A 144,179-nucleotide genomic window follows, 5' to 3' on the forward strand; every position below is an offset into this window, starting at 1 on the left:
GGGAGGCTAGCACTGGAGTAATATGATCAAATTTGTTGGTTCTAGACAGGATTCTAGCAGCCGTATTTAGCACTAACTGAAGTTTATTTAGTGCTTTATCTGGGTAGCCGGAAAGTAGATCATTGCAGTAGTCTAACCTAGAAGTAACAAAAGCTTGGATTAATTTTTCTGCATCATTTTTGGACAGAAAATGTCTGGTTTTTGCAATGTTACGTAGATGGAAAAAAGCTGTCCTTGAAACAGTCTTGATATGTTCGTCAAAAGAGAGATCAGGGTACAGAGTAACGCCGAGGTCCTTCACAGTTTTATTTGAGACGACTGTACAACCATTAAGATTAATTGTCAGATTCAACAGAAGATCTATTTGTTTCTTGGGACCTAGAACAAGCATCTTTGTTTTGTCCGAATTTAAAAGTAGAAAGTTTGCAGCCATCCACTTCCTTATGTCTGAAACACATGCTTCTAGCGAGGGCAATTTTGGTGCTTCACCATGTTTCATTGAAATGTACAGCTGTGTGTCATCCGCATAGCAGTGAAAGTTAATATTATGTTTTCGAATGACATCCCCAAGAGGTAAAATATATAGTGAAAACAATAGTGGTCCTAAAACGGAATCTTGAGGAACACCGACATTTACAGTTGATTTGTCAGACGACAAGCCATTCACAGAGACAAACGGATATCTTTCCTACAGATAAGATCGAAACCAGGCCAGAACTTGTCCGTGTAGACCAATTTTGGTTTCCAATCTCTCCAAAAGAATGTGGTGATCGATGGTATCAAAAGCAGCACTAAGGTCTACAAGCACGAGGACAGATGCAGAGCCTTGGTCTGATGCCATTAAAAGGTAATTTACCACCTTCACAAGTGCAGTCTCAGTGCTATGATGGGGTCTAAAACCAGACTGAAGCATTTCGTATACATTGTTTGTCTTCAGGAAGGTAGTGAGTTGCTGCGCAACAGCCTTTTCAAAAAAATTTGAGAGGAATGGAAGATTCGATATAGGCCGATAGTTTTTTATATTTTCTGGGTCAAGGTTTGTCTTTTTCAAGAGAGGCTTTATTTCTGCCACTTTTAGTGAGTTTGGTACACATCCGGTGGATAGAGAGCCGTTTATCATGTTCAACATAGGAGGGCCAAGCACAGGAAGCAGATCTTTCAGTAGTTTAGTTGGAATAGGGTCCAGTTTGCAGCTTGAAGGTTTAGAGGCCATGATTATTTTCATCATTGTGTCAAGAGATATAGTACTAAAACACTTGAGTGTATTTCTTGATCCTAGGTCCTGGCAGAGTTGTGCAGACTCAGGACAACTGAGCTTTTAAGGAATACGCAGATTTAATGAGGAGTCCGTAATTTGCTTTCTAATAATCATGATATTTTCCTCAAAGAAGTTCATGAATTTATTACCTATGAAGTGAAAGCCATCCTCACTTGGGGAATGCTGCTTTTTAGTTAGCTTTGTGACAGTATCAAAAATAAATATTAAATTGTTCTTATTTTCCTCAATTAAGTTGGAAAAATAGGATGATCGAGCAGCAGTGAGGGCTCTTCGGTACTGCACAGTACTGTCTTTCCAAGCTAGTCGGGAGACTTCCAGTTTGGTGTGGCGCCATTTCCGTTCCAATTTTCTGGAAGCTTGCTTCAGAGCTCGGGTATTTTCTGTATACCAGGGAGCTAGTTTCTTATGAGAAATGTTTTTAGTTTTTAGGGGTGCAACTGCATCTAGGGTATTGTTTAAATTGAGCTCCTCAGTTAGGTGGTTAACTGATTTTTGTCCTCTGACGTCCTTGGGTAGGCAGAGGGAGTCTGGAAGGGCATCAAGGAATCTTTGTGTTGTCTGTGAATTTATAGCACGACTTTTGATGCTCCTTGGTTGGGGTCTGAGCAGATTATTTGTTGCAATTGCAAACATAATAAAATGGAGTAGAGACCAGAGAAGACTCGGCCTCTGACTCCGACCCGCTGCTTAATGGGGAAAACCGGTTGAAAGTTTCTGTCGGCTGAATGAGTGACACCAGTTGAGCGTTCCTACAGCATTTCCTTCCAGAAACCGTGAGAAAGTTGTCCGGCTGCGGGGACTATCTTTTGGAAGGGACAGAAAACAGTTTTCAACCAGCGATTGAGTTGTGAGACTCTGCGTAGAGCTCATCACTCCCCCTAACTGGGAGGGGGCCAGAGACAATTACTCGATGCCGATACATCTTTCTAGCTGATTTACACGCTGAAGCTATGTTGCACTTGGTGACCCCTGACTGTTTCATCCTAACATCGTTGGTGCCGACATGGATAACAATATCTCTATACTCTCTACACTCGCCAGTTTTAGCTTTAGCCAGCACCATCTTCAGATTAGCCTTAACGTCGGTAGATGGAGTCATTCCATCTGATACAAGTCCTTTGACAGACAACGTTCACATCTTGCGTATAACAATGATGTTGTATCTTTGTACAGATTCTTTGTGTGGTACCTTGTGTATCATTGTGTATGTGAGCGATGTTCAAGGATGTTAATGCTAAATCATAAAACACACACAGTACCAGTCAAAAGTACCAGTCAAAAGTGTTTCTTTATTTTACTATTTTCTACACTGTATAATAAAAAATGAAGACGTCAAACCTATGAAATAACACATATGAAATCATGTAGTGTCACGTTCTGACCTCTATTTCCTTTGTTTTTGTATTTATTTAGTATGGTCAGGGCGTGAGTTGGGTGGGCAGTCTATGTTTGTTTTTCTATGTTTTGGTCTAGTTCTATGTTCGGCCTGATATGGTTCTCAATCAGAGGCAGGTGTTCGTCATTGTCTCTGATTGGGAACCATATTTAGGTAGCCTGGGTTTCACTGTGTGTTTGTGGGTGATTGTTCCTGTTTTTGTGTTTGCACCAGACAGGGCTGTTTTGAGTTCTCACGTTTCTTGTTTTTTTTCGTTAGTTTGTTCATGTATAGTGTCGTCAATAAATACAATGAACAACCACCACGCTGCGCTTTGGTCCGCCTCTACTTCACAAGAAGAGAATCGTTACAGAATCACCCACCACAACAGGACCAAGCGGTGTGGTAATGGGCAAAGGAGAAAGCAGCAGCAGGAGCAGCGCGAGGAGGTATGGACATGGGAGGACGAATTAGACGGTAAAGGACCTTGGGCTCAGCCAGGAGAATATCGCCGTCCCAAGGAAGAATGGGAGGCGGCGAAAGCGGAGAGGCGCTGGTACGAGGAGGCAGCGCGGCGTCGTGGATGGAAGCCCGGGAGTCAGCCCCAAAAATTTCTTGGGGGGGGGCTAACAGGGAGTATGGCTACGCCAGGTAGGAGACCTGAGCCAACTTCCTGTGGTTACCGGGGGGCTAGAGAGACCGGGCAGGCACCGTGTTATGCTGTGGAGCGCACGGTGTCCCCAGTGCGGGTGCACAGCCCGGTGCGGTACATTCCAGCTCCGCGTATCGGCCGGGCTAGAGTGGGCATCGAGCCAAGTGCCATGAAGCCGGCTCTACGCATCTGGTCTCCAGTGCATCTCCTTGGGCCGGCTTACATGGCACCAGCCTTGCGCACGGTGTCCCCGGTTCGCCTGCATAGCCCAGTGCGGGCTATTCCACCTCGCCGCACTGGCAGGGCGACCGGGACCATTCAACCGGGTAAGGTTGGGCAGGCTCGGTGCTCAAGAGCTCCAGTGCGCCTGCACGGCCCGGTCTATCCGTCACCACCTCCACACCCCAGCCCTCCGGTGGCAGCTCCCCGTACCAGGCTGTCTCTCCGGCCCATCCGTCCAGAGCCTTCCTCCTCTCCAGCGCTGCCGGAGCCTCCCGCCTGTCCGGCGCCTCTGCCGGAGCCTCCCGCCTGTCCGGCGCCTCTGCCGGAGCCTCCCGCCTGTCCGGCGCCTCTGCCGGAGCCTCCCGCCTGTCCGGCGCCTCTGCCGGAGCCTCCCGCCTGTCCGGCGCCTCTGCCGGAGCCTCCCGCCTGTCCGGCGCCTCTGCCGGAGCCTCCCGCCTGTCCGGCGCCTCTGCCGGAGCCTCCCGCCTGTCCGGCGCCTCTGCCGGAGCCTCCCGCCTGTCCGGCGCCTCTGCCGGAGCCTCCCGCCTGTCCGGCGCCTCTGCCGGAGCCTCCCGCCTGTCCGGCGCCTCTGCCGGAGCTTCCCGTCTGCCCGGCGCCTCTGCCGGAGCTTCCCGTCTGCCCGGCGCCTCTGCCAGAGCTTCGCGTCTGCCCGGCGCCATCGGAGCTTCCCGTCTGCCCAGCGCCGCCAGCGCCGCCCGTCTGCCCAGCGCCGCCAGCGCCGCCCGTCGGCCCAGCGCCGCCAGCGCCGCCCGTCTGCCCAGCGCCGCCAGTGCCTCCCGTCTGCCCAGCGCCGCCAGTGCCGCCCGTCTGCCCAGCGCCGCCAGTGCCGCCCGTCTGCCCAGCGCCGCCAGTGCCGCCCGTCTGCCCAGCGCCGCCAGTGCCGCCCGTCTGCCCAGCGCCGCCAGTGCCGCCCGTCTGCCAGGAGCCGCCAATGCCGCCCGTCAGCCAGGGGCCGCCAGTGCCGCCAGTCAGCCAGGGGCCGCCAGTGCCGCCAGTCAACCAGGGGCCGCCAGTGCCGCCAGTCAGCCAGGGGCCGCCAGTCAGCCAGGGGCCGCCAGTGCCGCCAGTCAGCCAGGGGCCGCTAGAGCCCCTCCGCCCGGAGCAGCTGTCCCTCTGTCCCGAGCAGCTGTCCCTCTGTCCCGAGCAGCTGTCCCTCTGTCCCGAGCAGCTGTCCCTCTGTCCCGAGCAGCTGTCCCTCTGTCCCGAGCAGCTGTCCCTCTGTCCCGAGAAGCTGCCCCTCTGTCCCAAGCAGCCCCTCTGTCCAGTGGGGTCATTGAGAGGGGTGGGCATGGTGAGTAAGCCACGGAGGCGGACAATAAGGCGGACTGAGACAATGGCGAAGTGGGGTCCGCGTCCCGCGCCAGAGCCGCCACCGCGGACAGACGCCCACCCAGACCCTCCCCTATAGGTCAAGGTTTTGCGGCCGGAGTCCGCACCTTTGGGGGGGGGTACTGTCACGTTCTGACCTCTATTTCCTTTGTTTTTGTATTTATTTAGTATGGTCAGGGCGTGAGTTGGGTGGGCAGTCTATGTTTGTTTTTCTATGTTTTGGTCTAGTTCTATGTTCGGCCTGATATGGTTCTCAATCAGAGGCAGGTGTTCGTCATTGTCTCTGATTGGGAACCATATTTAGGTAGCCTGGGTTTCACTGTGTGTTTGTGGGTGATTGTTCCTGTTTTTGTGTTTGCACCAGACAGGGCTGTTTTGAGTTCTCACGTTTCTTGTTTTTTTTCGTTAGTTTGTTCATGTATAGTGTCGTCAATAAATACAATGAACAACCACCACGCTGCGCTTTGGTCCGCCTCTACTTCACAAGAAGAGAATCGTTACATGTAGTAACCCCAAAAAGTTTTAAACAAATCAAATATATTTTAGATTTTAGATTCTTCAAAGTCGCCACCCTTTGCCTTGATGACAACTTTGCACACTCTTGGATTTCTCTCAACCAGCTTCACCTGGATGCTTTTCCAACAGTCTTGAAGGAGTTCCCACATATGTGACCGACCACCTTGATTCGGTCTTATGTAGCAAAATTTTACATATGATAAAAGCAGAGACACAGAGCTAGACAATGGTATATCATACACTGCAGTTGAGGAACAATGGGAAAGTAATTCTGCTTTGAAAGGTGACAAACTTATAACCTCACTTTTGAGAAAACTACTGGAGAGCTCTTCTTTGTCTAACCTCATTTAACATCATTCACACCCTCTTAAGCTTTAGCCCCCAACCAAACTCTGACCATTTAACTCATCCTAGCAAAGCTGGTTAGGATGTTTTCATGTTACCCAGAGCATTGGTGACTGTAACTATGCTGCTGGTAACAATTTAATAAAGTTTATTTGCCAACGTTTCCTGACACTGGCCATATTGAACGGTTGTTGAGCGTTCTTAAATTCATCAGTTATTCTGCGCTCTGGCACACTCAGACGGGAGTGCTCTGGAATCGGAGTAGATGGCCAGACTGAATTTACGAACGCACCCAAAATGGTTACTTGTATAGTGGGGTCTTTCGTTAAGACATGTAGCTAGCTAGCTACATCCAAGACCCCACACATTGTTTAGCTAGCTAGCTAATCCCAACTCATGACGTTACCACCCTGCATGAATCTGCAGGTAGCTAACCAACCAGGTTCAATGTTAGCTAGCCAACATTAGGCTACAACTAGCCAAGCAAATAGCTCTGAGATACGAATAATAAGATCATACACGTAACGTTGGCTAGCGAGCCAGCCAGCTAACGTTATCTAGCTAACAGTACACTTTAACTTGAAACGAAACCACTTTCTTTTAAAATTTGAAACATGGAATATCTGAAAATGTAGCTAGCTAGACTATCTTACCCGTATACATCATGGATGGACGTGACTCCTGGCACGGATACCATGGGTGCCTTTACTTTGAATATGTAATCTTGAGACAGGTGTTTTTTCTCCATGTCCTTAGCTTTCATACTCGAATCCCACTGATTTCAAAACTCGGTCCTCCAGAAAGTGGACAACAACACTTGTTATACTACGCAATACATTAAAAAAAGCTGCGTTAGACAGGATTACCTACACATACTGACCAGCTCAAATAGACTATATGTCAAACCAATCCAAACTCATCTCTCGGCATGTCCAGCCCACTCATTATCTCAGCCAATCATTGCTAGCGGGAAGGTTTCTGCTTTTTTCTGTGGCTAAACCAACTAGGCTAGTAATTTAACAATTTTATGCATATTCACAGATGGCATTGTTATTAAGGCACATGAAAGTTCACTGTTCGAGAAGGCATTTCTACCTTGATAAAAAAATAAAAGTTTACGTTCAAACGGCTCTCCTGTGAAGTAGTGACCCTATTTTCCTGAAACGAGTCACATATGCTGAGCACTTGTTGGCTGCTTTTACTTCACTCTGCGGTCCAACTCATCCCAAACCATCTCCATTGGGTTGAGGTCAGGGGATTCTGGAGGCCAGGTCATCTGATGCAGCACTCCATCACTCTCCTTCTTAGTCAAATAGCCCTTACACAGCCTGGAGGTGTGATGGGTCAGTGTCCTGTTGAAAAACAAATGATAGTCCCACTAAACACAAACCAGATGGATGGCATATCGCTGCAGAATGCTGTGGTAGCCATGCTGGTTAAGTGTGCCTTGAATTCCTAATAAATCAGTGACAGTGTCACCAGCAAAGTACCTCACCATCACACCACCTCCTCCTCCTCCATGCTTCACGGGGGGAACCACACATTCGGAAATCATCCATTCACCTACTCTGCGTCTCACAAAGACACAGCGGTTGGAACCAAAAATCTCTAATTCGGACTCATCAAACCAAAGGACAGATCTCCACCATTCTAATATCCATTGCTCGTGTTTCTTGGCCCAAGCAAGTCTCTTTTTCTTATTTGGTGTCCTTTAAATAGTGGTTTCTTTGCAGCAATTCGACCACGAAGGCCTGATTCACGCAGTCTCCTCTGAACAGTTGATGTTGAGATGTGTCTGTTACTTGAACGCTGTGATGCATTTATTTGGGCTGCAATGTCTGAGGCTGGTAACTCAAATGAACTTATCCTCTGCAGCAGAGGTAAATCTGGGTCTTCCTTTCCTGTTGTGGTCCTCATGAGAGCCAGTTTCATCATAGCGTTTGATGGTTTTTGCGACTGCACTTGAAGAAACTTTCAAAGTTCTTGAAATGTTCCGGATTGACTGACCTTCATGTCTTAAAGTAATGACGGACTGTCGTTTCTCTTTGCTTATTTGATCTGTTCTTGCCATAGTATGGACTTGGTCTTTTACCAAATAGGGCTATCTTTTGTATATCACCCTTACCATGTTACAACACAACTGATTGGCTCAAACACATTAAAAAGGAAAGAAATTCCAGAAATTAAGTTTTACAAGGCACACCTGTCAATATACATGCATTCCAGGTGACTACCTCATGAAGCTGGTTGAGAGAATGCCAAGATAGTGCAAAGCTGTCATCAAGGCAAAGGGTGGCTACTTTGAAGAATCTGAAACATAAAGTATATTTTGATTTGTTTAAAACTTTTTTTGCTTACTACATGATTACATATGTTTTATTTTATAGTTTTGATGTCTTCACTATTATTCTACAATGTAGAAAATAGTCAAATAAAATGAAGAAAAACCCTTTAATGAGTAGGTGTGTCCAAACGTTTGACTGGTACTGTATTTATGTACATTTTATCAGAAAAACTATCAAATGTCTCAAATGAAACTTTATCAAATAAAGGTACTAACGACAGATATATAAACACAATTGAATACACTCAAAACTGTAGAGCATTGACAGGTAAGTGTTGGTATTGAACATACTAATATTGGTCTTTGACAAAGTACAGTGTGAAGGATAAGTCTTACAGTAATGTGCAGGATGTGGGTATTATCATGTATTTGTCATATCTAAAATGTATCCTTAAAGGAATATATACATTAAAGGGAATGTTGTGCTTGAAACAAATCTCTGCTATTGATTACTAAATCATGAAAATGTATATACGGCAATGACACAAAAGATACCATATAAACGTGCTGTTCCAACGGCACACTTGAACAAGTACTATGTTACAAACTTAACAACAAACATTGCAAGCTTCAGGTCTTTCTTGATGTGAATATTTTGTCCCAGTGAAACTAACCTGGATGTGTAAAGTTGAAGTGAAAAAAAAACAACAACAAAAAAGATGGCGATGTCAGCTGCTAATGTTTCGTCTCCTTTAGTCTCTCCTGTACCTTCTGTGGCTGGCCAAACTGCACCAGTCTGAGGATGTTCTTGTTGTCCATCACTCCCTGGATAAACTCCTCCTCTGTTAGTTTATCTGAAAGGACAGAATTAATAACAGATAAAATAATAGATACATTTACAATGCTCATTGCGCATAAGGTCAAAATGCATTCATCAAAATACAATATACAATATATGTATGATTTTCTTGAACTATTCTTTGAGTGGTTCTTAAACATGAAAACAAGGCTTACCATTTTCTTTCTTGCCGAAGGAGTCCCAGATTTTATCAGCTCTCTTCTCTGGTGTGTTCTCATCATCAGGAAGATTCTTCTGGTCCTCTTTGGAGATCATGTTGAATATCGACTGTAAACACAAAGTTTATTTCATCATTATAGAGATTTGAGCAGCACGCAAAAAAACATGATGTTACCACATCTCATCTCTTACACCTATTTCATTACATCTATTTCACAATGACTCTACAACTGACCTCGACGATCTCCTGGATCTCCTTCTTGGTTATGCTTCCATTGTGGTCGACATCGTACAGGTTGAACGCCCACTCCAGTTTCTGTATGGTCCTCCCAGAGGAGGTCAAGTGCAGGGCCATGATGTACTCCTTAAAGTCCAGCATCCCATCACTGCAGGGGTCAATATCATTCAATTACGCTGTTTCTATATCCCACAAGTGCTAATTATGCAGAGCAGTGCAAATCAGCAGGCACGTTGTAATGATCATATAATGCATCCATCACCTGTTGGAATCGAAGCTCCTGAAGACGTGGCGTGCATAAGCCTTGGGGTCTGCGTCGGGGAAGAATTTGACGTAGATGGCCTCAAACTGCTGCTTGCTGATTCGCCCACTGGGACACTCTCTCAGGAAGGTCTGGTACCTATAGAGGACGAAATAAAGATGGGATCAAAACAGTAGCTACGTCTCAAATGACACCATTCTCTCCCATAAAGTGTATTTATTTCGACCAGAATTGTAAGTACCCGGTACATAGTTGCTTCTCACTGTACTTGGTGTTCAGTTTCAGCTCCTCCAGGAGATCCTTGGACAGGGAGACACTTTTGCTGTTGCCCATCTCTCCTGTGTTTCGGGATCGCTGTCCTCTAATTTTCTCTCTATTTCTTCCCTCTCTGTCCGTTGCTCTATTTTGCTCGATCCCTCCTTGGTTCTTTTATTATTTTCTTTCTCTTCCACAGTCTCTTTTTTTTTCTTCTGCGCTCTCATGTGAGAGGACCCACTCAATCCTAATCTGGTGCACCTCTGCTCTGACCAGGAACAAACACCGGCCCTCTTGTTCTCTGCTATTTAAATGAAGATAGATTGGTATTGGTTCAGACTGGATGTAGGGGAGATTATAGTATACACAGCTGGTGATTTTCAGTGCACTCAACTGACACCTATGTTGAAATGGATAGGGATTAAACAGCAGGGAATCTCATGGTCTAATACCGTTGGATTAGATTGGTATCAGATTGGTACCTGTTTTATACTCAGTGATAGGCAAAAACACATATGAACATGAGTCATCACTATCACATGCTGTGATTATGACATTGTAATTTGTCATTTACTGAGGTAAAAACATTTTATATATATATATATATATAAATAAATATATGTATATATTGAACAAAAATATAAATGCAACATGCAACAATTTCAAAGATTTTAATGAGTTCAAATCAAATCAAATGTTATTTGTCACATGGTTAGCAGATGTTAATGCGAATGTAGCGAAATGCTTGTGCTTCTAGTTCCGACCATGCAGTAATATCTAACAAGTAATATAACCTAACACTTTCACAACAACTACCTTGTTTATACACACAAGTGTAAAGGAATTAATAAGAATATGTACATATAAAATATATGAATGCGCGATGGCCGAACGGTATAGTCAAGATGCAGTAGATGGTATAGAGTACAGTATATACATATATGAGATGAGTAATGTAGGGTATGTAAACTTTATATTAAGTGGCATTGTTTAAAGTGGCTACTGATACATTTATTACATACATTTTTACATTATTAAAGTGGCTGGAGTTGAGTCAGTATGTTGGCAGCAGCCACTCAATGATAGTGATGGCTGTTTAACAGTCTGATGGCCTTGAGATAGAAGCTGTTCTTCAGTCTCTCGGTCCCAGATTTGATGCACCTGTACTGACCTCGCCTTCTGGATGATAGCGGGGTGAACAGGCAGTGGCTCGGGTGGTTGTTGTCCTTGATGATCTTTTTGGCCTTCCTATGACATCTGGTTGTGTAGGTGTCCTGGAGGGCAGGTAGTTTGCCCCCGGTGATGAGTTGTGCAGACCTCACTACCCTCTGGAGAACCTTACGGTTGTGGGCGTAGCAGTTGCAGTACCAGGCGGTGATACAGCCCGACAGGATGCTCTCGATTGTGCATCTGTAAAAGTTTGTGAGGGTTTTTAATGACAACCCAAATTTCTTCAGCCTCATGAGGTTGAAGAGGCGCTGCTGCACCTTCTTCACTACGCTGTCTGTGTGGGTGGGCCATTTCAGTTTGTCCGTGATGTGTACGCCGAGGAACTTAAAACTTTCCACCTTCTCCACTACTGTCCCGTCGATGTGGATAGGGGTCTGCTCCCTCTGCTGTTTCCTGAAGTCCACGATCATCTACTTAGTTTTGTTGACATTGAGCGAGAGGTTATTTTCCTGACACCACACTCCGAGGGCCCTCACCTCCTCCCTGTAGGCCGTCTCGTCGTTGTTGGTAATCAAGCCTACCACTGTAGTGTCGTCTGCAATCTTATAGGTCATATAAGGAAATCGGTCAGTTTAAATAAATTCATTAGGCCCTAATCTATGGATTTCACATGACTGGGAATACAGGTATACATCTGTTGGTCACAGATACCTTAAAGAAACGTTAGGAGCCTGGATCAGAAAACCAGTCAGTATCTGGTATGCCAACCATTTGCCTCATGCAGCGTTACAGATCTCATTCGCATAGAGTTGATCAGGCTGTTGTTTGTGCCTTGTGAAATGTTTTCCCCCTCCGCTTCAATGGCTGTGTGAAGTTGCTGGATGTTGGCGGGAACTGGAACACGCTGTTGTACACGTCGATCCAGAGCATTCCAAACATGCTTGATGGGTGACGTGTCTGGTGAGTATGCAGGCCATGGAAGAAATGGGATATTTTCAGCTTTCAGGAATAGTGTACAGATCCTTGCGACATGGGGACATGGATTATCATGCTGAAATATGAGGGGATGGCGGCGGATGAATGGCACAACAATGGGTCCAAGGATCTCGTCATGGTATCTCTGTGCATTCAAATTGCCATCTATAAAATTAAATTGTGTTAGTTGTCCGTAGCTTATGCCTGCCCGTACCGTAACCCCACCACCACCATGGAGCGATGGAGCGCTCTGTTCACAACGTTGACATCAGAAAACAGACACCACAAGGTGCACCACTTTAATGTTTAATCAGCTTATTGATATGACACACATATCAGTTGGATGGATTATCTTGGCAAAGGAGAAACGCTCACTAACAGGGATGTAAACAAATTTGTGCACAAATTAGGAGAGAAATAAGCTTTTTCTGCAAATGGAATATTTCTGGGATCTTATATTTCAGCTCATGCAATATAGGACCAACACGTTACATGTTGTGTTTATATTTTTGTTCAGTGCATTCGGAAAGTATTCAGACCCCTTCCCTTTTACACATTTTATTACGTTACAGCCTTATTCATCAATCTACACACAATACCCCATAATGACAAAACAGGTTTTTAGAAACGTTTGCTAATTTATTACAAATTAAAAAACAGAAATACCTTATTTACAAAAGTATTAAGGCCCTTTGCTATGAGACTAGAAATTTAGCTCAGGTGCTTCCTGTTTCCATTAATCATCCTTGAGATGTTTCTACAACTTGGAGTCCACCTGTGGTAAAATCAATTGATTGGACATGATTTGGAAAGGCACACACCTGTCTATATAAGGTCCCACAGTTGATAGTGCATGTCAGAGCTTAAACGTAGAGCTCCGAGACACGTACGTAGAGCTCCGAGACAGGATTGTGTCGAGGCTCAGATCTGGGGAAGGGTACCAAAACATTTCTGCAGAATTGGGGGTCCCCAAGAACACAGTGGCCTCCATCATTCTTAAGTGGAAGAAGTTTGGAACTACCAAGACTATTCCTAGAGCTGGCCGGCCAAACTGAGAAATTGGGGGAGGTGACCAAGAACTCGATGGTGACTCTGACAGAGCTCCAGAGTTCCTCTGTGGAGATGGGAGAACCTTCCAAAAGGACAACTATCTCTGCATCACTCCACCAATCAGGCCTTTATGGTAGAGTGGCCAGACGGAAGCCACTCCTCAGTAGAAGGCACATGACAGCCCGCTTGGAGTTTGCCAAAGATTATCTGGTCTGATGAAATCAAGATTGAACTCTTTGGCCTGAATGCCAATTGTCACATCTGGAGGAAACTTGGCACCATCCCTACGGTAAAGCATGGTGGTGGAAGCATTATGCTGTGGGGATGTTTTTCAGCTGCAGAGACTTGGAGTCTAGTCAGGATCGAGGGTAAGATGAACAGAGCAAAGTACAGAGAGATCCTTGATGAAAACCTGCTCCAGAGCACTCAGGACCTCAGACTGGGACCTTCCACCACAACAATGACCCTAAGCACACAGCCAAGACACCACAGGAGTGGCTTCAGGACAAGTCTCTGAGTGTACTTGAATGGCCCGGCCAGAGTCCGGACTTGAATCCGATCGAACATCGCTGGAAAGACTTGAAAATAGCTGTGCAACGACTCTCCCCATCCAATCTGACAGAGCTTGAGAGGATCTGCAGAGAAGAATGGGAGAAACTCCCCAAATACAGCTGTGCCAAGCTTCTAGCGTCATATCCAAGTTAGACTCCAGGCTGTAATCGCAGCCAAAGGTTCTTCAACAAAGTACTGAGTAATGGGTCTGAATACTTTTGTCAATAAGTTATTTCTGTTTTTCATTTTAAATGGATTTGCACAAATTTCTAAAATCTTGTTTTTGCTTTGTCATTTAGGGGGTATTGTGTTTAGATTGCTGAGTAATATTTTGTATTGAATGGATACCACAGTGGATACTGTCTCCTTTGGATCAAAATGAAAGTAGGTAGTTACTGCAACACAACACTTAGCAGCCGTAAGAGGTAATCTGCTGATCAGACCCACTGCTGTGTCTGACCATCTCTGACTAATCTCAGGGGAATTAACTCAGTAAAAGCATTGAGACGCCAGGGAACCGGTAAGAACAAGAACATCTCTGATTAAACCCATACGTCGTAAAAGCTTTTTCTGTACATTCATTGGTGTTGTACAAATTCTATAGTTGACGTTAAAACACAGCTTTGGCTTGTTCATTGATTATGCTTTATAAGGCAAATTGAAGATTGCGGAATAAAAAGATTTTCCTCTAAATATTTAGGCTTTGTTATCGCCCAGGGGAGCACCAATGGTTTTGTCGCTGTGTGCTGAGTAACATAAGAAAAGAAGAGGAGAAGAGAAGAGTCTTAAATTATCCACAGCAAGCGCAGCATTTCATAACCTACGTAATGCTAGTGATGTAACATCAACTGTGAGACAATGATTAGTTACATGGTTTCCTCCGGTTCATGTCTTATTGAAACAGGCTGATACAAGAAACCAAGCAGAGGAGAGCATTGGATACGACACACGAGTCCAGAGTCCAGAGTCTCAGTGCCACCGATTGCACAGGTACGTTCCTTATGCATCTTGTTTTGTAGAAAACTACAAGACAATAGACCGTTTGGGATGCAGGGTTGCATGCTTTCTAGAGACGGATGCAGAGGTTGCGAGAGCAAGGTGGACAGAAATCTGATATTATTAGGTTTCCAGTGAGTCGTTTCAGGACGAATCTCTCTGTCCCTCTCTCGCTCCTGCTTGCCTCACTCTGCATGCTCTCTGCTCATGGTGGCTCTTGGTCGGTGAGTATCCATAGCAACGGCTCCGCTTGGGCTGCTCTGCTCATTGAAGAGACATTAGAGAGCAGTTAGTTGTATAATTACTTTTCGTCATTGTAAACTCCGACAACTCAAGGAACATTATGTTATGATCTTAGTCAGACATGACTGTATTGCGCAACAGAGCACGAGCAAATGGCTCAGCTACAAAATGTTAGTGATCAATTTAGTGATACCCGAGCCCTACCAGTAACCTAATTATTGATGAAAAACAGGCCCTTACCCAGCTCTATCCTAATCAGTGGAGGCTGCTGAGGGGAGGACGGTTTATAATGATGGCTAGAATGGAGTGTAACGGAATGGTAGCAAACCCATTCATGTGTTCAATACCATTCCGGCTATTATTTTAACCGTCCTCCTATCAGCAGCCTCCACTGATCCTGATGTACAAACTCTGTCAGGTTAGATGGGGAGCATTGCTGCAGAGCTATTTTCAGGTCTCTCCAGAGTTGTTCGATCGGGTTCAAGTCAGGGCTCTGGCTGGGCCACTCAAGGACATTCAGAGACGAATCCTGAAGCCACTCCTGCGTTGTCTTGGCTGTGTGCTTAGGGTCGTTGCCCTGTTGGAAGGTAAACCTTCGCCTCAGTCTGAGGTCCTGAGCGCTCTGGAGCAGGTTTTCATCTAGGATCTCTCTGTACTTTGCTCCGCTCCTTGATCCTGACTAGTCTCCCAGTCCCTGCCGCTGAAAAACATCCCCACAACGTGATGCTGCCACTACCTTGCTTCACCGTAGGGATGGTGCCAGGTTTCCTCCAGATGTGACGCTTGGCATTCAGGCCAAAGAGTTCAATCTTGGTTTCATCAGACCAGAGAATCTAGGTGCCTTTTGGCAAACTCCAAGCGGGCTGTCAAGTGCCTTTTACTAAGGAGTGGCTTCCGTCTGGCTACTCTACCATAAAGGCCTGATTGGTGAAGTGCTGCAGAGATAGAGATGTCCTTCTGGAAGGTTCTTCCATCTCAACAGAGGAACTCTTGAGCTCTGTCAGAGTGACCATCAGGTTTTTGGTCACCTCCCTGACCAAGGCCCTTCTCCCCCGATTGCTGATCTAGGATTCGTCCATTTAAGAATGATGGAGGCCACTGTGTTCTTGGGGAAATGTTTATCGACACAGTCCTGTCTCGGAACTCTACGGACAATTCCTTTGACCTCAAGGCTTGGTTTTTGCTCTGACATGCAATGTAAACTATGGGACCTTATATAGACAGGTGTGTGCCTTTCCAAATCATGTCCAATCAATTGAATTTACCACAGGTGGACTCCAATCAGGTTGTAGAAACATCTCAAGGATGATCAATGTAAACAGGATGCACCTGAGCTCTATTTCGAGTCTCATAGTAAAGGGTCTGAATACTTACGTAAATAAGGGATTTCTGTTTTATATTTTGAATACATTTGCAAAAGAAAAAAAAAAAAAACTGTTTTCTCTTTGTCATTATGGGGTATTGTGTGTAGATTGCTGAGGGGAAAAAATATACATTTTTGAAAAAGGCTATAATTTAACAAAATGTGAAAAATGTCAAAGTGTCTGAATACTTTCTGAAGGCACCAATCGGGCCAGAAACTTTTCACCTCATTTTTGCATTCCAGTTCAACATTTACCTGCTCTGTCGAAGTCTACCATTGAAAACGATTGAAGACTACAGGCGTAAATGTCATGCCGGTTGAATTTGAGCAATATGATTGGCAGTTTGTTTAAGCATCAGTTGATGCCTTCACACAGCTGTCTGGAGGAGCACATGAGTTGATGCCTTCTCACAGCTGTCTGGAGGAGCACATGAGTTGATGCCTCCTCACAGCTGTCTGGAGGAACACATGAGTTGATGCCTTCACACAACTGTCTGGAGGAGCACATGAGTTGATGCCTTCTCACAGCTGTCTGGAGGAGCACATGAGTTGATGCCTTCACACAACTGTCTGGAGGAGCACATGAGTTGATGCCTTCTCACAGCTGTCTGGAGGAGCACATGAGTTGATGCCTTCTCACAGCTGTCTGGAGGAGCACATGAGTTGATGCCTTCACACAACTGTCTGGAGGAGCACATGAGTTGATGCCTTCTCACAGCTGTCTGGAGGAGCACATGAGTTGATGCCTTCTCACAGCTGTCTGGAGGAGCACATGAGTTGATGCCTTCTCACAGCTATCTGGAGGAGCACATGAGTTGATGCCTTCTCACAGCTGTCTGGATGAAAAAGAACAGGTTTATAAAAGGTTAAGAACTGACTGAATATAGTTGATCTCATGTATCTTTGCCATTTATTAATCAGACAATGTAGTTACATGTTCATGGTGCCACATCCAGACAAGACTCCTTTGTATTTTTAATAAAACAATCAGGACTTGCCAGACAGTGACGTTAAAGTGAGTGACTTGTCAGTAGCCTCCTGAATTACATCGTTAAGAGAGCTGTTCATTTGGCTCCCTTACTGGTAGGCTTTTTGGTAAATATCTATAGATAAATTATGAAAACATTCGGTAAATCCTCCTCACAGCAGGAAAAATACGTATCCTAGTGGAGCGGTAGTCTCACTGGTCCAAAATATGAGAAAAGAAAACAGATTGAATTGTTTGAAAAGCTAAAGACACTGACGGTGACTTTGGAAAGTATTCACCCCCTTGGCATTTTTCCTATTTTGTTGCCTTACAATTTGGAATGAAAATGTATTTATTGGGGGTTTGTATCATTTGATTTACACAACACTTTGAAGATGCAAAATATTTTTTTATTGTGAAACAAACAAGAAATAAGACAAAAAAACAGAAAACTTAAGCGTGTATAACTATTCACCCCCCCAAAATCAATATGTTGTAGAGCCACCTTTTGCAGCAAATACAGCTGCAAGTCTCTGGGGTATGCCTATATAAGCTTGGCACATCTAGCCACTGGGATATTTGCCCATTCTTTAAGGCAAAACTGCTCCGGTTCCTTCAAGTTGGATAGGTTCCGTCAGGTGCACAGCAATCTTTGTAATACCACAGATTCTCGGTTGGATTGAGGTCTGGGCTTTGACTAGGCCATTCCAAGACATTTAAATGTTTCCCTTTAAACCACTCGAGTGTTGCTTTAACCTTTTATAACTAGGGGGCAGTATTTTCATTTTTGGATAAAAAACATTCCCGTTGTAAACGTTATATCAATCATAATCCAGTATTTTGTTGTATCAAAACAGCCGAAAGAAACTACCAGAGATAGTTGTAAAATAAAATGTATATCTATTTATTTATAATATTAATGGCAGAAACATTAACGACAAACATTCAGAAGTTATGTCCATGTAGAATCCTTGGAACGTTCAAGGTTTTAGAACCAGAAAGTAATGGAACACTCTATACAACATGTACGCATCTGATTGGACAGTAGAACTGTAGATCTATATGTGTAATACTTACCGGATAGATACAAGACAACGCTATAATAACATTCCATTATTCATTTCAACTGTACCCGCACCCCTGTGCACTGTGTGTGTATATACAGTATAGACAAACACACTGAGTGTACAAAACATTAGGAACACTTTGCTAACATTGAGTTGCACCCCCTTTTGTACTCATAACAGATTTGTGTCAATCTTTCTTCAAAACTTCACATCTGTCGAAAACATCCCAAAATCAGATTTATTTATAAAGCCCTTCTTACATCAGCTGATACTTCTTACATCAACATTCACCTTAAAAACCTCACTTCATAGTTCACATGTAGATAAAATATAATCTATACATTTGATTGCATTTGATGTACGTAGCAGCAGCAGTAGCTGTTAAATGTCCTAATTAACCTCTGTGTTAGTATTTCAGTTGGTCAGCAATTTACTGAGTGTGTTTATACAGACAATTCTAACAAAGATTTTCATGACTAAACCAAGATAGACCACAGCTTGTCATTTCCAATGGGAACAAATTAGTCACAATGGGAAGAACAAGGAAGGAGGTGAGCAGAGCCAAGCACGCCCTAGCAATATCCTAATAGCACATTCCAGAATATATCTGCATATATCCGTTACGGAACGCCTACTCTGTGAAGTGCGCTTGTGAAATAACTCAATTCGCCTTTGCACTCCTTCTAAACAGCGCAATTTTTTTTCAAACTTTTGAAAAGATTAAAGTCTACAAAACTTTGTCCACTCTGTTCATAATATATTCTAGTCCTGGGAACAGAAAAGGCAGTGTACTTAAGAACAGTCGAATTAGACATTCCATTAACACTTAGCATATAGAACAGTTAATGATGAATCAATATATAAAAGAAATGCAAGCCGGTCAGCATACATATCATCACACTCCCTCATCCATATAGAATCCTCTAGGTCATAATGAACACTGTCTGTCTACCATATAGAATCCTCTAGGTCATAATGAACACTGTCTGTCTGCCATATAGAATCCTCTAGGTCATAATGAACACTGTCTGTCTACCATATAGAATCCTCTAGGTCATAATGAACACTGTCTGTCTGCCATATAGAATCCTCTAGGTCATAATAAACACTGTCTGTCTACCATATAGAATCCTCTAGGTCATAATGAACACTGTCTGTCTGCCATATAGAATCCTCTAGGTCATAATGAACATTGTCTGTCTACCATATATAATCCTCTAGGTCATAATGAACACTGTCTGTCTACCATATAGAATCCTCTAGGTCATAATGAACACTGTCTGTCTGCCATATAGAATCCTCTAGGTCATAATGAACACTGTCTGTCTATCATATAGAATCCTCTAGGTCATAATGAACACTGTCTGTCTACCATATAGAATCCTCTAGGTCATAATGAACACTGTCTGTCTACCATATAGAATCCTCTAGGTCACAATGAACACTGTCTGTCTACCATATATAATCCTCTAGGTCACAATGAACACTGTCTGTCTACCATATAGAATCCTCTAGGTCATAATGAACACTGTCTGTCTGCCATATAGAATCCTCTAGGTCATAATGAACACTGTCTGTCTACCATATAGAATCCTCTAGGTCACAATGAACACTGTCCGTCTACCATATAGAATCCTCTAGGTCATAATGAACACTGTCTGTCTACCATATAGAATCCTCTAGGTCATAATGAACACTGTCTGTCTGCCATATAGAATCCTCTAGGTCATAATAAACACTGTCTGTCTGCCATATAGAATCCTCTAGGTCATAATGAACACTGTCTGTCTACCATATAGAATCCTCTAGGTCATAATGAACACTGTCTGTCTGCCATATAGAATCCTCTAGGTCATAATAAACACTGTCCGTCTACTATATAGAATCCTCTAGGTCACAATGAACACTGTCTGTCTACCATATAGAATCCTCTAGGTCACAATGAACACTGTCTGTCTACCATATAGAATCCTCTAGGTCATAATGAACACTTTCTGGTGGTGGTGCTCGCTCTCTAAAGAGCAGACTTTTGTCTGTGGAGCTGTGGAGCGAGTCATCCAGATTTCTCAGGATGTCTATAATATCTCAAAGTTGACATTGAAGCCCTCGTAAAGATCCAGGCTTGTGGATCCACATGTGTGTGACCCCTGGGAACGAGGTGTGTTATATCTCAATGTCCACAGGCCTGATGTCTCCTGTCTTCTGCTCCTGGACCCAGAGCTCTCTGTCTCTAGCTGGGTCCACACTCTGTAGCAGCTGATCCACTGGCTCCATCGTCTGCAAGGACACGTGGATAAACAGTCAATACCCTGTGTGTGTGTGTGTGTGTGTGTGTGTGTGTGTGTGTGTGTGTGTGTGTGTGTGTGCGTGCGCGTGTGTGTGTGTACGTGCGCGTGTGTGTGTGTCTGTGCAGCTCTGAAAAATACACAGAAAAACAAGGCATTGAGTGCTCTCTACTGGTAATACAAGGTGGTGCTTGACTTACACTCTGGTTAAACATGTCAGTCTCATGCCGTAAGGTGGTGTACTGACACAGATGCTGTCGTATCATCTCCACCCTCTCTACCTCCAGCCTCTCCAGCTCCTGAAGGACAGAAAGGATTGAAGGGAACATGGGTTTTTGGATTACGTGATTCAGATGAATCCTTTCTGTGGTTTGCCAGACTCACCGATAAGCCAACCTCATTGTTCCTGAAGAAGGCTGAAGTAGAAACAGACCAGCACCCAGGCTACCAAAGCAATACGCTACATACATCACCATCAGTGATAAGGAGGAAACACAAAGGAGAGTCTCACCAGGCTTGTGGTCACCATCTCCTCAAACCATTTGGACTGCGACTGGTTGTAAAGGTCCACACAGCGCATCAGGTCGTCTCCTGGTAGACAGAAAATACTGTTTAGACAAACAGTATCTATTGGACACTGACTGCACCTTTCTTTCCTCCGGGTTTATGAAGCTTGAAACGGTTGTTCAATAACTTCTCCAGCAGGAGGAGTCAAAGTCCAAATATTAATTTACAAAAGCAACAACTTTTTACATGTACATTTAAAGTCCATTAGCAGACGCTCATATTCAGAACAACTTACAATTATTGCGGTCATCTTAAGATATCTAGGTGAGACACATCGCAATCGTATCAAGTACATTTACCAAAAACAAAGTACACTACATGACCAATAGTATGTGGACATCTGCTCGTCGAACATCTCATTCCAAAATCATGGGCATTATTATGGAGTTGGTCCCCCCTTTGCTGCCATAACAGCCTCCACTCTTCTGGGAAGGCTTTCCACTAGATGTTGAAACATTGCTGCAGGGACTTGCTTCCATTCAGCCACAAGAGCATTAGTGAGGTTGGGCACTGATGTTGGGCGATTAGGTCTGGCTCACAGTCGGTGTTCCAATTCATCCCAAAGGTGTTCGATGGGGTTGAGGCCAGGTTTCAGTGTAGGCCAGTCAAGTTCTTCCACACCGATCTCGACAAACCATTTCTATACGGGCCTTGCTTTGTGCACGGGGGCATTGTCATGCTGAAACAAGAAAGGGCATTCCACAAACTGTTGCCACAAAGTTGGAAGCACAGAATCCTCTAGAATGTCATTGTATGCTGTAGCGTTAAGATTTCCCTTCACTGGAACTAAGGGGCCCGAACCATGAAAAACAGCCCCAGACCATTACTCCTCCTCCACCAAAATTTACAGTTGGCACTATGCATTGGGGCAGGTAGTATTCTCCTGGCATCCGCCAAACCCAGATTAGTCCGTCAGCCTGCCAGATGGTGAAGTGTGATTTATCACTCCGGAGAACATGTTTCCACTGCTCCAGAGACCAATGGTGGCAATCTTTACACCACTCCAGCTAACGCTTGGCATTGCGTATGGTGATCTTAGGCTTGGGTGTGGCTGCTCGGCCATGGCTCGGCAATGGCCATTTGTGTGTGGCTGTTCGGCATATTGTGCTGAAGTTGCTTCCAGAGGCAGTTTGGAACTGGGTAGTGAGTGTTGCAACCGAGGACAGACTATTGTTATGCGCAACGCGCTTCAGCACTCGGCGCTCCCATTCTGTGAGCTTGTGTGGCTTACCACTTTGAGGCTAAGCCGTTGTTGCTCATAAACGTTTCCACTTCACAATAACAGCACTTACAGTTGACCGGGACAGCTCTAGCAGGGCAGACATTTTATAAATAACTAAATGTTTAACTAAGTGGATAACTATGTGGATAACTATGTGGATAACTAATGGATAACTAATGGATAACTAAGTGGATAACTAATGGATAACTAAGTGGATAACTAAGTGGATAACTATGTGGATAACTATGTGGATAACTAATGGATAACTAAGTGGATAACTATGTGGATAACTATGTGGATAACTAAGTGGATAACTAAGTGGATAACTAAGTGGATAACTAAGTGGATAACTAATGGATAACTAAGTGGATAACTAATGGATAACTAAGTGGATAACTAAGTGGATAACTAAGTGGATAACTAAGTGGATAACTAAGTGGATAACTACGTGGATAACTACGTGGATAACTAATGGAAAACTAAGTGGATAACTATGTGGATAACTAAGTGGATAACTATGTGGATAACTAAGTGGATAACTATGTGGATAACTATGTGGATAACTAAGTGGATAACTAAGTGGATAACTATGTGGATAACTAAGTGGATAACTATGTGGATAACTAAGTGGATAACTATGTGGATAACTAAGTGGATAACTAAGTGGATAACTAAGTGGATAACTATGTGGATAACTAAGTGGATAACTATGTGGATAACTAAGTGGATAACTACGTGGATAACTACGTGGATAACTAATGGAAAACTAAGTGGATAACTATGTGGATAACTAAGTGGATAACTATGTGGATAACTAAGTGGATAACTATGTGGATAACTATGTGGATAACTAAGTGGATAACTAAGTGGATAACTATGTGGATAACTAAGTGGATAACTAAGTGGATAACTACGTGGATAACTACGTGGATAACTAATGGATAACTAAGTGGATAACTATGTGGATAACTAATGGATAACTAATGGATAACTAAGTGGATAACTAATGGATAACTAAGTGGATAACTAAGTGGATAACTAAGTGGATAACTAAGTGGATAACTTTTTAATAATAATTTTTGGAGCGCAAAAAAAAAGTGAAGACTTGTGGGTGCTTGGTATTGTTGTTTCTCACTCATTAACATATTTGAGGCGTGCCTTGTAAGTGGTTATATTTCTTGCACCCATTACTGAGAGTTCAGTACTAATTTAAGTGATATGTGGTGGTGGTTCCCTAACAAATACATTTATTTAGGAAACAGATCAGAGTGGATGTAAGTTTAGCCATTTTTTGGAAAGAGTGGATCCCTGCTTTTTTGCAGACCAATATGGTGTGTCAGGCTGGGTAAAGGACAAACTGGGAATGGTTACATCTGGGAAAGTTTTGAGAAGTGGACTCATTTCGATTTTTTTGTGCATCCTCCACCCAGAGGAAGTGGGCGCTTCGCGTCACACAGCTTGGAGCTCAACACGTGGCATGCTTTCCTCTCTGAAACAGGGCGCCGCTTAAATCCTGTGATCCGTGACGTAGCGTTGAGTATAGAGATGGATCAAATGAAAAATAATATTCCTGGTGTTTGTGACGCCTGCCGTTTGGTGAGACGTAGACCTGGTGGAAATGGCGAGACTGAGAATACCCTGTCTGTCTTGTTGAGCTTTGACACAGAGTTTCTAGCTGTTAAGGTCAGGTTAGGTTATGTTTGCTACTCTGTGAGGGCCTATGTTACAAACACGCTACAGTGCTTCAGGCCACTTTGTTAAGGTAAAACTCGACCCTCAAAATAAGGCCTTATGATATATGTAATATATTGTCATATAGAGGTCGGCACACTGGGAAATATGCAACACGCTACAGTGCTTTAGGTGCCTCTGACTATGCAGCAGGGCATGGTCAGAGGGAGTGTACAGTTGCGATAGAGAAAGCACTGTGTTGACAGTGGGGGTGGCCATGCAACGTGGGATCCGAAGTGTCCTATGAGAGAGAGACAGGTTGAGATTGCCACAGTTCGAGTTGGGGAAGAAAGTTTCCTATGCTGAGGCAGTGAAGAGAGTAGAGGATGGCCCAAGGGTTAGTTATTTGACTGGGAGACACCCCCAGTGAGTAGGCCTGAAGGGAGAGAGCTCCAGACTGGATGAGCTTTAGTAAGGTTGAATTTCTTGCGTTTTATAGACATGGTGATCAACTGCTCTGTACTGATGGAGCAGAAGTCACAGAAGATAGATGTGGAGGTTGCAGCAGCAGAGAAATATTCTGGGAAGATTTTAGTACAAAATATCTACAGGAAGTATTGAGAGAAAAAGGGTTCAACGACCTAGGATCTTTTAGGGCCAAGGTGGCTAGATGGGGTGGCTAGATTTTGGGGCGGCTAGATTTTGGGGCATAGTGTATAGGTGCAGGGTTAGATAGTGGTGAAATTTTCCCATTCCCCTTTACCCTGTTTTTTTTGTTTGTGACCAATATGTGCAATTTACACTCCGACCTGCGAAAGGCAGCAACACAGCGTCTTGTCTGACGGAAAACCACGCGAAGAAGAATAAGTAGTAGTAGTAGCAGTAGTAGTAGTAGTAGTAGCAGTAGTAGTAGTGGTAGTAGTAGTAGTAGTAGCAGTAGTAGTAGTGGTAGTAGTAGTAGTAGTAGCAGTAGTAGTAGTGGTAGTAGTAGTAGTAGTAGCAGTAGTAGTAGTGGTAGTAGTAGTGGTAGTAGCAGTAGTAGTAGTAGTGGTAGTAGCAGTAGTAGTAGTGGTAGTAGTAGTAGTAGTAGCAGTAGTAGTAGTGGTAGTAGTAGTAGTAGTAGCAGTAGTAGTAGTGGTAGTAGTAGTGGTAGTAGCAGTAGTAGTAGTGGTAGTAGTAGTGGTAGTAGCAGTAGTAGTAGTGGTAGTAGTAGTAGTAGTAGCAGTAGTAGTAGTAGTAGTAGCAGTAGTAGTAGTAGTAGTAGCAGTAGTAGTAGTAGTAGTGGTAGTGGTAGTAGTAGTGGTAGTGGTAGTAGTTGTGGTAGTAGCAGTGGTAGTAGTAGTAGTAGTAGCAGTAGTAGTAGTAGTAGCAGTAGTAGTAGTGGTAGTGGTAGTGGTAGTGGTAGTGGTAGTAGCAGCAGTAGCTGTGGTAGTAGTAGTAGTAGTAGCAGTGGTGGTAGTGGTAGTAGTAGTAGAGGTAGTGGTGGTGGCGGTAGTGGTAGTAGCAGTAGTAGTAGTAGCAGTAGTAGTGGTAGTAATAGTAGTAGTAGCAGTAGTAGTAGTAGTGGTAGTAGTAGTAGCAGTAGCAGTAGTAGTAGTAGTAGTAGTTGTAGTAGCAGTAGCAGTAGTAGTAGTAGTAGTAGCAGCAGCAGCAGCGGGTCTTAAACCTTTTAATGCAATAAAATGCAAATTAATTACTTAAAAATCATACAATGTGATTTTCTGGATTTTTGTTTTAGATTCCGTCTCTCACAGTTGAAGTGTACCTATGATAACAATTACAGACCTCTACATGCTTTGTAAGTAGGAAAACCTGCAAAATCGGCAGTGTATCAAATACTTGTTCTTCCCACTGTGTATATATATATATATATATATATATTCTGCACATCTACCATTCCAGTGTTTGATTGCTATATTGTAATTACTTCGCCACCTGGTTTATTTCTTGCCTTACCTCCCTTATCTTACCTCATTTGCACTCACTGTATATATACTTTTTCTACTGTATTATTGACTGTATGTTTGTTTACTCCATGTGTAACTCTGTGTTGGTGTATGTGTCGAACTGCTGTGCTTTATCTTGGCCAGGTCGCAGATGCAAATGAGAACTTGTTCTCAACTGGCCTACCTGGTTAAATAAAGGTCAAATATTTTTTTTTTTTAAGATTAAATTATTATTATTTTTTTTAATATACTTTATTTAGTCATACACAGACAGCAACGCCTCCCGCGACCCACCATTTGAGAATCGTTGGTTTAGAGTGTCTGTTTATCATGTCATAAACAACGTCTTTTTAAAAAAGTTAGCTAGATATACCCTAGACTCGCTTGGTCAGATTTGTGCTAGAATAACCTCTAATCTGCACAGATTAAAACCCTCAAGACTCCCAGATGGGGACGAAACAAGTGACACCAATATCAGTTATAACAAACATGTGAGTCTTTGACCCCACTGGCTAAACCCACAGTGACCTTTGATAACCTTTGGTTTGACCTTTGACCCGGCTCTGACCTGCTTGTGTGGATTTCCGCTGAGCCTTCTTGATGTCTTCCTCCATCTTGTTGCTTAGTTTGATCTCCAGCTGCTGGGTCTTCACGTCCAAGTCCTTCTGTCTGTCCGCTAGAGCCTTACGGGCCTACAGAGATACATGCAGATCTTCAAATCAAATCACATTTTAATTGGTCACATACACATGGTTAGCAGATGTTAATGGGAGTGTAGCGAAATGCTTGCACTTCTAGTTCCGACAGTGCAGTAATATCTAACAAGTAATCTAACAATTCCCAACAACTATCTAATACACACAAATCTAAAAGGGATGGAATAAGAATATGTACATATAAATATATGGATGAGCGATGGCCGAGAGGTAAAGGCAAGTTGCAAACGATGGTATAAGATACAGTATATACAAATGAGATGAGTAATTGTCACGACTTCCGCCGAAGTCGGCCCTTCTCCTTGTTCGGGTGGTGTTCGGCGGTCGACGTCACCGGCTTTCTAGTCACCACCGATCCATGTTTCAGTTTCGTTTTGTTTTGTCTGTATTACACACACCTGGTTTCAATTCCCAAATCATGTTCCTTATTTAACCCTCTGACAGAGCCCACTCCCTCTGAGTGTCCAGCTGTGTGTCTGTACATTCTGTTTGATGTCCGCGATCGTTTGATCTGTTGGGCTCACACGTCACCCTCCTCTGGTCATCCTGCCTTGCTGGGAAGTACTGGTGGCCCACTTTAGCTAAGGACGTGAGGGTTTATGTTTTCTCCTGTTCGGTATGCGCACAGTGCAAGGCACCTAGACACCTGCCCAGAGGAAAATTACAACTCCTTCCAGTTCCACAACGACCGTGGTCACACCTATCGGTGGATTTCGTGACGGATCTTCCCCCGTCGCGGTCGTTGTGGATCGGTCCTGCCGTCTCCTTCCTTTGCCCGGTCTTCCTACGGCTCTACAGACTGCGGAGGCCCTGTTCACCCACGTATTTCGGCACTATGGGGTGCCTGAGGATATAGTTTCTGATCGGGGTCCCCAATTCACGAGGGCATTTATGGAACGCATTTATGGAACGCCTGGGGGTCTTGGTCAGCCTTACCTCAGGTTTTCACCCCGAGAGTCAACCAGGATGTCAACCAGGATGTGGGTAGGTTTCTGCGGTCCTATTGCCAGGACCAGCCGGGGGAGTGGGCGGTTTACATCCACTGGGCAGAGATGGCCCAAAACTCCCTCCGCCACTCCTCTACCAACCTATCACCACTTCAGTGTATGCTGGGTTATCAGCCGATCCTGGCACCATGGCATCAGAGCCAGAACGAGGCTCCTGCGTTGGATGAATGGTTTCGGCACTCAGAGGAGACATGGAACACTGCCCATGTGCGGCTACAACAGGCCGTCAGGAGGCAAAAGGCGAGTGCCGACTGCCACCGCAGTGAGGCCCTGGTGTATGCACCGGGGGATCGGGTCTGGCTCTCGACCCGAAACCTGCCCCTTCACCTGCCCTGCCGGAAGCTTGGTCCGCGGTTTGTGGGGCCATTTAAAGTGGAGGAGACTGAACGAGGTTTGTTATAGGTTACAACTCCCCCCTGATTATCACATTAACCCCTCGTTCCATGTGTCTCTCCTCAGGCCGGTGGTGGCTGGTCCGCTCCAGCAGTCTGAGGTGCGGGAGGTTCCTCCGCCCCCTCTGGACATCGAGGGGGTCCCGGCGTATACCGTACGAGCCATCATGGACTCAAGGCGTCGGGTGAGGGGCCTTCAGTACCTCGTGGAGTGGGAGGGGTACGGCCCGGAGGAGAGATGTTGGGTACCGGTGGAGGACATCGTAGATCCTTCATTGCTACAGAGTTTCACCGTCACCACCCGGATCGCCCTGCGTCCCGACCTCTGGGTCGTCCCCGAGGCTGGTGTCAGTATACAGTATAAACAAATGAGATGAGTAATTGTCACGACTTCCGCCGAAGTCGGCCCTTTTCCTTGTTCGGGTGGTGTTCGGCGGTCGACGTCACCGGCTTTCTAGTCACCACCGATCCATGCTTCAGTTTCGTTTTGTTTTGTCTGTATTACACACACCTGGTTTCAATTCCCATATCATGTTCCTTATTTAACCCTCTGAAATACATTTCTGTTCTGTCTGTGAGTGTTGGTGTCTTTAGTGGTTGTTGATTGTGCTAGTGTGTTTGTATGTTCCTATTTTGAATTTTTGCTTGATTTTTTGAGTAAACTCCGTTGTGTTGCTCAAAACCTGTGTCCTGCGCCTGACTCCGCTACATCTCTGCACCCAATCGCTGACAGTAATGTACGATATGTAAACATTATTAAAGTGGCATTGTTTAAAATGACTAGTGATCCATTTATTAAATTGGCCAGTGATTTGAGTCTCTATGTAGTGAGCAGCCTCTGCGAGTTAGTGATTGCTGTTTAGCAGTCTGATGGCCTTGAGATAGAAGCTGTTTTTCAGTCTCTCGGTCCCAGCTTTGATGGACCTGTACTGAGCTCGCCTTCTGGATGATAGCGGGGTGAACAGGCAGTGGCTCGGTTGGTTGTTGTCCTTGATGATCTTTTTGGCCTTTCTGTGACATCAGGTGCTGTAGGTGTCCTGGAGGGCAGGTAGTTTGACCCCGGTGATGCGTTGTGCAGACCGCACATCCCTCTGGAGAGCCTTGCGGTTGAGGGCGGTGCAGTTGCCGTACCAGGCGGTGATGTAGCCTGGCAGGATGCTCTCAATTGTGCATCTGTAAAAGTTTGTCAGGGTTTTAGATGACAAGCCACACTGTCGGTGTGGGTGGACCATTTCAGTTTGTCTGTGATGTGTACGCCGAGGAACTTAAACATTTCCACCTTCTCCACTACTGTCCTGTAGATGTGGATAGGGGGTTGTTCCCTCTGCTGTTTCCTGAAGTCCACGATCATCTCCTTTTTTTTTTTACATTGAGTGAGAGGTTGTTTTCCTGACACCACACTCCGGCTGTCTCGTCGTGGTTGGTAATCAAGCCCACTAATGTTGTGTCATCTGCAAACTTGATGATTGAGTTGGAGGCGTGCATGGCCACGCAGTCACGGGAGTACAGGAGGGGACTGACCATGCACCCTTGTGGGGCCCCAGTGTTAAGAGTCAGCGAAGTGGAGATTGTTTCCTACCTTCACCACCTCGGGGCGGCCGTTCAGAAAGTCCAGGATCCAATTGCACAGGGTGGGGTTGAGACCCAGGGCCTCCAGCTTGATAATGAGCTTTGGAGGGCACTATGGTGTTGAATGCTGAGCTGTAGTTGATGAACAGCATTCTTACATGGTTATTCCTCTTGTCCAGATGGGGTAGGGCAGTGTGCAGTGTGATGGCGACTGCATCGACTGTGGACCGGTTCGGGCAGTATGTAAACTGAAGTAGGTCTAGGTTGAGGTGGAGGTGATATGCTGAAGCGATCAGTCCAATCGTTATTTATAGAACAAGGAAGTGGTAGTGTGTGTGTGTGTGGGTGTGTGTTGACAGGAAACGGTCCTAGACTTAGGGGGGAGTTGTGGAATTTGAATCATGTCTGAGAAGATTCCTGAAATTCTACAGCTGCCAAGTGCAAGGACAGTTAATATTAAGTTGAGTTCTGTATGCTTTATGAGTGTGTGTTTGTGCCTCTGTGTGCATGTCTCTCTATTTGTGTGTGTGCCTGTGTGTGCCTGTGTGTGCCTGTGTGTGTTTGTTGCGTCTCACTGCATCAGGATGCGTACCTTCTCCACGGCTGAGTGTCGTCCAACCAGCTGTTTCCGTAGTTCTGCGATGTGATGATTGAACCTCTTCATGTCCTTCTTAAAGTTCTCTCTGAACGTCAACAGAGGCTTCTCCACCTCGCTCTGGAGCTGAAAGAGTTACATAACAGAAGTTTAAAGGCAGACCTGTTTAGAAGGCCTATGCGTGAAGTTCTTTCTTGGTCAAGTCACATGGTTAGCAAAAACAGCTGGCCTTTCCTATAAATAGATAATAAATAATGATATATTGTGATGACAGTTGTTTTATTTTTGTCTTGTTTTTTTATGCCTGTATCTCATATCCTCACACAGCAAATGGGTCAGTGTTCCCTACAATGTAAAACCCAATGTGTTGTCATTACTCAAAACTGTCATTACTACTACACTTAAGATACACTCAGTGGTCAGTTTATTAGGTACACCCATCTAGTACCCGGGTCGGACCCTCCTTTGCCTTCAGAACAGCCTGAATTCCTCGAGGCATTGAAACATTGCTCAATTGGTGTCAAGGGACCTAACGTGTGCCAGGAAAACATTCCCCACACCATTATACCTCTGCCACCAGCCTATACCGTTGACACCAAGCAGGAAAGGGCCATGGACTCAATCCTCTCCTCAGTTGTCCAGTGTTGGTGATCACATGCCCACTGGAGCCGCTTCTTCTTGTTTTTAGCTGATAGGAGTGGAACCCGGTCGTCTGCTGTAATAGCCCATCCGTGACAAGGACCGACGAGTTGTGCGTTACGAGATGCCGTTCTGCACACCACAGTTGTACTGCGCCGTTATTCGCCTATGTTATTTGCCTATTTGTGGCCCACCTCTTAGCTTACATGATTCTTGCCATTCTCCTTCCACCTCTCATCAACGAGCTGTTTTCACTCACAGGACCTCAGCTGACTGGATGTTTTTTGTTTGTCGCACCATTCTCTGTAAATCCTAGACACTGTTGTGCGCTAAAAGCCCAGGGGACTGGCCATTTCTGAGGTACTGGAACCGGTGGGTCTGGCACGTGACGATCATACCACGCTCAAAGTTGCTTAGGTCACTCGTTTTCCCCACTCTAACATTCAGTGTAACAGTAACTGAATGCCTCGATGCCTGTCTGCCTGCTTTATATAGCAAGCCACGTGACTCACTGTCTGTAGGAGTGGGTGGTGTACCTAATCAACTGAGTACAGTTGCTTAAAGTGATTTTGTTGTCATGATTCAAACCAATACTGTCACTGTGATCCTGGAGGAGGTTAGGTTAGTGTTAGTGACAAAGACATGGTTGTTAAATTCATTCAATTTCAGTCCTCTGGCCTTCATCAAATTGAGTTCAACCAGGAGCTTCAGTGTCACGCCCTGACCGTAGAGAGCTTTTTATGTCTCTATTTTGGTTTGGTCAGGGTGTGATTTGGGTGGGCATTCTATGTTCCTTTTTCTATGTTTTTGTATTTCTTTGTTTTGGCCGGGTATGGTTCTCAATCAGGGACAGCTGTCTTTCGTTGTCTCTGATTGGGAACCATACTTAGGTAGCTTTTTCCCACATGGGTTTTGTGGGTAGTTATTTTTTGTTTAGTGTTTGCACCTTGTTTCGGTTTCATTTATTATTTTGTTACTTTGTATTAGTGTTCAGTTCAATAAACAAACATGAACACTTACCACGCTGCGCTTTGGTCCGACTACTCTTCCTCATCCGATGACGAAAGCCGTTACATTCTGGCCACTTTGTTAAGGTAAAACTAGACCCTCAAAATAAGGCCTTATGATATATGTAATATATTGTCATATAGAGTTAGGCACACTGGAAAATATGCAAATTAGGCTTTGTGTTACAACAACAACCCCAAAGGGAGTTTTACTGTAAAACTACAGGTATCATTTTCTGACACTGAGAAAGTTTAAACACATCAGAACTAAGCAAAGGATGAATTTAACACTGAGAAGTGTGGACACATATAGACACTGGAACAGTGTTAAATGTAACACTCCATGTTGATTCAATACTGTAGAATTTTCTGTGTAAATTTTGTATCCCATTAGATGTGTATACAAGAGATGTCAATGGTTTCTAGTAACAAAGTTGTCTCCTCTCTAAAATATAAAAGCAGGTCAATGTAGAGTTTGATTAGTGAGCTGCTTTGATTCTACTGAAGAGTGTCGGGCTGAGGACCAGGAGATTATTAACGGGGAGAGTGAAAAACAGTCTATATGAATGATATGGGCAGATCAATTAATTAAGACAGTATGAAATTAATGAAAGTACATTCTTGCAGTTACAAGAGGAAATATTGCTAAATTACTCCAGAAGCCTGATTGAACTGGATTGAAGAGGACACTAGGTATTTTAGGTTAAAAAAAAGGTCTAAGGAAGGGATAGAGGTCCATGAAGAATGTGTTCAAATCATTTCATCTCACCTAGATATTATCAAATTTCAATCAAATGTATTTATAAAGCCCTTCATACATCAGCTGATGTCACATAGTGCTGTACAGAAACCCAGCCTAAATATTAGACGGGAGTTCCAATATTTGGGGCATAAAATCATCGAAGCTCTGCAGATTAAGTTGTGAGGGTACAGAATCAATAGACCATTTATTTTGGTTTCTGGTCTCAGGTTCAGGAATGGCTGAAAATGCATAGCATTAATCTAAAATTGACCCTAGAAATAGTACTGTTAGGAGATCTGGAGAATCCAGGTCAGTCAATAACTAATATACTAATACTCTTAGTAAAAGTACTTATCTTCAACTCGCAATCTGTGGATTCTATTTGAGTAGATAGATTGAAATTGTACATTAAACATCACAGCATAGTTGAAAGATATGTGTTGCGTAGAAACCCAAAGTGGGTGGCCAGCAGAGATAGATGGGATGGGCTGAGGGAAGCTGAGGGTTGGGTATGTGGAATTGGAGAAAAGTGGGAGTGGAGTTGCTGTGTGAGAGAGAGAGAATGATAGTCAAAGATACACGTTTTTAATAATAATAATTTTTTTAAAGTCCAAATAAAACATAATAAAAAGTACATTTTAATGACACTAAGTGGCAGTGTTTTTACAACTGAAGCCGGTTTGCCTGAGGCTGATGCCGTGCAGGTGTTGGTACACATGCATATACACACACTCTCATTAAAATAAACACATACAAGAACACACACATACATGCAATAGTGCCAGACATGCACACAAACATATACAGTTGGCATTGCTGCTATGACTTTAGTGTTGTCCTTGATGTCCTTTGTTTTAAATGTATTATTACATTTGCATTGTTGTTTGCTGTTTTCTTCGGTCTTTTCCTGTTTTCTCTTTAATTACTTCTCTTGGTTGTTGGTTCACTGGGGGGGTTCTTGGGGGAATGGAATTAATTGTATTTTTTATTTTTCTTCCTGGGGGGCTGTGGGAGGGGTCTCGAATGATTGAGTGACAGCTATTGGGGAACTGTGGGGGGGGGGGGGGGGGGGGGGCTTGGAGGGTTTGGTTTCACGTTTTGTGCCCTCGGTCAACATGCCCTTGAGCAGGGCATTGAGCATGGATGCTTCTGTGTGTTGCTCTGAATGGGAATCTGTTGGATTACTGGTATGATGTAGTTGTTGAGTGGCTTCACTGCTAGTATACTGTATGATTCGAATATTCAATAAATACATTTTTCAATTTTTTCAATTTTTTTAAGGTGGAAATCACAAATACAACAATGAGTTGTTTGGTAGGAATTGGTGACAGTTGCTAACCACAAGCATTGGAACTGGGAAGTCGGGAATAAATGCTTTCAGACTGGGAAAATGTGTTTTGAACGGTCATCAAACTCAGAGTTCTAAATCGCTCTTTCTTTGATGACAAAATTTGCCAAAGAAGGAGCGCACAACAAAGTGAGTCCAAAAATGTCTTATATGCTGCTGCATAAATTATATAATATGCCAGAGAGAAATAGTCAGCCATATCAGCTATGTTTTTTTTTTTTTAAATGCAGTAAATGAGGCTGAATGAATTATTTCGCTGCCAGACAAGGCTCTGCTGATAACCAGGTGTAGTGGTGGTAAGGATTCACTCCATGGTGCTGAAAAGAAAGCTCTGCTGTTGGGACAGCTTTATGTCGGCCCTAACAGTTTGTGGGCACCACTTGTCACCATTATAGTGCAATTCATGTATTGTTTAGTGTTGTGTAGCGTATGTATCTAACATTTTTTTGCCCCACCAAGATGTACATGCTAAAATCACCACTGATCATAAGGTTTTTCTTTGAGGGCCTAGTTAAGCCCTAACACAATGGTGTTAGGAAACTCCTGGTTTATAGTGATGTTACGTGTGATACTGGCGCTCCAAGGTATGCGCCGAAATCGCCAAGCAGCTAACTTCGAAGCAGTGTGCCGATGCGTGTATCACTTCATCAGAAGCACGTCATCAAAGACATCCGAAGCATCGTTTGATCACGTGCTTTTTCAAACCGTCTGTTGCAAAATGCCCAGATCCCAATGAGTTCGCTGTGGTTACGGTGCTTTCTTCGATGAAGCTGCTTTCAAAACACCAACCTCTAATGGATACCGTAGATACCGTGGATAGATTTAGTTAGGGTTTTGTAATTACACCTGACCGGTAGCTTAGCAGGTAGAGTAGGAAACTTTGGAACATGAGGGTGTTAGGTTGAATCCTGTTGAAGGTGCACTATTTTGAAAATAATTTTATGTGAGTTCACACTATCTGCACTGTTGTTCAAATAATTGATTTTATTAAGTATAGTATAAATGTCTGTCTTAAGCATCCTAAATAATGCCAAAATAGTTAACTTGAAGGCAAAAGGGAAAACATGATGTAAGATGCGAGCTAAAGCCAACGACTTAGCGCTGCGCCATGAAGATTTGATTAGGAAGATACATTTCAGTTGAATACATTCAGTTGGACAACTGACTAGGTCTCCCCCTTTCCCTTTCCCTAAATCAGTAGTAGAAAAAAATATATAGTATATCTGATAATTACACATTGCTATCTATTACTGACCAGCAGGTGTCACTAATGTATATTGTGAACGAATAAAGAAGCTCGGAGTAATTAATCTATTTTCAAGACAATTGATTGGAAAGCCTCAATGCTTCAGGAAGCTTAGTTTCCCCCATTACTACTGGTTTACAGGCCACGTCAGGCCTGCAAATCACATTATGCTGGTTTGCAACGTGATGTGTAATTCCTATTGGAAGCCAGACGGAGTTAGGATATCCAACAAGTGGAATTGTTGATCAGCTGCAACATGCATTCAGAATGACTGCCAGGGCAGGGAAGACTGAATACTGAGACAACTTCAAACATCTAAACTGGAACAAACATCTAAACTGGAACAAACATCTAAACTGGAACAAACATCTAAACTGGAACAAACATCTAAACTGGAACAAACATCTCAGTAACGAGTGTAATACATCCAATTACTAACAGATTGGATATTTTAGTTTATTAAGAAAACTGAAAGTTATTTATCTTTGTTTAGCATCAAATGTATCAGCCAATCAATGTACATGCAAAAACACAGGTACTGTTTCACAGTAAAAGCACTGGTGGAAAAAGTACCCAACTGTCATACTTGAGTAAAAGTAGAGATACCTTAATAGAAAATGACTCAAGTAAAAGTGAAAGTCACCCAGTAAAATACCACTTGAGTAAAAGTCAAAAAAGTATTTGGTTTTAAGTATACTTAAGTATCAAAAGTAAATGTAATTGCTAAAATAGACTTAAGTATTGAAAATAAAAGTAAACGTATAAATCACCCTATATTAAACAACATGTTCTTGTTTTTTTATTGACGGATAACCAGGGGCACACTCCAACACAGACATCATTTTTCAATCAAAGCATGTGTGTTTAGTGAGTCTGCCAGATCAGAGGCAGTCGGGATGACCAGAGATGTTCGTTTGATACGTGTGTGAATTGAACCATTTTCCTGGCATGCTAGCCATTCAAAACTTAACAAATACGTTTGAGTGTCAGGAAGATCATTGGATGAAAAAGTACAAAAGTGTCTTTAGGAATGTAGTGAAGTAAAAGTAGTCAAAAATATAAATAGTAAAATTAAGTACAGATACCCCCCAAAACGACAGAAGTACTACTTTCAAGGATTTTTTACTTAAGTACTTTACACCACTGACTAAAATAAACCATTTTGAAAATCTCCCTGCAATAAAGCATGCTGGGAAATGTTATATGTGGTTCTATGTAGAACTCTTCCTGCCTTCCAAAGAATCATTCTTGCCTTCCAAAGAATCATCAAAGAACAATTTCTTCGTAAAATGATTCTTAGAATGTTAAAGGTTCTAGGTAGAACCCTTTGACTTACAAACTGATCAAAACAGTTCTTGGTAGAACCCTAATTCCTCTGCAAATAACGTTTTTGGAAGTATTTTTCATAAGAGTGTACACAACAGATTAAATGGAATATATTTGCATTCTGAAGTGTAAAGTGTTTTCCTTTGAGTAAAGAATACAGTCCAGTGTGTTACATTTGAGTAAAGAATACAGTCCAGTGTGTTACATTTGAGTAAAGAATACAGTCCAGTGTGTTACATTTGAGTAAAGAATACAGTCCAGTGTGTTACATTTGAGTAAAGAATACAGTCCAGTGTGTTATATTTGAGTAAAGTGTAATAGAATGTGTTCTACCTTAGAGGAGAACTTGAGGTGAACCTCGGCCTCGTCAGCCAGACTCTTCTTTAGCTGAGCCCAGGCTTCCCCAAGAGTACTGAGGAGAGAGATGAGAAAGGACACTATCACTATATGACACCGAAGAGTACTGAGGACAGAGACAACACACCACATTAGACCACAGAGACAACACACCACGTTAGACCACAGAGACAACACACCACGTTAGACCACAGAGACAAGACACCACGTTAGATCAGAGACAACACACCATGTTAGATCAGAGACAACACACCATGTTAGATCAGAGACAACACACCATGTTAGACCACAGAGACAACACACCATGTTAGATCAGAGTCAACACACCATGTTAGACCACAGAGACAACACACCATGTTAGATCAGAGACAACACACCACATTAGACCACAGAGATAACACACCATGTTAGACCACAGAGACAACACACCATGTTAGATCAGAGACAACACACCATGTTAGATCAGAGACAACACACCACATTACACCACAGAGACAACACACCACGTTAGATCAGAGACAACACACCATGTTAGACCACAGAGACAACACACCACGTTAGATCAGAGACAACACACCATGTTAGATCAGAGACAACACACCATGTTAGACCACAGAGACAACACACCACATTAGACCACAGAGACAACACACCATGTTAGATCAGAGACAACACACCATGTTAGATCAGAGACAACACACCATGTTAGATCAGAGACAACACACCACGTTAGACCACAGAGACAACACACCACGTTAGACCACAGAGACAACACACCATGTTAGATCAGAGACAACACACCATGTTAGATCAGAGACAACACACCACGTTAGATCAGAGACAACACACCACGTTAGACCACAGAGACAACACACCACGTTAGATCAGAGACAACACACCATGTTAGATCAGAGACAACACACCACGTTAGATCAGAGACAACACACCACGTTAGATCAGAGACAACACACCACGTTAGACCATAGAGACAACACACCATGTTAGATCAGAGACAACACACCATGTTAGACCACAGAGACAACACACCACGTTAGATCAGAGACAACACACCACGTTAGATCAGAGACAACACACCACGTTAGATCAGAGACAACACACCATGTTAGACCACAGAGACAACACACCATGTTAGATCAGAGACAACACACCATGTTAGACCACAGAGACAACACACCATGTTAGACCACAGAGACAACACACCACATTAGACCACAGAGACAACACACCATGTTAGATCAGAGACAACACACCATGTTAGATCACAGAGACAACACACCACATTAAACCACAGAGACAACACACCATGTTAGACCACAGAGACAACACACCATGTTAGACCACAGAGACAACACACCATGTTAGACCACAGAGACAACACACCATGTTAGACCACAGAGACAACACACCACATTAGACCACAGAGACAACACACCATGTTAGATCAGAGACAACACACCATGTTAGACCACAGAGACAACACACCACATTAGACCACAGAGACAACACACCATGTTAGATCAGAGACAACACACCATGTTAGACCACAGAGACAACACACCATGTTAGATCAGAGACAACACACCACATTAGACCACAGAGACAACACACCATGTTAGATCAGAGACAACACACCATGTTAGATCAGAGACAACACACCATGTTAGATCAGAGACAACACACCATGTTAGATCAGAGACAACACACCATGTTAGATCAGAGACAACACACCACGTTAGACCACAGAGACAACACACCACGTTAGACCACAGAGACAACACACCACGTTAGACCACAGAGACAACACACCACGTTAGACCACAGAGACAACACACCACGTTAGATCAGAGACAACACACCACATTAGACCACAGAGACAACACACCACGTTAGACCACAGAGACAACACACCACGTTAGATCAGAGACAACACACCATGTTAGATCAGAGACAACACACCATGTTAGACCACAGAGACAACACACCATGTTAGACCACAGAGACAACACACCACATTAGATCAGAGACAACACACCATGTTAGATCAGAGAGACAACACACCACGTTAGATCAGAGAGACAACACACCATGTTAGATCAGAGTCAACACACCATGTTAGACCACAGAGACAACACACCATGTTAGATCAGAGTCAACACACCATGTTAGACCACAGAGACAACACACACCATGTTAGATCAGAGTCAACACACCATGTTAGACCACATAGACAACACACCATGTTAGATCAGAGTCAACACACCATGTTAGACCACAGAGACAAAACACCACATTAGATCAGAGAGACAACACACCACGTTAGACCACAGAGACAACACACCATGTTAGACATGTCAGGGTGGATCCTGCCAAACAGAGAGAAAGAGATGAGGTTCTGCTCTACAGAGTGATTGACATTTAAAGGCGATGTTCCCACTTCAGCGGAGGTTGTGTTCGCGCTAAACGGTGCACATGTCGGCTCAATGGGAAATGACCTTGACAGTTCTACGGCGGAATCTGTAACACTTCAGCTTCACAGACCGAATAGAGCCTTAAAAGTTCATAGACAGTTTATAACCCGGAAGGCAGCCCGTCTCACAGCTGTGCCTGGTCCTCGGCAGGTTCACCGGCTGGTTAGGAGGATGTAAACACTGAGGATGTGAGATAAAAACCGAGACGCTTCATGGTCTCCCATTACTTTAGAACATTCTGCAAGTCAACTGTTTTCATAGCCGAGTTCTGTGACATAATGCAATGTTGGAAAATGATATCTTTAATTAACTTTTACAAATTAATGTCGTGACAACTTATATACAGTCAATCATATCTACAGTAGAATAACTAAGGTGAGTGGACACCAACATTAACAATGATCAAAGCAGAAGGTAAAAATACATTGTTAAAAACTCTCTATATCCTCGCAGAAATTTAAAGCAAATTGGAAGCCATGGTACATCAGTGAATGAGACGCCAGGCTAGCCTTGAGTACTAGGTAACCTCTTCTCCTCTACTCAGGCAAAAATAAAGTTTAGCTTAAAAAAAAACATATTGTATTGCAGCGCCTCTCCTCTTTCTAAATATCTAATTGAATTGTATATAAGAATATAAATATGTACAGTATTTATGAATAATGTGTAAATAGTATTTTTGATGTCTCTTGGTGACTTTCCTATATACAGTATAACTCTTTTCCTGTATTTTAATGTTTAATTTAATGTAATATCTTATGTTGTTCTTGTCTATAACTGTTCTATACTTTCTATGTATTTCTATGTATTTCTATGTATTTCTATGTTTCATGTGGACCCCAGGGAAAGTAAAGGGCAAGGTGGATGAGCTGCTGTATATGCAGTAGCTAATGGGGATCCTAATAAACTAAACACCTCTGAACACACATCTTAAGTCCTTCATTCCAAACATTAGCAGAATATTTATCCAAGGGCCATGAAGGTAGGCGGCAGCAGGCCCATACAGCCATGAGGCATTACAGGCTGTGGGTATGGAACTGAGGAGGAGAGGGGCTGAGGGTCTTTAACCAGTTCACATCAAAGCGCCACTCTGAATGGAAGACGTGTGCACATTCCTACAGCATCAGGGTGCTGCTCTCTGCTCGGCCCCCTGCCACTTTGAGAGGCATCGGAGAAGAGACAGAAGATATATCAGGAAGAGATAAAAGGTGGATCAGGAAGAGATAGAAGATCAAGAAGAGATAGTAGATCAAGAAGAGAGGGGCAGGATAGCAGGCAGGGTAGCAGAAAGAGTAGCGGGCAGGATAGCAGGCAGGGCAGAAGGTAGGGTAGAAAACAGGGTAGTGGGCAGGATAGCTGGCAGGGTAGCAGAAAGAGTAGCGGGCAGGATAGCAGGCAGGGCAGCAGGTAGGGTATAAAGCAGGGTAGCAGGCAGGGCAGTAGGAGGGTAGTAGGCAGGTTAGCAGGCAGGGTAGCAGGCAGGGCAGCAGGCAGGGCAGTAGGCAGGGTAGCAGACAGGGTAGCAGGCAGGGTAGAGGGCAGGGCAGTAGGCAGAGCAGGCAGGATAGAAGGCAGGGTATAAGAAAGGGTAGAAGGCAGGGCAGCAGGCAGGGTAGAAAGCAGGGTAGCAGGTAGGGCAGAAGGCAGGGTAGTAGGCAGGGTGGCAGGGTAGCAGGCAGGGCAGCAGGCAGGGTAGCAGGCAGGGCAGCAGGCAGGGCAGCAGGCAGGGCAGTAGGCAGGGCAGCAGGCAGGGTAGCAAGCAGGGTAGCAGGGAGGGTAAAATAAAGGGCAGCAGGCAGGGCAGCAGGGTAGCGGGCAGGGTAGCAGTCAGGGTAGCAGGCAGGGCAGCAGGTATGGTGGAAGGCAGGGCAGCAGGCAGGGTAGAAAGCAGGGCAGCAGGCGGGGTAGAAGGAAGGGTAGCAGGTAGAGTAGAGAGCAAGGTAACAGGTAGGGTACTAGGCAGGGCAGCAGGTAGAGTAGAAAGAAGGTTAGCAGGCAAGGTAGGAGGTAGGGTAGAAGGCAGGGTAGAATACAGGGTAGCAGGCAGGGTAGCAGGCAGGGTAGAAGGCAGGGTAGCAGGTAGGGTAGAAGGCAGGGTAGCAGGCAGGGTAGCAGGCAGGGCAGCAGGCAGGGAAGCAGATGGATTACCAGGACATGAACTCAGAGCATACGCTGACCAACATGTTTCAAGGAGACCATCATAGTGCCTGTGCCCAAGAACACTAAGGTAACCTGCCTACGGACCCGTGGCACTCACTCACCATTATCCCAGAAACCCTAAACCCAATTTGCATTCCACCCCAACAGATCCACAAATGAAGCAATCTCTATTGCACTCCACACTGCCCTTTCCCACCTGGACAAAAGGAACACCTATGTGAGAATCAGAGGAAGGCCCTAAAAATTGCCAAAGACTCCAGCCACCCTAGTCATAGACTGTTCTCTCTGCTAACGCACGGCAAGCGGTACCAGAGCTCCAAGTCTAGGTCCAAAAGGCTTCTTAACAGCTTCTACCTCCAAGCCATAAGACTCCTGAACAGCTAATCAAATGGCTACCCAGACTATTTGCATTGCCCCCCCCCCCCTCTTTTACGCTGCTGCTACTGTCTGTTTATTATCTATGCATAGTTACTTTACTCTACCTACATGTACATATTACCTCCATTACCTTGACATACCAGTGCCCCTGCACATTGACACTGTACCGGTACCCCCTGTATATAGCCTCGCTATTGTAATTTTACTGCTGCTCTTTAATTATTTGTTACTTGTATTTTTCACTTAACACTTATTTTTTCTTAAAACTGCATTGTTGGTTAAGGGCTTGTAAGTAAGTATTTCACTGGAAGGTTGTTGTATTCGGCGCATGTGACAAATACGATTTGATTTTGTTTGATAATCACAGTATCGTGTTGTGTTGCTCTCTTTGGACATGGTGAGCGTGGGTGGTCAGAACTCACTGGCATCGTTTAGATTCTAGATGAAACATGTTCACCCCACTCTGCCATTCTATCACAACAACACTGGTGCAGTAGTACAGTAGATGAGAGAGGTCAGATGATACAGGTTGGTATAAAATCCAGAGAAGGGGTTTTACTAGTCCAGCATCATAATGCAGGAGAGTGCTGTACTGTCTGTGTTTCAGTGCTGACCATAGGGCAGTATCATATCTCTAACACAGGAGAGTGCTGTACTGTCTGTGTTTCAGTGTTGACCGTAGGTCAGTATTATATCTCTAACACAGGAGAGTGCTGTACTGTCTGTGTTTCAGTGCTGACCGTGGGGCAGTATCATATCTCTAACACAGGAGAGTGCTGTACTGTCTGTGTTTCAGTGTTAACCGTAGGTCAGTATTATATCTCTAACACAGGAGAGTGCTGTACTGTCTGTGTTTCAGTGTTGACCGTAGGTCAGTATTATATCTCTAACGCAGGAGAGTGCTGTACTGTCTGTGTTTCAGTGTATCATATCTCTAACGCAGGAGAGTGCTGTACTGTCTTTCTTTCAGTGTATCATATCTCTAACGCAGGAGAGTGCTGTACTGTCTGTGTTTCAGTGCTGACCGTAGGTCAGTATTATATCTCTAACGCAGGAGAGTGCTGTACTGTCTTTGTTTCAGTGTATCATATCTCTAACGCAGGAGAGTGCTGTACTGTCTGTGTTTCAGTGCTGACCGTAGGGCAGTATCATATCTCTAACACAGGAGAGTGCTGTACTGTCTGTGTTTCAGTGTTAACCGTAGGGCAGTATCATATCTCTAACACAGGAGAGTGCTGTACTGTCTGTGTTTCAGTGCTGACCGTAGGGCAGTGTCATATCTCTAACACAGGAGAGTGCTGTACTGTCTGTGTTTCAGTGGGGCAGTATCATATCTCTAACACAGGAGAGTGCTGTACTGTCTGTGTTTCAGTGTTGACCGTAGGTAAGTATTATATCTCTAACGCAGGAGAGTGCTGTACTGTCTTTGTTTCAGTGTATCATATCTCTAACGCAGGAGAGTGCTGTACTGTCTGTGTTTCAGTGCTGACCGTAGGGCAGTATCATATCTCTAACACAGGAGAGTGCTGTACTGTCTGTGTTTCAGTGTTGACCGTAGGGCAGTATCATATCTCTAACACAGGAGAGTGCTGTACTGTCTTTGTTTCAGTGTTGACCGTAGGGCAGTATCATATCTCTAACGCAGGAGAGTGCTGTACTGTCTGTGTTTCAGTGTTAACCGTAGGTCAGTATCATATCTCTAACACAGGAGAGTGCTGTACTGTCTGTGTTTCAGTGTTAACCGTAGGTCAGTATTATATCTCTAACACAGGAGAGTGCTGTACTGTCTGTGTTTCAGTGGGGCAGTATCATATCTCTAACACAGGAGAGTGCTGTACTGTCTGTGTTTCAGTGTTGACCGTAGGTCAGTATTATATCTCTAACGCAGGAGAGTGCTGTACTGTCTTTGTTTCAGTGTATCATATCTCTAACGCAGGAGAGTGCTGTACTGTCTGTGTTTCAGTGCTGACCGTAGGGCAGTATCATATCTCTAACACAGGAGAGTGCTGTACTGTCTGTGTTTCAGTGCTGACCGTAGGGCAGTATCATATCTCTAACACAGGAGAGTGCTGTACTGTCTGTGTTTCAGTGCTGACCGTAGGGCAGTATCATATCTCTAACGCAGGAGAGTGCTGTACTGTCTGTGTTTCAGTGTTAACCGTAGGTCAGTATTATATCTCTAACACAGGAGAGTGCTGTACTGTCTGTGTTTCAGTGTTGACCGTAGGTCAGTATTATATCTCTAACGCAGGAGAGTGCTGTACTGTCTGTGTTTCAGTGTATCATATCTCTAACGCAGGAGAGTGCTGTACTGTCTTTCTTTCAGTGTATCATATCTCTAACGCAGGAGAGTGCTGTACTGTCTGTGTTTCAGTGCTGACCGTAGGTCAGTATTATATCTCTAACGCAGGAGAGTGCTGTACTGTCTTTGTTTCAGTGTATCATATCTCTAACGCAGGAGAGTGCTGTACTGTCTGTGTTTCAGTGCTGACCGTAGGGCAGTATCATATCTCTAACACAGGAGAGTGCTGTACTGTCTGTGTTTCAGTGTTAACCGTAGGGCAGTATCATATCTCTAACACAGGAGAGTGCTGTACTGTCTGTGTTTCAGTGCTGACCGTAGGGCAGTATCATATCTCTAACACAGGAGAGTGCTGTACTGTCTGTGTTTCAGTGGGGCAGTATCATATCTCTAACACAGGAGAGTGCTGTACTGTCTGTGTTTCAGTGTTGACCGTAGGTAAGTATTATATCTCTAACGCAGGAGAGTGCTGTACTGTCTTTGTTTCAGTGTATCATATCTCTAACGCAGGAGAGTGCTGTACTGTCTGTGTTTCAGTGCTGACCGTAGGGCAGTATCATATCTCTAACACAGGAGAGTGCTGTACTGTCTGTGTTTCAGTGTTGACCGTAGGGCAGTATCATATCTCTAACACAGGAGAGTGCTGTACTGTCTTTGTTTCAGTGTTGACCGTAGGGCAGTATCATATCTCTAACGCAGGAGAGTGCTGTACTGTCTGTGTTTCAGTGTTAACCGTAGGTCAGTATCATATCTCTAACACAGGAGAGTGCTGTACTGTCTGTGTTTCAGTGTTAACCGTAGGTCAGTATTATATCTCTAACACAGGAGAGTGCTGTACTGTCTGTGTTTCAGTGGGGCAGTATCATATCTCTAACACAGGAGAGTGCTGTACTGTCTGTGTTTCAGTGTTGACCGTAGGTCAGTATTATATCTCTAACGCAGGAGAGTGCTGTACTGTCTTTGTTTCAGTGTATCATATCTCTAACGCAGGAGAGTGCTGTACTGTCTGTGTTTCAGTGCTGACCGTAGGGCAGTATCATATCTCTAACACAGGAGAGTGCTGTACTGTCTGTGTTTCAGTGCTGACCGTAGGGCAGTATCATATCTCTAACACAGGAGAGTGCTGTACTGTCTGTGTTTCAGTGCTGACCGTAGGGCAGTATCATATCTCTAACGCAGGAGAGTGCTGTACTGTCTGTGTTTCAGTGTTAACCGTAGGGCAGTATCATATCTCTAACACAGGAGAGTGCTGTACTGTCTTTGTTTCAGTGTATCATATCTCTAACGCAGGAGAGTGCTGTACTGTCTGTGTTTCAGTGTTGACCGTAGGTCAGTATCATATCTCTAACACAGGAGAGTGCTGTACTGTCTTTGTTTCAGTGTATCATATCTCTAACGCAGGAGAGTGCTGTACTGTCTGTGTTTCAGTGTTGACCGTAGGTCAGTATCATATCTCTAACACAGGAGAGTGCTGTACTGTCTTTGTTTCAGTGTATCATATCTCTAACGCAGGAGAGTGCTGTACTGTCTGTGTTTCAGTGCTGACCGTAGGGCAGTATCATATCTCTAACACAGGAGAGTGCTGTACTGTCTGTGTTTCAGTGCTGACCGTGGGGCAGTATCATATCTCTAACACAGGAGAGTGCTGTACTGTCTGTGTTTCAGTGTTGACCGTAGGGCAGTATCATATCTCTAACACAGGAGAGTGCTGTACTGTCTGTGTTTCAGTGTTAACCGTAGGTCAGTATTATATCTCTAACACAGGAGAGTGCTGTACTGTCTGTGTTTCAGTGGGGCAGTATCATATCTCTAACGCAGGAGAGTGCTGTACTGTCTTTGTTTCAGTGTATCATATCTCTAACGCAGGAGAGTGCTGTACTGTCTGTGTTTCAGTGCTGACCGTAGGGCAGTATCATATCTCTAACACAGGAGAGTGCTGTACTGTCTGTGTTTCAGTGTTGACCGTAGGGCAGTATCATATCTCTAACGCAGGAGAGTGCTGTACTGTCTTTGTTTCCGTGGGGCAGTATCATATCTCTAACGCAGGAGAGTGCTGTACTGTCTGTGTTTCAGTGCTGACCGTAGGGCAGTATCATATCTCTAACACAGGAGAGTGCTGTACTGTCTGTGTTTCAGTGCTGACCGTGGGGCAGTATCATATCTCTAACACAGGAGAGTGCTGTACTGTCTGTGTTTCAGTGTTGACCGTAGGGCAGTATCATATCTCTAACACAGGAGAGTGCTGTACTGTCTGTGTTTCAGTGGGGCAGTATCATATCTCTAACGCAGGAGAGTGCTGTACTGTCTTTGTTTCAGTGTATCATATCTCTAACGCAGGAGAGTGCTGTACTGTCTGTGTTTCAGTGCTGACCGTAGGGCAGTATCATATCTCTAACACAGGAGAGTGCTGTACTGTCTGTGTTTCAGTGTTGACCGTAGGGCAGTATCATATCTCTAACACAGGAGAGTGCTGTTGTCATGTACTGTCATGTTGTGTCTTGTCTCTGTCCTTTCCCTTCACCCTGTCTCCCTCTGCTGGTCGTTATTAGGTTACCTTTTCTCCTCCGCTTTCCCCCAGCTGTTCCTTGTCTCCTCTTGACTACCTCGTCACCCCTTCTCCCACCTGTTCCCTTTTTCCCTCTGATTAGTCCCCTATATCTCTCTCTGTTTTTGTTCCTGTCCTTGTCGGATTCTTGTTTGTTGTGTTTCATGCCTGAACCAGACTGTCGTCATGTTTGCTGTAACCTTGTCTTGTCCTGTCGGAATCTGCCGGTCCGTCTGAGCCTACCTATGTTTGGTAATTAAAGAAGCTCTGTTTAAGTTAATTCGCTTTTGGGTCCTCATTCAAGCACCGTAACAGAAGAATCCGACCAAGAATGGACCCAGCGACTTCGGATCCTCTCCACTCAGCCGTCGGGATCCAGGGAGCGATGCTAGGCAGACACGAGCAGGAAGTGTCTGCTGCTCGACATGCCGTTGAGACCCTGGCCACCCAAGTCTCCAACCTCACAGAACAGGTTCACCATCTCCGCCTCGATCCACCGGCCACTTCCAGGGCTTTCGAATCTCCGGAGCCCAGAATCAATAACCCGCCGTATTACTCTGGGGAGCCCACTGAATGCCGCTCGTTCCTCACCCAGTGTGATATTGTGTTTTCTCTCCAGCCCAACACTTACTCCAGGAGCACTGCTCGTGTCGCCTACGTCATATCTCTCCTTATTGGACGGGCTCGTGAGTGGGGCACGGCAATCTGGGAGGCAAGGGCTGAGTGTACTAACCAGTATCAGGACTTTAAGGAGGAGATGATACGGGTTTTTGATCGATCTGTTTTTGGGGAGGAGGCTTCCAGGGCCCTGTCTTCCCTATGTCAAGGCAATCGATCCATAACAGACTACTCTATTGAGTTTCGCACTCTTGCTGTCTCCAGTGGCTGGAACGAGCCGGCCTTGCTCGCTCGTCTTCTGGAGGGTCTCCGCGCAGAGGTAAAGGATGAGATTCTCTCCCGGGAGGTTCCTTCCAGCGTGGATTCCTTGATTGAACTCGCTATTCGCATTGAGCGACGGGTTGATCTTCGTCACCGAGCTCGTGGAAAGGTGCTCGCGCTCTCCGTCGCCCCCCTCTCCGCATCACTACCATCTTCCTCTGCCGGCTCGGGTGCTGAGCCCATGCAGCTGGGAGGTATCCGCATCTCGACTAAGGAGAGGGAACGGAGAATCACCAACCGCCTCTGTCTCTATTGCGGTTCCGCTGGTCATTTTGTCACTTCATGTCCAGTAAAAGGCCAGAGCTCGTCAGTAAGCGGAGGGCTACTGGTGAGCGCTACTACTCCTGTCTCTCCTTCAAGATCCTGCACTACCTTGTCGGTCCATCTACGCTGGACTGGTTCGTCAGCTTCCTGCAGTGCCTTAATAGACTCTGGGGCGGAGGGCTGTTTTATGGACGAGACCTGGGCTCGGGAACATGACATTCCTCTCAGACAGTTAAAGGAGCCCACGGCCTTGTTCGCCCTGGATGGTAGTCCTCTCCCCAGGATTCAGCGTGAGACGCTACCTTTAACCCTCACTGTTTCTGGTAATCATAGTGAAACCATTTCTTTTTTAATTTTTCGTTTACCTTTTACACCTGTTGTTTTGTGCCATCCCTGGCTAGTTTGTCATAATCCTTCCATTAATTGGTCTAGTAATTCTATCCTCTCCTGGAACGTCTCTTGTCATGTGAAATGTTTAATGTCTGCTATCCCTCCTGTTTCCTCTGTCTCTTCTTCACAGGAGGAGCCTGGTGATTTGACAGGGGTGCCGGAGGAATATCACGATCTGCGCACGGTGTTCAGTCGGTCCAGGGCCACCTCTCTTCCTCCACACCGGTCGTATGATTGTAGTATTGATCTCCTTCCGGGAACCACCCCCCCCCCGGGGTAGACTATACTCTCTGTCGGCTCCCGAACGTAAGGCTCTCGAAGATTATTTGTCTGTAGCTCTTGACGCCGGTACCATAGTCCCCTCCTCCTCTCCCGCCGGAGCGGGGTTTTTTTTTTGTCAAGAAGAAGGACGGGTCTCTGCGCCCCTGCATAGATTATCGAGGGCTGAATGACATAACAGTGAAGAATCGTTATCCGCTTCCTCTTATGTCTTCAGCCTTCGAGATCCTGCAGGGAGCCAGGTTTTTCACTAAGTTGGACCTTCGTAACGCTTACCATCTCGTGCGCATCAGGGAGGGGGACGAGTGGAAGACGGCGTTTAACACTCCGTTAGGGCACTTTGAATACCGGGTTCTTCCTTTCGGCCTCGCTAACGCTCCAGCTGTCTTTCAGGCATTAGTCAATGATGTCCTGAGAGACATGCTGAACATCTTTGTTTTCGTTTACCTTGACGATATCCTGATTTTTTCACCGTCACTCCAGATTCATGTTCAGCACGTTCGACGTGTCCTCCAGCGCCTTTTAGAGAATTGTCTTTTTGTGAAGGCTGAGAAGTGCACTTTTCATGCCTCCTCCGTCACATTTCTCGGTTCTGTTATTTCCGCTGAAGGCATTAAGATGGATCCCGCTAAGGTCCAAGCTGTCATTGATTGGCCCGTCCCTAAGTCACGCGTCGAGCTGCAGCGCTTTCTCGGCTTCGCGAACTTCTATCGTCGTTTCATCCGTAATTTCGGTCAGGTGGCAGCTCCTCTCACAGCCCTTACTTCTGTCAAGACGTGCTTTAAGTGGTCCGTTTCCGCCCAGGGAGCTTTTGATCTCCTCAAGAATCGTTTTACATCCGCTCCTATCCTTGTTACACCTGACGTCTCTAGACAGTTCGTTGTCGAGGTTGACGCGTCAGAGGTGGGCGTGGGAGCCATTCTTTCTCAGCGCTCCCTCTCTGACGACAAGGTCCACCCATGCGCGTATTTTTCTCATCGCCTGTCGCCGTCGGAACGTAACTATGATGTGGGTAACCGCGAACTGCTCGCCATCCGGTTAGCCCTAGGCGAATGGCGACAGTGGTTGGAGGGGGCGACCGTTCCTTTTGTCGTTTGGACTGACCATAGGAACCTTGAGTACATCCGTTCTGCCAAACGACTTAATGCGCGTCAGGCGCGTTGGGCGCTGTTTTTCGCTCGTTTCGAGTTCGTGATTTCTTATCGTCCGGGCTCTAAGAACACCAAGCCTGATGCTTTGTCTCGTCTCCTCAGTTCTTCAGTAGCCTCCACTGACCCCGAGGGGATTCTCCCTGAGGGGCGTGTTGTCGGGTTGACTGTCTGGGTAATTGAGAGGCAGGTAAAACAAGCGCTCACTCACACACCGTCGCCGCGCGCTTGTCCTAGGAACCTTCTTTTCGTTCCCGTTCCTACTCGTCTGGCCGTTCTTCAGTGGGCTCACTCTGCCAAGTTAGCCGGCCACCCTGGCGTTCGGGGTACGCTTGCTTCCATTCGCCAGCGTTTTTGGTGGCCCACCCGGGAGCATGACACGCGTCGTTTCGTGGCTGCTTGTTCGGTCTGCGCGCAGACTAAGTCCGGTAACTCTCCTCCTGCCGGCCGTCTCAGGCCGCTTCCTATTCCCTCTCGACCGTGGTCTCACATCGCCTTAGATTTTGTCACCGGACTGCCTTCGTCAGCGGGGAAGACTGTTATTCTTACGGTTGTCGATAGGTTCTCTAAGGCGGCTCATTTCATTCCCCTTGCTAAGCTTCCTTCTGCTAAAGAGACGGCACAAATCATCATCGAGAATGTTTTCAGAATTCATGGCCTTCCGTCAGACGTCGTTTCGGACAGAGGTCCGCAATTCACGTCTCAATTTTGGAGGGAGTTTTGCCGTTTGATTGGGGCTTCCGTCAGTCTCTCTTCCGGCTTTCACCCCCAGTCTAACGGTCAAGCAGAACGGGCCAATCAGACTATTGGTCGCATCTTACGCAGTCTTTCTTTTCGCAACCCTGCGTCTTGGTCAGAACAGCTCCCCTGGGCAGAATACGCCCACAACTCGCTTCCTTCATCTGCGACCGGGCTATCTCCTTTTCAGAGTAGCCTCGGGTACCAGCCTCCGCTGTTCTCATCTCAGTTCGCCGAGTCCAGCGTCCCCTCCGCTCAGGCTTTTGTCCAACGTTGCGAGCGCACCTGGAAGAGGGTCAGGTCTGCACTTTGCCGTTATAGGACGCAGACTGTGAGGGCTGCTAATAAGCGTAGAACTAAGAGTCCTAGATATTGTCGCGGTCAGAGAGTTTGGCTCTCCACTCAGAACCTTCCCCTTAAGACGGCTTCTCGCAAGTTGACCCCGCGGTTCATTGGTCCGTTCCGTATTTCTCGGGTCATTAATCCTGTCGCAGTTCGACTTCTTCTTCCGCGATACCTTCGTCGCGTCCACCCGGTCTTCCATGTCTCCTGCATCAAGCCCGTCCTTCGCGCCCCCGCTCGTCTCCCCCCCCCCCCCCCCCATCCTTGTCGAGGGCGCACCCATCTACAGGGTCCGTAGAATTTTGGACATGCGTCCTCGGGGCCGTGGTCACCAGTACCTCGTAGATTGGGAGGGGTACGGTCCTGAGGAGAGGAGTTGGGTTCCCTCTCGGGACGTGCTGGACCGTGCGCTGATCGAGGATTTCCTCCGTTGCCGCCAGGTTTCCTCCTCGAGTGCGCCAGGAGGCGCTCGGTGAGTGGGGGGGTACTGTCATGTACTGTCATGTTGTGTCTTGTCTCTGTCCTTTCCCTTCACCCTGTCTCCCTCTGCTGGTCGTTATTAGGTTACCTTTTCTCCTCCGCTTTCCCCCAGCTGTTCCTTGTCTCCTCTTGACTACCTCGTCACCCCTTCTCCCACCTGTTCCCTTTTTCCCTCTGATTAGTCCCCTATATCTCTCTCTGTTTTTGTTCCTGTCCTTGTCGGATTCTTGTTTGTTGTGTTTCATGCCTGAACCAGACTGTCGTCATGTTTGCTGTAACCTTGTCTTGTCCTGTCGGAATCTGCCGGTCCGTCTGAGCCTACCTATGTTTGGTAATTAAAGAAGCTCTGTTTAAGTTAATTCGCTTTTGGGTCCTCATTCACGCACCGTAACAGCTGTACTGTCTGTGTTTCAGTGTTGACCGTAGGGCAGTATCATATCTCTAACACAGGAGAGTGCTGTACTGTCTGTGTTTCAGTGTTAACCGTAGGTCAGTATTATATCTCTAACACAGGAGAGTGCTGTACTGTCTGTGTTTCAGTGGGGCAGTATCATATCTCTAACGCAGGAGAGTGCTGTACTGTCTTTGTTTCAGTGTATCATATCTCTAACGCAGGAGAGTGCTGTACTGTCTGTGTTTCAGTGCTGACCGTAGGGCAGTATCATATCTCTAACACAGGAGAGTGCTGTACTGTCTGTGTTTCAGTGTTGACCGTAGGGCAGTATCATATCTCTAACACAGGAGAGTGCTGTACTGTCTTTGTTTCAGTGTTGACCGTAGGGCAGTATCATATCTCTAACGCAGGAGAGTGCTGTACTGTCTTTGTTTCCGTGGGGCAGTATCATATCTCTAACGCAGGAGAGTGCTGTACTGTCTGTGTTTCAGTGCTGACCGTAGGGCAGTATCATATCTCTAACACAGGAGAGTGCTGTACTGTCTGTGTTTCAGTGTTGACCGTAGGGCAGTATCATATCTCTAACACAGGAGAGTGCTGTACTGTCTGTGTTTCAGTGTTAACCGTAGGGCAGTATCATATCTCTAACACAGGAGAGTGCTGTACTGTCTGTGTTTCAGTGTTGACCGTAGGGCAGTATCATATCTCTAACACAGGAGAGTGCTGTACTGTCTGTGTTTCAGTGCTGACCGTGGGGCAGTATCATATCTCTAACGCAGGAGAGTGCTGTACTGTCTGTGTTTCCATAGGGCAGTATCATATCTCTAACACAGGAGAGTGTTGTACTGTCTGTGTTTCAGTGCTGACCGTAGGGCAGTATCATATCTCTAAAGCAGGAGAGTGTTGTACTGTCTGTGTTTCAGTGCTGACCGTAGGGCAGTATCATATTACACTATTCCTCTCTTCTCTCTTCTCCATTCTCACCCCCTTAGAAACCTACGCTGAAGAAAAATATGAAGGGAACATGCAACAATTTCATATAAAGTTCATGTAAATAAATCAGTCAATTGAAATAAATTCATTAGACCCTAATCTATGGATTTCACATGACTGGGAATACAGATTATCACACCCTGGTCTAAGTATTTTGTGTTTATCTTCATGTATTGGGTCAGGCCAGGGTGTGGCATGGGGTTTTTGTATTGTGGTGTGTTTTGTCTTGGGGTTTTGGTGTGTATGTATTGGGATTGTAGCTAGTGGGGTGATCTAGCAAAGTCTATGGCTGTCTGGAGTGGTTCTCAATCAGACGCAGGTGTTTATCGTTGTCTCTGATTGGTAACCATATTTAGGCAGCCATATTCTTTGAGTTTGTCGTGGGTGATTGTCCTTAGTGTCTTGATGTCCTTATTCTGTGTTTGTTTACACAAGTATAGGCTGTTTCGGTTTTCGTTCATTACGTTCTTTTGTTTTGTAGTGTTTGTGTTAATTCGTGTTTACGTTGTTCATTAAACATGGATCGCAATCTACACGCTGCATTTTGGTCCGACTCTCCTTCTCACCAAGAAAACCGTTACACAGATATGCATCTGTTGGTCACATAACTTAAAGAAAAGCATTCAGTATCTGGTGTGACCACCTTCTGCCTCATGCACACCTTCTCATAAAGTTGATCAGGCTGTTGATTGCGGGCTGTGGGATGTTGTTCCACTCCTCTTCGATGGCAATTCAAAGTTGATGGATATAGGCGGGAGAGCACACTTCTCCAGCGTGTCGTTGGCCATCGAAAGTGAGTATTTGCCCACTGGCGTCAGTTACCACGCCGAACTGCAGTCAAGATCCTGTTGAGGACGCCGAGCACACAGATGAGCTTCCCTGACACGGTTTCTGACAGTTTGTGCAGAAATTATTTCGCTGTGCAAGCCCACGGTTTCATCAGCTGTTCGGGTGAATGGTGTCAGACGATCCCGCAGGTGAAGAAGCCAGATGTGGAGGTCATGGGTTGGCGTGGTTACACGTGGTCTACGGTTGTGAGGCCGGTTGGACGTACAGCCAAATTCCCTAAAACGATGTTGGAGGTGGCTTTAGTGGACATTCTTGAAGTATGCATGGCAATTACATGATCCCTCAACACTTGAGGCATCTTTGGGCATTGTGTTGTGTGACAAAACTGTACATTTAAGAGTTGCCTTTTATTGTCCCCAGCACAAGGTGCAGCCGTGTAACGATCATGCTGTTTAATCAGCTTCTTGATATGCCACATCTGTCAGGTGGGTGGATTATCTTGGCAAAGGAGAAATGCTCACTAACAGGGACGAAAAACAAATGTGTCCACAACATTTGAGAAAAATAAGCTTTTTGTGCATATGGAAGATTTCTCATGTATTTTAGGTCAGTCTGGTACAGTGACTCATTATGACTGCGTAGTAAATGTGGAATGCAGACATCTTATTACAGCCGTCCCTCCCTCTCAGCCTGTCCCCTAGCAGCCTCACCATACAGCCTGCCTGTCCCCCAGCCGCCTCACCACACAGCCTGCCTGTCTCCTAGCAGCCTCACCATACAGCCAGCCTGTCCCCTAGAAATCCCTCCATACAACCTGCCTGTCCCCCACGGGATCCAATTTACCAGACAAAGATCTGCTCACAGCGTGTGGTTCCCTATAACGCTTTCTTTTTCCCCAGTGAGTCTGGGCTTATATGATGCCATAACCCCCTTATAGTAAGTACCCTGCTGTCCAGCCCAGCAATACACATAGTGCCCCTACTTCTAGACATGATTTGTTCTATCAGCATGGTACTGTATGTCTATTCCGTACACCCACCAACTCCTTTCAGATCTACAAGAATTGTAGAAGAGTTGGCAAGGAATCAGCTAGGAGATGGCTAGGAAGCAGCTAGGAGTTGGCTAGGAAGCAGCTAGGAGTTGGCTAGGAATCAGCTAGGAGTTGGCTAGGAATCAGCTAGGAGTTGGCTAGGAATCAGCTAGGAGTTGGCTAGGAATCAGCTAGGAGTTGGCTAGGAATCAGCTAGGAGTTGGCTAGGAATCAGCTAGGAGTTGGCTAGGAATCAGCTAGGAGTTGGCTAGGAAGCAGCTAGGAGATGGCTAGGAAGCAGCTAGGAGATGGCTAGGAAGCAGCTAGGAGTTGGCTAGGAATCAGCTAGGAATCAGCTAGGAGATGGCTAGGAATCAGCTAGGAGTTGGCTAGGAATCAGCTAGGAGTTGGCTAGGAATCAGCTAGGAGATGGCTAGGAATCAGCTAGGAGATGGCTAGGAAGCAGCTAGGAGTTGGCTAGGAATCAGCTAGGAGTTGGCTAGGAAGCAGCTAGGAGTTGGCTAGGAGTTGGCTAGGAATCAGCTAGGAGTTGGCTACGAATCAGCTAGGAGTTGGCTAGGAATCAGCTAGGAGATGGCTAGGAAGCAGCTAGGAGTTGGCTAGGAATCAGCTAGGAGATGGCTAGGAAGCAGCAAGGAGTTGGCTAGGAAGCAGCTAGGAATCGGCTAGGAGTTGGCTAGGAATCAGCTAGGAGTTGGCTAGGAATCAGCTAGGAGTTGGCTAGGAGATGGCTAGGAAGCCGCTAGGAGATGGCTAGGAAGCCGCTAGGAGTTGGCTAGGAAGCAGCAAGGAGTTGGCTAGGAAGCAGCTAGGAATCGGCTAGGAGTTGGCTAGGAATCAGCTAGGAGTTGGCTAGGAATCAGCTAGGAGTTGGCTAGGAGATGGCTAGGAAGCCGCTAGGAGATGGCTAGGAAGCCGCTAGGAGTTGGCTAGGAAGCAGCTAGGAGTTGGCTAGGAAGCAGCTAGGAGTTGGCTAGGAATCAGCTAGGAGTTGGCTAGGAATCAGCTAGGAGTTGGCTAGGAATCAGCTAGGAGTTGGCTAGGAATCAGCTAGGAGTTGGCTAGGAATCAGCTAGGAGATGGCTAGGAAGCCGCTAGGAGATGGCTAGGAAGCCGCTAGGAGATGGCTAGGAAGCCGCTAGGAGTTGGCTAGGAAGCAGCTAGGAGTTGGCTAGGAAGCAGCTAGGAGTTGGCTAGGAATCAGCTAGGAGTTGGCTAGGAATCAGCTAGGAGTTGGCTAGGAATTAGCATAATCTGTGCAATGACTTCTGACATGGAATCTTTGAGTTGACGCAGAGGTTTTCTTGTATTTTCTTGTGCCATATCTTCCTAAGCGTCAGTGAGCACGTGCAGAGTGTGCGAGGCGACACGTTCGTGTAGGTTACTTTTTTTTTTAAGGCACCAGGAATTGGTGTCACTACCCACTCACCCTTCTTCCTGTCCTGCGAGGGGAATCTGCGATAGCTTGGCGAGGTTCTTGGCATATTCCTCTTCAATCTTTATCCTGAAAGAGGGAAGGAGAAAAGGAAGTTATTTACCATCGAATTTCAACACTTAGCGAGTCATTTTTCCTGTTTTGTACAAAATAGAAAAAATGCACATCTGGGTTAAAAAATAAATCAAAGGAAATTGACACATGAAATTGCTCAAGATTTTTTTTTAAAGGGAGTTGTGAAACATTGGTCTGACCAGGATTGTTGACAGATCGGCTCAGATAATAAAAGGGGATTTTGTAGTTACCTTTCTCGTATAAACTCAGCCATCTCTTTCTGCATGTGCTTCCCCTTCAGCTGTTTCTGCAGTAAGACCTCAAACCCTGAGATACAGCTTGTCCCCTGAGGGTCCTTCTTATCCGTCTACACAACAACAATAATAACACAGAAATATACACTTCAACAATATTTAGTGTAACATAAATAAATAAATAAAAAATAATACGACCAGATAACATTCAGTGTTGTGATGTGATGTGATACTGCATTCTATGTACTTAATGGTATGCATTCAATCATATAGTTTCTGTTTGTATTGTACTGTGGGGAAATACCAGGCCATCATTACTGCAGCACCATACATTCTACAGCACCACAGCCAATGATATAGAAAGTCAACATTTCACACAGTAGGGTGCATGAAATACTTGTCAACCTGTTTTAAATCTGATCCTCTGTGTCTCACTGGAAACTGTAAGTCTCGGTGTACGGTGCCCACTGTTTTTTTTTTTTACGAACGTCTCCCGGTGTTGTCACCTCAGAGAGAGTGTAACGTTAGTCCGGTCTGACAGTAATGTTAGCCCAGTGTTAAAACCTGAGCACACACCTGGTGGTGATTAAGTTTCAGCCGTGGGAGAAATGAAAACAGAACCAAACAGATGTTTGGAGCAAGGTCTCTCTCACTACACCATGTGTTATTCTACTACAGCTCTACAGCCTTAGTGTTGTGTAGAGTAGAGTAGAGTAGTGTAGAGTAGTGTAGAGTAGTGTAATGTAGTGTAGTGTAGTGTAATGTAGTGTAGAGTAGTGTAGAGTAGAGTAGAGTAGTGTAGTGTAGTGTAATGTAGTGTAGAGTAGTGTAGAGTAGAGTAGAGTAGTGTAGAGTAGTGTAGAGTAATGTAGAGTAGTGTAGAGTAGAGTAGAGTAGTGTAGAGTAGTGTAGAGTAGTGTAATGTAGTGTAGAGTAGAGTAGAGTAGAGTAGTGTAGAGTAGTGTAGAGTAGAGTAGTGTAGTGTAGAGTAGAGTAGTAGAGTAGTGTAGAGTAGTGTAGTGTAGTGTAATGTAGTGTAGAGTAGTGTAGAGTAATGTAGAGTAGTGTAGAGTAGTGTAGTGTAGAGTAGTGTAGTGTAGTGTAATGTAGTGTAGAGTAGAGTAGAGTAGTGTAGTGTAGAGTAGTGTAGTGTAGTGTAGAGTAGAGTAGAGTAGTGTAGAGTAGTGTAATGTAGTGTAGAGTAGAGTAGAGTAGAGTAGAGTAGTGTAGAGTAGTGTAATGTAGTGTAGAGTAGAGTAGAGTAGAGTAGAGTAGTGTAGTGTAGAGTAGTGTATAGTAGAGTAGTGTAGAGTAGTGTAGAGTAGTGTAGAGTAGAGTAGAGTAGAGTAGAGTAGAGTAGAGTAGTGTAATGTAGTGTAGAGTAGAGTAGTGTAGAGTAGAGTAGTGTAGTGTAGAGTAGTGTAGAGTAGAGTAGAGTAGAGTAGTGTAGAGTAGAGTAGAGTAGTGTAGTGTAGTTTACTGTAGAGTAGAGTAGAGTAGTGTAGAGTATAGTAGTGTAGAGTAGTGTAGAGTAGTGTAATGTAGTGTAGAGTAGAGTAGAGTAGAGTAGAGTAGTGTAGTGTAGTGTAGAGTAGAGTAATGTAGTGTAGAGTAGTGTAGTGTAGAGTAGTGTAGAGTAGTGTAATGTAGTGTAGAGTAGAGTAGAGTAGAGTAGAGTAGAGTAGTGTAGTGTAGTGTAGAGTAGAGAAGTGTAGAGTAGAGTAATGTAGTGTAGAGTAGAGTAGAGTAGAGTAGTGTAGAGTAGTGTAGAGTAGAGTAGTGTAGTGTAGAGTAGTGTAGAGTAGTGTAGAGTAGAGTAGTGTAGAGTAGTGTAGTGTAGAGTAGAGTAGTGTAGAGTAGAGTAGTGTAGAGTAGTGTAGAGTAGAGTAGTGTAGAGTAGAGTAGTGTAGTGTAGAGTAGAGTAGTGTAGTGTAGAGTAGTGTAGAGTAGTGTAGAGTAGTGTAATGTAGTGTAGAGTAGAGTAGAGTAGAGTAGTGTAGTGTAGTGTAGAGTAGAGAAGTGTAGAGTAGAGTAGAGTAGTGTAGAGTAGTGTAGTGTAGAGTAGAGTAGTGTAGAGTAGTGTAGAGTAGTGTAGTGTAGAGTAGAGTAGTGTAGAGTAGAGTAGTGTAGAGTAGTGTAGAGTAGAGTAGTGTAGAGTAGAGTAGTGTAGAGTAGTGTAGTGTAGTGTAGAGTAGAGTAGTGTAGAGTAGAGTAGTGTAGTGTAGTGTAGAGTAGAGTAGAGTAGAGTAGAGTAGTGTAGTGTAGAGTAGTGTAGAGTAGTGTAATGTAGTGTAGAGTAGAGTAGAGTAGAGTAGAGTAGTGTAGTGTAGTGTAGAGTAGTGTAGTGTAGAGTAGAGTAGTGTAGTGTAGAGTAGTGTAGTGTAGTGTAGTGTAGAGTAGAGTAGAGTAGAGTAGAGTAGAGTAGTGTAGTGTAGAGTAGAGAAGTGTAGAGTAGAGTAATGTAGTGTAGAGTAGAGTAGAGTAGAGTAGAGTAGAGTAGAGTAGTGTAGAGTAGAGTAGTGTAGTGTAGAGTAGTGTAGAGTAGTGTAATGTAGTGTAGAGTAGAGTAGAGTAGTGTAGAGTAGAGTAGAGTAGTGTAGTGTAGAGTAGTGTAGAGTAGTGTAATGTAGTGTAGAGTAGAGTAGAGTAGAGTAGAGTAGAGTAGAGTAGTGTAGAGTAGAGTAGAGTAGTGTAGAGTAGTGTAGAGTAGAGTAGTGTAGAGTAGTGTAGAGTAGTGTAATGTAGTGTAGAGTAGAGTAGAGTAGAGTAGAGTAGAGTAGAGTAGAGTAGAGTAGAGTAGAGTAGAGTAGAGTAGTGTAGTGTAGTGTAGAGTAGTGTAGAGTAGTGTAATGTAGTGTAGAGTAGAGTAGAGTAGAGTAGAGTAGTGTAGAGTAGAGTAGAGTAGTGTAGAGTAGAGTAGTGTAGAGTAGAGTAGTGTAGAGTAGTGTAGAGTAGTGTAATGTAGTGTAGAGTAGAGTAGAGTAGAGTAGAGTAGAGTAGTGTAGTGTAGAGTAGTGTAGTGTAGAGTAGAGTAGAGTAGAGTAGTGTAGTGTAGTGTAGAGTAGAGAAGTGTAGAGTAGAGTAGTGTAGAGTAGTGTAGGGTAGAGTAGTGTAGTGTAGTGTAGTGTAGTGTAGAGTAGTGTAATGTAGAGTAGTGTAGGGTAGAGTAGGGTAGAGTAGAGTAGAGTTGTGTAGTGGTGTAGAGTAGGGTAGAGTAGAGTAGTGTAGATTGGAGTAAGGAAGAGTGGGGTAATGTAGTGTAGAGTAGAGTAGTGTAGTGTAGAGTAAAGTAGTCTAGAACAGTGTAGTGTAGAGTAGTGTAGTGTAGTGTAGTGTAAAGTAGAGTAGTGTAGAGTAGAGTAGGGTAGTGGTGTAGAGTAGAGTAGTGTAGTGTAGAGTAAAGTAGAGTAGTGTAGAGTAGAGTAGGGTAGTGGTGTAGAGTAGAGTAGTGTAGTGTAGAGTTGTGTAGAGTAGAGTAGTGTAATGTAGTGTAGAGTAAAGTAGAGTAGAGAAGTGTAGTGTAGAGAAAAGTAGTGTAGAGCATTGTAGAGTAGTGTAGTGTAGATCAGTGTAGTGTAGAGCATTGTAGAGTAGTGTAGTGTAGAGTGCAGTAGAGTAGAGTAGTGTGTAGTGTAATAGGACTCTGTGGTGTGGCCAGTCTTCATATCTTACCCAGAAGTAATCACAGTAGCTCCACTCATCTGGCTTCAACAGCTGCTGTTCAGGTGTACTCATAGGGAGGGGGAACGTTACACAGTTAATCTGAGAGAGAGAGAGATATTAGGATACACTTTTCAATGGTTCGAATTCTTCCAGAAGCACGTAGGTGATGGCAGTGATAGTCTGATCTTCCCAACACCTCGGTTTAATAAACTTAAACATAGAATCAGAAAAATAGGTGAAGTGAGACGTAAATGCCACCAGGGAGAGCTTAAATGAGGCAGAGGAAAGATTGGCCCGGTGCGAGGAGGGAGATCCCGCTGTATGAGATAGTTCAACAACTGGGAAGAACATTTAAAAGGTATGTCCATCAAAACTGACTATCTGGAAAATAAATCAAGATAAAAATAACATTTCAATACACAAAGTGAAAGAGGGGGCAGAAAAAAACGACATGGGTAAATTTGTGGAAGAACTGTTAGCGGATAAAGTTGGACGACAAACAAGTTCAACGTGCGCACCGCCCACACAAGGTAAATATCTGTCATTCTGCCCTTGAGCAAGGCAGTTAACCCACTGTTCCCCGGGCGCCGAGGATGTGAATGTCGATTAAGGCAGACCCACGCACCAACCCTGCCAGGCAGGCACAGATTCGTGAGGGTGCAGTGACGCTTTAGCTGGTCTCTGAACGCGTTTATCTTCCTATCTTGGTTACATTTGCCTATTTTTCCAGCATCAAACGAGTGAGGGTGTATCTTTAATGTGGGAGCACTCAGGTGACTGTCTAGGGTGGGTAGGGTTAGGCACCGTTCCATCATGACAGGGCAAAGGGATATTTTCAATGTTTTAACACTTTAGTTTTGTACAAATACATTTCCATCTCTGCGAAAGAGAGACTCTCTCTCTATGGCATGTCCTCGCAGACACATTCACACACACTTTCCTTCGAGACTCACTTTCACCTCCTCAGACTCATTCAAACACATGGACATCTCCATCTTTATCATTTCTATAGCGTTCTTATGTGGAGATGGGAGAACCTTCCAGAAGAATTAACCATCTCTGCAGCACTCCACCAATCAGGCCTTTATGGTAGAGTGGCCAGACGGAATCCACTCCTAAGTAAAAGGCACATGACAGCCCGAGCTGGAGTTTGCCAAAAGGCACCAAAAGGACCATGAAAACAAGATCCTCTGGTCTAATGAAACCAATTTTGAACTTTGGCCTGAATGGCAAGTGTCAAGTTTGGAGGAAACCTGACACCATCCCTATGGTGAAGCATGGTGGTGGCAGCATTATGCTGTCTCAGCACACAGCCAAGACAAACAGGAGTGGCTTCGGGACAAGTCTCTGAATGTCCTTGATTGGCCCAGCCAGGGCCCGGACTTGAACCCGATCAAACATCTCTGGGGAGACTTGAAAATAGCTGTGCAGCGACGCTCCCCATCCAACCTGACAGAGCTTGAGAGAATCTGCAGAGAAGAATGGGAGAAACTCCCCAAATACAGGTGTGCCAAGCTTGTAGCGTCATACCCAAGAAGACTCGAGGCTGTAATCACTGCCAAAGGTTCTTCAGCAAAGTACTGAAGTCTGAATACTTATGTAAATTTGATATTTAAGTTGTCTTATTATTTTAAAAACCTGTTTTTGCTTTTATGGGGTATTGTGTTTAGATTGATGAAGGGGGAAAAAAAACAATTTAATCAATTGTGAATAAGGCTGTAACATAACCAAATGTGGAAAAAGTCAAGGGGTCAGGAATACTAACCAGGTAACCAGAATTATTCAAGAAGAAACAAAATCTGAGAATATTATCGCGGTAACTAACTGGGAAGACGAGCTGCACATAGCAATAACCCAAGAGCACTGGGAGGATACATCTAGAAACATGTCCAAGACAACCAACTCTCTACTCTGGACGGAAACTTCAGGTAAATTCAGTCACGATTGTTCATAACTCCTATAATACAACCAAAGTAGAGTGGTGACATCACACCAAGTTGCTGGGTAACAGTGGGGAGAACGGGGCTAACCACACCCACATACTATAGTCCTGCCCAGTCCTAAATCATATCTGGACTGAGACATACAAAAGTATTGGATGATATGCTTGAATGCTCACTTTCTCTAAATCCAGAACACATACTGCTAGGGAGAACTGTACTGAGAAAGTCAGTACAGGTGCCTCAAAGCTGGGGCCAAGAGACTGAAAAACAGCTTCTATCTCAAGGCCATCAGACTGTTAAAAGGCCTGACTAGAACATTCGAGTCTGCTGCCTACAGTGCCTTGCGAAAGTATTCGGCCCCCTTGAACTTTGCGACCTTTTGCCACATTTCAGGCTTCAAACATAAAGATATAAAACTGTATTTTTTTGTGAAGAATCAACAACAAGTGGGACACAATCATGAAGTGGAACGACATTTATTGGATATTTCAAACTTTTTTAATAAATCAAAAACTGAAAAATTGGGCGTGCAAAATTATTCAGCCCCTTTACTTTCAGTGCAGCAAACTCTCTCCAGAAGTTCAGTGAGGATCTCTGAATGATCCAATGTTGACCTAAATGACTAATGATGATAAATACAATCCACCTGTGTGTAATCAAGTCTCCGTATAAATGCACCTGCACTGTGATAGTCTCAGAGGTCCGTTAAAAGCGCAGAGAGCATCATGAAGAACAAGGAACACACCAGGCAGGTCCGAGATACTGTTGTGAAGAAGTTTAAAGCCGGATTTGGATACAAAAAGATTTCCCAAGCTTTAAACATCCCAAGGAGCACTGTGCAAGCGATAATATTGAAATGGAAGGAGTATCAGACCACTGCAAATCTACCAAGACCTGGCCGTCCCTCTAATCTTTCAGCTCATACAAGGAGAAGACTGATCAGAGATGCAGCCAAGAGGCCCATGATCACTCTGGATGAACTGCAGAGATCTACAGCTGAGGTGGGAGACTCTGTCCATAGGACAACATTCAGTCATATATTGCACAAATCTGGCCTTTATGGAAGAGTGGCAAGAAGAAAGCCATTTCTTAAAGATATCCATAAAAAGTGTTGTTTAAAGTTTGCCACAAGCCACCTGGGAGACACACCAAACATGTGGAAGAAGGTGCAGATGAAACCAAAATTGAACTTTTTGGCAACAATGCAAGACGTTATGTTTGGCGTAAAAGCAACACAGCTCATCACCCTGAACACACCATCCCCACTGTCAAACATGGTGGTGGCAGCATCATGGTTTGGGCCTGCTTTTCTTCAGCAGGGACAGGGAAGATGGTTAAAATTGATGGGAAGATGGATGGAGCCAAATACAGGACCATTCTGGAAGAAAACCTGATGGAGTCTGCAAAAGACCTGAGACTGGGACGGAGATTTGTCTTCCAACAAGACAATGATCCAAAACATAAAACAAAATCTACAATGGCATGGTTCAAAAATAAACATATCCAGGTGTTAGAATGGCCAAGTCAAAGTCCAGACCTGAATCCAATCGAGAATCTGTGGAAAGAACTGAAAACTGCTGTTCACAAATGCTCTCCTTCCAACCTCACTGAGCTCGAGCTGTTTTGCAAGGAGGAATGGGAAAAAATGTCAGTCTCTCGATGTGCAAAACTGATAGAGACATACCCCAAGCAACTATTAAAGAGTATTTAAGAAAACATTTGTTATGTCTTACATTGTATTTTATTAGTCGGTATGCAAGGGCCTGAGGAGTTTAAATCATGAAGGGCCACATTGAGATTAGCAATACGAAGTGCAAGATGCGGAGCTGCACACACACACACACACACACACACACTGACTGTCCACCTCTGCTGAACTATTCAAGGTGCTCTGCCACTGTTGCTCTGGCAACACTTCTTCTCTTCAGTTCCAATAATAAAAGACTATGTAACATCCTGACAACACATCGATCCTTGAATCTATCAACTCTTTTCTATTTCCAAACTTTATGACTAATGCCACTCAAAACACAGTAACAACAACTGTGAAACCCCCAGCATTTATCCTTCATCAACCCTGACTGTCTGTTGTAATTCTCTCTCCCCAGTAGATGTTCAATATGTTGGCTGAGCGACTATCACCCTGCTCGGCCCATCTCTATCTATTCTCTATCTGCTGCACATGGCCTGAGGGTTGGGTATCTCTCTCTCCTCTCCCTCACTGTGTGGCTGTCAGTTGTAACTGTTAGCACCCAGGCTGAGAAAGGGCTGACAATAGGACCTGTTATTATTTCCCGAATTCATTCTCATTACCTCCAGCAGCAAAACAATTCTGGCCGAGGGGGGTGGACCTACTGCTGAGCCTACCTCCTCACAGGGCAGTTTACTGCTGTTAAATTGCAAGTGGACAGGGTATGATAATGAAGATAAAGATGGCAATCTCTTTTCCACTCTTCCTGCCTCCAGATTAAATACCAACATCTGGCTTCCATCACTTTCTAATGAGCCTTTAAGTGACCTTAGCTGACCTCCACCAATGACCCCCTTAACCCCTGACATTGGTAATTAGCTGAGGGTTAACTAAGGATTGAATCAGTCGACTTTACTGGTCTGGGTTAGGGTCTAAGTTTGGGTTAAGGTCTGGGTTAGGGTTAGGGTCTGGGTTAGGGTCTGTCTTTGGGTTAGGGTCTGGGTTAGGGTCTGTCTTTGGGTTAGGGTCTGTGTTCGGGAAAGTGTCTGTGTTTAGGTTAGGGTCTGGGTTAGGGTCTGTGTTCGGGAAAGGGTCTGTGTTTGGGTTAGGGTCTGGGTTAGGGTCTGGGCTAGGGTCTGTGTTTGGGTTAGGGTCTGGGTTAGGGTCTGTCTTTGGGTTAGGGTCTGTGTTCGGGAAAGGGTCTGTGTTTGGGTTAGGGTCTGGGCTAGGGTCTGTCTTTGGGTTAGGGTCTGGGGAAGTTAGGAATGGTACTTACTGTGATGGTAGTCTCTTTGCTCTGCCACCTGGTGGGTGATGTAGGACATGGACTCTGATGAGAGAGACAGGATGCTCCGTCAAAACCTTCCTCCGTGTCTGACATGGTCTCTGACTGACACACACACAATGGAGCTGTTCTACTGGAGCTGTTCTACTAGAGCTGTTCTACTAGAGCTGTTCTACTAGAGCTGTTCTACTAGAGCTGTTCTACTGGAGCTGTTCTACTAGAGCTGTTCTACTGGAGCTGTTCTACTATAACTGTTTTATTAGAGCTGTTCTACTGGAGCTGTTCTACTGGAGCTGTTCTACTAGAGCTGTTCTACTGGAACTGTTCTACTAGAGCTGTTCTACCGGAGCTGTTCTACTAGAGCTGTTCTACTGGAGCTGTTCTACTGGAGCTGTTCTACTGGAGCTGTTCTACTAGAGCTGTTCTACTAGAGCTGTTCTACTGGAGCTGTTCTACTGGAGCTGTTCTACTAGAGCTGTTCTACTGGTAACTGTTCTACTAGAGCTGCTCTACTAGAGCAGTTCTACTGGAGCTGTTCTACTGGAGCTGTAATACTGGAACTGTTCTACTGGAACTGTTCTACTAGAGCTGTGTGTGTGTGTGTGTGTGTGTGTGTGTGTGTGTGTGTGTGTGTGTGTGTGTGTGTGTGTGTGTGTGTGTGTGTGTGTGTGTGTGTGTGTGTGTGTGTGTGTGTGTGTGTGTGTGTGTGTGTGTGCACATGAGTGTGTGTGTTGGGGTCTTAGGGGAAATCTGCTACTCTGTATCTATTAACTGAATGCATTGGCATAGTTTCTGCATAACACTGTCTGATTAAAGGACACAAGTAAAGCAATTTGTCAGCAAAATTATGCTTTCGTTGCCCGTCTTCCGCTGTAGCATGGTGGCTGGTGTAAAGTAATATGAAAATAAGATGAAGAGGAGGACAAGCAGGAGGTGAGGAGGAGAAGTAGGAAGAAGAGGAGCAATGAGAGGAGGAAGAGGAGGAGGAGGAAGAGCAGCAGGAGCGGAGGAGGAGAAGGAGAAGGAAGAGGAGCAACAAGAGGAGGAAGAGGAGGAGATGAAGGAGAGGAGGAAGAGCAGCATGAGGGGAGGAGGAGGAAGAGGAGCAACGAGAGGAGGAAGAGGAGGAGGAGAAGGAGGAGAGGAGATAGACGAGAAGGAAGAGAGGAAGAGGAGGAGAAGAAGAGGAGGTAGATGAGAAGGAAAAGAGGAAGAGGAGGAGAAGGAGGAAGAGGAGAATGAGGAGGAGGAGCAGAAGGTGGATGGAGGAGAAGGAGGAGGGAGCATGTCTTACCTGTGGTTCTAAACTAGGCTTTTTGACCAGACTGATATGGGAATGTTCATTCTGATGCAACGGACTACCACTGGTGCGAAACCCATTCACTGTGGAGGAGAGAGAAAGAGAGAGAGAGAGAGAGAAATTGAGAGAGATTCATAGAGAGAGAGAGAGAGAGGTGGGGAGAGGGGATCGAGAGAGAGAAACGACATCGGACACTTTATGGAACACAAAGCCTTCACTATATTATCCTGGAATATCCAAGGCCTGAGGTCATCTGCCTTTGGCCTAAAGAGCAGGAACCCAGACTTCACCAAAGAAATCGGTAATACAGACATTGTCATCCTGCAAGAAACCTGGTATAGAGGAGGTGGACCCACTGGTTGCCCTCTAGGTTACAGAGAGCTGGTAGTCCCATCCACCAAACTACCAGGTGTGAAACAGGGAAGGGACTCAGGGTGTATGCTAATTTGGTATAGAGCAGACCTAACTCACTCCATTAAATTAATCAAAACAGGAACATTTTACATTCGGCTAGAAATTCAAAAGGAAATTATCTTAACAGAGAAAAATGTCCTCCTGTGTGCTACCTCTATCCCCCCACTAGAATCCCCATACTTTAACGAAGACAGCTTCTCCATCCTGGAGGGGGAAATCAATAATTTCCAGGCCCAGGGACATGTACCAGAACCGGACAAGAACCTGACACCCTCACCTGCCTGCAGGTGACAGCATTCCCTCCCCCATATGCCCCCCTAGGCACAACTATGACAACATAACCAACAAAAACGGATCACAACTCCTGCAGCTCTGTCGCACGCTGGGTATGTACATAGTCAATGGTAGGCTTCGAGGGGACTCCTATGGTAGGTACACCTATAGCTCATCTCTTGACAGTAGTACTGTAGCCTACTTTATCACTGACCTCAACCCAGAGTCTCTCAGAGCGTTCACAGTCAGCCCCTGTCAGACCACAGCAAAATCACAGTCTACTTGAACAGAGCAATACTTAATCATGAGGTATCAAAGCCAAAGGAACTGAGTAATATTAAGAAATGCTATAGATGGAAGGAATGCAGTTTGGAAACCTACCAAAAACAATTAGGCAACAACAAATTCAATCCCTTTTAGACAATTTCCTGGGTAAAATGTTCCACTGTAATAGTGAAGGTGTAAACTTAGCAGTAGAAAATCTTAACAGTATATTTGACCTCTCAGCTTCCCTATCAAATCTAAATATCGCAAATAGAAAACCGATGAAAATGAACAACAATGACAAATGTTTTGATGAAGAATGCAAAAATCTAAGAAAGAAATTGAGAAACCTGTCCAACCAAAAACATAGAGACCCGGAAAACCTGAGTCTACGCCTTCACTATGGTGAATCACTAAAACTATACAGAAATACACTACGGAATTAAGAAGGAACAGCACGTCAGAAATCAGCTCAGTGTTATTGAAGAATCCATAGACTCTAACCACTTCTGGGAAAATTGGAAAACACTAAACAAACAACAACACAAATAATTATCTATCCAAAATGGAGATGTATGGGTAAACCACTTCGCCAATCTTTTCGGCTCTATAACAAAGAATAAAGAGCAAAAACATATACATGATCAAATAAAAATCTTAGAATCAACTATTTAAGACTACCAGAACCCACTGGATTCTCAAATTACCTTGAATGAGCTACAGGACAAAATAAAAACCCTCCAACCCAAAAAGGCCTGTGGTGTTGATGGTATCCTTAATGAAATGATCAAATATACAGACAACAAATTACAATTGGCTATACTAAAACTCTTTAACATCATCCTTAGCTCTGAACCAAGGACTGATCACCCCAATCCACAAAAGTGGAGACATATTTGACCCCAATAACTACCGTTGGATATGCTTCAACAGTAACCTTGGGAAAATCCTCTGCATTATCATTAACAGCAGACTCGATTTCCTCAATGAAAACAATGTACTGAGTAAATGTCAATTTGGATTTTTACCAAATTACTGTACAACAGACCATGTATTCACCCTGCACACACTTATTGACAACCAAACAAAACAAAACAAAGGCAAAGTCTTCTCATGCTTTGTTGATTTCAAAAAAGCCTTAGACTCAATTTGGCATGAGTGTCTGCTATACAAATTGATGGAAAGTGGTGTAGGGGGTAAAACATAAGACATTATAAAATCCATGTACACAAACAACAAGTGTGCGGTTAAAATTGGCAAAAAAACACACACATTACTTCACACAGGGTCTTGGGGTCCACCCTCTTCAACATATACTGTATAACAACGAACTGGTGGGGGCACTAGAAAAGTCTGCAGCCTCACCCTGCTAGAATCTGAAGTCAAATGTCTACTGTTTGCTGATGATCTGGTGCTTCTGTCACCAACCAAGGAGGGCCTACAGAAGCACCTAGATCTTATGCACAGATTCTGTCAGACCTGGGCCCTGACAGTAAATCTCAGTAAGACCAAAATAATGGTGTTCCAAAAAAGGTCCAGTCGCCAGGACCACAAATACAAATTCCATCTAGACACTGTTGCCCTTGAGCACACAAAAAACTATCCATACCTCAGCCTAAACATCAGCGCCACAGGTAACTTCCACAAAGCTGTGAACGATCTGAGAGACAAGGCAAGAAGGCCATTCTATGCCATCAAAAGGAACATAAAATTCAACATACCAATTAGGATCTGGCTAAAAATACTAGAATCATTCATAGAGCCCATTGCCCTTTATGGTTGTGAGGCTGGGGTCCGCTCACCAACCAAGACTTCACCAAATGGGACAAACACCAAATTGAGTCTCTGCATGCAGAATTCTGCAAAAATATCCGTGTACAACGTAGAACACCAAATAATGCATGCAGAGCAGAATTAGGCAGATACTCACTAATTATTAAAATCCAGAAAAGAGCCGTTTCTACCAATTCTACAACCACCGAAAAGGAAGCGATTCCCAAACCTTCCATAACAAAGCCATCACCTACAGAGAGATGAACCTGGAGAAGAGTCCAGGGGCTCTGTTCACAAACACAAACAAACCACACAGAGCCCTAGGACAGCAGCACAATTAGACCCAACCAAATCATGAGAAAACAAAAAGATAATTACTTGACACATTGGAAAGAATTAACAAAAAAACTGAGCAAACTAGAATGCTATTTGTCCCTAAACAGAGTACACAGTGGCAGAATATCTGACCACTGTGACTGACCCAAACTTAAGGAAAGCTTTGAATATGAACAGACTCAGTGAACATAGCCTTGCTATTGAGAAAGGCCGCCATAGGCAGACATGGCTCTCAAGAGAAGACAGGCTATGTGCTCACTGCCCACAAAATGAGGTGGAAACTGAGCTGCACTTCCTAACCTCCTGCCCAAAGTATGACCATATTAGAGAGACATATTTCCCTCAGATTACACAGATGCACAAAGAATTCGAAAACAAATCCAATTTTGATAAACTCCCATATCTACTGGGTGAAATTCCACAGTGTGCCATCACAGCAGCAAGATTTGTGACCTGTTGCCACAAGAAAAGGGCAACCAGTGAAGAACAAACACCAGTGTAAATAATACCCATATTTATGCTTATTTATTTTCCCTTTCCCTGTATATATACGTAATATGACATATGTAATGTCTTTTTTGTTTTGAAACTTCTGTATGTGTAATGTTTACTGTTAATTTGTATTGTTTATTTCACTTATATATTCACTTATATTATCTACCTCACTTGCTTTGGCAATGTTAACACATGTTTCCCATGCCAATAAAGCCCCTTGAATTGAATTGAATTGAATTGAGAGAGAGAGAGAGAGAGAGAGAGAGAGAGAGAGAGAGAGAGAGAGAGAGAGAGAGAGAGAGAGAGAGAGAGAGAGAGAGAGAGAGAGAGAGAGAGAGAGAGAGAGAGATTTGTAGAGAGAGAGAGAGAGAGAGAGAGAGAGAGAGAGAGAGAGAGAGAGAGAGAGAGAGAGAGAGAGAGAGAGAGAGAGAGAGAGAGAGAGAGAGAGAGAGAGAGAGAGAGAGAGAGAGAGAGAGAGAGAGAGAGAGAGAGAGAGAGAGAGAGAGAGAAATAAAATAATTCCACCAAAATATACGCTTGCTTTATCGAATTCCAAAAAGCATTTGATTCTATTTGGCATACAGGCCTGTTCTTCAAAGTTATTGAAAGTGGTGTAGGGGCAATAAAATAACATCATTCTTTAACCAGGGGCAGGGCCTTCGCCAGGGTTGCAATCTGAGCCCTGCATTCTTCAATATTTACATCAACGAATTGGCCACTATTCTAAAAATCATCAGCCCCTGTTCTGAGGTTAAATGCCTACTCTTCGCAGATGACCTGGGCCCTGGCAGTAAACCCCAAAAATACTAAAATAATGATTTTCCAGAAAATATCCAAATCTCAGGGAATTAGACCAGAGTTCTCAATTGGTATAAAATATATAGAGTACTGCACATACTACAATTACTTAGGTTTAAAAATAAGCTCAACTGGACACCTTAATGAGGCAGTGAATGAACTGAGCGAGAAAGCACGCAGGGCATTCTAAGCCATTAAAAAACCCAATCCAAATTGAAATACCTATTCAAATTTGGCTAAAACGAATTGAATGTGTCATTGAACCAATTGCACTTTATGGGAGCAAGGTGTAGGGTCCACTTGCAAAACAAGATTTCACCAAATGGGACAAACACCCCATTGAAACTCTGCATGCAGAATTCTGCAAAAATATCCGTGTACAACGTAGAACACCAAATAATGCATGCAGGGCAGAATTAGGCCGATACCCACTAATAATAAAAACTAAAAAAAGAGCAATTCAGTTTTGGAAACATCTAAAATACAGTGACCCCCTCTCATATCATTACCAAGCCCTGCAATGCCAAGAGCTGAGCAAAGAAAAGAGTCACTTCATCCAGCTGGTCCTGGGGCTACTAACTACTAACACACTGAAGCCTCAGGACCAGAACATCCAATCAATCAGAATGAAACAAATTACAACACAATCAAAACAAAACTATATTGCTTATTGGGAAACACAAACACAACGCAAAATGCAGTGCTATCTGGCCCCAAATCGACAGTACACCGTGGCTAACTATTTGACCATGGTTACTGATCAAAACCTTAGAAAAACCTTGACAAAGTACAGGCTCAGTGAGCACAGCCTTGCCATTGAGAAGGGTAGACACAGGAAAACCTGGCTCCCTGTAGAGGAAAGGCTGTGCAACCACTGCACAACAGCAGAACCTGAGACAGAGCGGCATTTCCTGACAAAATGTCAAAAATATAATTAGAGAATGTAATTTCCCCAAATTTGAAACCCTTATTCAAGGTTTCAAAGACCTCTCTGATGAGGATAGGCTACCCGTCCTGTTGGGGGAGGACGCAGAGAGCTGTGGGTTGGCAGCGCACTACATTGCTGACTGCCATAAGTTGAGGGACAGTGTCTGACAGACAAATCAACTTGCACATGTCCTCTGCTGTATACTTATTGTTATTGTTCAATGTATGGTTATTGTGACCCTAGGTTATTGTTGTTACAGTTGTCCCGTTGACAATTTTGATTCTTATTATTTTCATATTGTAAATATCCAAAGTAAGCTTTGGCAATATGTACATTGTTATGTCATGCCAATAAAACGAATTGAATTGAGAGAGAGAGAGAGAGAGAGAGAGAGAGAGAAGGAGAGAGGGAGAGAGAAGGAGAGAGGGAGAGAGAGACAGCTTTAGTACCTGTAGGTAGTGAGTTCTTGTGTTTCAGAGGGGTGCTGGGTGTCCCAGGTACCCTGGAAGGTCTCTCCCATGTTGTCTCTGGAAACAGACAGGAACATGAAAGCCAATTGAACTTGAGTATACCCAATAATGACAAAGCAAAAACAGATTTTTATACATTTTTGCAAATATTTATAAATCCTTATGATGATTTACCAAATCAATTACTGGGAGCTTATATATGGAGTGTGTGACTGTCTTTAATTTTTTATAGTTTATAGTTTATTCACCATTAGTTAACACCTCCACACAAAATAATTGTTCTGTGTGTTAAAAAAAATACAGAAATAGCTCATTTACATAACTATGCTATGAGACTAGAAATTGAGCTAAGGTGCATCCTTTTTCCATTGATCACCCTTGAGGTGTTTTTACAACTGTGATTGGAGTCCACCTGTGGTAAATTCAATTGATTGGACATTATTTGGAAAGGCACACACCTGTCTATATAAGGTCCCACAGTTGACAGTGCATGTCAGATCAAATACCAAGCCATGAGGTCGAAGGAATTGTCTGTAGAGCTCCGAGACAGGATTGTGTCGAGGCACAGATCTGGTGAAGGGTACCAAAAACATTCTGCAGCATTGAAAGTCCTCAAGAACACAGTGGCCTCCATCATTCTTAAATGGAAGACGTTTGGAACCACAAAGACTCTTCCTAGAGCTGGCCACCCGGCCAAAACTGAGCAATAGGGGGAGAAGGGCCTTGGTCAGGGAGGTGACCAAGAACCCGATGGTCACTCTGACAGTGCTCCTGAGTTCCTCTGTGGGGATGGTAGAACCTTCCAGAAGGACAACCATCTCTGCAGCATTCCACCAATTAGGCCTTTATGGTAGAGTGGCCAGACTGAAGCCATTCCTCAGTAAAAGGCACATGACAGCCCTCTTGGAGTTTGGCAAAAGGCACCTAAAGACTCTGACCATGAGAAACAAGATTCTCTGTTCTGATGAAACCAATATTGAACTCTTTGGCCTGAATGCCAAGCGTCACATCTTGAGGAAACCTGGTACCATCCGTACAGTGAAGCCTGGTGGTGACAGCATCATGCTGTGGGGATGTTTTTCAGCGGCAGGGACTGGGAGACTAGTCAAGATCGAGGCAAAGATGAACGAGAGATCCTTGATGAAAACCTGCTCCAGAGTGCTCAGGACCTCAGACTGGGGCGAAGGCTCACCTTCCAACAGGACAATGACCCTATGCACACAGCCAAGACAATGCAGGAGTGGTCTCTGAATGTCCTTGAGTGGCCCAGCCAGAGCCCGGACTTGAACCCGATCTAACATCTCTGGAGAGACCTGAAAATAGCTATGCAGCAACGCTCCCAATCCAACCTGACAAGCTTGTAGCATCATACCCAAGAACTCGAGGCTGTAATCGCTGCCAAAGGTGCTTCAACAAAGTACTGAGTAAAGGGTCTGAACACTTATGCAAATGTGTTATTTCTAAAAAAACGTTTTTTGCTTTGTCATTATGGGGTATTATTGTGTATAGATTGATGAGGGGAAAAACGAATTGTAATACATTCTTGAATAAGGCTGATAACCAAACAAAATGTGTTTAAAGTCCAGGGGTCTGAATACTTTCTGAAGACACAGACTGTAGAATATCACCACCCTGGATTTGATTTCAGGTCCCAGTTGAGAACAAGTTTTCATTTACAACTGCGACCTGGCCAAGATAAAGCAAAGCAGTGGGACAAAAACAACAACACCGAGTTAGTTACACATAAACAAACGTACAGTCAATAACACAATAGAAAAATCTAACCAAGAGGTTTACATGAAACAAACACTTGTCCATATTAAGATCCATGTTGAGATGAATATGTTGATAGTTTCTGTCCAACCCAACCAAGTAATAGCCCTGCCTTTGTTACTGTATCAACTTCTTAGACAGAGATACGAATATGAGCCAGATTAACTCAAGTGTGTAAACCTGCTGTTTTCCAAAGGGAGAATCAAAGACAACAAAGCAAAAAAATGTGAAACTATCTTTATTTACTCTTACGGTGACACTCTGGTCGTGGTCTTCGCCTCTATGTCCACGTTTGTTTTTCCCGCTTTATCATCAAATCCACGTGTTAAAAACACCAGGTGCACACATTGAGTAAATCCAATTACAGTGTATGTCTGGCTGTTTAACGTCACCAATAGACTCTGCCTCGCTCTTTCAATTCATGTATCCCCATTTCGCTCTTGCCGGAGGAAGCAAAAACAAGAGGAGAGAGAGAAAGAAAGAAAAGAGGATGAGAAGCACAACTGACACAGACCCTGACAGAGAGAGAGAAAATCTCAGATTCACTTAACTCCAATATCCATATACACAATACACCATTTATCTCAATTACCCTTTAGTGTCACAAGAGCCTTTGAGACATAGCAGCTTTCATTTCATTTGTGTATTTGGCTCACACTGAGCTGTCTGCCTGAACTAAGCAGGGAGGGAAGCCAAAACCATCAACTCAGATGACATGCATAGAGAGAAAGAGAGAGAGAGAGAGAGAGAGAGAGAGAAAGAAAGAAACATTTGACAGACAGACTCCAAGGAGACAGTCTGTCCCTTCAAATCTGATGCATCACACATTCACAAATGGTTTATTAAAAGGTGAATTCTGCCCCTATTTCACTCTGCTAGCTTGTCAAAGAAAATAATTCCAGATAACAGGAATCAGGTATTAATGGAGAGACATACAGTATAACCAGGTTAGCGCTGTCAATGTATCCTCCTCTTAGGAGCTACAGCAGTCCCAATGTCATCCTGACAAGTCTCTCCCAGTCTCATTACGCTATAATAATGATGCACCAAGATAGCATTCAACCAAATCTCGACCACAATCTAAATAATCTCAGGTGTTCTAGAAGTGTTGTGATCCCCCTAGAGCCGTTTGTTTGAGCTAGAGACTTCTGGGTTCTTGCGTTGGATGCGTCTCAATCCGCTGAATCCACTGAATCCTCTGAATCCACTGAATCCTCTGAATCCGCTGAATCCTCTGAATCCGCTGAATCCTCTGAATCCGCTGAATACGCTGAATCCACTGAATCCGCTGAATCCTCTGAATCCGCTGAATCCTCTGGATCCGCTGAATCCTCTGAATCCACAAAATCCACAAAATCCTCTGAATCCGCTGAATTCTCTGAATCCGCTGAATCCACTGAATCCGCTGAATCCACTGAATCCGCTGAATCCACTGAATCCGCTGAATTCTCTGAATCTGCTGACAGCCGCCATATGGGGTAGATAGGGGTTGCCTTATACTGTTGGATAGGGGCTGAATTATACTGGTGGAACGGGGCTGCCCTAGACTGGTGGATCAGGTGCTGCCCTAGAGTGGTAGATAGGGGCTGCCTTAGAGTGGTAGATAGGGGCTACCCTAGAGTGGTAGATAGGGGCTGCCCTAGAGTGGTAGATAGGGGCTGCCCTAGAGTGGTAGATAGGGGCTGCCCTAGAGTGGTAGATAGGGGCTGCCCTAGAGTGGTAGATAGGGGCTGCCCTAGAGTGGTAGATAGGGGCTGCCCTAGAGTGGTAGATAGGGGCTGCCCTAGAGTGGTAGATAGGGGCTGCCCTAGAGTGGTAGATATGGGCTGCCCTAGAGTGGTAGATAGGGGCTGCCCTAGAGTGGTAGATAGGGGCTGCCCTAGAGTGGTAGATTGGGGCTGCCCTAGAGTGGTAGATAGGGGCTGCCCTAGAGTGGTAGATAGGGGCTGCCCTAGAGTGGTAGATAGGGGCTGCCCTAGAGTGGTAGATAGGGGCTGCCCTAGAGTGGTAGATAGGGGCTGCCCTAGAGTGGTAGATAGGGGCTGCCCTAGAGTGGTAGATAGGGGCTGCCCTAGAGTGGTAGATAGGGGCTGCCCTAGAGTGGTAGATAGGGGCTGCCCTAGAGTGGTAGATAGGGGCTGCCCTAGAGTGGTAGATAGGGGCTGCCCTAGAGTGGTAGATAGGGGCTGCCCTAGAGTGGTAGATAGGGGCTGCCCTAGAGTGGTAGATAGGGGCTGCCCTAGAGTGGTAGATAGGGGCTGCCCTAGAGTGGTAGATAGGGGCTGCCCTAGAGTGGTAGATAGGGGCTGCCCTAGAGTGGATAGGGGCTGCCCTAGAGTGGTAGATAGGGGCTGCCCTAGAGTGGTAGATAGGGGCTGCCCTAGAGTGGTAGATAGGGGCTGCCCTAGAGTGGTAGATAGGGGCTGCCCTAGAGTGGTAGATAGGGGCTGCCCTAGAGTAGATTGGTGAATGTTTTCTTTCTTCTACATAAGTAGTAGAATATTATACACAATTATTGCATCGTCCCATAGTCCCTGGTGACGATGTACAGTATATCTCTCAGATACATTTCACACACTTCAAACCATACATCCGTTTGATATAATTTTGTCATATCTTATTTGCCATGTATTGGTGAGACATTCTAAAGCCAAATTCTAATTCAAAATTCAATGTTTCATCAAATAATTTGTAAAACCTGTTTTTATACCTACAGGGGTGCTAAAATACAAAATCAAATAGCTTGATGGTCTATGTTATTACTATCTTAAAATATTTCCATATGTTAGGTTAGTAGATAACCTATCTTACAAAAACTGCTAAGACTCTGCTACTTTAAAGGGACATTGACAAATTAGCATGAGTAAAGTGCGTCAATGAGGAAAGTTAAATATGGGTTTACATTCTATTTTGATAGCAGGTCTCTGTGACCTTAGAGTTTCAATTACGTTGAAAAGTAGTACATTTTATGTGCAGGCCTTGGTGTACACCTCCTTTAATTAGAAAATGAACCGGAAAGTAATGTTTCAATGTTTTAATTATATTGAAAATGAGTTAATTTTATGTGCAGGCCTAGGTGTACACCTCCTTTAATTAGAAAATGAACCGGAAAGTAATGTTTCAATGTTTTAATTATATTGAAAATGAGTTAATTTTATGTGCAGGCCTAGGTGTACACCTCCTTTAATTAGAAAATGAACCGGAAAGTAATGTTTCAATGTTTTAATTATATTGAAAATGAGTTAATTTTATGTGCAGGCCTTGGTGTACACCTCCTTTAATTAGAAAATGAACCGGAAAGTAATGTTTCAATGTTTTAATTATATTGAAAATGAGTTAATTTTATGTGCAGGCCTTGGTGTACACCTCCTTTAATTAGAAAATGAACCGGAAAGTAATGTTTCAATGTTTTAATTATATTGAAAATGAGTTAATTTTATGTGCAGGCCTTGGTGTACACCTCCTTTAATTAGAAAATGAACCGGAAAGTAATGTTTCAATGTTTTAATTATATTGAAAATGAGTTAATTTTATGTGCAGGCCTTGGTGTACACCTCCTTTAATTAGAAAATGAACCGGAAAGTAATGTTTCAATGTTTTAATTATATTGAAAATGAGTTAATTTTATGTGCAGGCCTTGGTGTACACCTCCTTTAATTAGAAAATGAACCGGAAAGTAATGTTTCAATGTTTTAATTATATTGAAAATTAGTTAATTTTATGTGCAGGCCTTGGTGTACACCTCCTTTAATTAGAAAATGAACCGGAAAGTAATGTTTCAATGTTTTAATTATATTGAAAATGAGTTAATTTTATGTGCAGGCCTTGGTGTACACCTCCTTTAATTAGAAAATGAACCGGAAAGTAATGTTTCAATGTTTTAATTATATTGAAAATGAGTTAATTTTATGTGCAGGCCTTGGTGTACACCTCCTTTAATTAGAAAATGAACCGGAAAGTAATGTTTCAATGTTTTAATTATATTGAAAATGAGTTAATTTTATGTGCAGGCCTAGGTGTACACCTCCTTTAATTAGAAAATGAACCGGAAAGTAATGTTTCAATGTTTTAATTATATTGAAAATGAGTTAATTTTATGTGCAGGCCTTGGTGTACACCTCCTTTAATTAGAAAATGAACCGGAAAGTAATGTTTCAATGTTTTAATTATATTGAAAATGAGTTAATTTTATGTGCAGGCCTTGGTGTACACCTCCTTTAATTAGAAAATGAACCGGAAAGTAATGTTTCAATGTTTTAATTATATTGAAAATGAGTTAATTTTATGTGCAGGCCTTGGTGTACACCTCCTTTAATTAGAAAATGAACCGGAAAGTAATGTTTCAATGTTTTAATTATATTGAAAATGAGTTAATTTTATGTGCAGGCCTTGGTGTACACCTCCTTTAATTAGAAAATGAACCGGAAAGTAATGTTTCAATGTTTTAATTATATTGAAAATGAGTTAATTTTATGTGCAGGCCTTGGTGTACACCTCCTTTAATTAGAAAATGAACCGGAAAGTAATGTTTCAATGTTTTAATTATATTGAAAATGAGTTAATTTTATGTGCAGGCCTTGGTGTACACCTCCTTTAATTAGAAAATGAACCGGAAAGTAATGTTTCAATGTTTTAATTATATTGAAAATGAGTTAATTTTATGTGCAGGCCTTGGTGTACACCTCCTTTAATTAGAAAATGAACCGGAAAGTAATGTTTCAATGTTTTAATTATATTGAAAATGAGTTAATTTTATGTGCAGGCCTAGGTGTACACCTCCTTTAATTAGAAAATGAACCGGAAAGTAATGTTTCAATGTTTTAATTATATTGAAAATGAGTTAATTTTATGTGCAGGCCTAGGTGTACACCTCCTTTAATTAGAAAATGAACCGGAAAGTAATGTTTCAATGTTTTAATTATATTGAAAATGAGTTAATTTTATGTGCAGGCCTAGGTGTACACCTCCTTTAATTAGAAAATGAACCGGAAAGTAATGTTTCAATGTTTTAATTATATTGAAAATGAGTTAATTTTATGTGCAGGCCTAGGTGTACACCTCCTTTAATTAGAAAATGAACCGGAAAGTAATGTTTCAATGTTTTAATTATATTGAAAATGAGTTAATTTTATGTGCAGGCCTTGGTGTACACCTCCTTTAATTAGAAAATGAACCGGAAAGTAATGTTTCAATGTTTTAATTATATTGAAAATGAGTTAATTTTATGTGCAGGCCTAGGTGTACACCTCCTTTAATTAGAAAATGAACCGGAAAGTAATGTTTCAATGTTTTAATTATATTGAAAATGAGTTAATTTTATGTGCAGGCCTAGGTGTACACCTCCTTTAATTAGAAAATGAACCGGAAAGTAATGTTTCAATGTTTTAATTATATTGAAAATGAGTTAATTTTATGTGCAGGCCTAGGTGTACACCTCCTTTAATTAGAAAATGAACCGGAAAGTAATGTTTCAATGTTTTAATTATATTGAAAATGAGTTAATTTTATGTGCAGGCCTAGGGGCATTACACCTTTAATCAGACAATAAAAAGGAAATGAATTTAATTACAGTGGATAATGTTCTGAAAAGTTGAAAGAAACATCGCTATTTACTATCAGAATTACAACAGAACTGCAATGTTTACATCAAAAGAGAAGGTTACTAAGCAACTGGTACCTGGAAATGCAGATCGGAGAGATTCTCTCCTTCACATGAGAAGTGGGCTTTGTCTCTACACACATCCTCCAATGGGTTTACTAATAGTTTAGGCTTAATTCCAGGAGAGCTGAGACAACGGTTAAATACATAAGACGCCACTTGTATAAACTTACTGTACCAGCTGTTCCATTGCTGTATGATGTCAGGGAGTCAGGCCTATGTAAGTGTGACTGTTCCTTCCACAGACTATATATCCATAGTTCAATATATGAAACACTATTAGCGTGCACCACCGCTAACTAGCTTGCCATTTCACATCGGCCACATTTATACAGTTGAAGTCGTAAGTTTACATACACCTTAGCCAAATACATTTAAACTCAGTTTTTCACCATTCCTGACATTTAATCATGGTAAGAAATCCCTGTCTTAGGTCAGTTAGGATCACCACTTTATTTTAAGAATGTGAAATGTCAAAATAATAGTCGAGAGAATTATTTATTTCAGCTTTTATTTATTTTATCACATTCCCATTGGGTCAGAAGTTTACATACACTCAATTAGTATTTGGTAGCGTTGCCTTTAAATTGTTTAACTTGGGTCAAACATTCTGGGTAGCCTTCCACAAGCTTCCCACAATAGGTTGGGTGAATTTTGGCACATTACTCCTGACAGAGCTGGTGTCAGGTTTGTAGGCCTCCTAGCTCGCACAAGCTTCTTCAGTTCTGCCCACACATGTCCTATGGGATTGAGGTAAGGGCTTTGTGATGGCCACTCCGATACCTTGACTTTGTTGTTCTTAAACCATTTTGCCACAACTTTGGAAGTATGCTTGGGGTCATTGTCCATTTGCAAGACCCATTTGCGACCAAGCTTTAACTTCCTGACTGATGTCTTGAGATGTTGCTTCAATATATACACATCATTTTCCTACCTCATGATGCCATCTATTTTGTGAAGTGCACCAGTCCCTCCTGCAGCAAAGCACCCCCACAACATGATGCTGCCACCCCCATGCTTCACGGTTGGGATGGTGTTCTTCGGCTTACAATCCACCTGTGTGTAATCAAGTCTCTGTATAAATGCACCTGCACTGTGATAGTCTCAGAGGTCCGTTAAAAGCGCAGAGAGCATCATGAAGAACAAGGAACACACCAGGCAGGTCCGAGATACTGTTGTGAAGAAGTTTAAAGCCGGATTTGGATACAAAAGATTTCCCAAGCTTTAAACATCCCAAGGAGCACTGTGCAAGCGATAATATTGAAATGGAAGGAGTATCAGACCACTGCAAATCTACCAAGACCTGGCCGTCCCTCTAAACTTTCAGCTCATACAAGGAGAAGACTGATCAGAGATGCAGCCAAGAGGCCCATGATCACTCTGGATGAACTGCAGAGATCTACAGCTGAGGTGGGAGACTCTGTCCATAGGACAACAATCAGTCGTATATTGCACAAATCTGGCCTTTATGGAAGAGTGGCAAGAAGAAAGCCATTTCTTAAAGATATCCATAAAAAGTGTAGTTTAAAGTTTGGCACAAGCCACCTGGGAGACACACCAAACATGTGGAAGAAGGTGCTCTGGTCAGATGAAACCAAAATTGAACTTTTTGGCAACAATGCAAAACGTTATGTTTGGCGTAAAAGCAACACAGCTCATCACCCTGAACACACTGTCAAACATGGTGGTGGCAGCATCATGGTTTGGGCCTGCTTTTCTTCAGGAGGGACAGGGAAGATGGTTAAAATTGATGGGAAGATGGATGGAGCCAAATACAGGACCATTCTGGAAGAAAACCTGATGGAGTCTGCAAAAGACCTGAGACTGGGACGGAGATTTGTCTTCCAACAAGACAATGATCCAAAACATAAAGCAAAATCTACAATGGAATGGTTCAAAAATAAACATATCCAGGTGTTAGAATGGCCAAGTCAAAGTCCAGACCTGAATCCAATCGAGAATCTGTGGAAAGAACTGAAAACTGCTGTTCACAAATGCTCTCCATCCAACCTCACTGAGCTCGAGCTGTTTTGCAAGGAGGAATGGGAAAAAATGTCAGTCTCTCGATGTGCAAAACTAAAAGAGACATACCCCAAGCGTCTTACAGCTGTAATCACAGCAAAAGGTGGCGCTACAAAGTATTAACTTAAGGGGGCTGAATAATTTTGCACGCCCAATTTTTCAGTTTTTGATTTGTTAAAAAAGTTTGAAATATCCAATAAATGTCGTTCCACTTCATGATTGTGTCCCACTTGTTGTTGATTCTTCACAAAAAAATACAGTTTTATATCTTTATGTTTGAAGCCTGAAATGTGGCAAATGTGTGCACTCTGAAGGTGAAACGCTCTGAATTTACAAACGGACAATCTGACAGCACAGTTACAGTCTAGAAAGCTCTGGATAACATAACAGCCTAACCAGCTCTGCCAGGGTGAGTAATGTTCAGTGGGAGGTTCTCTCTCTCTTAGATGTCTGGAAGTAGCTGGCAAGTTAGTACAGAACGTACGGATCAACCCTTAAAGAGGTGGGAGGGGCTTAAGAGGGTGTGAATGATGTTGAATGGGTGGGGCTAAGGCTTAAGAGGGTGTGAATGATGTTGAATGGGTGGGGCTAAGGCTTAAGAGGGTGTGAATGATGCTGAATGGGTGTAGATAAAGGGCACTCCGATAGTACCTCCAAAACATTTAAAGACCATTTTCTCAAAAGTGACTTTACAAGTTTATCAATGTTCAAAGCTAAATTACTTTCACATTGTTCCTTAACTGTAGTGTATGATGTAGCTCTGAGTCTCTACTTTTATCCAATGTAAAAAACATAATTGAACATTTTGCAACATAAGACCTACTTGAGCCGGTCGGTCACATTTATTTGGTTATACACACAAAATAACAATGGTTCTAAATAGTACAAGATAGGGGTTATTTGGCCCGTAACCATAGTGGAACCCTTTTTGGTGCTATATAGAACCTTTTTTTTGATTGTTCTATAAAGTCCCATGCTCTCAAGGTTCTAAATTGAACCTGTATGGTTGAACCCGTTCCAAAGGTTCTATAAAGAACCATTAATAAAAGGTTCTATATAGTACCAAAAAACGGTTCAGCTATGGTTATAACACTTTTTTATGGTTCTTTATGGAACCTTTCTGGAGAATGATTCTATAAAGAACCTTTCTCAATTTGAAAGGTTCTTTGTAGATATTTTTAAAGGACCATAGAGGGTATTTTATTATGGTCAGCCATATTATATTGTTGCAGTTCCATAGGTGTTATTATTGTGTTAATTGACAAGTTCAATCAAGTGAGCTACCTCTGGAACAGCTGGGCGTCCCCGAGGAGAGAATTGAGAACCACTGACTGATTTAGTCAACTGTTCATAAATTGACAGAAGGCCACATGTGAGTCTTTCACAAGACACAGTCACCGGCCATAGCCATACCGTATATAACATGTCATCTTCCTCTTCTTCGTGTGGTTTTCCTGCAGACTAGATGCGTTGCTGCGTATTGCTGCCTTTCACAGTTTGGAAAGTGCATTACATTTGTAAAAAGGATAAGGATAATTACACCACCATCTAGGTAAACGTTCATGAAAATGGTTTGTTCCTACAGACAGAGAGTAATGTGGCCGTGGTGTGTTATATAAAGCAGGCAGACAGGCATCGAGGCATTCAGTTACTGTTTGATTGAACGTTAGAATGTGGCCGTGGTGTGTTATATAAAGCAGGCAGACAGGCATCGAGGCATTCAGTTACTGTTTGATTGAACGTTAGAATGTGGCCGTGGTGTGTTATATAAAGCAGGCAGATAGGCATCGAGGCATTCAGTTACTGTTTGATGGACGTTAGAATGGCTAAAACAAGTGCCCTAAATGACTTTGAGCGTGGTATGATCGTCGGTGCCAGGCTCGCCGGATCCAGTATCTCAGAAACGGTCACCCTCCTGTTTTTTTTTCCACGCACGGAGGCTGGCACCCCTTCTCTCAAAACCCCCTGTAGTTCTTCTGCACTAAAATCTCTGATACCCAAAAAACTTATCTGCGGCTCCTCCTTCCAATTCAATCTCCTGGGATTTCCTTTCGATCTATGCGGTACAAATGCCTAGAAGCCAACCTTACTAAAGCACAAACTGTCCAGGTCACTCTGTACTGGCCTACTACTCACAGGGATCCTCTCAGGCTCCGTCACCCTTAGTCCACCATCCTCTACTTTCCTCACTGTCTCAGCATGACACTTCCTGCACTGCTCTCACCATGGAAACCTCCACCTGTCTCACCGTCTCAGCCAGACACTTCCTGCACTGCTCTCACCATGGAAACTTCCACCTGTCTCACTGTCTCATTCAGACACTTCCTGGACTGCTCTCACCATGGAAACCTCCACCTGTCTCACTGTCTCAGCCAGACACTTCCTGCACTGCTCTCACCATGGAAACCTCCACCTGTCTCACTGTCTCAGCATGACACTTCCTGCACTGCTCTCACCATAGAAACTTCAACCTGTCTCACTGTCTCAGCATGACACTTCCTGGACTGCTCTCACCATGGAAACTTCAACCTGTCTCACTGTCTCAGCATGACACTTCCTGCACTGCTCTCACCATGGAAACCTCCACCTGTTTCACTCACACAGGACAGTTTTGATCCAACATGGCCACCGCCACAATTGAAACACTCCACTTTTTCCCCTGAAACTACACAATATTTTGTCCCATGCCATCCTGTAAACTTCTCACACCTCGGAATCTCCCTCCTATATACTGCTGCAACATGACAAATAAAATTAGCACCTGAAACACCATAGTGGGTTCGGAAACAAAAGCTCTCACAGGATAACTGATATACCCTAGCATGACATTATCCCACAAACACTCTACATCACAACTCAGGAGGACAGACACGGTCTCCTGAGTCTCACACCGGGTCTGCATCGCACCAAACGACGAGTATCACAGACACCCGGGATCCACAACTTCAGTTGATCCACCTTAACCTGACCCCAGTTACCACTCCTTCCAGTGGCTCTCTGCCCCAGAGAGCAAAGCAGGAGACCACTTTTGTCCAGAGACTCGAAAACAGGGAGAGGGCACTCAACCTCTGGATACGCTGAATGAATCGACAGAACCCAACTCCTTTACCCAGCCTGATACCACAAACGGATTGGCCAAAAGGCATGGATCTTTCTCCAAGAATCATACTCCCACTGGGTCAGAATCATCTCGGGCATATTCCTGACCATTGGGGTGGTGCTCGGAAGCTTTCACCTCACCTGATGACCTCACTATTGTCAAGATCAAAGTTCACTACCTGCCTTCAGGTGCGTAACTTGCACAACGCAGCCAGTTCGGGTTTGCAGTTTGCTTCTTCTCACCATCCTCGCTCTTCCTCATCCTCCGACATGATGAACTCCATCTCTCAGTTTCGAGCTGCCTTCTGCTGCCATTCTCCCTCATTCGCTCGCTCATCCACACATTGTTCCGGAACAACTTTTACCATTTTTCACAAGAGTTTTGTTCCTCAGTCAAGTTTTCAACTATAAAATGTAGGCTGCTGACGAGCCCGATAAGGCTGCTGACGAGCCCGATAAGGCTGCTCATGATAATGTCTGGAAAGGAGTGAGTGGAATGGAAGCAAACTCATGGAAACCAAGTGCATTATGTATTCAATACCATTCAACTCCACTCCACCCTTTACCACAAGCCCACCCTTGACAATTATGGTTCTACCAACCTGCTATGATGTAATATCATAACACAACACATTAGATAAACTGTAATGACACTCTCACTCACAGATGCACAAAACAAGCTGTGTAAACCACACCCCAAAATATTCAAATGAGCCTCCTCCCCTACATTTTATATTATCTCCTATATTACCTCTTGAAGAGCTCCAAGGGTTCTTTGAGTCATTATGGTTCCACATAGAACCATCCCCCTTCACAAAGAACCCTTGAGGAACCCTTGTTTTGTTGTGTAGCCTGAAGGTTCTGGTAACTCAATACTCAATACAACTCACAAGAAGGAAGGACAAAGGGATCTGTCAGATACTACCCACATTGAACTATGCACAAAGCATTGTCACTGTAACCTATGCAGAGTATACATATACATTTATAGACATCTATAAACAGTCTAACAGACATTTTGAAAGACCCCACACAGACAGTTAGTGTAAATAGGTATGTAGTGACCTGTAGTGAGACGGCAGGCTGTGGTTTTGCGGTTGAGGATGTTTATCAAGCTACCCCCTGGACAGAGAGAGGGCGATGCCCATTGAGAATATGAGGAAACCACAACTTCGTCCCCATACTGTTCTGTACAGAAATACAGGAAGGAAACCTCTAAGAAACAAGCCATAACCATAACAGCGCTCGCTCACCCACGCATGATGGTCCTCTGGTTACCATGGCAACGCACATTTATAACACACACGGCCGTAGATGCATATACGCGAACACGCCCAAACACACACACACAACCACACACACAACAGCAGTATCTAATCAAACTGAACTTTAACATAAAGAGAGAGGGAGGTTGAAATAGCTGAGATTCTATAAATAACAGATTGTTTCAGTAAAATGTTATCAGATAGGTGGAGACTGTTAGGAAAACAGCCAGTTACATTTGCTCTGCTGTTGAACTGTGTGTGTGTGTGTGTGTGTGTGTGTGTGTGTGTGTGTGTGTGTGTGAACGTAAGCGTGTGTGTGAACGTAAGCGTGTGTGTGTGTGTGTGTGTGTGTGTGTGTGTGTGTGTGTGTATGTGTGTGTATGTGTGTGTATGGACTGTGCATTTATTTTGCTTCATTTCCCCAATTACATGAGGAAAGAACAGGAAATAAGGCCTGGTGATTGTCTATGCCCCTCAGAGGCTGGTTTCACATGACCACAACTACAATAATAACTTACATGTTTAAGCTGGATGACCATTAATGCTGTGTCTATTTCTGTGCAAAGTTATGAAAAGGAAGCATTTCCCTCCAACGAAATTTGACAGAAAATAAACCTCTCATCGCTGTCATCTCTCTATAATATCACCCTCATCTCTCTATAATATCACCCTCCTGTCAACTCTCTATAATATCACCCTCATCTCTCTATAATATCACCCTCCTGTCATCTCTCTATAATATCACCCTCATCTTTCTATAATATCACCCTCATCTCATCTCTCTATAATATCACCCACATCTCATCTCTCTATAAAAGCACCTTCATCGCTCAATAATATCACCCTCATCTCTCTATAATATCACCCTCCTGTCATCGCTCTATAATATCACCCTCCTGTCATCTCTCTGTAATATCACCCACATCTCTATAATATCACCCTCCTGACATCTCTCTCTAATATCACCCTCATCTCTCTATAATATCAACCTCATCTCATCTCTCTATAATATCACCCTCATCTCTCTATAATATCACCCTCCTCTCATCTCTCTATAATATCACCCTCATCTCTCTATAATATCACCCTCATCTCATCTCTCTATAATATCACCCTCATCTCTCTATAATATCACCCTCCTCTCATCTCTCTATAATATCACCCTCATCTCTCTATAATATCATCCTCATCTCATCTCTCTATAATATCACCCTCATCTCGCTATAATATCACCCTCCTCTCATCTCTCTATAATATCACCCTCATCTCTCTATAATATCACCCTCCTGTCATCTCTCTATAATATCACCCTCCTGTCATCTCTCTGTAATATCACCCTCATCTCTCTACAATATCACCCTCGTCTCACTATAATATCACCCTCATCTCTCTATAATATCACCCTCCTGTCATCTCTCTATAATATCAACCTCCTGTCATCTCTCTGTAATATCACCCTCATCTCTCTATAATACCACCCTCATCTCTCAATAATATCACCCTCATCTCTATGTAATATCACCCACAAGTATCTGTAATATCACCCTCATCTCATCTCTCTGTAATATCACCCACATCTCTCTGTAATATCACCCTCATCTCTATAATATCACCCTCATCTCTCTATAATATCACCCCCATCACATCTCTCTGTAATATCACCCACATCTCTCTGTAATATCACCATCATTCTCTCTATAATATCACCCTCATCTCTCTATAATATCACCCTCCTGTCATCTCTCTATAATATCAGCCTCATCTCTCTATAATATCACCCTTATCTCTATATAATATCACCCTCATCTCATCCCTCTATAATATCACCCTCATCACATCTCTCTGTAATATCACCCTCATCTCTCTGTAATATCACCCACATCTCTCTATAATATCACCCTCATCTCTATATAATATCACCCACATCTCTCTATAATATCACCCTCCTCTCATGTCTCTATAATATGACCCTCATATCTCTATAATATCACCCTCCTCTCATCTCTCTATAATATCACCCTCCTCTCATATCTGTATAATATCACCCACATCTCTCTATAATATCACTCACATCTCTCTATAATTTCACCCACATCTCTCTATAATATCACCCTCCTCTCATCTCTGTATAATATCACCCACATCTTTCTATAACATCACCCACATCTCTCTATAATATCACCCTCCTCTCATCTCTCTATAACATCACCCACATCTCTCTATAATATCACCCTCCTCTCATCTCTCTATAATATCACCCTCATCTCTCTATAATATCACCCTCCTCTCTTCTCTCTATAATATCACCCTCCTCTCATCTCTGTATAATATCACCCACATCTCTCTATAATATCACTCACATCTCTCTATAATATCACCCACATCTCTCTATAATATCACCCTCCTCTCATCTCTGTATAATATCACCCACATCTTTCTATAACATCACCCACATCTCTCTATAATATCACCCTCCTCTCATCTCTCTATAACATCACCCACATCTCTCTATAATATCACCCTCCTCTCATCTCTCTATAATATCACCCTCATCTCTCTATAATATCACCCTCCTGTCATCTCTCTATAATATCACCCTCATCTCTATATAATATCACCCTCATCTCATCTCTCTATAATATCACCCTCATCACATCTCTCTGTAATATCACCCTCATCTCTCTGTAATATCACCCACATCTCTCTATAATATCACCCTCATCTCTATATAATATCACCCACATCTCTCTATAATATCACCCTCCTCTCATCTCTCTATAATATCACCCTCATCTCTCTATAATATCACCCTCCTCTCATCTCTCTATAATATCACCCTCCTCTCATCTCTGTATAATATCACCCACATCTCTCTATAATATCACTCACATCTCTCTATAAAATCACCCACATCTCTCTATAATATCACCCTCCTCTCATCTCTGTATAATATCCCCACATCTTTCTATAACATCACCCACATCTCTCTATAATATCACCCTCCTCTCATCTCTCTATAACATCACCCACATCTCTCTATAATATCACCCTCCTCTCATCTCTCTATAATATCACCCTCATCTCTCTATAATATCACCCTCCTCTCATCGCTCTATAATATCACCCTCCTCTCATCTCTGTATAATATCACCCAAATCTCTCTATAATATCACTCACATCTCTCTATAATATCACCCGCATCTCTCTATAATATCACCCTCCTCTCATCTCTGTATAACATCACCCACATCTTTCTATAACATCACCCACATCTCTCTATAATATCACCCTCCTCTCATCTCTCTATAACATCACCCACATCTCTCTATAATATCACCCTCCTCTCATCTCTCTATAACATCACCCACATCTCTCTATAATATCACCCTCCTCTCATATCTCTATAACATCACTCACATCTCTCTGTAATATCACCCTCCTCTCATCTATATAACCCTTATTTTACCAGGTAACTTGACTGAGAACACATTCTCATTTACAGCAACGACCTGGGGAATAGTTACATGGGAGAGGAGGGGGCTGAATGAGCCAATTGTAAACTGGGATGAATAGGTGACCATGATGGTATGAGGGCCAGATTGGGAATTTAGCCAGGACACCGGGGTTAACAACCCAACTCCAACGATAAGGTCAGGACACCCATTTAACGTCCCATTCGAAAGACAGATATGGTTATTCTCCAGACCTGACAAACACACAACACATTAGGGGAATCAACTCAGCGATGAAATTATTATATAAGGGAAATAACAATGGAAAGTGCCATGCTTTTGGCTCTCTGACAGACACTGCTTCAGAAAGAGGATATAGCCAAACATGACTGGCCTGGTTGGTCTTTTACCATTAACACGTTGACCAAAGAGGCCTTCGTCCGTCTAAACGGAGACAGAAGAAGGAGGTAAAGGAGCAACTTGTATTTCTGCTCGTGATTATAGGCTTTTCATTTGAGATGTTTACTCATGGCCAAGTGCAGACCACTGTGACCATCTGCCCCAATACCCACACCCACGCACACACACGCACACACACACGCACGCACGCAGGCACGAACACACACACACACACACACGCACGCACGCAGTAACACACAGTAATATAGAGAAACCATGATTTGAGACATGCATGCTGGGAATGTCATTGATCTGCCTTAGTATAGCTACTGTCATTCACAACACATTCACTTGCTAAGGCACTGACTGAACAGCTTTACTCATATAGACTGAGTAGGTGGAGTCATGACAAAACTATATGACTACATTCTAAAAAGTCTACATCCTCCCATTCTAAATAGTCCACAACCTCCCATTCTAAACAGTCTACATTCTCCCATTCTAAATAGCCTACATTCTCCCATTCTAAATAGTCTACATTCTCCCATTCTAAATAGTCTACATTCTCCCATTCTAAATAGTCCACATCCTCCCATTCTAAACAGTCTACATCCTCCCATTTTAAACAGTCTACATTCTCCCATTCTAAATAGTCTACAACCTCCCATTCTAAACAGTCCACATCCTCCCATTCTAAATAGTCTTCATCCTCCCATTCTGAATAGTCTACATCCTCCCATTCTAAATAGTCTACATCCTCCCATTCTAAATAGTCTACATCCTCCCATTCTAAATAGTCCACATCCTCCCATTCTAAATAGTCCACAACCTCCAATTCTGAATAGTCTACATCCTCCCATTCTAAATAGTCCACATCCTCCCATTCTAAATAGTCTACATCCTCCCATTCTAAATAGTCCACAACCTCCCATTCTGAATAGTCTACATCCTCCCATTCTAAATAGTCTACATCCTCCCATTCTAAACAGTCTACATCCTCCCATTCCAAATAGTCTTCATCCTCCCATTCTAAATAGTCTACATCCTCCCATTCTAAATAGTCTACATTCTCCCATTCTAAATAGTCCACATTCTCCCATTCTAAATAGTCTACATCCTCCCATTCTAAATAGTCCACAACCTCCCATTCTGAATAGTCTACATCCTCCCATTCTAAATAGTCCACATCCTCCCATTCTAAATAGTCCACATCCTCCCATTCTAAATAGTCTACATCCTCCCATTCTAAATAGTCTACATCCTCCCATTCTAAATAGTCCACATCCTCCCATTCTAAATAGTCTTCATCCTCCCATTCTAAATAGTCTACATCCTCCCATTCTAAATAGTCTACATCCTCCCATTCTAAATAGTCTACATTCTCCCATTCTAAATAGTCCACATCCTCCCATTCTAAATAGTCTTCATCCTCCCATTCTAAATAGTCTTCATCCTCCCATTCTAAATAGTCTTCATCCTCCCATTCTAAATTGTCTACATCCTCCCATTCTAAATAGTCTACATCCTCCCATTCTAAATAGTCTACATTCTCCCATTCTAAATAGCCTACAACCTCCCATTCTAAATAGTCTTCATCCTCCCATTCTAAATAGTCCACATCCTCCCATTCTAAATAGTCCACATCCTCCCATTCTAAATAGTCCACAACCTCCCATTCTAAATAGTCCACATCCTCCCATTCCAAATAGTCTTCATCCTCCCATTCTGAATAGTCTACATCCTCCCATTCTGAATAGTCTACATCCTCCCTTCTAAATAGTCCACATCCTCCCTTCTAAATAGTCCACATCCTCCCATTCTAAATAGTCCATATCCTCCCATTCTAAATAGTCCACATCCTCCCTTCTAAATAGTCCACATCCTCCCTTCTAAATAGTCCACATCCTCCCATTCTAAATAGTCCATATCCTCCCATTCTAAATAGTCCACTTCCTCCCATTCTAAATAGCCTACAACCTCCCATTCTAAATAGCCTACAACCTCCCATTCTAAATAGTCTACATTCTCCCATTCTAAATAGTCCACATCCTCCCATTCTAAATAGTCCACAACCTCCCATTCTAAATAGCCTACAACCTCCCATTCTAAATAGCCTACAACCTCCCATTCTAAATAGTCCACAACCTCCCATTCTGAATAGTCTACATTCTCCCATTCTAAATAGTCTACAACCTCCCATTCTAAATAGTCTACAACCTCCCATTCTAAATAGTCTACAACCTCCCATTCTAAATAGCCTACAACCTCCCATTCTAAATAGCCTACAACCTCCCATTCTAAATAGTCCACAACCTCCCATTCTGAATAGTCTACATTCTCCCATTCTAAATAGTCCACATCCTCCCTTCTAAATAGTCCACATCCTCCCATTCTAAATAGTCCATATCCTCCCATTCTAAATAGTCCACTTCCTCCCATTCTAAATAGCCTACAACCTCCCATTCTAAATAGTCTACATTCTCCCATTCTAAATAGTCCACATCCTCCCATTCTAAATAGTCCACAACCTCCCATTCTAAATAGCCTACAACCTCCCATTCTAAATAGCCTACAACCTCCCATTCTAAATAGCCTACAACCTCCCATTCTAAATAGTCTACATTCTCCCATTCTAAATAGTCCACATCCTCCCATTCTAAATAGTCCACAACCTTCCATTCTAAATAGCCTACAACCTCCCATTCTAAATAGCCTACAACCTCCCATTCTAAATAGTCTACATTCTCCCATTCTAAATAGTCCACATCCTCCCATTCTAAATAGTCCACAACCTTCCATTCTAAATAGCCTACAACCTCCCATTCTAAATAACCTACAACCTCCCATTCTAAATAGCCTACAACCTCCCATTCTAAATAGCCTACAACCTCCCATTCTAAATAGTCTACATTCTCCCATTCTAAATAGTCCACATCCTCCCATTCTAAATAGTCCACAACCTCCCATTCTAAATAGCCTACAACCTCCCATTCTAAATAGTCTACAACCTCCCATTCTAAATAGCCTACAACCTCCCATTCTAAATAGTCTACATCCTCCCATTCTAAATAGTCCATATCCTCCCATTCTAAATAGCCTACAACCTCCCATTCTAAATAGCCTACAACCTCCCATTCTAAATAGTCCACATCCTCCAATTCTAAATAGTCCACATCCTCCCATTCTAAATAGTCCACATCCTCCCATTCTAAATAGTTCATATCCTCCCATTCTAAATAGTCTACATTCTCCCATTCTAAATAGTCCACATCCTCCAATTCTAAATAGTCCACAACCTCCCATTCTAAATAGTCCACAACCTCCCATTCTAAATAGTCGACATCCTCCCATTCTAAATAGTCTACAACCTCCCATTCTAAAGTCCACAACCTCCCATTCTAAATAGTCCACATCCTCCCATTCTAAATAGTCTACATTCTCCCATGATGCCTATTTTACTTCTCCTCAAATTATAACCAGCATCTGTAAACTCAGAACCTGAACTTCATTAATGTATTCTCTCTCCCTCTCTGAGAGCTGCCAGCAGAGCAGGAAAATAACCTCCCCCAGGAGGTCTCCCATTTATTTTCACACCATCATATAATTACTTCACGTTTCCCCCTGAGTTCATTTAAGGTCAGTAAATCAATACTTTCCCTGTCCCTGTCCTGTTCTTAACAGAGGAAAGTACTGCAGTGCTTTCTCCCTCCCTGTGTTTCTCTGTCTCTGTGTTCCTCTGTCTCTGTGTTTCTCCGTCTCTGTGTTTCTCCGTCTCTGTGTTTCTCCGTCTCTGTGTTTCTCCGTCTCTGTGTTTCTCCGTCTCTGTGTTTCTCCGTCTCTGTGTTTCTCCGTCTCTGTGTTTCTCCGTCTCTGTGTTACTCTGTCTCTGTGTTACTCTGTCTCTGTGTTACTCTGTCTCTGTGTTTCTCCGTCTCTGTGTTTCTCCGTCTCTGTGTTTCTCCGTCTCTGTGTTTCTCCGTCTCTGTGTTACTCCGTCTCTGTGTTACTCTGTCTCTGTGTTACTCTGTCTCTGTGTTACTCTGTCTCTGTGTTACTCAGTCTCTGTGTTCCCCTTAACCAACATTGCGTCTCATTGACATTGTTATGTAACAATAGGACATTGAACATTCCATTGACATTGTTATGTAACAGTAGGACATTGAACATTCCATTGACATTGTTATGTAACAGTAGGACATTGAACATTCCATTGACATTATTATGTAACAATAGGACATTGAACATTCCATTGACATTGTTATGTAACAATAGGACATTTAACATTCCATTGACATTGTTATGTAACAGTAGGACATTTAACATTCCATTGACATTGTTATGTAACAGTAGGACATTGAACATTCCATTGACATTATTATGTAACAATAGGACATTGAACATTCCATTGACATTGTTATGTAACAATAGGACATTTAACATTCCATTGACATTGTTATGTAACAGTAGGACATTGAACATTCCATTGACATTGTTATGTAACAATAGGATATTGAACATTCCATTGACATTGTTATGTAACAGTAGGACATTTAACATTCCATTGACATTGTTATGTAACAGTAGGACATTGAACATTCCATTGACATTGTTATGTAACAGTAGGACATTTAACATTCCATTGACATTGTTATGTAACAATAGGACATTGAACATTCCATTGACATTGTTATGTAACAGTAGGACATTTAACATTCCATTGACATTGTTATGTAACAATAGGACATTGAACATTCCATTGACATTGTTATGTAACAGTAGGACATTTAACATTCCATTGACATTGTTATGTAACAATAGGGCATTGAACATTCCATTGACATTGTTATGTAACAATAGGACATTGAACATTCCATTGACATTGTTATGTAACAGTAGGACATAGAACATTCCATTGACATTGTTATGTAACAGTAGGACATTGAACATTCCATTGACATTGTTATGTAACAGTAGGACATTGAACATTCCATTGACATTGTTATGTAACAGTAGGACATTTAACATTCCATTGACATTGTTATGTAACAGTAGGACATTTAACATTCCATTGACATTGTTATGTAACAGTAGGACATTGAACATTCCATTGTCATTGAGTTTCACTCATACCAACTGTCAAAATCTCTGTATTAATATGAATCAACCTACCTTAGGCAATACATGTACATTGCCTTCAGAAAGTATTATTGTATGCCCATGTGGGCTGGTCACCGGTAGGTGTATAACACTATAAATCAATCATTCTCACCCTTTAACTTATTACACATTTTGTTGCCTTATAGCCTGAAATCAAAACGGATAAAAAAATATCACTCATCTACACACAATACCCCATAATGACAAAGTGAAAACATGTTTTTAGACATTTTTACAAATGTATCGACAATTAAATACAGACATATCTAATTTCAATAAGTATTCACACCACTGAGTCAATACTTTGTAGAAGCCCCTTTGGCCGCGATTACAGCTGGGTAAGTCTGAGTGAGTCAATACTTTGTAGAAGCCCCTTTGGCAGCGTTTACAGCTGGGTAAGTCTGAGTAAGTCCCTAAGAGCTTTTCACACCTGGATTGCGCAACATTTACCCATTATTATTTTTTTATTTTATTCAAGCTCTGTCAAATTGGTTGTTAATCATTGCTAGACAACCATTTTCAGATCATGACATATATTGTTAAGTGGATTTAAGTCAAAACTGTAACTCGGCCACTCAGGAACATTGACTGTCTTCTTGGTAAGCAACTGCAGAATAGATTTGGCCTTGTGTTTTAGGTTATTGTCCTGCTGAAAAGTGAATTCATCTCCCAGCGTCTGGTGGAAAGCAGACTGAACCAGGTTTTCCTCTAGGTTTTTGCCTGTGCTAAGTTCCATTCCATTCCTTTTGTATCCTGAAAAACTCCCCAGTCCTTAACGATTCAAATTATTTTAATTCTGTACAGGCTTTTCACAGAGATGAGGTGGTCATTCAAAAATCATGCTAAACATTATTATTGCACACAGAGTGAGTCCATGCAACTTATTATGTGACTTGTTAAGCAAATGTGTACTCCTGAGCATATTTAGGCTTTCCCATAACAAAGGGGTTGAACACTTATTGACACAAGACAATTCAGCTTTTCATGTTTTATTCATTTGACTTTACGGGGTATTGTGTGTAGGGTCAGAGACAAACAATCTCAATTGAATCCATTTTAAATTCAGGCTGTAACACAACAAAATGTGTAAAAAGTCAAGAGGTGTGAATACTTTCTGAAGGCACTGTATATCAGTCTCCTTACCGTTGCTGGAGGTGTTGACATAGTAGCGCCGCCCCTGTGGTGACATGTAGCACTTCCAGTGTTGAGGGAGAGGCTCTCCGACGTCCTCAACCGGCAGTGAGGTCATAGACGCAGTTTTCTGTCAAAACAGATAAAGACGTAAATGGACATAAAGGACTTTCAGCTTTCACACAAGTTTTTTTTTTATTTCTAGCTCATTTCACAATGACATCATTGGCGGAAATACTGTGGTATATTTAAGCAATAAGGCCCGAGGAGTTGTGGTATATGGCCAATATACCACGGCTAAGGGCTGTGTCCAGGATCTCCACGTTGCGTCATGCGTAATAACAGCCCTTAGCCGTGGTATTTTGGCCATATACCACAAACCCCCGTGGTGCCTTATTGTTATTATAAACTGGTGTAATTAGAGCAGTAAAAATAAATGTTTTGTTATACCTGTGGTATACGGTCTGATATACCACGACTGTCAGCCAATCGGCATTCAGGGCTCAAACCACCAAGTTTATAATGCAATACTAAGAACAACAAACAACTACAGCCAGTCTGCTATTGGCCAGGCATGATAGAACTGATTGGAGGTGCATGCACACACATATGTCCGCCTACATTTTAAATCATTTATTTGAATCCTCCAATCAAATTTACAGAAAAAAGATCCAAACATTTCAAAGGTATGGCCCTCCAGGGTACAGAAAGCAGCTCCTTCTCCAAACAGCTAGGCTGCCAACGACAGCTGAAACAGAGCAGTACCTAGCCAATTGCTTTGCCCTAGTTTTTGTCAGGCCCGCAATCTGGAGGCCACGCACTGGAAGCCTGTCTACATGGCTGAGACTGCCAAATATCAGAGCCACCAGCTTGCACCTCCACCCGAGGCTGTCCAAGCGTGCCACAGGGGCTGGTATTTAAGCAGCTTCTCTGCAAAGGTCTTCTACATGTAGCCGTCCAATGAGCAGCCCACTTCCAAAAATTAGCACCTCCCCCTGGCCTCCCCCCACAACAACAATATCTGGGGTATTTGGCACACAGGAAAACACATCACTATCAACATCAAACCAGCTTCCCCTTCACACAAGAATGTTTATGCATGTGTGCTGTTGGTGAGACTACTTGCCTCACCTTGCTGACTATTAGGTCTACAAGGAGGTCACGTCTAGCACTGTACAAATCCTTGTATGAACAGACGCCATTTAAAACAGCGGCAACGGATTACACTTGACTCATGTAGAATACAAAATGGGTCACACACACACACACACACACACACACACACACACACACACACACACACACACACACACACACACACACACACACACACACACACACACACACAAACTAACAAAAGTCACTGTATAGCCAACTCTGGCCAGATGCTACTGATTAAAACACCATGGCTCAGCATAAGGTCAAAACCATTGTAACATGTTATTGTGCTTGGGAAAACTGCCTGAAATTCCTTAACGATTACTCTCTCTGTTTATTGGAGCGGTTGCCAAGTTGCTCAAGCGACTTTAAGAGATAAGTTTTAGTGTTGAAACTTATCCAGACACCGGGGTGATTCAGGAGAGTTCTACGTACACGTCACTGCATGTCTACAGAGGGACAAAGGGAGGCTTGAGACATCTTATTAGTTCATGGGGACCCTGGATGACGTCCAGGTGAGGCTCATTCACAGACCTACTATTGTAATTCTTCACCTTTACATACATCTATGTAATCATCCCCAAAGCCAACATCTCCTTTGGCCGCCTTTCCTTCCAGTTCTCTGCTGCCAATGACTGGAACGAATTGCAATAATCCCTGATGTTGGAGACTTATGTCTCCCTCGCTAACTTTAAGTGTCAGCTGTCAGAGCAGCTTACCGATCGCTGCAGCTGTACACAGCCCATCTGTAAATAGACCACCCAACCAACTACCTACCTCATCCCCATATTTATCATCCCCTACCTCATCCCCATATTTATTTTCTGCTCTTTTGCACATCAGTATTTCTACTTGTACATCCTCATCTGCACATATCTCACTCCAGTGTAAATTGCTAAATTGTAATTACTTTGCCACTATTGGCCTATTTATTGCCTTACCTCCATACATCATTTGCACACACTGTATACAGATTGTTCTATTGTGTTATTGACTGTACGTTTGCTTATCCCATGTGTAACTCTGTGTTGTTGTATGTGTCGAACTGCTTTGCTTTATCTTGGCCAGGTCACAGTTGTAAATGAGAACTTGTTCTCAACTGGCCTACCTGGTTAAATAAAGGTGAGAAAAAAAAAGATTATGCTTAGCTAAATATGGTGTGTTGGTTGGTGATGGTATGTTGGTTGGTTGGTGATGGTTGGTTGGTTGGTGATGGTTGGTTGGTTGGCTGAAGTAAAAGCCTGCACACCCCTCCCACCCTCCAGGTTCAAGGCTGATGACCACTGAATGAGACAAGTAACAGGCAATGCATGCAACTTGAGTCGTAAAGATTTGACCAGTCATAATTCCATCAAGTCGGAGTGCTAAAAATGTGTTATGAAACATGTTATCAGCTCTAGCATACATCATCACCACCGTTATGCAGAAGCAAACACAGCCTATTGTTTCTGATTTAATAGACAGCTTGCTCTTCATTTTTCAGTTATGAAAGGGATGAGTCAGCATTCTTGAATGTTAAAATGAGTTGGGGGGAACAGAGTCTAACATGAATGAATCACAGAAAATGTCCCTAACAGAAAAATCTAACATCAACAGACACATCACCACATTCCCTCACTACTGCTACTAGTGCTACTTAGTCATTAACGATGACATCAACAATGTGCAGGATTAACTTCTATCATTGAAGACAGAAAGTGTCGCTCAAGAGAGATTTTTTTTTTTCTGTCCCTCTCAGAATGAACTCATTCCATTCAATGCTTTCCTGCAAAAGAGAGGAGAGGAGAGGAGAGGAGAGGAGAGGAGAGGAGAGGAGAGGGTTCATCTATGGTTCTGGGAAGACAACTCATTTCTGAGTAGCCTAAGTATATTTTGTGTTTCTATAAGTTGTTGTTGTTCATATAGTCTGTCTAGAGCAACTCTAGTTAAGTGCTGTCCCTTTACCTAGTGGCCTACTTAATCAGTGCTGTTTAAACTGCTGAATGCTCAGTACTTGTGGCTGTGAAGTGTTGAATCATTGACTTGGACTGGTTTCAGTAGGTCAATTTGTGTAGCAGCCACCTGATAATTGGTGGGTGTGTCTGTTGGAGGGGTACGTGTACTTACCTGTCCTCTCTGAGTATTTACAGAGACCCCCTAGACCCCCAGTCTCAGTGCTCATCGACAGTTCTGGACAGTTACATATTGTCCCTCTACCTATTGCTATTAGTGTTAGTACTTCAGTCTCCCTACGTTTTCTCAGCGACAGCTGTAAGCGGCGGCCTTGTCAATTGGCGGTGTTGCCACCAAAACAAAGACGGTTCTGCCGAGTAGTTCCTGACGGGTTATTCAAGGAAAGAATGACAGTAAGTCATCACTCTCTCACTTTAGTATCTTACCTAGTTATTTTCAGATGATCTCATTATACTCCTTTGTAGCTTTGTCACCCAAGTGTCACCTACCTGCCTTGACCTGTCATTTACCTGCCCCTGTGGTTACAATAAATATTATTACTTCACAGTCTGCACTTGGGTCTTACCTTGATTCCTGATAGTACAAACTGGACATGACTGACCCAGCAGACTTGGACCAGCTCCGCAACGCCATCTCCTCCCAAGGAGCCACCATTGGTAGACACGAGGAGATGCTTCGTGGTCTGATGGAAGGGTTCCAGGACATGTGTAACCTCCCAGCCCCTCAGTAACCCAGCTGGTAGCAGGGCTGTCACACCGGTTTCACGGAAACCACGCTTACCTCCCCAAGAGGGCTACAACGGAGATTCCAGAAACTGCCGGGCCTTTCTCTCCCAGTGCTCCGTCGTTTTCGAGCTGCAGCCTTCTTCATTCCCCTTAGACTGCTCGAAGATAGCGTACATTTTACGCTGATGTCTGGGAAGGCACTCGTCTGGGCCACAGAGGTGTGGGAGCAACAATATGCCGTCTGCCTCAGTCTGGAGGTATTCGTGGTGGAGGTGAGCGGTTTTGGGGCTCTGGTGTCCGATGTCCGGGAGAGAGACTGCCCGGAAGCAGGGCTCCCTCAGTGTGGCAGACTATACAGTGCCTTGCGAAAGTATTCGGCCCCCTTGAACTTTGCGACCTTTTGCCACATTTCAGGCTTCAAACATAAAGATATAAATCTGTACTTTTTTGTGAAGAATCAACAACAAGTGGGACACAACCATGAAGTGGAACGACATTTATTGGATATTTCAAACTTTTTTAACAAATCAAAAACTGAAAAATTGGGCGTGCAAAATTATTTAGTTTTTAACCTTTGCCTGTCCTGACCCTGTACCTTTGCTTCACCTCTTGATTGCCGTTCCTCTGCCTGACCTGACACTGACTGCCGTCTTGTACCTTGGCCTTAACCTGTTGTTTGCCTGCCCCTGTGGTTACAATACATATTGTGACTTCACCCAGTCTGCACTTGGTCTAACCTTGAATTAACAGTGCATTTACTTTCGTATGAATCATGCATTGATAGGTTCCAGGCCACAACACAGCACACAGGGATGCAGTGAGTACAACACACCTATGTGTGGAGGGAACCGGAAACTATGACAGAACATGGGGCCAGCTTGTCCCAACATATGCACTATTACATATTATAAACTGAGTGGTTTGAGTCCTGAATGCTGATTGGCTGACAACAGTGGTATATCAGACCGTATACCACGGCTATGACAAAACATGTATTTTTACTGCTCTAATTACATTGGTAATCAGTTTATAATAGCAATAAGGCACCTCAGGGTTTGTGGTATATGGTCAATATATATAGCTTGTCCCAGCGTATGCACTGTGAAATAATGCCCCATGCCAGATGGTTGACCTCAACAGCCCAGACTGCCTGTGGCTCTGCATTCACAGGATGCCAGAACAGCCCCTGGCTGAGAACATATGTCTTTAGCAATGGCTGTCTGGAAAGCCAATGGCAGTCTGTGTTCAGGAGAGCCACAAAATGCATGGCCGTCTGCATAGCCAATGGCTGTCTGTGTTCAGGAGAGCCACAACAATCATGGCTGTCTGCATAGCCAATGGCTGTCTGTGTTCAGGAGAGCCACAACAATCATGGCTATCTGCATAGCCAATGGCTGTCTGTGTTCAGGAGAGCCACAACAATCATGGCTGTCTGCATAGCCAATGGCTGTCTGTGTTCAGGAGAGCCACAACAATCATGGCTGTCACTGACAATGGCTGTCTGTGTTCAGGAGAGCCACAACAATCATGGCTGTCACTGTCAATGGCTGTCTGTTTTCTGTAGAGCCATAGAGGCTCTAGTGGCCAAAAGGCCATTTTAGCATGTGCAGCGCCATCAATGGCTTCCACCATGCTGCCACCATTTTAAAGTAGTCAAAGTAGTCAACTGGGTGGGGATTCCTATGGGTTGTAGCCTCAATGGCGCTGCCCATGCTGTCAGTCCTCTATCTACCTCTATAGTAGAGCCCCAGCAATCATGGCCCCCATCATATTTTGAATACAGTAACTATTCCATTCAGATTTTCTTTGACAAGTCGCTTATTCCATAAACCTGGAACCTAGTAGAAAGTCCCCCGAGTCATTCAAATCATGAAGAGAGTTGCCGTAAACTCAAGCATTTCAAAACAAGCCATTGTCATTGTCAAGAAAGTCACCCCACCTTCGATAAGGATGTCTAGTCCCTGTAGACCTACCAGTCAAAACAAACATGTTCACTATAAGAGCAGAGGTCCATGCTCCATGCTCCAAGTCTTGGCACCATCTAATTCAGTTATCCACTTCGGGGACAGTCTCTATCAAATATATCTCTACTTCTTACCAGTGATGTTATTACATGGGTTCCTGAGTGACGCGGTGATCTGCATCTCAGTGCTAGAGGCATCACTACAGACCCTGGTTCAGCGGTCGAAGGCACTGCGTCTCAGTGCTAGAGGCATCGCTACAGACCCTGGTTCAGCGGTCGAAGGCACTGCGTCTCAGTGCTAGAGGTGTCACTATAGACACCCTGGTTCAGCGGTCGAAGGCACTGCGTCTCAGTGCTAGAGGCATCTCTACAGACCCTGTTTCAGCGGTTCGAAGGCACTGCGTCTCAGTGCTAGAGGCATCACTACAGACCCTGTTTCAGCGGTTCGAAGGCACTGCGTCTCAGTGCTAGCTAGAGGTGTCACTATAGACACCCTGGTTCGAATCCAGGCCGCACCACAACTGGCCGTCATTGGGAGTGTCATGGGGCAGCACTCAATTGGTCCAGGTTTGGCAGGTGTAGGACGTCACTGTAAAGAATAATTTGTTCTTAACTGGCTTGCCTAGTTAAATAAAGGGTCATATATTCATTTTTTTAAGGAAAATCTAGAACAGACATAATATTGGATTATGGAAATGCTAAATATAATCCCCCCCAGCCTCAGCAGAAATAGCTGAAACAGATTGGGTTTCAGACCACCCAAGAACAATGTTGTTGTTTTTTCATATCAATGTCCTCAAGACAAATGAAGACAATTTAAAGTTGTAAAAGATTATACCATTGAAGTTGAAGAAGCAATTCATTTTAGAAAGTAATTTACAATATCTAATTTAGCAAGAAGAAGACCAAAAAATGAGGACCTCTGTCTTATTAGATTTTCTATGAGTTTATCTTCAACTTCCTGGGTTTTAGACATCAGTTTATTCATGTTTGACAACATAAGTAGGTTGGCAGATTGTGAAAATGGCGGTCGCCCACTCCGACGACAGAGAGGAGAAATGTGCAGTCTCGGTAGTGATGGTCCTTCAGAGGTTCAGAGAGGATTACCAGTCGGGTCCTTGTCTAAAGCTCCTCTTACTAATTCCCTCATGACTAACATCACCTGGCTGATTCGAACCCTGAATGCTGATTGGCTGACAGCCGTGGTATATCAGAACGTATACCACAGGTATGACAAAACATTTATTTTTACGATCTAATTACTCTGGTAACCAGTTTATAATAGCAATATGGCACCTTGGGGCTTGTGGTATATGGACAATATACCCCGACTAAGGGCAGTGTCCAGGCACACCGAGTTAAGTTGTGCATAAGAACAGCCCTTAGCCATGGTATATTGTCCATATACCACACCTCCTCTGGCATTATTGCTTAAATAAACTCCTGACCTGCGGCGCTGTGAGCTCAGTGTGTGTGTGTGTGCATTCCTGTGTGTATACGTGCCTGCCTGCCTGCGTGCGTGAGTGTAGGGCTATGTCACTTCCTGCCTGACTGCATGCCTACGTGTGGGTGGGTTCAGCCTGTCCTCCAGTGACCTCTAGTCAAACATCTGGACGTGGGAAGACGGCGGGTGTCAGGGTCAGTATGTGAGACTAGCTGTCCTGTTGTAGAAGGGTCAGGGATTGTAGAGTGTCCGGTACACAAGCAGACAGGGGACAACACGCCAGAACAGAGGTGGAACAGTGTCATGAACCAGGGGACAACACGCCAGAACAGAGGTGGAACAGTGTCATGAACCAGGGGACAACACGCCAGAACAGAGGTGGAACAGTGTCCTGAACCAGGGGCAACGAGCCATAACAGAGAATAGAGAAAGCAGTATCCTTGGGCAGTGCAGAGACGCGATGTGAACACAAGCCATGAGCTCAACAGCGTGCATATGTTTACATGCCAGCAGATAGCCACAAACCAGGACTAGCATACACACACACACAGCTAACGTACTACAATTCTACACATTTATCTATGGGACAATGGGAAAATCTGCAGTTTTAAAGCTAATCTCATGCTATTCTACACATTTATCCATGGGACAAAGGGAAAATCTGCAGTTTTAAAGCTAATCTCATGCTATTCTACACATTTTGCCATGAGGCTGAGAAAACATGTTGCAGTTTTAAAGCTAATCTCATGCTATTCTACACATTTTGCCATGAGGCTGAGAGAACATGTTGCAGTTTTTCAACTCATTTCCAGTAATTGTAAACCTTCTTGCCATGGCTTATGAGGTTTTTGGGGGTTGCAGGAGTGTGTGGTACGCCAGTGAGCAGAGGTTACTTCATAGTCATGAGGGACTATAGTAGTAAGGTACACACCATCTCTGTTTGCTTTACCTCTCTCTACCTCCCCCCCTGTCCCCCCTTCTTTCTCCCTCCACCCCTTGTCTCCTCTCTCTCTCTCCGTCCCCCCTTCTCCCACCCTCCTCCCCTCATCTCCTCTCTCTCTCCCTCCCTGTCCCCCTTCTCCCTCCCTCCACCCCTTGTCTCCTCTCTCTCTGTCCCCCCTTCTCCCTCCCTCCACCCCTAGTCTCCTCTCTCTCTCCCTGTCCCCCCTTCTCCCTCCCTCCACCCCTCGTCTCCTCTCTCTCTCTCCCTGCCCCCACTTCTCCCTCCCTCCCTCCCTCCCTCCCTCCCTCCCTCCCTCCCTCCCTCCCTCCCTCCCTCCCTCCCTCCCTCCCTCCCTCCCTCCCTCCCTCCCTCCCTCCACCATCTCTCTCTCCCTCCCTGTCCCCCCCTTCTCTCTCTCTCCCTGTCCCCCCCTTCTCCCTCCCTCCACCCCTCGTCTCCTTTCTCTCTCTCTCCCTGCCCCCACTTCTCCCTCCCTCCCTCCCTCCCTCCCTCCCTCCCTCCCTCCCTCCCTCCCTCCGTCCCTCCCTCCACCATCTCTCTCTCTCCCTCCCTCCATCCACCATCTCTCTCCCTCTCTCCCTGCCCCCACTTCTCCCTCCCTCCCTCCCTCCCTCCCTCCCTCCCTCCCTCCACCATCTCTCTCTCTCCCTCCCTCCATCCACCATCTCTCTCCCTCTCTCCCTGTCCCCCCCTTCTCCCTCCATCCACCCCCTTGTCCCTCCCCCCCTCTCTCTCCCTCCACTGGTGGTGGAAGTGTCTGTTTCCTATTGTTCACTCATAAATACCTCTACTGTATTAGCTCTCAGCAGCACCCTCCTATTTATACGCCCAGAGTCACTTTACTACCAGCGATTACAGTGAGAAGGACTGGTGAATGGTGATGTGTCCATTCAGACCACGCAACAATATGAAATATGGATGCTGTTAGAGTACATGTCCGTCTTCACATGTAAAAATGATAAAAGGCTGTAGTACCACACACGGACGTGACTCAGCATATATGAGCTCATGATAAGCTATCATCACCTTGACAAGCTATCATCACCCTTTTATGGCTCCCAATGGAGAGTGGAGCATCCAGCCTAACATCTTGTTGCCCAAGACTTCTGAGGCCGAGGAGGAGAACCCGGGCCTCTCGGAGTGTGAGAAATACAGCCAGGAGAAACATCTCACATACACACAGCCACAAACGCTCACATATAATTATTATACCGTAAGACTCTGTCTAGCAGATGTGTGTGTGTGAGAGAGAGAGGGAGAGAGAGAGATTCATAGACAGAGAGAGAGAGAGAGAGGGGGAGAGAGAGAGAGAGAGAGAGAGAGAGAGGGGGGGAGAGAGAGAGAGAGAGAGAGGGGGGAGAGAGAGAGAGGGGGGGAGAGGGGAGAGAGAGGGGGGGGGAGAGGGGGGGAGAGAGAGGGGGGAGAGAGAGAGGGGGGGAGAGAGAGGGGGGGAGAGAGGGGGGGGGAGACAGAGAGAGAGGGGGGGGGAGACAGAGAGAGGGGGGGAGAGAGAGAGAGAGGGGGGAGAGAGAGAGAGGGGGGGTGGAGAGGGGGGGAGAGAGAGGGGGGGGAGACAGAGAGAGAGGGGGGAGACAGAGAGAGAGGGGGGGGAGAGAGAGAGAGAGAGAGAGAGAGAGAGAGAGAGAGAGAGAGAGAGAGGGGGGGGGGGAGACAGAGAGAGAGAGGGGGGGGAGAGTTCTGCTTTGGGATGTAGAGTATGCAGCAGACATCTTTATTTGGAAGAAGTTGTTTTGGTTTCAGGCAGATGTGGGATCCTGAAGCCACATTCCCAGATGACACAAGGAAACTAGACACAGCCAGTCACTGTATGAGAGAAACACAGAGACATGAGGAAGCAATAACAGGCAACCCAGCTGTCATCTAGACTAGATCTGTGGCCTCAATGCCCAGTGCCCATGCCAGCTGTCATCTAGACTAGACCTGTGGCCTCCATGCCCAGTGCCCAGTGCCACCTGTCATCTAGACTAGACCTGTGGCCTCCATGCCCAGTGCCCAATGCCAGCTCAGTACAGGATATAGTAAGCCTCTTTACCTCACCATGCCAGCTGTCATCTAGACTAGATCTGTGGCCTCCATGCCCAGTGCCCATGCCAGCTGTCATCTAGACTAGATCTGTGGCCTCCATGCCCAGTGCCCAGTGCCTGCTCAGTACAGGATATAGTAAGCCTCTTTATCTCACCATGCCAGCTGCCTCAGTCACACCAGTGCTGATAATCACAGTAGAAGGTTTTTGTGTTGGAGATGAGGGTGTGTGCGTGACAGTGGGTTACTAAAGTGAGCTAGACCAAGACTATTAGGCAAAGGAAAATGACATTACACAAAAGTGCCAAGCGAGAGTAGTTTAGCATTGAGACTAATTAGTATTTGGATAATAGTCGGTCGTTGCCAACTCACCAAAGTGCTAATCGGCTGTACATGTAGCTAACCACGATCCACAAAACATTCAATGACTCGTTCACTTGTTCTTCGAAACCAATCAAATGATTTGTCCCTCAGACAGCCATTTCTATTGGTTGAGATCAGAGAAGGCTGGTGGGAGGAGCTATAAGAGGACGGGCTCATTGTAATGGCTGGAATGGAATTATTGTAACGGAGTCAAACACATAAAATATACATAAATCACAGTAGACTCCGTTCCAATGAGCCCGTCCTCCTATAGCTCCTCCCACCAGCGTCCTCATGGTGACATCTGTGAGTCAACAACAGTGCGTCTGATTGGTCCATTCATCTAGATTCTACAGCTTTCACTTTCTAGGGCATTCTCAAATGGTTTTTGCTGGACTCCTCGCGTCCTCTCCTCCATCCTGACAATCAAAAGAGGGGAAGAGAAGAAACGTGGAAACCAATGCGCTCGTATGAAACGAGACTCTCCTTCTCCACTAGTGTGTAATCGGGCAAGTTACATTTACAGAGGAGGAATCTCAAAAACACACGGGTAAAGTGGAAGAAATAAATGTAGCTAGTTGTGCGAGACATTGTATAGATAAAATAATAAGTAAAGTCTAGTTTTTTAAATGTGTGCTCTTCTCCTCTGAGAAAACAACATCTGATTCAAAGGGGCTGTTGGAGATTTTAAAACACTTCCGTATTAGCTTCCGGGAGGATACAATTGTACTTCCTCGGCGGGAGGAGGCTATCACAGAACACTTTCTCTTCTCCTATTAACAAACAGGACTCACTGTGCCCTGGACCACTGCTGTTTGTCAGTTAGGTTGTCGTGACCAACAGAGTTATACTGGTATATAAAGACCATATGGACAACAGGTAACACTTTACTGACAGAGAAGTTAGGAGTGGTTATCTTCAACCACACGGTCCTAAACATCTCATAACATCATACAGTTGAAGTCGGAATTTTACATACACTTAGGTTGGAGTCATTAAAACTCGTTTTTCAACAACTCCACAAACTTCTTGTTAACAAACTATAGTTTTGGCAAGTCGGATAGGACATCTACTTTGTGCATGACAAGTAATTTTAACCAACAATTGTTTACAGTCTGGTTCATCCTTGGGAGCAATTTCCAAACTCCTGAAGGTACCACGTTCATCTGTACAAACAATAGTACGCAAGTATAAACACCATGGGACCACACAGCCGTCATACCGCTCAGGAAGGAGACGCGTTCTGTCTCCTAGAGATGAACGTACTTTGGTGTAAAAGTGCAAATCAATCCCAGAACAACAGCAAAGGACCTTGTGAAGATGCTGGAGGAAACAGGTACAAAAGTATCTATATCCACAGTAAAACGAGTCCTATATTGACATAACCTGAAAGTCCGCTCAGCACGGAAGAAGCCACTGCTCAAAAACCACCATAAAAAAAGCCAGACTACGGTTTGCAGCTGCACATGGGGACAAAGATCATACTTTTTGGAGAAATGTCCTCTGGTCTGATGAAACAAAAATAGAACTGTTTGGCCATAATGACCATCATTATGTTTGGAGGAAAAAGGGGGACGCTTGCAAGCCGAAGAACACCATCCCAACCGTGAAGCACGGGGGTGGCAGCATCATGTTGTGGGGGTGCTTTGCTGCAGGAGGGACTGGTGCACTTCACAAAATAGATGGCATCATGAGGTAGGAAAATGATGAGGATATATTGAAGCAACATCTCAAGGCATCAGTCAGGAAGTTAAAACTTGGTCGTAAATGGGTCTTCCAAATGGACAATGACCCCAAGCATACTTCCAAAGTTGTGGCAAAATGGCTTAAGGACAACAAAGTCAAGGTTTTGGAGTGGCCATCACAAAGCCCTGACCTCAATCCTATAGACAATTTGTGGGCAGAACTGAAAAAGCGTGAATGAGCAAGGAGGCATACAAACCTGACTCAGTTACACCAGCTCTGTCTGGAGGAATGGGCCAGAATTCACTCAACTTATTGTGGGAAACTTGTGGAAGGCTACCCGAAACGTTTGACCCAAGTTAAACAATTTAAAGGCAATGCTACCAAATACTCATTGAGTGTAAGTAAACTTCTGACCCACTGTGAATGTGATGAAAAAAATAAAAGCTGAAATAAATCATTATCTCTACTATTATTCTGACATTTCACATTCTTAAAATAAAGTGGTGATCCTAACGGACCTAAAACAGGGGATTTTTACTAAGATTAAATGACAGGAATTGTGAAAAAAAAAGAGTTTAAATGTATTTAGCTAAGGTGTATGTAAACTTCCGACTTCAACTGTACATCAGAACTAGAAGCACAAGCATTTCGCTACACTCGCAATAACATCTGCTAACCATGTGTATGCGACCAATAAAATGTGATTTGATTTGATTTGATTTAAATGACAACCACATTTCCTCTCTCTCTCTCCCTGGCCAATCAGTGAGCTGGGAAATGAAAGTAAAAAGGAAGCAAACAGTTCCCCAATCAAACACAGCTGTCATCCCTCACTCAGTGATCACTGCCATAGTAACAGAATACGTAAAGCTTATCATCACCATCATCCCCTTCCATGTACTCTTTATCTGAAAGGAGCCTCCAGGGTCCAATTATATTACACCTTCTCCAGCTTCCATAACAACAGCACAAGGTTAAACTCTGAAAGTTAAAGTTGCTATGAACATCTCATCATAAAATAGGATTTGTTTGTTAAAATGAAGGCAGTATCTATCTACACAAGGAGGTTCCCGAGGACTGTGTGGATCTGAGGGTCTGATGTGTGGATCTGAGGGTCTGATATGAGGATCTGAGCAGGCCTGATGACAAGTTCTCTGTTGAATGATTCATCGGAGTGTGAAGAAGAAGGAAAGCATTTTTGGAGAACAAAGCTTCGTCTGCTGAAGATGACAATGGAAAGTGTCTCAGATGTAGATGAGAGCACAGTAAACTACGCCAGGACTGAAAGCACACATTCCTCTGACTCTGTCATTAAATACACCTTGGTCTGAATATAGGATGTATGTGACTGTATGGTAACGATTTACTTTGACTAAATAGATATAATGCATTTATTACAGGTCTATAAGCCTTTCATGAACGTGTTATTAACAGGTCCTGAACACATTATTAAAGGTTAATGAAATGGATCCATAGCATCTCTATAGGCATCTTAATAAATGCATTATTACAATGACAACGTAGTGTCATTAATATGTCTGCTCTCTAAAGTGTGCTTCTGCCATACCAGTGTTAGTGACTGTGTCTAAAGGCCAAAGCACGTTTTGAAAAGGCTGCTGATATATAGCCTGTAGCAGCCCCATTTCCCCCCACCAGACGGCTTCTCACTGAGGTCAATGGTGCATGAAGCTTCCCACAGGGTTGAATCCTCAGAGTAAATGTGATGGATCAAATCGTGTAGTTGAGGGTCATATTATCGTACACTACATGAGCAAAAGTATGTGGACACCTGCTTGTCAAACATCTCATTCCAAAATCATGGGCATTAATATGGAGTTGGTCCCCCCTCTGCTATTACAGCCTCCACTCTACTGGGAAGGCTTTCCACTAGATGTTGGAACATTGCTGCAGGGACTTGCTTCCATTCAGCTACAAGAGCATTAGTGAGGTCAGGCACTGATATTGAGCGATTAGACTTGGCTCGCAGTCGCTGTTCCAATTCATCCCAAAGCTGTTCAATTGGGTTGAGGTCAGGGCTCTGTGCAGGCCAGTCAAGTTCTTCCACACAGATCTCGACAAACCATTTATGTATGGACCTCGCTTTGTGCAAGGGGGCATTGACATGCTTAAACAGGAAAGGGCCTTCCCCAAACTGTTCCCACAAAGTTGGAAGCATAGAATCATCTAGAATGTCATTGTTTGCTGAAGCATTAAGATTTCCCTTCACTAGAACTAAGGGGCCTAGCCTTAACCATGAAAAACAGCCCACTACTGCTATTCCTCCTCCACCAAACTTTACAGTTGGCACTATGCATTGAGGCAGGCAGTGTTCTCTTGGCATCTGCCAATGCCAGACGATGAAGCGTGATTCATCACTCCAGAGAAAGCATTTCCACTGCTCCAGAGTCCAATGGCGGATGCTGACCACACTACTCGTCGCATGCCGAGCATTGCAAAATACATTTATGCATACATGTTATTCAATCATTGCACCCACACTGCTCGTGTGTGTCTGCATAGCCAGACGCTAAAATAAAACGTGTTTTTATTTGTGTAGCGTGAGGTGCTCCAAGTCCCGCCTCTCCCATCTCCTCATTGGTTTCTAAGAGCATATACCCACGTGGGTGATTGAACATGAAAGATGTTGCTCTTGGCTAAAAACCTGATTCAAGACACTGTCCTTTGCCAATGATTCTCGTGCTCCCCTTTGAACCCTGTGTTTTTATTTTTTCATTTTTTATTTAACTAGGCAAGTCAGTTAAGAACAAAATCTTATTTACAATGAGACCTACAGTGGTCACCTGCATACCGCACCAGTGTGCGCCTGACCCTGCTGTGACAGAGTAGCATGTTTCCTCAGTGATCTGCCATGCGTACTCATACAGACAGACACAGGCACACAGGCAGGGGATCTGAGAATTCTATTGGAATGTGTCAGGAATGAGCAGTCATGGAGTCCTCAGTGCCTTATGTGCACGTTCGGGAATCAAGCCCTGCTGAGAGTGGACATTCCGACTTACCTCTAAGACTTGAACATAACTTGATGGAAACCATCCCCTGACTCCATCCAGCTCTCCTTCCCACCAGCCGCCAGGCAACGGATGAACTATCCTTATGATTTCTCCCACTTCGAAAGTCAAACCCTGTTGATGTTGGTCCCCGCTGAAGGAGTATAAACTTTTGCAATAAGAGCCAGACATCGTTATCTTGTCTGGGAAAACGTCGGGTCCGCTCCTAGATTCACACAGACTGACCCCCTTCCTCGAGAATCACTTAGTTCTTTCAGAGTATAATTTATTGTATAACTTGTAATGTTGATTGGTTAGCGCATCAATGGCAACAATCCAACATTAGGCAATAGAATCCTTAACTCTGCGCTGATGTTCTCTGAGTGTGTGTACCTACGGGAGATTCTCTATTTAGTGTGAACTCCCTTTCGCGACATCAACAGTCAAGTCTGCGCTCCTTCAATTCCAATTGCGCTTTTATAAGACATATCCCGGTACTCGCGTTTGTGTTTTTGCACGTGAGTTATCAAAGATGGTGGATAAATAAAGATGTCTTACCCAGGCCGTTGACCATTGAAAAACATGGTGACGGTTCCGATCTACTTAAATGGGTGGGTCTCCGATAGACATCAATGCAAGAGCAGCAGGGTCTGGTCTGCGTAGTTCATTGACTGTATATGAACCAGAAAAAACTTGCGAGTGGGATGTCTCGCTTCCTTTTCTGTCAATTAAATTCAAGGCGCTTTATTGGCATGGAAACAGATGTTAACATTGCCAAAGCAAGTGAAGTAGATAATATACAAAGTTAAATAAACAATTACAATGAACAGTAAACATTACATTCACAGAAGTTCCAAAAGAATAAAGACATTTCAAATGTCATATTATGTATATATACAGTGTTGTAACAATGTGCAAATGGTTCAAGTCCAAAAGGGAAAATTAATTAACATAAATATGGGTTGTATTTACAATGGTGTTTGTTCTTCACTGGTTGCCCTTTTCTTGTGGAAACAGGTCACACATCTTACTGCTGTGATGGCACACTGTGGCATTTCACCCTTTCACCCTTTTCACTCCATACATTTTCCCTGACACCCAAAAATACGGTCCAATTCACACACTTATCAAGACAACATCCCTGGTCATCTCTACTGCCTCTGATCTGGCGGACTCACTAAACACAAATTATTTGTTTGTAAATGAAGTCTGAGTGTTGGAGTGACCCTAGCTATCCGTAAATATAAAAATAGTAGTAGTCATAGTAGTAGTAGTAGTAGTAGTAGTAGTAGTAGTAGTAGTAGTAGTAGTATTTGTAGTAGTAGTAGTAGTCATAGTAGTAGTAGTTGTAGTAGTAGTAGTAGTAGTAGTAGTAGTAGTAGTAGTAGTAGTATTTGTAGTAGTAGTAGTAGTCATAGTAGTAGTAGTAGTTGTAGTAGTAGTAGTAGTAGTAGTAGTAGTAGTAGTAGTTGTAGTAGTAGTATTTGTAGTAGTAGTATTTGTAGTAGTAGTATTTGTAGTAGTAGTAGTAGTCATAGTAGTAGTAGTTGTAGTAGTAGTAGTAGTAGTAGTAGTAGTAGTAGTAGTAGTAGTAGTAGTAGTAGTTGTAGTAGTAGTATTTGTAGTAGTAGTATTTGTAGTAGTAGTAGTAGTCATAGTAGTAGTAGTTGTAGTAGTAGTAGTAGTAGTAGTAGTAGTAGTAGTAGTATTTGTAGTAGTAGTAGTAGTCATAGTAGTAGTAGTTGTAGTGGTAGTAGTAGTAGTAGTAGTTGTAGTAGTAGTAGTAGTTGTAGTATTTGTAGTAGTCATAGTAGTAGTAGTTGTAGTAGTAGTAGTAGTAGTTGTAGTAGTAGCTGTAGTAGTCATAGTAGTTGTAGTAGTAGGCATAGTAGTAGTAGTAGTAGTAGTAGTAGTTGTAGTAGTAGTCATAGTAGTAGTAGCTGTAGTAGTCATAGTAGTTGTAGTAGTTGTAGTAGTAGTAGTAGTAGTAGCTGTAGTAGTCAAAGTAGTAGTAGTCATAGTAGTAGTAGTTGTAGTAGTAGTAGTTGTAGTGGTTACATCAATGTAGTAAACATTCATCCTCTACCTGGTAGGAGAGTTCCTTGACTCTCCTCTCATATTTCCTGACTGCTTTGATGGCATCAACTCCCCTCCTCTGCTCTCCCTCCAACCCTCGCATCTGCAACCGAGGTGGGTCCAAAGGTTGGAATCTCACTCTTTCCAATATGTACGTTTAATTAATAAGCTCTTATTTTGAAAACGTATTTTTTGAAATTCAGATGAACAGTTGCTGTAGCCGAGATATTTTCCTACCACTGTACCTACCCTTGTACTCAGTCTGCACTTCTTCTGAATATCATCAATTTAAGAGCATTTGCATATGCATTTGCATATCAAATCACAATAGCTGTTAACTCACCCTGGACTCCAGTTTCTGGAGCTGCTTTTCTTGCCTCCCTTCATGGCCAGATTCTCAGCTTCATCCAAACGGTGCTGCAGGTCCTTGACTGTGACCTCCAGGTTCTTCTTCATCCTCTCCAGGTGAGAGCTGGTGTCCTGCTCCTTCTTCAGCTCCTCGGCCATCATGGCCGCCTGCATTAGCACACAGAGAAGCAGGACATACAGGTGAGAGCTGGTGTCCTGCTCCTTCTTCAGCTCCTCGGCCATCATGGCCGCCTGCATTAGCACACAGAGAAGCAGGACATACAGGTGAGAGCTGGTGTCCTGCTCCTTCTTCAGCTCCTCGGCCATCATGGCCGCCTGCATTAGCACACAGAGAAGCAGGACATACAGGTGAGAGCTGGTGTCCTGCTCCTTCTTCAGCTCCTCGGCCATCATGGCCGCCTGCATTAGCACACAGAGAAGCAGGACATACAGGTGAGAGCTGGTGTCCTGCTCCTTCTTCAGCTCCTCGGCCATCATGGCCGCCTGCATTAGCACACAGAGAAGCAGGACATACAGGTGAGAGCTGGTGTCCTGCTCCTTCTTCAGCTCCTCGGCCATCATGGCCGCCTGCATTAGCACACAGAGAAGCAGGACATACAGGTGAGAGCTGGTGTCCTGCTCCTTCTTCAGCTCCTCGGCCATCATGGCCGCCTGCATTAGCACACAGAGAAGCAGGACATACAGGTGAGAGCTGGTGTCCTGCTCCTTCTTCAGCTCCTCGGCCATCATGGCCGCCTGCATTAGCACACAGAGAAGCAGGACATACAGGTGAGAGCTGGTGTCCTGCTCCTTCTTCAGCTCCTCGGCCATCATGGCCGCCTGCATTAGCACACAGAGAAGCAGGACATACAGGTGAGAGCTGGTGTCCTGCTCCTTCTTCAGCTCCTCGGCCATCATGGCCGCCTGCATTAGCACACAGAGAAGCAGGACATACAGGTGAGAGCTGGTGTCCTGCTCCTTCTTCAGCTCCTCGGCCATCATGGCCGCCTGCATTAGCACACAGAGAAGCAGGACATACAGGTGAGAGCTGGTGTCCTGCTCCTTCTTCAGCTCCTCGGCCATCATGGCCGCCTGCATTAGCACACAGAGAAGCAGGACATACAGGTGAGAGCTGGTGTCCTGCTCCTTCTTCAGCTCCTCGGCCATCATGGCCGCCTGCATTAGCACACAGAGAAGCAGGACATACAGGTGAGAGCTGGTGTCCTGCTCCTTCTTCAGCTCCTCGGCCATCATGGCCGCCTGCATTAGCACACAGAGAAGCAGGACATACAGGTGAGAGCTGGTGTCCTGCTCCTTCTTCAGCTCCTCGGCCATCATGGCCGCCTGCATTAGCACACAGAGAAGCAGGACATACAGGTGAGAGCTGGTGTCCTGCTCCTTCTTCAGCTCCTCGGCCATCATGGCCGCCTGCATTAGCACACAGAGAAGCAGGACATACAGGTGAGAGCTGGTGTCCTGCTCCTTCTTCAGCTCCTCGGCCATCATGGCCGCCTGCATTAGCACACAGAGAAGCAGGACATACAGGTGAGAGCTGGTGTCCTGCTCCTTCTTCAGCTCCTCGGCCATCATGGCCGCCTGCATTAGCACACAGAGAAGCAGGACATACAGGTGAGAGCTGGTGTCCTGCTCCTTCTTCAGCTCCTCGGCCATCATGGCCGCCTGCATTAGCACACAGAGAAGCAGGACATACAGGTGAGAGCTGGTGTCCTGCTCCTTCTTCAGCTCCTCGGCCATCATGGCCGCCTGCATTAGCACACAGAGAAGCAGGACATACAGGTGAGAGCTGGTGTCCTGCTCCTTCTTCAGCTCCTCGGCCATCATGGCCGCCTGCATTAGCACACAGAGAAGCAGGACATACAGGTGAGAGCTGGTGTCCTGCTCCTTCTTCAGCTCCTCGGCCATCATGGCCGCCTGCATTAGCACACAGAGAAGCAGGACATACAGGTGAGAGCTGGTGTCCTGCTCCTTCTTCAGCTCCTCGGCCATCATGGCCGCCTGCATTAGCACACAGAGAAGCAGGACATACAGGTGAGAGCTGGTGTCCTGCTCCTTCTTCAGCTCCTCGGCCATCATGGCCGCCTGCATTAGCACACAGAGAAGCAGGACATACAGGTGAGAGCTGGTGTCCTGCTCCTTCTTCAGCTCCTCGGCCATCATGGCCGCCTGCATTAGCACACAGAGAAGCAGGACATACAGGTGAGAGCTGGTGTCCTGCTCCTTCTTCAGCTCCTCGGCCATCATGGCCGCCTGCATTAGCACACAGAGAAGCAGGACATACAGGTGAGAGCTGGTGTCCTGCTCCTTCTTCAGCTCCTCGGCCATCATGGCCGCCTGCATTAGCACACAGAGAAGCAGGACATACAGGTGAGAGCTGGTGTCCTGCTCCTTCTTCAGCTCCTCGGCCATCATGGCCGCCTGCATTAGCACACAGAGAAGCAGGACATACAGGTGAGAGCTGGTGTCCTGCTCCTTCTTCAGCTCCTCGGCCATCATGGCCGCCTGCATTAGCACACAGAGAAGCAGGACATACAGGTGAGAGCTGGTGTCCTGCTCCTTCTTCAGCTCCTCGGCCATCATGGCCGCCTGCATTAGCACACAGAGAAGCAGGACATACAGGTGAGAGCTGGTGTCCTGCTCCTTCTTCAGCTCCTCGGCCATCATGGCCGCCTGCATTAGCACACAGAGAAGCAGGACATACAGGTGAGAGCTGGTGTCCTGCTCCTTCTTCAGCTCCTCGGCCATCATGGCCGCCTGCATTAGCACACAGAGAAGCAGGACATACAGGTGAGAGCTGGTGTCCTGCTCCTTCTTCAGCTCCTCGGCCATCATGGCCGCCTGCATTAGCACACAGAGAAGCAGGACATACAGGTGAGAGCTGGTGTCCTGCTCCTTCTTCAGCTCCTCGGCCATCATGGCCGCCTGCATTAGCACACAGAGAAGCAGGACATACAGGTGAGAGCTGGTGTCCTGCTCCTTCTTCAGCTCCTCGGCCATCATGGCCGCCTGCATTAGCACACAGAGAAGCAGGACATACAGGTGAGAGCTGGTGTCCTGCTCCTTCTTCAGCTCCTCGGCCATCATGGCCGCCTGCATTAGCACACAGAGAAGCAGGACATACAGGTGAGAGCTGGTGTCCTGCTCCTTCTTCAGCTCCTCGGCCATCATGGCCGCCTGCATTAGCACACAGAGAAGCAGGACATACAGGTGAGAGCTGGTGTCCTGCTCCTTCTTCAGCTCCTCGGCCATCATGGCCGCCTGCATTAGCACACAGAGAAGCAGGACATACAGGTGAGAGCTGGTGTCCTGCTCCTTCTTCAGCTCCTCGGCCATCATGGCCGCCTGCATTAGCACACAGAGAAGCAGGACATACAGGTGAGAGCTGGTGTCCTGCTCCTTCTTCAGCTCCTCGGCCATCATGGCCGCCTGCATTAGCACACAGAGAAGCAGGACATACAGGATTCAAAGAGTGATGACTATGACAGTAGTTCAAAGTGTACTCAGAGAAACCTCTGGTTGTCACTCAAGTACGTCGTGGCCTTCTTAGCTTTCTCCTCTAGATTGTTGGCCTCCCCGTCAGCCTGGAGCTGGGTCGGTTGACATTGGGTTGGTTGAGGTTGGGTGGGGTTGAGATTGGGTCGGTTGAGGTTGGGTCAGTTGAGGTTGGGTCAGTTGAAGTTGGGTGGGTTTGAGGTTGGGTCAGTTGAGGTTAGGTCAGTTGAGGTTGGGTCGGTTGAGGTTGGGTCGGTTGAAATTGGGTGGGGTTGAGGTTGGGTCAGTTGACGTTGGGTCAGTTGAGGTTGGGTCAGTTGAGGTTGGATTAGTTGAGGTTGGGTCAGTTGAGGTTGGATCAGTTGAGGTTAGGTCGGTTGAGATTGGGTCAGTTGAGGTTGGGTCAGTTGAGGTTGGGTCAGTTGAGGTTGGGTCAGTTGAGGTTGGGTCAGTTGAGGTCAGCATTCAGCTTCTTCTTTGTGCTCATCAGGTTGATATTCTGAAACACAAGTTATTCAACTTGAGAATACATTTTTCCTGAATTTCCTCAACTGTAATTGACATAAGTATATATTCATACAGGTATTGGGTTAAGAAGCAGCCTGAAACACTAACCTGGGAGTGCTGCAGCCCCACACTCTCACAGGCGCCCGTGAGCCACCTCTCCAATGGCGTTGTCAGCCTTCTCCCGCTCTCCCTCTCTGGCACTCGAGGGCGCCAGGCCGCCTTTCATTACGCACACTTGTCACCATCATTACGCTCATCAGCGCTCATTGGACTCACCTGGACTCCTTCACGTTTTGATTGTCTTCCCTATATCTGTCTGTTTCCTCTGTTTCATCCCAGTGTCAGCATTATTGCCATGTCTGTTTCCTCTGTCCAGACGCTGTCTGTATTCTGTCCATGTCTGTTTCCTCTGTCCAGACGCTGTCTGTATTCTGTCCATGTCTGTTTCCTCTGTCCAGACGCTGTCTGTATTCTGTTCATGTCTGTTTCCTCTGTCCAGACACTGTCTGTATTCTGTTCCTGTCTGTTTCCTCTGTCCAGACGCTGTCTGTATTCTGTCCATGTCTGTTTCCTCTGTCCAGACGCTGTCTGTATTCTGTTCCTGTCTGTTTCCTCTGTCCAGACGCTGTCTGTATTCTGTCCATGTCTGTTTCCTCTGTCCAGACGCTGTCTGTATTCTGTCCATGTCTGTTTCCTCTGTCCAGACGCTGTCTGTATTCTGTCCATATCTGTTTCCTCTGTCCAGACGCTGTCTGTATTCTGTCCATGTCTGTTTCCTCTGTCCAGACGCTGTCCGTATTCTGTTCCTGTCCACGTCTGTTTCCTCTGTCCAGACGCTGTCTGTATTCTGTCCATTTCTGTTTCCTCTGTCCAGACGCTGTCTGTATTCTGTCCATGTCTGTTTCCTCTGTCCAGACGCTGTCTGTATTCTGTCCATGTCTGTTTCCTCTGTCCAGACGCTGTCTGTATTCTGTCCATGTCTGTTTCCTCTGTCCAGACGCTGTCTGTATTCTGTTCATGTCTGTTTCCTCTGTCCAGACGCTGTCTGTATTCTGTCCATGTCTGTTTCCTCTGTCCAGACGCTGTCTGTATTCTGTCCATGTCTGTTTCCTCTGTCCAGACGCTGTCTGTATTCTGTTCCTGTCTGTTTCCTCTGTCCAGACGCTGTCTGTATTCTGTCCATGTCTGTTTCCTCTGTCCAGACGCTGTCTGTATTCTGTCCATGTCTGTTTCCTCTGTCCAGACGCTGTCTGTATTCTGTCCATGTCTGTTTCCTCTGTCCAGACGCTGTCTGTATTCTGTCCATGTCTGTTTCCTCTGTCCAGACACTGTCTGTATATATTCTGTTCCTGTCTGTTTCCTCTGTCCAGACGCTGTCTGTATTCTGTCCATGTCTGTTTCCTCTGTCCAGACGCTGTCTGTATTCTGTCCATGTCTGTTTCCTCTGTCCAGACGCTGTCTGTATTCTGTCCATGTCTGTTTCCTCTGTCCAGACGCTGTCTGTATTCTGTCCATGTCTGTTTCCTCTGTCCAGACGCTGTCCGTATTCTGTTCCTGTCCATGTCTGTTTCCTCTGTCCAGACGCTGTCTGTATTCTGTCCATTTCTGTTTCCTCTGTCCAGACGCTGTCTGTATTCTGTCCATGTCTGTTTCCTCTGTCCAGACGCTGTCTGTATTCTGTCCATGTCTGTTTCCTCTGTCCAGACGCTGTCTGTATTCTGTCCATGTCTGTTTCCTCTGTCCAGACGCTGTCTGTATTCTGTTCATGTCTGTTTCCTCTGTCCAGACGCTGTCTGTATTCTGTCCATGTCTGTTTCCTCTGTCCAGACGCTGTCTGTATTCTGTCCATGTCTGTTTCCTCTGTCCAGACGCTGTCTGTATTCTGTTCCTGTCTGTTTCCTCTGTCCAGACGCTGTCTGTATTCTGTCCATGTCTGTTTCCTCTGTCCAGACGCTGTCTGTATTCTGTCCATGTCTGTTTCCTCTGTCCAGACGCTGTCTGTATTCTGTCCATGTCTGTTTCCTCTGTCCAGACGCTGTCTGTATTCTGTCCATGTCTGTTTCCTCTGTCCAGACGCTGTCTATATTCTGTCCATGTCTGTTTCCTCTGTCCAGACACTGTCTGTATATATTATTGGTTATTAAATGTTCCCTCCCTGTACCTGCTTCTCGTCTCCAGCGTTGATCCTTACAGTCCTTGGACATGTGGTGCTGCTGCTCTGCCTTGGCCTCTTGCTCCTCCTCAAACTGTTCCCTCAGCAGGTCACAGTCATGACAGGACAGTTGGAGGGCGTGATCGGTGCTATTCACAAGGCATGAAAAAAGAAAGACATTGATTGCAATGGATTGGCATCATACTCTTTTTTTTTAAAGCTCATCTTTAATGAAACAGATGGTAAACTTCTCTAGTCTTGTGAGTTAATGTCAAGTCGTCTCAAGGTCAAGGAGTCTTAACAAAGCACTGCTAAACAGGGTAGTTCAGTCCGACTCTTAGACACACTATTATCTGATGGACAACAATAAACAAACACTGGTATGAATTCTTAGAGTGTAACCCCTGAATGGTTGCCTATGCTTGTCACGCCCTGACCATAGTTTGCTTTGTATGTTTCTATGTTTTGTTTGGTCAGGGTGTGATCTGAGTGGGCATTCTATGTTGGATGTCTAGTTTGTCTGTTTCTGTGTTTGGCCTGATATGGTTCTCAATCAGAGGCAGGTGTTAGTCGTTGTCTCTGATTGGGAACCATATTTAGGTAGCCTGTGTTTCACTGTTGGTTTGTGGGTGTTTGTTTCCGTGTCTGTCACCACACGGGACTGGTTCGGTTCGGTTATTTCACTTTATTGTTTTATATTTCATGGTGTCCAGGCTTTTCTTATTAAAAACGACATGGACACTTACCACGCTGTGCTTTGGTCCGATCCCTGGTCCGATCCCCGATCTTCAGACGAAGAGGAGGAAATCTGCCGTTACAATGCTGTTAATTCAACATGAACCAAACCGTTGGCTTCGGAAACACTGTATATGTCATAGTAAATACAAAAGTAGAATCATATTCTGTATATTGTCAGAAAATATTGATCCATATTCTTGTTGTTTTTATAGCAACATGGGGCCTTCCTAGCCGACATTGTTCAATAGCCAGTGAGTTCTAGTATGACTAGTCACTACCCTCTAGTGTCAATACTGTGAAAAAACAGGCCTACTTTTTTTACTTCACATTCTTTTGATGAGTCAATAGAGCCACCTCCTAGATGTATGGAGATGGCTCTGGTGTTCAATATTTCACAACACTCTCGTGCATTTGGTGGTGTTTAGAATGCTACTCATCTGTAACCTGCCATGTGACCACAACACCCTATTTGATAGGCCTACCGCGCTGTCGCAGCGTAAACAGGATGTTGAACGTTTTCACTGAGTGCAGCTCAGGAGGGACATTTCTCTTTGTTTACCAGACCATGATCTTATTCTGATTATAAACTGGGTGGTTCGAGCACCGAACACTGATTGGCTGACAGCTATGGTATACCAGACCGTATACCACGGGTATGACAAAACATTTATTTTTACTGCTCTAATTACATTGGTAACCAGTTTATAATAGCAATAAGGCACCTCAGGGGTTTGTGGTATATGGCTAATATACCACGGCTAAGGGCCGTGCCTAAGATCAGCCCTTAGCCATGGTATATTGGCCATAAACCCACCTCCTCTGGCTTTACTGCTTAATTACGAGATGGAATTACTTCAGCATGACACTGGGCCGCTAGCAAAAGCCAGGAGAAGAGGGACAGGGATATGGGACAGGGATATGGAAAGGTGGATATTAGAGGGAGTAATGGAGGAGGAAAATTAGGATTAAGAAGAGGTTGAAGAGAGTGAGGGCGGCAGAGGTTGAGCCTGTTGAAGATGGTGGAAGAGAGGTAAGATGGTGTGTTGAAGAAGACTGGGGTCAAGTGCAAACAGTGTGAGCCAGACCGAGTTCTGGAGGTGAAATGGAATTAAATGATGGAGATTTAAGTGGTGGAAGGTGTGGTGAGCAGCCTGAGCCTTGCATTGATGGACATGGTTATGATAAAGATGAGTTTGGCCCAGTGGGAGTGAGATTTTTGAAGAAAGTGGATCTAGGCCTTTTGGCTGATCCATGGGTGGTTTGAGGTTGGGTGGAAAAGATGGTGGGTGCTGTTGAGTCGGTGAAGGTAACCCAAAGAGGACTTGTGATGTTTGTTTGTGTTTCTTCAGATCAGAGGGAGCGGGCACTCCATGCGACGTAACTTGGGCCATGATCTGTGTCTTGCTTTGCTCTTAGAAATCGGGCGCCATTGAAGGGAGTGTTTTCTGGGGTAGCATTAAGTGATGAGACGGAGTAATTAAAGTTGAAAATTCTTTGTGTCTGTGACGCCCGCCGATTGGTACGATGCAGACCCAAGATGTGGGAAGTGTGCAGGAGGGCATTTGACAGAGGGATCTGTAGTTTTGGTGGAAGAAGTTGTGTGCGTCAACTGTAGGGGTGCACATGTTGCTGGGGGTCGGCGGTATCCGTTGAAGAATAGGCAGGTTGAGGTGGCCAGGGTCAGAGAAGTGCCGAAGGTATTGTATGACGAGGAAGTGAAGAAGGTAGAGGAGGATGGGTCAAGGATGAAGTATCCTGAGAGGATCCCAGTTAGTAGTAAGGACAGGCCAAAGTGATATACTGTATTCTTCAGTAACATATAATGGCCAACCACCATTAAACCTCATCGAAGAACAAGAAGAAGAGAAACAAGAAGAAGAAAAACAAGAAGAAGATAGGATGTTCGTGAAAATTCAGTCGGACATGTAACAACTCTACAGGCCTTTCAGAAACATAGTATCCGTCTCAGTGGACATTGAAACAATGTACAAGGAGGCCTGGTACAATTTTAAATCCTGGCAACCTTCACTCCATTTTACACAAGTATATGTTTTAATACCCAATTAAATTAAACACTCACAGAGACCAGTCTCAAAACCAATCTGTAGCGTTTATTCTCGAGAGTACTGAACACGATACAGTTTACCACAGGTTATACACTGAAAATGACATCATTAGTTTTTCGCACTGTCCCGTCTCTTCTTCACCCTGGAACAAAGGCAGTATCTCAAGCCTTCCCACATCGTCTCCCTACCAATTTATTATAATTTATGACTGAGTCAAGGTCTTCCTGTGTAGATAAGCATTCTAGCCAGTCTGACGATAAGTTCATTCATTTCTACCAAGGAACAGACAGTCATTGTTCTAATTCTTGATTATATTTACACACATAATATTCAGTACTAGGATTAAAAGAAAATTCATACATCTATACAGTAACATAATAGTATTCTGATTATTCAGTCCTGATTGAAATGTATACATAATTAGTCATTATTGATAAAAAATCCCTTAACACTAACTCACACTGGGGGGGTGAATGAGAGACCCAAACCCCCACACCGGACAGTGATGCCTTTGGTACAGTCTCTGTGTATGAGGACAGGATGTTTCTAAAGGGATATGGAAGAATGTCTGACAGAATACTGAACTATCCATGATAATACATGTGGTAAAGAGGTCAATCGAACTCGATCAAAACAATGGAATTGCCATGGAAATGAGAGTCTCCTCATTGACCGCCAGCAAAACTAGCCTATATTTAGACCATTTTTTAATGTTTATTTCACACTACGTTGAGGTAAAAATCTGAGTATAATGCTTGTATGGATGTGAACCCCAACACGTGTCGTTGTTACCAATCAACTGCATTACATTTCAAAATTACTTTGACTACCACCACTGATTTCTGTATGCTAGCTATCTCAAAGGAAAGCTCTGACCTACTACAGTAGCTATATTGGTCTATTGTACTTCAAATAATATGTATTCTGGTTGCTTAGGAAGCAAACCTTCTCAGACAGCCTAATTCATACTCTTTATTTAACTAGGCAATTCAGTTAAGAACAAATTCTTATTTGACAATGACGGCCTACCCCGGGCCAAACACTCCCCTAACCCAGGCAACGCTGGGCCAATTGTGCGCCGCCCTATGGGACTACGGATCACAACTGGATGTGATACAGCCAGGGATCGAACCAGGGTCTATAGTGACGCCTCTAGCACTGAGATGCCTTAGACAGCTGTGCCACTCGGGAGCCCAAGAGGAGGTTACTTGACCTCTTAGAGGAGGTTACTTGACCTCTTAGAGGAGGTGCTCCCAGAATAATGTGATTTGTATCGCATACAAGGTCATGTATTTTATTCTTCCCAGCCACACTTAGACATGACCCCTTTCCATGACCTTTTCAAGCCTTTTTTATACTCACCACACCATCAGGTTTGATTGAATGAGCTGTTTTGTCTTGTAGTAATGTGGTGCCTGCCTGTATTTCCTTAACCATTTATTTTAACAATACATTCAATGAAAAAATAAATATATTTTATAAGATATTTTTTGGTGTCAGGAGGTACCCAACATAACAACAGGTGGTGGTGGGTTCGACACGGTCCCTCATATAGAGGTCTATAGAGCCTGTCTGTATTCCTGACTTCTGGAACCTTTCGCATACCTGTGTAATATTGACAAACTCAGAACCACTTGGTAGGGCATGGGTAGAGCATTTTGTGTGTGTTATTTCTTACATTATTAGCCCTGAACGTTCTTTTGTGATATTACATACAGGAAACTTATGGATATCAGAGCGGAGGTGACTCACCAGCATTACGACCAGAAATACGACTTTCCCTAATTGGATCCTTTGTTCATACCCCCCGCCGCCCAGAGGCCTAGACGCCGTCCAGAGGCCGGGACGCCGTCCAGAGGCCGAGACGCCGTCGGTGGAGAAGAGGTATTCGGAGTGGACTTCAAGTTCGACTCAGGTGGTGCGCACACCATCCACCGCTTCCGAGTATATTACTTGTTAATGTTCAGTCCCTGGACAATAAAGTAGACGAGCTCAGTGCGAGGATCTCGTTCCAGAGAGACATCAGGGACTGTAACACACTCTGTTTCATGGAATCATGGCTCTCTCTGGAAATACTGTCCCCGTCCATACAGCCAGCTGGGTTCTCAGTACATCTCGCAGAGAGTAAGAAAGAACTCTCCGGGAAGAAAAAAGGTGGGGATGTATGTTTGATGATTAACTACTCATGGTATGATTGTGATAACGTACAGGAACTCAAGTCCTTTTGTTCACCCAACCCAGAATACCCCACAATGAAATGCGGAACGTATTATCTCACAAGAATAATCTTCGGTTCTAGTCTCAGCCATGTATATTCCCGCTCAAGCTGATACCACGACAGCCCCAAGGAACTACACTGGACTTTGTGTAATCTGGAAACCACATATCCTAAGGCCAAATTTATGGTAGCTACAGATTTTAACAAAGCAAATTTGAGGAAAACGCTACCAAAGTTCTATCAACACATTGTCTGTGGTACTTGCGCATCAAAAACTCAACCATTGTTACTCTCCCTTCCAGGATGGCTACAATTCCACCCTCCCTTGGGCAAATTAGATCATGACTCCATCCTGATCCCGCCCTTCCTATAGGCAGAAATTCAAACAGGAAGTACCCGTGCAAAAGACTATTCAATGCTGGTCTGACCAATCGGAATCCATGCTTCAAGATTGTTTTATCACGCGGACTGGAATATGTTCCGGGTTGCCTCTGAGAATAACATTGAGGTAAACATGGACACGATGACTGAGTTCACCAGGAAGTGTATAGGGGATGTTGTTCCCAGTGTGACTATTAAAACCTACCCAAACCAAAAAACGTCAATAAATGGCAGCATTTTGTCAAAACTGAAAGCACAAACCACTGCATTTAACCAGGACACGGTGACAAACATTGTAGTTATTCCCTCCGTAAGTCAATCAAACAGGCAAAACATCAGTACAGAGACAGAGTCGCAATTCAACGGCTCAGACACGAGACATACGTGGCATGGTTTACAGACAATCGCGGATTACAAAGGGAAAACCAGCCACGTAGTGGACACCGACGAGCTAAACACCTTTTTAGCCTAACACAGTGCCACCAAAGTGGCCCGCTCCCAAGGACTGTGGGATCGTGTTCTCCGTGGCCGAAGGGAGTAAGACCGTTAAGCATGTTAACCCTCGCAAGGCTGCCGGCCCAGACGGCATCCCTAGCCGGGTCCTCAGAGCATGCGCAGACCAGCTGGCTGGAGTGTTTACGGACATACTCATTCTCTCCCTATCCCAATCTGCTGTCCCCACTTGATTCAAGATGTCCACCATTGTTCCTGTAGCAAAGAAAGCAAAGCTAACTGAACTAAATGAATATTGCCCCAACAGATCCACAGATGATGCAATCTCTATTGCACTCCACACTGCCCTTTCACACCTGGACAAAAGGAACACCTATGTGAGAATGCTATTCACGGACTACAGCTGTTCAACACTATAGTGCACTCGAAGTTCATCACTAAGCTAAGGACCCTGGGACTAAACACCTCCCCTCTGCAACTGGATCCTGGACTTCCTGACGGGCCGCCCCCAGGTGGTAAGGGTAGATAACAACACATCCGCCACACTGATCCTCAACACGAGGGCCCCTCAAGGTGTGTGCTCAGTCCCCTCCTCCCTGTTCACCCACGACTGCACGGCCAGGCATGACTCCAACACCATCATTAAGTTTGCCGATGACACAACAGTGGTAGGCCTGATCAACGACAACAATGAGACAGGAGGAGGTCAGAGACCTGAACATGTGGTGCAAGGACAACAACTTCTCCCTCAATGTGATCAAGACAAAGGAGATGATTGTGGACCACAAGAAAAGGAAGATCGAGCACGCCCCATTCTCATTGACGGGGCTGCAGTGGAGCAGGTTGAGAGCTTCAAGTTCCTTGCCGTCCACATCACCAACAAACGAACATGGTCCAAGCACACCAAGACAGTCATGAAGAGGGCACGACAAGATTTGGCATGGGTCCTCAGATCCTCAAAAGGTTTTACAGCTGCACCATCGAGAGCATCCTGACGGGTTGCATCACTGCCTGGTATGGCAACTGCTCGGCCTCCGACAACAAGGAACTACAGAGGGTAGTGCGTACAGCCTAGTATATCACCGGGACCAAGATTCCTGCCATCCAAGACCTCTATACCAGGTGGTGTCAGAGGAAGGCCCTAAATATTGTCAAAGACTCCAGCCACCCTAGTCATAGACTGTTTTCTCTGCTACCGCATGGCATGCGGTACTGGAGCACCAAGTTTAGGTCCAAGAGGTTTCTAAACAGCTTCTACCTCCAAGCCATAAGACTCCTGAACAGCTAATCAAATGGCTACCCAGACTATTTGCTTGCTATATATTTGTATATAGCCCCGCTATTGTTATTACTGCTGCTCTTCAATCATTTGTTATTCTTATCTCTTACTTTTTTGTTGTTGTATTTTCTTAAAACTGCATTGTTGGTTTGAGCTTGAACTCTGACGTCACATATTAAGGAAATTACCTTGATAACAGTATTTTTTCAGCAGTGAAATGCAACAACAAAAACATTATTTATAAAAGACAATCTATTAATATGGTGTTTACACTATAATTTGTTCACGAGCATGATAGCTGGACTTTTAGTTTACGGTTGACGCAGTTGCTTTGCTATTAGCCAATCGGTGTTCTCAGCGAGTTCAAAGAATGTGAACGCACACAACTTTTTGCTCCCAGTTTATAAGAAATATTTTGCAAGTTTACCACTTGTTATGAATGCATAATAACACACCAGCCCATTGTTTTCCTTCCCAGCATTTTCCTTGAGGTCCCAACACCAGCCTTTTCCTTGAGGCCTCCATTATTAACCGGACAATGACACTTTTATAACTGCGTGGCCAAGCACGCCTCCAACTCAATCATCAAGTTTGCAGACGACACAACAGTAGTAGGCTTGATTACTAACAACGATGAGACAGCCTACAGGGCGGAGGTGAGGGCTCTGGGAGTGTGGTGCCAGGAAAATAACGTCTCCCTAAACGTCAACACAACTAAGGAGATGATAGTGGACTTCAGGAAACAGCAGAGGGAGCACCCACCTATCCACATCAAAGGGGCCGCGGTGGAGAAGGTGGAATGCTTCAAGTTCTTCGGCGTACACATCACTAACAAACTGAAATGGTCCACCCACACAGACAGGCGCAATAGCACCTCTTCAACCTCAAAAGGCTGAAGAAATTTTGCTTAACACCTAAAACCCTCACAAATTTTTACAGATGCGCAATTGAGAGCATCCTGTCGGGCTGAATCACCGCCTGGTACGGCAACTGCACTGCCCACAACCGCAAAGCCTTCCAGAGGGTGGTGCGGTCTGCACAATGCATTACTGAGGGCAAACTTACCGCCCTCCTGGACACCTACAGCACCCGATGCCACAGGAAGGCCAAAAAGGATCATCAAGGACATCAACCACCCGAGCCACTGCCTGTTCACCCCGCTATCATCCAGAAGGCGAGGTCAGTACAGGTGCATGAAAGCTGGGACCAAGAGACTGAAAAGCAGCTTCTATCTCAAGGCCATTGGACTGCTAACCAGCCATCACAAGCACATCAGAGGCAGCTGCCTATAGACACAGATTAGGAATCACTGGCCAGTTTTAGAAATGGATCACTAGCCACTTTAATAATGTCTCCGTATCTTGCATTACTCATCTCATATGTATAAACTGTACTCTACGGTATCTTAGTCACTTTAATTGTGTGTAAATATTGCATCACCCATCTCAGCCCGACTAACCGGTGTCTGTATGTAGCCTCACTACTGTATATAGCCTCGCTACTGTATATAGCCTCGCTATTGTATATAGCCTCGCTACTGTATATAGCTTCGCTACTGTATATAGCCTCGCTATTGTATATAGCCTCACTATTGTATATAGCCTCGCTACTGTATATAGCCTCGCTACTGCATATAGCCTCGCTACTGCATATAGCCTCGCTACTGCATATAGCCTCGCTACTGTATATAGCCTCACTACTGTATATAGCCTCACTACTGTATATAGCCTCGCTACTGTATATAGCCTCGCTACTGTCTATAGCCTCGCTACTGTCTATAGCCTCGCTACTGTCTATAGCCTCGCTACTGTTATTTTCCTCTATGAAGACGACACTATTCTGTATATATCTGGCCCTTCTTTGGACACTGTGCTAACAAACCTCCAAACGAGCTTCAATGCAATACAACACTCCTTTCGTGCCAACTGCTTTTAAATGCTAGTAAAACTAAGTGCATGCTCTTCAACCGATTGCTGCCCTCACACTCCTGCCCGGCTAGCATCACTACTCTGGACGGTTCTGACTTAGAATATGTGGACAACTACAAATACCTAGGTGTCTGGTTAGACTGTAAACTCTCCTTCCAAACTCACATTAGCACGCTCTCCAGCAGGTATATTTCACTGGTCATCCCGAAAGCCAACACTTCCTTTGGCCGCCTACCCTTCCATTTCTCTGCTGCCAATGACTGGAACGAACTGCAAAAATCACTGAAGCTATCTTCCTCTCTAACTTTAAGCATCAGCTGTCAGAGCAGCTTACTGATCACTGTACCTGTACACAGCCAATCTGTAAATAGCACACAAAACTACCTCCTCCCCATATTGTTACTTATCCTCTTGCTCTTTTGCAGCCCAGTATCTCTACCTGCACATCTATCACTCAAGTGTTAATGCTAAATTGTATTTATTTCACCTCTATGTCCTATTTATTGCCTTACCTCTCTACATTTGCACACACTGTACATAGATTTTTCTACTGTATTATTGACTGTATGTTTTGTGCATTCCATGTGTAACTCTGTGTTGTTGTTTTTGTCGCACTGCTTTGCTTTATCTTGGCCAGGTCGTAGTTGTAAATGAGAACTTGGTCTCAACGGGCCTACCTGGTTAAATAAAGGTGTTCTCAACTAGCCTACCTGGTTAAATAAAGGTGTTCTCAACTAGCCTACCTGGTTAAATAAAGGTGTTCTCAACTAGCCTACCTGGTTAAATAAAGGTGTTCTCAACTAGCCTACCTGGTTAAATAAAGGTGAAATACATTTTTTTTAAAGAAAAAAAAAGATGTTGTGAAACTGTTAGATATCACTTGTTAGATATTACTGCACTGTGGGAGCTAGTAAACAGCCATCTATCTACCTACCTCACCGGCATACAGTATTTATTTATCTTGCTTCTTTGCACCCCAGTATCTCAACTTGCACATTCATCTTCTGCACATCTACCATTCCAGTGTTTAATTGCCGTATTGTAATTACTTCGCCACCATGGCCTATGTATTGCCTTTTTAACTCCCTTATCATACCTCATCTTGCACTCACTGTATATAGATAGACCTTTTGTTTTCATTTGTTCTACTGTATTATTGACTATGTTTTGTCTATCCCATGTGTAACTCTGTGTTGTTGTTTGTGTCGCTTTATCTTGGCCAGGTCGCAGTTGTAAATGAGAACTTGTTCTCAACTAGCCTACCTGGTTAAATAAAGGTAATTTTAAAAAAATATATTTTTTTAAAGAAGCACACGCATTTCGCTATACACGCAATAACATCTGCTAAACATGTGTATGTGACCAATACATTTGATTTGATTTGTATTTTTTTTAACCTTTATTTAACTAGGCAAGTCAGTTAAGAACAAATTCTTATTTTCAATGACGGCCTAGGAACAGTGGGTTAACTGCCTGTTCAGGTGGAGAACGACAGATTTGTACCTTGTCAGCTCGGGGATTTGAACTTGCAGCCTTTCAGTTACTAGTCCAACACTCTAACCACTAGGCTACCCTGCAACAACAACAACAAATTGTTAGACTGGCCCTAGGTGCTACAAATGGGCCAGCCCATCTGACATTTGCCCCGAAATGCCAGATGGCCAGTCCGCCTCTGCTCACGCATTGGCCTACTTACAACCCCTCTACTGCTGGGCCAACCTTACGTCTCCATTACCCCCATTCAATAAAGTATTTATGTACATATCAACTAGAATCCTCAAAAATGGTTGCTCCAGTAGCCTCCACAGTACGTGCGGTGCCCAAAGTTAAAGCTTGGCGTCCCATACCAGCCCAATGGAAACCCCTACCCTTTCTGGCGTAACTTGTTACGCACAGACTTCCGTGACTGGGCCCGGGACGTCCATAGACGTGGCCGTCTATGCTGTGCTGCGTTCGCTGGCGCAGTGTCCCGTGTGGAGAGAGAGGGAGAAGTTTGCTCTGCCTGCATCGCAGCCTCGGCGCTGCTGGAATCGAACACAACAATGGCGACTCCCAGTTCCAGCAGCAACTCAACAACCTCCAGCGGAAACAGCAACATTGCAGGATCCACCTCGCACCACCATCACCCGCAAACACAACACATGACCACCGTCAGCAGCATGCAAGGTTAGACCAGATGCCCTAAATGTCTATTTTCAAGTTGATCAGAGCTATTAAACGTTAGCTGTTGAAAAACATGACTTGGCTAGCCTAACTACCATTGCCCCGAGGCTAAGCTACATAGCAGAGATGCAGTGTAGCTAACTATATATTCTGCTAAATGTAGCGCGTCGGCAATTTGTTGCAACATTGTGTTTTTCTGCGAGGTGTACTGTAACAATGTTACAACCGCTGATATGTAAACGCACCAACTGAAAAGTGTTGCGTTGCAGTTACAGACGTTCCACTGCAATTGAGTTTACATCAACCGATGTTAGCTGCTACATGCACAACTCAACCCAAGGCCTACTACCAGATTGAGAAACCTACGTATTTATTACTGTATTGTTACTCAATTAATTACACTATTTGTAGATAACAACGATTCAATTACTTTGTTTTCTAATATATATTTGACCTTTTTTAAACAATAAGTGGCATTGAAATGTTAACTGTCAGTGCTATATTTTGAGTGACATCGTATTATGTAGCTATCTGTGATCAGTGTTGGTGCTATCTATTATGTACTTCGTGTGTGTCTGTCGGGAATTGTCCAGGTTCAACTCTTTTATTTTTAAACATTTCAGAAAGCAACACGTGCTGGAGGTGTCAAAACGAAACAGGTATTATTTATTTTTATTTATAGGATTTCAGTAGAATATTACTTGGTTCATGTGATATTCTGTTGATCATAGTGGAATATTCACCATTGTTTTCTGCTCCCCATTTCTCTTTTGTGTTTGATTTCCTCATTCTGTATTACGTTGTGTTTTCATGAATTACTATGGGTTCCATGTTAGAAGTTTGCCACCATTCCATAGCTACTGAAAATAAATGATTGTATATGTGAGGCCCAAAATCTTAGACAGCCAAATATGTGTAGGGTAGCATAAATAACATAACCAGCTCTCACTTGCCCTTGAAAGCCAGGGTTGCACAGTCATAGTGCATTGATGACTTCCATCCAGGTTATATAATGACCAGACAACAGGAGGATATCTCTCTCTCTCTCTCCTTTTAGGGTTTCAGATAGGGTGGGTATAATTTGTGGAACATTCCAACAGGAATATGTTCCAAAAACTTCGTAAAGTACAAGGTTGCCAATAAACAACGCATACAAAGTTGCCTGATCAATTCACCTAGCTAACTAGCTGCCGAATAGCCATCAACTCACCACGTAGCTTATTCTTAATATTTGTCCATAGGCTACCAGATTGAGGACAGACATTTTTCGGAATTAACGTGGTGAGTTAAAAACTTAATGAATTAGCCCACCCCCTACTCGGTAGTTTATTCTGCCGTTATACAACCTGATTATTTACGAAGTTTTTGGAACAGATTCCTGTTGGAATGTTTAACAAATTATACCCACTAACACACTCTCGTAGCACACCAACCCTCTCTCTCTCTGTGGGTGCATCTCAAAATTTGGAAGTAGCTTCCTCTTCCTGTCTGCTTTCATCCATCTGCAATGACTGGACAGGTGAAAGCAAATATTTGGTTGGTATCGACCGTATCTCTTTAACCTCTCTAGGGTATGTGGGAAGTGTACCACCTGGCCAACATCCAGTGAGATTGCAGAGCGCCAAATTCAAATACAGAAATACAAATACAGAAATTCAAATACAGAAATACAGAAATTCAAATACAGAAATACATACAACTATTTTACATAGGTTTAAAGATAAACTTCTTGTGAATCCAACCACAGTGTCAGATTTCAAAAATGCAAATCATTACAAAGAGTAACCAGCCAAGTAGAAGAGTTACACAAGTCAGAAATAGAGATCAAATTAATCACTTAACTTTGATGATCTTCATATGTTTGCCCTCAGAAGACATTCATTTATTCAATAAATGTTCCTTTTGTTCGCTAAAGTCTCTTTATATCCGAAAACCTCAGTTTTGTTCGCATGTTTTCTTCAGTAATCCACAGGCTCAAACGCAGTCACAACAGGCAGACAAAAAAAATCGAATTGTATCCGTAAAGTTCATAGAAACACGTCAAACAATGTTTATATTCACTCCTCAGGTTGTTTTTAGCCTAAAACAATAACGTCGTCAATATAGAAGGTAAACAAGAAAGGCATTCTCTCGGTCGCGTGCATGAAACAGCTCTGTGACACGGCAGGGTCCACTCATTCAGACTGCTCTTACTCCCTCATTTTTCAGAATACAAGCCTGAAACAATTTCTAAAGACTGTTGACATCTAGTGGAAGGCATCGGAACTGCAATATGAGTCCTAAATCAATGGATACTGTAATGGCATTGAACAGAAAACTACAACAACAAAAAATAATCCTACTTCCTGAATGGATTTTTCTCAGGTTTTCGCCTGCCAAATCAGTTATGTTATACTCACAGACATTATTTTAACAGTTCTGGAAACTTTAGGGTGTTTCCTATCCAAATCCACTAACTATATGCATATCCTATCTTCTGGGCCTGAGTAGAAGGCAGTTTAATTTGGGCATGCTTTTCATCCAAAATTCCAAATGCTGCCCCCTACCGTAGAGAAGTTAACCTAGTATGTGTTGTCAGAGCCGCAAAGGAGAGGAGACAAGGAGTGGAAGCCACTCTAGACTATTGAGATGCAGTCTGTGTGATTCTCTGCTAGTGGGCTGTCTGTCCACTGTTCTATGTTGACTAATCTAATCCATGGTGGAGCGTTGGTTTGGGTGATGACCCATTTTTACCTGGGCATAATAGTTAAAGGGACCACTAGTAGGGGTACTGCAAAACAACTCCAGGCATTCCATGCTTTTCTTATCTCTTATTCTCAGCATCTGAGATTTACTATGCAATCTGACACACGTCAAATCGGTTTCCTTGATTGTCTGATTTTGTGTGAGGATAATGTTCTATACACTGATCCCTACAGGAAACCTACTGATCGTAACAGTTTGTTGAGGGCTGATAGTTGTCACCCGCTTCCCTTGAAAAACAGTCAGCCCTACTGCCAATTCTGTCGAATCAAAAGAATTAGCAAAAAACAATCTGATTTCGACAGAAATATGGCTATACCGGTAAATTAACCAATGATATCAAGCCACACCCGGCCATGATTACAGACACCTGTGTGTGTCCTTTGACACTATATAAACTAGTGACTCTCAGTGTTTGTCATTATACCCTGATGAAGACAGTTTGCTTGTCCAAACGTTGGTTATTAAATGACTGTATCTGAGTGTGTTGCTCTCTCCTTTATTTTTCATGTGGACCTATTTCCACCTGGGTATATGGTTAAAGGGACAACTAGTACTGCACATCTGATTTGGCCCTGTAGGCCACTGTTCACTGTCCAATAAGACCTCGACACCTTCCCATCTCATCCTCAACATTATCATCTAGTGGAGTATTTAACAGTTATTATGTGACATATAACCCTGATACAAGACCACGATAGTCAAATGGAGCACTTCTTAAAGAGTCAACAGATATCTACTATGCTAGTGCGGAATAGTTGATATTGTGGGACGGAAGGTAGTTAGAGCGTTGGACTAGTAACCAGAAAGGTTGCAAGATCGAATCCCCGAGCTGACAAGGTACACATCTGTTGTTCTGCCCCTGAACAAGGCAGTTAACCTACTGTTCCTAGGCCCTCATTGTAAAATAAGAATTTGTTCTTAACTGACTTGCCTAGTTAAATAAAAGGCCAAATAAAAACATATATTTCCGTCTCATTTGGAAGTCATAATGTTTGAGGGTGTTGGTAGGTGTCCTCTTTGACATGTCTATTACTCTAGCTACTGCTACAATGAAAACATCCACTATGGAAATGTCTTGAAGGGATTCCCAATGCATACAGGTTCACAATGCAATCACATCATGTTGGGTTAATGTTGTGCTTGTTATCAGTGTCAACATGCTGGCGTCGTCTGCATTTCCTGGTAATTGGGAACCTCTATATTTATGGCCACTTTGCTTATGTTTATAATGCATAATGTTTGTGTTCTGTCAATACCCGGCAAACTCCAAGCCTGAAAAGTATGAGGAGACGGTCCTTCTCTGAGCATTGGGTAATGATGACACATTGATATACAGTGACTTCGAAAAGTATTCAGACCCCTTCCCTTTTTCACATGTTGTTACGTTACAGCCTTGTTTGAAAATTGATTAAATAAAAATGTTCAATCTACACACAATACCCCATAATGGCAAAGTGAACACAGTTTAAGTTTTTTGCAAATGTAAAACAAAAACAGAAGTACCCTATTTACATAAGTATTCAGACCCTTTGCTATGAGACTTTAAATTGGGCTCAGGTGCATCCTGTTTACATTGATCATCCTTGAGATGTTTCTACAACTTGGAGTCCACCTGTGGTAAATTCAATTGATTGGACGTGATTTGGAAAGGCACACACCTGTCTATATAAGGTCTCACAGTTGACAGTGCAAAAACCAAGCCATAAGGTCGAAGGAATTGTCCGTAGAGCTCCGAGACAGGATTGTGTCGAGGCACAGATCTGGGGAGGGGTTCCAAAAATGTTCTGAAGCATTAAAGGTCCCCAAGAACAGTGGCCTCCATCATTCTTAAATGGAAGAAGTTTGGAACCACCAAGACTCTTCCTTGAGCTGGCCACCCAGGGGAAGAACAAGATTCTCTGGTCTGATGAAACCAAGATTGAACTCTTTGGCCTGAATGCCAAGCGCCACATCTGGAGGAAACCTGGCACCATCCCTATGGTGAAGCATGGTGGTGGCAGCATTATGCTGTGGGGATGTTTTTCAGTGGCAGGGACTGAGAGAATAAATCAGGGTCGAGAGAAAGATGCACCGAGAAAGTACAGAGATCCTTGATGAAAATCTGCTCCAGAGCGCTCAGGACCTCAGACTGGGGGCGAAGGTTCACCTTCCAACAGGACAATGACCCTAAGCACATAGCCAAGACAATGCAGGAGTGGCTTCGGGACAAGTCTCTGAATGTCCTTGAGTGGCCCAGCCAGAGCCCGGACTTTAACCCGATCTAACATCTCTGGAGAGACCTGAAAATAGCTGTTCAGCGACGCTCCCCATCCAACCTGACAGAGCTTGAGAGGATCTGCAGAGACGAATGGGAGAAACTCCCCAAATACAGGTGTGCCAAGCTTGTAGTGTCATATCCAAGAAGACTCGGCTGTAATCGCTGCCAAAGGTGCTTCAACAAAGTACAGAGTAAAGGGTCTGAATACTTATGTAAATGTAATTATTTCCAGTCTCCCGAAACATCACTGGTACTTTACTGTACTGAAATTCAACTTCATTTGCACTGAAACTCAACTTTGTCAGCGACTTCTGGTTACATGACTTAGTGGAGTTTGTGGCTTACTAGTTTTTATTGAAATGGTTAGGTTTCCATCAAGTTATTGAGAGATTTTCATGTGAATATTCTAAAATCTACATAAAGAAATAGTGAATTTTCCCACTAGTGGTGGGAACTTGTTGCACAAAAGAAATCAGTGCGTGAGTTTTCGTGTACTGAATAAATGTTTCCAAACACTTTTTCAATTCTACCAATAGTTTTGTCACAAACTGTTACGTTAAATAGCAAATGGTCTTGGCACGTGTGCGTAGGCTACTCTACATACTGAGATTATAATGGATAAGACTGTCAAGAGGAACACAAGCGTCGATAATAATGTCACCAGAATCAAACCCTCGATATTTATTGGAGCATCAAGATCACCGTGCGCTTTCATCACCCTGTGCAGTTCATAAGTTAGTTCATCTGTAGCCTAATAAACTGCATGGTTACCTGAGTCGTAGTGGGAGGACCACATCATATCATCACGTGATTCCAAGTTTACTTTGATATGATGGTGTTTATATCAATGTTTGTGCATTAAGGGGTTTCCATCGCCATTTCATACATAACAAATTTTACCGACACAAAATAATCCCACCGTGTCAAACGAACAAATTTATTAAATCATACCCGAAACTTCCTGTTTCCATCCCATCTCTCATGATTAAAAAAAATATTTTTAAGTTTACTCTTGTGAAAACTGTTGATGGAAACATGGTTATTCGTCTCACTTTATGATACAGTCCTGAAAACTATTTCATATTGTGAAATATACTTATTCCATGCTCTTACATCCTATCTGGTTCCATCCCCATAGAATCATAACTATATGTCCCATTCACCAATGTAGCATCCCCCGGTTTCCCTTATTCCCTAACCAGCATATGTTGTGTACAAACTGTTTCCCTCTGTGTCTCTCTGCCAGGTAAACGTAAAGCCCTGAAGCTGAACTTCGCCAACCCTTCAGTGAAGCCAGCTACCAGGTTGCCCCTCAACCCCTCACCTTCAACTGCACCTTCCTTCCAGAACCCACACATGTAAGTGCTGTGGAGAGCGGATAAGAAATGCACATTTAGAGACCTGATAGTCCTTAGCTTTCTAACAGGTTATGTATTTCAGTTTGGTTTTATTGTTGTAGAGAAACATCTTCACACGGTCTGTAGGGTACTGTCTGTGTGAAGGATTAGTGTTTAAGACGGCTCTGAGAATACAGCAAAATGGCTGCATGATTAGTTAGCATCTTCAGTCTCTTCTTCAGTGTGGTCTGCTCTGCTATTGAGGAAGACACCAAGACGTTATGATTGTAAAGGAACGAGGTGGGTTAGAAATCACTTCCTTGTGCATCATATGATGCTCCCTTTTGCCCCAAAACACTCTCTTCTTCCTCTTTTTCCTCTCTATTCCTCTTTCCACCTCCTCCCTCTCTCACCCTGTCTTCGTCCTTCCCCACATCTCTTTCCTCTCTTCTTCATCCCCTCCCTGCTCTTCCTCCTCTCCCTCCCCTTACAGAGAGCGTATGAGGACACACAGTATCGAGTCGTCGGGGAAGCTGAAGATTTCTACGGAGAAGGCCTGTGACTTCACGGCCGAGGACCTGAGGGACCTGGGAGAGATCGGCCGCGGGGCCTACGGCTCCGTCAACCAGATGCAGCACAAACCCAGTGGACAGATCATGGCCGTCAAGGTGACCACACCAGCTGCTCTCATCCTCACTGACTGAGACGTTCCAAGTTGAATACTAACGTTGATATTTTTATTTTTATTTATTTCACCTTTATTTAACCAGGTAGGCTAGTTGAGAACAAGTTCTCATTTACAACTGTGACCTGGCCAAGATAAGGCATAGCAGTGTGAACAGACAACACAGAGTTACACATGGAGTAAACAATTAACAAGTCAATAACACAGTAGAAAAAAGGGGAGTCTATATATACATTGTGTGCAAAAGGCATGAGAAGGTAGGCAAATAATTACAATTATGCAGATTAACACTGGAGTGATAAATGATCAGATGGTTATGTACAGGTAGAGATATTGGTGTGCAAAAGAGCAGAAAAAGAAATAAATAAAAACAGTATGGGGATGAGGTAGGTGAAAATGGGTGGGCTATTTACCAATAGACTATGTACAGCTGCAGCGATCGGTTAGCTGCTCAGATAGCAGATGTTTGAAGTTGGTGAGGGAGATAAAAGTCTCCAACTTCAGCGATTTTTGCAATTCGTTCCAGTCACAGGCAGCAGAGAACTGGAACGAAAGGCGGCCAAATGAGGTGTTGGCTTTAGGGATGATCAGTGAGATACACCTGCTGGAGCGCGTGCTACGGATGGGTGTTGCCATCGTAACCAGTGAACTGAGATAAGGCGGAGCTTTACCTAGCATGGACTTGTAGATGACCTGGAGCCAGTGGGTCTGGCGACGAATATGTAGCGAGGGCCAGCCGACTAGAGCATACAAGTCGCAGTGGTGGGTGGTATAAGGTGCTTTAGTGACAAAACGGATGGCACTGTGATAAACTGCATCCAGTTTGCTGAGTAGAGTGTTGGAAGCAATTTTGTAGATGACATCGCCGAAGTCGAGGATCTGTAGGATAGTCAGTTTTACTAGGGTAAGTTTGGCGGCGTGAGTGAAGGAGGCTTTGTTGCGGAATAGAAAGCCTACTCTTGATTTGATTTTCGATTGGAGATGTTTGATATGGGTCTGGAAGGAGAGTTTAGAGTCTAGCCAGACACCTAGGTACTTATAGATGTCCACATATTCAAGGTCGGAACCATCCAGGGTGGTGATGCTGGTCAGGCGTGCGGGTGCAGGCAGCGAACGGTTGAACAGCATGCATTTGGTTTTACGAGCAGTTGGAGGCCACGGAAGGAGTGCTGTATGGCATTGAAGCTCGTTTGGAGGTTAGATAGCACAGTGTCCAAGGACGGGCCGGAAGTATATAGAATGGTGTCGTCTGCGTAGAGGTGGATCAGGGAATCGCCCGCAGCATGAGAAACATCATTGATATATACAGAGAAAAGAGTCGGCCCGAGAATTGAACCCTGTGGCACCCCCATAGAGACTGCCAGAGGACCGGACAGCATGCCCTCCGATTTGACGCACTGAACTCTGTCTGCAAAGTAATTGGTGAACCAGGCAAGGCAGTCATCCGAAAAACCGAGGCTACTGAGTCTGCCGATAAGAATACGGTGATTGACAGAGTCGAAAGCCTTGGCAAGGTCTATGAAGACGGCTGCACAGTACTGTCTTTTATCGATGGCGGTTATGATATCGTTTAGTACCTTGAGCGTGGCTGAGGTACACCCGTGACCGGCTCGGAAACCAGATTGCACAGCGGAGAAGGTACGGTGGGATTCGAGATGGTCAGTGACCTGTTTGTTGACTTGGCTTTCGAAGACCTTAGATAGGCAGGGCAGGATGGATATAGGTCTGTAACAGTTTGGGTCCAGGGTGTCGCCCCCTTTGAAGAGGGGGATGACTGCGGCAGCTTTCCAATCCTTGGGGGATCTCAGACGATATGAAAGAGAGGTTGAACAGGCTGGTAATAGGGGTTGCGACAATGGCGGCGGATAGTTTCAGGAATAGTGGGTCCAGATTGTCAAGCCCAGCTGATTTGTACGGGTCCAGGTTTTGCAGCTCTTTCAGAACATCTGCTATCTGGATTTGGGTAAAGGAGAACCTGGAGAGGCTTGGGCGAGTAGCTGCGGGGGGGGGGGGGGGCTGTTGGCCGAGGTTGGAGTAGCCAGGCGGAAGGCATGGCCAGCCGTTGAGAAATGCTTGTTGAAGTTTTCGATAATCATGGATTTATCGGTGGTGACCGTGTTACCTAGCCTCAGTGCAGTGGGCAGCTGGGAGGAGGTGCTCTTGTTCTCCATGGACTTCACAGTGTCCCAGAACTTTTTGGAGTTGGAGCTACAGGATGCAAACTTCTGCCTGAAGAAGTTGGCTTTAGCTTTCCTGACTGACTGTGTGTATTGGTTCCTGACTTCCCTGAACAGTTGCATATCACGGGGACTATTCGATGTTAGTGCAGTCCGCCACAGGATGTTTTTGTGCTGGTCGAGGGCAGTAGTCTACGCACCTCATAAATCAGATTGATCCGGGTTAAGCGGGCGGGTGTTAAGGAGCGCGGTTCGGCGGGTCATGTTTCGGGGAAGCATGACTCAACTTTCGCCTCTCCCAATCCCGTTGGGGAGTTGCAGCGATGAGGCAAGATTGTAGTGGATCACAATTGGATATCACCACAATGAGGAGAAAAATGTGCGCATCTCAAGTATAATAAGTACGAGACCTGGTAAAATATTGTCTTGGTTCTTGGTGGATGGTAGACCTAGAGATACAACAGGGTTTTTAATGGTCTTCATCAGGTGACGACTAGGACTATAAAACTGATCTCTGAGCTGTTTCCTCTATTTCTGCTGAACACCTGTTGTTGTTGTCGTCTCTGTCCCCCCTCCTCAGAGGATCCGCTCCACGGTGGATGAGAAGGAACAGAAGCAGCTGCTGATGGATCTAGACGTGGTGATGAGGAGTAGTGACTGTCTCTACATCGTTCAGTTCTACGGAGCTCTCTTCAGAGAGGTGAGACTTTTCAAATCACATTTTATTTGTCACATGATTGGTAAACAACAGGTGTGGACTAACACTAATGCTTACTGAAGGGTCCTTTCCCTTGTTAATAAGACAAGGAATAAATACACAATGAGTAACAATAACTTGGCTGTACATATAGGTAGGGATAAAGTGACTAGGCAGGATGATGAGTCTAAAGAGTTTGTGCAAAGGGGGTTCAATGCAGATAGTCCGGGTAGCTATTTGAAGCTGTTCCTGGTCCTATTGGTTCCAGACTTGGTGCATCGGTACTGCTTGCTGTGCGGTAGCAGAGAGAACAGTCTATGACTTGGGTGGCTGGAGTCTTTGACAATTTTTAGGGCCTTCCTCTGACATGTCTGGTACAGAGCTCCTTGGTGGCGGGGAGCTCGTACGCACTACCCTCTGTAGCACCTTGTGGTCGGATACCGAACAGTTGCTGTATCAAGTGGTGATGCAGACATTCAAGATTCTCTCAATGGTGCCGCTGTAGTACTTTTTGAGGATCTGAAGGCGCATGCCAAATATTGTTTTTGCTTCCTGAGGCATTGTTGTGTCTTCTTCACAACTTCTTCACGACTGTGTTGGTGTTAATTCCTTAGTGATGTGGAGACTGATTAACTTGAAGCTCTCGACCTGCTCCACTCCCCATCAATGTGAATGGGTGCATGTTTCCTGTAGTCCACGTTCAACTTCTTTGTCCTGCTGCCGTTGAGGGAAAGGTTGATGTCCTGGCTAGAGGTCGACCGATTAATCGGAATGGCCGATTTCAACTTTTCATAACAATCGGAAATCTGTATTTTTGGACGCCCCCGATTTAGCCTATTTATTATTATTTTATTTATTTAACGTTTATTTGACCTTTATTTAACTAGGCAAGTCAGTTAAGAACAAATTCTTATTTTCAATGACGGCCTAGGAACAGTGAGTTTACTGCCTGTTCAGGGGCAGAACGACAGATTTGTACCATGTCAGCTCGGGGGTTTGAACTCGCAACCTTCCGGTTACTAGTCCAACACTCTAACAACCTGCCTCACAAGGAGCCTACATGTTACGCAAATGCAGGAAGAAGCCAAGGTAAGTTGCTAGTTGGCATTAAACTTATCTTATAAAAAAAACAATCAATCATAATCACTAGTTAACTACACATGGTTGATGATATTACTAGTTTATCTAGTGTGTCCTGCGTTGCATATAATCGATGCGGTGCGTATCGTTGCTCCAATGTGTACCTAACCATGAACATCAATGCCTTTCTTAAAATCAATACAGAGAAGTATATATTTTTAAACCTGCATATTTAGCTAAAAGAAATCCAGGTTAGCAGGCAATATTAACCAGGTGAAATTGTGTCACTTTTCTTGCGTTCATTGCACGTGGAGTCAGTGTATATGCAACAGTTTGGGCCGCCTGGCTCATTGTGAACTAATTTGCCAGAATTTTACGTAATTATAACATAACATTGAAGGTTGTGAAATGTAACAGCAATATTTAGACTTAGGGATGCCACCCGTTAGATAAAATACGGAACGGTTCCGTATTTCACTGAAAGAATAAATGTTTGTTTTCAAAATGATAGTTTCCGGATTCAAACATATTAATGACCTAAGGCTCGAATTTCTGTGTGTTATGTTATAATTAAGTCTATCATCTGACTGAGCGATGGTAGGCACCAGCGGGCTCGTAAGCATTCATTCAAACAGAACTTTCGTGCGTTTTGCCAGCAGCTCTTCGCTGTGCTTCAAGCATTGCGCTGTTTATGACTTCAAGCCTATCAACTCCCGAGATTAGGCTGGTGTAACCAATGTGAAATGGCTAGCTAGTTAGCGGGGTACGCGCTAATAGCGTTTCAAACGTCACTCGCTCTGAGACTTGGAGTAGTTGTTCCCCTTGCTCTACATGGGTAAAGCTGCTTCGAGGGTGGCTGTTGTCGATGTGTTCCTGGTTCGAGCCCAGGTAGCGGCAAGGAGAGGGATGGAAGCTGGCAATACTAAAGTGCCTATAAGAACATCCAATAGTCAAAGGTTAATGAAATACAAATGGTATAGAAGGAAATAGTCCTATAATTCCTATAATAACTACAACCTAAAACTTCTTACCTGGGATATTGAAGACTCATGTTCTGAGCAAGGAACTGAAACGTTAGCTTTCTTACATAGCACATATTGCACTTTTACTTTCTTCTCCAAACACTTTGTTTTTGCATTATTTAAACCAAATTGAACATGTTTCATAATTTACTTGAGGCTAAATTGATTTTATTTATGTATTATATGTAGTTAAAATAAGTGTTCATTCAGTATTGTTGTAATTGTCATTATTACAAATGTATTTTATTTTAAATTGGTAGATTAATCGGTATCGGATTTTTTGGTCCTCCAATAATCGGTATCGGTGTTGAAAAATCATAATCGGTCGACCTGCCAGATCTCTGACCTCCCCGTAGGCTGTCTCATCGTCGTCAGTGATCAGTCCTACAGCTGTCGGGTCATCAGCAAACTTAATGATGGTGATGGAGTCGTGCCTGGTCATGCAGTCATGTGTGAACAGGGAGTACAGGAGAGGACTGAGCACACACCCCTGAGGGGCCCCTGTGTTGATTATCAGCATGGCAGATGTGTTGTTACCTACCGTTACCACCTAGGGGTGGCCAATCAGGAAGTCCAGGATCCAGTTGCAGAGGAAGGTGTTAAGTCCCAAGCTTCGAGGGTACTATGGTGTTGAACACTGAGCTTGAGTCAATGAACAACATTCACAGGTGTTCCTCTTGTCCAGGTGGGAGAGGGCAGTGTGGAGTGTAAGCGAGACTGTGTTATCGGTTAATATAATATCTACAGTACATGTTTCAATACCTACATGACTGTATATTATATATTAGAAGTAGTGACTGTTTCTATACTGAACAAAAAAATATCAACGCAACATGTAAAGTCTTGGTCCCATGTTTCATGCGCTGAAATAAAAGTTCACAAATGTTCTATATGCACAAAATCTTATTTCGCTCAGATTTTGTGCATACATTTGTTTACATCCTTGTTAGTGAGTCCTTTGTCAAGATAATCCATCCACCTGACAGGTGTGGCATGTGCAGGAGCTGGTTAAACTGCATGATCTGCACAGGTGCACTTTGTGCTGGGGACAACAAAAGGCCACTGTAAAATGTGCAGTTTTGTCACACAGTGCCACAGATGTCTCAGGTTTTGAGGGAGCGTGCAATTGGCATGTTGACTGCAGGAATGACCACCAGAGCTTTTGGCAGAGAATTGAATGTTCATTTCTTACCATAAGCCGCATCAAGTCGTTTATAAAGAATTTGGTA

General features: G+C 44.1%; 3 protein-coding genes across 4 annotated transcripts in view; 1 reads left to right on the plus strand and 2 right to left on the minus strand.

Moving 5' to 3' along the window:
- Positions 1–8,277: 8,277 nt before the first annotated feature.
- Positions 8,278–10,104, minus strand: LOC110492877 (recoverin). Its single transcript, XM_021567348.2, has 5 exons — positions 9,783–10,104; positions 9,542–9,679; positions 9,277–9,427; positions 9,038–9,149; positions 8,278–8,877 (listed from the first exon to the last, which is right to left on the minus strand). Exons 1-5 carry the CDS (start codon positions 9,872–9,874, stop codon positions 8,759–8,761), a joined length of 612 nt encoding a protein of 203 aa, XP_021423023.1. The 5' UTR covers positions 9,875–10,104; the 3' UTR covers positions 8,278–8,758.
- A 10,002-nt stretch (positions 10,105–20,106) lies between these two features.
- LOC110492812 (growth arrest-specific protein 7) lies at positions 20,107–111,611 on the minus strand. The gene is made up of 14 exons (XM_036946081.1): positions 111,144–111,611; positions 95,837–95,954; positions 71,847–71,924; positions 66,111–66,199; positions 64,808–64,861; positions 59,908–59,997; positions 56,233–56,348; positions 55,922–55,996; positions 36,791–36,869; positions 30,147–30,275; positions 26,439–26,562; positions 20,976–21,055; positions 20,665–20,763; positions 20,107–20,456 (listed from the first exon to the last, which is right to left on the minus strand). The coding sequence occupies exons 1-14, from the start codon at positions 111,321–111,323 to the stop codon at positions 20,343–20,345; spliced, it is 1,425 nt and encodes a 474-aa protein (XP_036801976.1). The 5' UTR covers positions 111,324–111,611; the 3' UTR covers positions 20,107–20,342.
- Positions 111,612–130,735: 19,124 nt separating this feature from the next.
- The window catches only part of LOC110491308 (dual specificity mitogen-activated protein kinase kinase 4), a 20,396-nt gene continuing 6,952 nt past the window's right edge, over positions 130,736–144,179 (plus strand). The window contains exons 1-5 of one of the 2 annotated variants that reach the window (XM_021564664.2): positions 130,736–130,953; positions 131,574–131,609; positions 137,199–137,310; positions 137,783–137,957; positions 140,732–140,851. In XM_021564664.2, coding sequence (XP_021420339.1) covers positions 130,830–130,953; positions 131,574–131,609; positions 137,199–137,310; positions 137,783–137,957; positions 140,732–140,851 — 567 coding nt within the window. In that variant the 5' untranslated portion in view covers positions 130,736–130,829. The remainder of the gene's footprint in view (positions 130,954–131,573; positions 131,610–137,198; positions 137,311–137,782; positions 137,958–140,731; positions 140,852–144,179) is intronic. The other variant, XM_021564663.2, reaches the window with a different exon arrangement.

The sequence above is a fragment of the Oncorhynchus mykiss genome, chromosome 16 (genome assembly GCF_013265735.2).
Source record: "Oncorhynchus mykiss isolate Arlee chromosome 16, USDA_OmykA_1.1, whole genome shotgun sequence".
Classification (NCBI taxonomy): Eukaryota; Metazoa; Chordata; class Actinopteri; order Salmoniformes; family Salmonidae; genus Oncorhynchus; species Oncorhynchus mykiss.

Coding starts and splice junctions, on each gene's coding strand:
- LOC110492812 (XM_036946081.1), bottom strand. CDS start 111,323: ATGTCTGGCTCTTATTGCAAAAGTTTATACTCCTTCAGCGGGGACCAA. Junction 64,862..66,110: donor AGCCTAGTTTAGAACCACAG/GTAAGACATGCT, acceptor CTCTCTCATCAG/AGTCCATGTCCTACATCACC. Junction 26,563..30,146: donor GACACTCAGCCGTGGAGAAG/GTACGCATCCTG, acceptor GTATCTCTGTAG/GCCCGTAAGGCTCTAGCGGA.
- LOC110492877 (XM_021567348.2), bottom strand. CDS start 9,874: ATGGGCAACAGCAAAAGTGTCTCCCTGTCCAAGGATCTCCTGGAGGAG. Junction 9,680..9,782: donor GAGAAGCAACTATGTACCGG/GTACTTACAATT, acceptor CGTCCTCTATAG/GTACCAGACCTTCCTGAGAG. Junction 9,428..9,541: donor AGGAGCTTCGATTCCAACAG/GTGATGGATGCA, acceptor TGACCCCTGCAG/TGATGGGATGCTGGACTTTA.